This window comes from Mastigoproctus giganteus, chromosome 2 (assembly GCF_048544385.1).
Source record: "Mastigoproctus giganteus isolate SK-2022 chromosome 2, ASM4854438v1, whole genome shotgun sequence".
NCBI classification, from domain to species: Eukaryota; Metazoa; Arthropoda; class Arachnida; order Uropygi; family Thelyphonidae; genus Mastigoproctus; species Mastigoproctus giganteus.
In genome coordinates this window covers 13,724,167-13,868,345 of record NC_143576.1, presented here as the reverse complement: position 1 = coordinate 13,868,345, position 144,179 = coordinate 13,724,167, and the positions used below count along the sequence as shown (strand labels likewise).

At 38.4% G+C, this 144,179-nt stretch overlaps 1 protein-coding gene across 1 annotated transcript; it reads left to right on the top strand.

The window, feature by feature from the left end:
- Positions 1–45,419: 45,419 nt before the first annotated feature.
- On the top strand, positions 45,420–119,051 carry Rcd6 (Reduction in Cnn dots 6). Its single transcript, XM_090390356.1, has 7 exons — positions 45,420–45,882; positions 87,065–87,119; positions 92,249–92,337; positions 102,806–102,901; positions 109,866–109,928; positions 113,038–113,124; positions 117,756–119,051. The coding sequence occupies exons 1-7, from the start codon at positions 45,811–45,813 to the stop codon at positions 118,461–118,463; spliced, it is 1,170 nt and encodes a 389-aa protein (XP_090246482.1). The 5' UTR covers positions 45,420–45,810; the 3' UTR covers positions 118,464–119,051.
- The last annotated feature ends 25,128 nt before the right edge of the window (positions 119,052–144,179 follow it).

The following is a 144,179-nucleotide window of genomic DNA, read 5'->3' as shown; positions in this document are numbered from 1 at the left end:
GGGCGTAGATAGAGTTATTCTGTTGCAATTATACAGAGCCCTCGACTAGACTATGGAGCCCCCATGTATAACTCAGCCAAACCGAGCGCCCTGAGGTGGCTTGATCCAGTGCACCACAGCGTTTTATGAACAGCATTAGGAGTATATCGCACATCACCAGTCCAGAGCCTATATGTAAAAGCTCATAAACCACCACTACAACTTCGGAGACAAAACTTGCTGTTATACTACGCTGCAAAGATAAAATCAATACCTGACCACCCGACGTGGACAATCCTACATAAACCAAGCTTGGAAAATGTATATAGAGCGCATCCAAATGCTAACAAACCAGCATATATTTAAGAGACCTAATCCAGCAACGTAATTTAAATCTCAATCAGATAGCAATTTCTCCTAAAAGTCCATATCCACCTTGGGATACCATTCAAACGATATGCGATCTCCATATGCATAAACGGAACAAGGAGTCCCTACCTACACAAAGTTTCCAACAATTACATGCAGCCTACAGCGACCAACATTGTAATTCTACCCTGATATACACAGATGGTTCCAAAACAGAAACCAAAGTAGAAATAGCAGCCAAATTCCCAAATACCACAATTTCCAAACTACTTCCAACTGAGTGCAGCATTTATACGGCAGAACTGGAGGCTATACAACTAGCCACGAACCATATATGGCTAACCAACATCGCCAACAGTATAATATTTACAGATTCGTTCAATGCTCTGCAAGCCTTAAAGGATAACACCATAAATACCCATCCGACCGTATGTAAAATACAAAACATGCTATCAAAACTAGCAAAGCGAAAGCAAAACACAAGTTTCTGCTGGGTTCCCGGACACGTAGGAATAGATGGCAATGAACAGGCAGACCAAGCAGAAAGCCCAATCAACAATACCATAAAAATACCATATCGAGAGTATAAAATTACAATTCGAAATAGTGGCAACAAAAATGGCAGGAACAGGCTGGTAACAAATTATTACAGATAAAACTGTTGTTACAACAATGGAAAACCAGTACAAGAACCAACAGACAAGAAGTTATATTGAGCAGATTAAGAATAGGACACACCAATGTTACCTGCTCCGAGCCGAATCCCCACCTCAGTGCTCTGTCACACAGTGCAAACATATTCTAGTTGACTGCCCTAACTTTATACGAGAACGTCATATTACCTTTAAATCCTTAAAAGGGATGGACACATTTTCATTACGAACAATATTGTCAGATAAATCTAATATATCTGAAGTCTTCCAGTTTCTGAAACATATAAACTACTATAATTTGATATAAAAATCATAACAAAAGACATTGAATAAATCATAAGTTTGGCACATTATAGCCATAGAAGCTGATGCACCAGTAAAATATCCAAACCAACCAATTTAAACACGTCAATCAGATCTCACACTTGCTAGTCTCCAGATGTTGCAATTTGAAGAACTGAAACCTTTCCTGGTAAGGGCAGCCTTTTATTCCCCCCACTAATCTCATCTCTTCTGTGCATCCTTTTGCCTCCTGGTACATTATTCTAGGATTACTGCTACCCATAAGCAAGTATGTTGCATTTTTCATTGTTAAACTTCAGTTGCCACTTCTCAGCCCACTGGCCTATTTTTTTTCTAAATCTCTAGATCTTGTTGCAGAAGCATATCCCGATTACTGAAATTAACCACCCTGCCAACCATCTGCAAACTTAGACATTAAGCATGACATGCCTTCTTTAATAAATATTGAAGACACCAATGAGCCCATCGCTGAACCCTCGAGAGCTACATAATAACAGTACAGTAATAACCACTCTGTCTTCTTCCACTCAACAAATCCCTTTATCCACAGCAACTAGCCCTTAATACTACACTGCTCCAATTTTTTATACAGCAGTCTTATGTGCAACAGTATCAAAAGCTTTTCTGAAATTTAGGCATACGATGTCAAGATTGTTTTAGACATCCAATTCCTTTTTCATAGCATGCATCAGATTGCTCAGACAAGATACCCCTCCATAAATCCATGCTGTGAGTGCACTATAACTGCATTCCTATCTAGATGGTCTGGCATTACTTTAAGCATTTATATGCTTGTCCCATCTCTTTTCTGAATTCTGCATGAAAACATTCCTTTTGATGTCATAACTAGGGACTCAACCTCCAAATTGTCAGAAGAATATTTACCACCAAGCTGCTTAAATGGACTAAACTAACTGTTAGGTTCATAAGGGTTTCCACACCAAGTCACCAGTGGTCTTCTTGGATTTCATGACATATATGTGGCTTTTTGTTGTTATAATTCCAAACATTTTGCAGAAAATGGCATAGGCCTTTTAGTTATTAGTATTAATAGTGGCAATGATGCAAGAAAGCAAGCTTATACAGCATCAGATAAAAAATTCCCATTTCACCTATCTATATCCTCCAATAAGTTTTAGTTCTTCCTTGAATTTATTCGAACTACCCACTAACAAAAATGGAAGGGAGCTTGTTCCAATAATCAACCACCCATTGGCTGAAGGTAAACTTCCACACATCTATTAGCATTAGCATTAGCATTAGCATTAGTAGAGGCATTTGATGCAAGAAAGCAAGCTTATGCAGCATCAGCCAAAAAAAAAAAATAAAAAATAAAATAAATAAATAAATAAAAAATAACCACTTCCACTTCACCCCTCTGTTCATTCGAAATACCTGTCCAGCTGAGCCTTAAACTTATTTAGGCTATCAACTTCCACGACAAGGGATGGAAGTCTATTCCAGCAACCAACCACCCGCTGGCTAAAGGCAAATTTCCTCACGTCTATCCTGCATCTGTCTTTCCTCAATTTGAATTTATGCCCTCTCAGGTGATTATTCTGAGCAAGAGGAAGAATCCCATCAACATTGAGCATGCTCAAACCATTCAAGGCTTTATACACCTCTATCAGATCACCTCGCCGGTGCTTAGTCTCCAGACACTGTAATTTGCAAAACGTAAGCCTTTCTTCATAAGAGCACCCCTTTGTTCTATTCACTAATCTTGTTGCCCTTCTCTGTACTCATTCCAGCATCTCTACATCCTTCTTGAAATGAGGCCTCCAGATCTGTATACAGTACTCTAGGTGCGGTCTGACCATTGCCTTATACAAGGGAATAATCACCTCCTTATCCCTGCTAGAAAAATTCCTATATATCATCGACAATACACCATGAGCTACTCTTGCAGCCCGTCTGCACTGCTCAGAAAACTTCATATCTGCCTGCACATCCACCCCCAGGTCCCTTTCATTCTCTACCAGTGTCAGTGTAGTACCACAGAGTTGATACGTTGCTCTGGGGTTGCTGTTTCCCATATGTAGTACTTTACATTTGTCATTGTTAAACTTCATTTCCCACCACTCAGCCCATCTGCTCAACATTTCCAGATCCTGTTGCAGTAGCATAGTGTCAGTAGTGTCCTTGACAACCCTGCCAACCTTCGTATCGTCTGCAAACTTGGACATTAAGCTTGATATACCATCATCAGGTAGTTTGTTAGCTACCTGAGCAGGATCATCAACAGTTGACCCATCGATATCAAGTGGACCAATCTGATTCAGCCCCTTCCTTCTAGAGTTTACATAAGTAAAGGACGTTTTGCTGTTTTTCTTTGCATCCCTTGCCAAAGATTTCTCGTAATCTGCCTTCGCCTGCCTAACCTCCTTTGTAACTTGGTTACAGATCGACTTGTATCTATCATAGGCTTCTGTGTCACGTGTTAATTTGTATGTATCCCATGCATTTTTCTTCTCTGCTATATGTCTCATTAGTTCATCTGACATCCACTTAGGCCTAAACCTTGAACAATATTTCCTTAGTTGGTATGTAAAGCCTAGTAGCTTCCAAGATAAGTTCTTTGAATGCTTCCCATTTTGAATTTGCTGTTGGTAACATCATCCGTTGGTCCCACTGTACAGAATTTTAATACTGTCTCAGTCCATCGTAGTCGCCTTTACGAAAGCAATAACCCTTCCCTTTACCCCTAATGGTAGTTACCTCTTTGAGTAAATCCCACTTCTACCCCTACTTCTACCCCACTACTTCTACCCCTAACCCTCTGAAAAAGCTTCCTCATTCTAAACACTTCCCTCCTTAATACTGATAGCTCCAAAGATCACCAATGTACTTTATAACCTCTCTGTTTCCTTCTCTTAGCAGCCAAGTTTAAAGCATTAAAAATAGAAGATTGAACAAAAAATGCATATTCAGAAGCAGTTAATGAATTTAAATTGTCCCTAGTATAAATTGAAAAACTATGTAACACAGCACCTTTAAATTTATCCCACTTAATATTCTTATAATTAAATCTCAAAGTATTATCTGTTGACATATCTGTATTGCTAATTTCTGATAAATTTATAATTATTACAATAGCTCTGTGATCACTGTAATTCATATTTGTAACAACATCCCAAGAACTGACTCTTCTATTTAATTGATTATTTATCAAGGTGATATCAATATTGGAAACACCATCAAAAAGTATATGGTTTAAAAGATTCATTCAAAACACTTAAATTATGACATAAAATGAATTATTCTAATTGAACACCTCTATAATCAACCATATCACTATACCACAAATGTGATTTTGCATTAGCATCCATTGCTAAAATAAGATTACTAGAAGCTACAAAATTCATTATATTTTCTAAGTATTGCACTGAAATATCAATATTAAATGAAGGTGGACAGTAAATTTAAATGGTCGTATTAAATTCTTTAAATTTAAACTGTCGTAACCTTTATTTACTAAATGTTCAGAATTGATAATTTTATTCAAATCCTCCCTTTAATGTTTCAATCAACACTCCCTTTATTTCTTATCATTTTTAAATGATAAGATTTATTCTGCAACCATCCTCAATTTCAATTTATCCTCTTATGTGCATGGTCTGAGCAAAAGGTAGAAAGAATCTCATCACCAAACACTTATGATCCTTCAGTTGCACAGTCACAAACAATAGATGCAATAATAGGATATTATAAAAACATTTATGATTGGGGCAATAGAAAAAAACAAACTGAAACAGAGGGATGCAAATAGTTTAGAACTTGTCCATATATTCGAAACTAGAGTCCCAAAACCAATTAAAAAAGAAATGATTATAAATAATACTAAAACCTTGCAAAAAGCCCTAAAGATACATAAGAATTCCATGATTAAAGCAGTCTAGTGCCTGACCATGGATTCTACAGTTCAGCAAATCATACCTGAATCCCAAAAATTCCCTAAGGCAATCGAGAAACCTGGAGGTCTTCAACTAACCATTCTTAATATTAGCCAGTCAAAATGTTATATCTGGATGCACAGTACCTAATCAAATTTATACAGCTGTGTGTTTTTAGGACAGTGTTGTAAGTTCTTGCCTTAGTATTAATTCTTCTAACAATTTTTGGTGTATTAAATTATTCAAAAGCAAAAATTAAAGTAAATGAAAACAAAATAGGTAAATAATTTTATTTTAATTTTGTAATCAATGAAGTAGAGAGGAAAACATCCATGAAACAAAGTTAGATTACTAGTAATAAATAGATTCTAAACTTGGTACAGGTGAAGTTTTCATTTCAAGTTATGTGATCAGTTATACAGTTTGGCTGGGTTGTAATATAGCTCATGTAAGACAAGCCTTATGCTATAACTGTCTCTTGCATGGATGAGAAAAGTGCAGAATATGTAAGTACAGCAGCTTTATGAATACATTCTAGTTTTAATTTAAAAAAGAAATGGCTTATAGTAACAATTTTTGAAATTAGAAAGTTTCAAAAATGAAATGCAAGATGCGGCTGCTGCTTTTTATGCCGTGTTTTTTTTTTTTTTTTTTTTTTTTTTTGGTAGTTGTTGGCGCATCAGCTTCTGTGGCCATAATGCACCTCCCAAGGTTTTTGCAGTACTTTAATCCAAGCCCGAGGTGGGATTTGAACCCGCGACCTTTGGGTTGCCAGGCAGGCACTTTATCCACCCGGCTAGCCCGTTCGGTTTTTATGCCGTGAGCCATCCATGAATCTGGGAACTATCATTGGAGGGGTAACCAAATGTTGCAATAACATACTGCTGAAAGAATGAGTTGCTTGAATAACAACAAAATAGTGCATAATCCCTTCAAAAGGAATGGGGCAAAACATTTAAATGATGTCAGTAACTTGAATGGCTGGGGGGGGGGATAAAAATCCTAATAGAATGTAGGTCATTAAATGTGTCAGCAGCTTTAATTGGATTTCACTTGAATAAAACAGCATAACTGGCATTTTTTTCTCAGATTCGCACTTGCTTTGGAGCCAAACGGAGATAGTTTCTAGGGAAAACTGCATAATCCAAAAATCTCAAATTTCTAACTCAATGGTAACCAATTGCAAATAAACACCAGCTGGTTGAAGTACTGTAGCAAAGTCACTGATGTAAATGAAAGATCTGAAGGACGCAAAGCAATAAAAAAGAAATGCCCTTGACTGTAGTAATGACAATACAATTTACTAACTGCAGATATTGATTTTGAAATTTTAAAATCACTCGAGGTTCACAGAATCTAATGGCTAATATGTGAACAAAAAGCCTGAGGACTGACTTTGCATCTTGAAATTGTGACATTGGAGCAAGTTGCAACATGTTCTGTGGCTCATCTCGACACTAATGCATCAATTCCCATTTAACTGCAATCAATCTGAATTAGACTTGAATTAATGGCGTTTTATACATTTTGTTACATTTTAAAATGAGTGGTTTTAATGAGCAGTGAGTTTGCATAATTTTGCTACAAAATTAATGAAAAGTGCAACAATCAATTTAAAAAATGGCTTTCAAAGATTTGTGTGTCACTCAGACTTCAGTGGTTCACAGTTTACAGATGGCTACTTGTCTGTTAATGATGACCCTTGCTCTGGCCACCCTACAACTTCAAAAACCAATGACGCAATTGCTTATTTCTTATGGGAACCATCACTCAATTTTAACACAAGAGATTGCAGCATGTGTCAGCCAAGCTTGTGCCTCACATCCTGACTGGGCAGCAAGTTTTGCATGTCAGGATCTTCACCAGTGTGCTGTTGCTGATCCACACTTTGTTTCTGCCTTCTTACTGATGATGAGCCACAGAACATGTTCTGTGGCTCATCTCGACACTAATGCATCAATTCCCATTTAACTGCAATCAATCTGAATTAGACTTGAATTAATGGCGTTTTATACATTTTGTTACATTTTAAAATGAGTGGTTTTAATGAGCAGTGAGTTTGCATAATTTTGCTACAAAATTAATGAAAAGTGCAACAATCAATTTAAAAAATGGCTTTCAAAGATTTGTGTGTCACTCAGACTTCAGTGGTTCACAGTTTACAGATGGCTACTTGTCTGTTAATGATGACCCTTGCTCTGGCCACCCTACAACTTCAAAAACCAATGACGCAATTGCTTATTTCTTATGGGAACCATCACTCAATTTTAACACAAGAGATTGCAGCATGTGTCAGCCAAGCTTGTGCCTCACATCCTGACTGGGCAGCAAGTTTTGCATGTCAGGATCTTCACCAGTGTGCTGTTGCTGATCCACACTTTGTTTCTGCCTTCTTACTGATGATGAATTGTGAGTGAATGGCAATGACCCAAACAAAGGCCCATTCCCCAGTGGAAGAGCCTGTCTTCTCCAAGGGCCAAACAAGCGAGATACTCTTGATCAGATGTGAAGACTGCTTGATTTTTTGACTAAGGGCATTGTTCATTATTAATTTGTCCCATGTGGTCAAACAGAAAAGCAAAAATACTACAATACTGGAGTGATTGCATGATACTGTTTAGAGAAAATGGCTGGAAAGTGAGCTATAGAGAAAGCAATTGCATCGTGACAGTGCCCTTGCACAGGCACCTTCCATTCAAGAATTTCATGAAAAGTACACCATTACTAGTACCTCATGTGCAATACTCAATGGACATCTCCCTGTGATTTCCCCCCCCTAACCTCAAAGTCTCATTAAAAGGTCACAGCTTTGCAACAACTGAGGATATCACACTGCAATGCAGAAAATATTAGCAATTCCAACCAAGACCTATCAGGAGCATTGGAATCCATATAGTGTCAAGGAGACTACTTCAAAGAAGATGCATCTGAATAACCAGTAAGCATAATTTCATAACGATACTGATAATGATCATTTCTCGACTATTTCAGCCACCAAACGTTTTTGACCATACTTCGCATCTAACAATATAGTCTGTCTCTATGACAACCAATTCCCACAAAACAAAATAAAAATAAAAAAATGGGGAGGGTCAAAGTTTTAAAACTCGATAAAACATTATAAACTGCACTTAACAATGAAGTGGATGAAGTTAATTCTGTGAAAATCACAAATTGCGGAGCATGTTACAAAGTGAAAAACGACTTTTTTGAACGAATCTGCATCTCACGAGTTTCAAAAATTTATCTATATTTTGCATAACATAGAGAGGTAAATTACTTTAAAAGAAGTTTGTTGTTATTTGGTTTTTAGGAGCATCAGCAACTAAGGCCATATTGCTCCGGGGGATATGGCGGTGGTCATTCCCTGACCTTTCTGCATCCTCCGTATTTGGTGGTCACTGGCTCGAACCCCGGTCTAATCAAGAAGTGTGTGCTATGCACTGCTGCTCCTGCCCACCTAGCTACGGAGGTGCCTAAAAGAAGTTCTTGCTATTTATAATATTATTAAAGTAGTAAGGCAACTAGCAACAGTTAGGGTTATAATTAATATCAACATCAATACTGAACTCAAAATAACACTGCAGTGTACACACTATTATCCAGTAGCCAGTTTATCAGGTATACTCAAGGGAGTTCCTAGGGAATGTGGTGCCCGAGTGCAAACTGCAATTTGGCACCCCTTTAAAATTTTCTTAAGGGTGCAAGTTCCTCTTGAACGTTGCTGCTCAGGTGCAGTGCACCCTTGGAATGGCCCACCCCTGGGTAAACTGCTCTAATAACTAGCAGAACTTGCATTTTTTATCTACTTTCTCATTTCTCCCCAGCCAGTGCAGCAAAAGCCTGTGGCTTCCTTGCACTATATGGCTATTACTATAACTTCCTTTCAGCCCACAGTATAGCCTCTAGTTAAGAGGTATTCCTGATGACAAAAGCTTTCCACAGAAATGGCTCATGTACATCGGACTGCATACTTTAGATTTGGTTTGAGATGCAGTTGAGCCAGCTAGAAGGGAGAACAAGAGAAACTGAACTGCTGATGATTTGGAAAGCTATGTTTATATTCTAATGATGCCAGACATGGTTTGTTTGTTTTTTTTTTTTTTTAGGAGCATTAGCAATGAAGGCCATATTGCTCCGGGAATATGCGGTGGTCATTCCCTGACCTTTCCGCATCCTCCATATTTGGTGGTGACGGGCTTGAACCCTGGTCTAATCAAGAAGCGTGTGTTACGCACTGCTGCTCCTTCCCACCTGGCTACGGAAGCGCCTGCCAGACATGGAGTTCCCAGGACAAGCAATGAGGTATTTCATCCAGACTATGTGCAAGGTATTGTACAAGCTGGTATGGTGGGTCAATGATGCTTTTGGGACATTACATATTATGAAATGGATCCCCTACTTGAAATACCAACAAGGATGAATGAGGCTAACTATGTGAATGTGGATGAATAGGTCATGCCTTTTACTGAACATCTGAGGGACATTAATGATTTTTATATTTCTATATTCCAGGATGACAAATGTCTCATAGAACATTTACTATTTTAAACTGAAAAGAGGGAATGGTGGCATTTGACATGGCCAGCCAAGTCTTTGGATTTAAATCCTATAGACAATGTAAGGGCCTGTTGAATGACAGTGAAAGCACAACAACAACAGCGTCCAAAAAACATGAAAAAAATTGTAGGCTCAGTTGTTTCCAAACTGGCTTAAATTTTAATATAAACTATTTAAGGGGATCTAGTTGAATTCCTACTGATGAGAACTCATGAAGTGATTCGTGCTAGAGGAGAAGTTTTATTTTGTATTTCCTAGTTCTTGTCTACTCTAAGAGAGAGAACAGATCTTCCTCATTCATTTTACTAAACCCCTTCAGTGCTTTAAACATATCAAATAAATCGCCCCTTAGATGTCTAGTTGCTAAACTCTGTGGCCCACACCTAAGCTATGTGCATCACTTTGCTGCTGATCAATCTGGCCACCATTCTCTGAAACCTCTAGAAATCTGTTTTGGTAAAAATGCATTTAAGCAGGCTGTCCTGACGACTAAATGCTATTGTTGTGGGAGTTTAATGGCGCATAAGCTACTATGGCTATAATGCGCCTATTCACAACTAAATGTTAAAAACTATGTGACTTACCTTTGGTGAAGGTGAGGAGGAGTGGCAGAAACAAACATCCCATGCTCCACTAAGCTTTCTTCTGTTGTTCAATAAAGTCTATCACAACATTTCTTATTCTCCGGGCTAAAGTCAATCTATTCTACAGCATTCAGTGAACAGTGGTACTGTATACTGAAGCAAGCTGTAATTATAGAAAATGGATGCCAGTGATATCAACTGAATGAACAGTAGAAATATTGTACAGCGAATGCTAAATTATACCTAGACATTTCATACAATTCCTAATTTCATATTTTGCCAGTACCATATACATGTAAAACTGATAAATTAAAATGAAAGTCTATTAAAAAACCCACACTTCTTTTGCTTGAATCCATCCCAAATTAGTGGCATAAATCAGTAACAAAATGAAAACACACATTAATGTAAAAACAATTCAGAAATCATGAATTCAAGAATACTCTCATAATTATGGCTAAGGGTGTGCTTTTTTGGATAGATTCCATCCACTCCAGTGCATTTTTTATGTTCAGCTTCAACAATTTCTCTTCACTTTCCTGTCAGCTTTCACAGAGCTATTTAGTTCCCCATTAGGGTTTTATAAACTTCTGGCAGCCCCTTCCCTAAAGAATTCCTCATGTCATCAACAGTTAGGCCCCTTCCCTAAAGAATTCAATTTGTCATCAACAGTTAATCTTGGCATCAAGTGGCTCACTATGATTCAATTTCTTCCTTCTACATGTCTGGTGAGATTGACAAAAAGGGTAGCCATATTTCTCTGCCTGATGAGATCGGCAAAAGGGCATCCACATGAGGTAAGACTGAATATGTGGGTTGCACAGCTTGGAAACTAGGCACCTTAGAGGAGACTCAATTGAGGTGTTTAAGGCTCTGAGAGGCAAAAGTAAAATGAATGAGGATGAAATTTTCACGGTTATAAATGATTCTAGAACTAGGTAGGGGCCATAAATTCGAGTTACGGGATGTTTAGACTGCATTGCAGGAAGTTTTATTTTAGCCAGAGAGTTATAAATTACTGCAATAAGTTACCTACACGGTTGGTAGAGGCTGACATATTGGGGAAATTTAAAGGTCAGCTGGATGATTACCTAAGGGAGGAGGAAAATGCATAGGTTGTCTATTTCCTCTTCTTTTATTATTTATTTAATTTATTATATTACTCTGTTTTCCTTTTTTTTTTTTTTTTTTTTTTTGGATTGTGCCCCATAAGCCTTAGGCTTCCTTGCACCATATGGCCATTACTAATACTAAATTAAGCACAGTAGTCTTTGCTGCTATTCTTTGTATTTTTTGCCAGAGACTTCTCATAATCTGCCTTAGCATGACTAACTTCCTTTGCGAGTTGATTACAGACTAATTTATATCTACCATAAGCTTCTGAACCACATGATAAATTATATGCATCCAATGCACTTTTCTTTTGTGCCACTTGTCTCAATGGTTCATGTAACATCCATTTAAGTATAAGCCTTTTACGGTATTTCTTCATTGGCACGAAAAGCCTAATATATCAGTTTGTCCCACTGCACAGAATTTAAAAACTGTCTGAGACCACAGTAATCGCCATTACAAAAGCAAAACCCTTTACACTTGACAGTAGCTATGTCTTTTAGTAAATCCCACATCAGTACATAGTGATCAGTGTTAGCCAGTGGGTCTTTTTCCTATAGATTCTTAATGCATGAAGAATCACTGCTGATAACTAGACCAAGAATATTGTTTTCACTTGTTGCTTCCCTAACATGCTTCTGTAGAAAACAGTAATCCAAGAAATCTACAAAAGTCTTGCTAGTGTGTAAGTGACCAATCCACAAACTCCAGTCATCATCTGGAAAGTTAAAATCCATTATAACACATTCTGATTTACTGGCCCATCCTATTTCTCTGTATAGTTGTTTGGTATACTCATCACAGTCATTAAGCCTATAACACACTCATAATCTTAATTTTGTTTTCCCACTCCTTATATCACACCAAACTGACTCAACATTGCACTGGTCACCGTGTCAACCAGATGCACTGCTTTACATTTAATGTGCTTCTTAACTAAGAGTATAACACCTCTGCCACTACCTGTCCTTACTGTTTACATTGTACTCCCCATATTCAAATTCAGCATCATTTAAGTGTGACTGACACCATGTGTCTACTATTCCTACAATGTCTACATTTCATGACAATCAGTATTTCAAATTCATAAAATTTATTTACAATGCTCCTAGCATTAGTGTACATGCAAGTATACATGCACATGTTCTTACTCTTAGTTACCCAAACACAGCCCATGTATTTACCTGTTCCATGGTGATCCACAGCAGTGCTAGAAATTCCTGCCAGCTTGCTTTCTAGGCTGCTGCATGTTCTAGTACAAGCAGTGCAAGAATCACTTTCACCTCTGGCTATGGCTCTAGTTAATCTATTTTTGTGTATACCCCCAAGATAGCAGTTTTCCAATCCACCATCACTGCCTCAATAGCATCAGCAAATATTCTTGTACCCCATTCCCATCCCTGTAAAAACAGTCTCTCCTGGTTTACAAACACAGACCACGCCAAGAAAAATTCTACCCCATGAGCCTTGCACATTCTTTCCAGGGCCAAATTGATTGACAAGGCTCTTAACACGTACTCTCTCCTATTGTGTTTGGGCAGAATTGCAGACACTTTCAAATTCAATCCTAAACTCTCAACTTGTTCCCAGCATTGCCCTGTGTTTGTTAAGTTAGTCCTCAGATCTACTTTAATATTGTTTGTGCCAACGTGTACAATAATATCACCTTTTGTGCCCTTAAAAGATGGTATCTGCTCTCAGGGCTGTACTTGCACTTCTCGGGGCCTGAGGCGTTAAGCTCTTGCGGGGCCCCCTTTTAGGATACCAGTCCAAAAAAAAATCTTGCATATATATCAAATAATATCAAAAATTGTGTTACAAAATATAAAAACATGCACATCTTGTTTGTTAGCAGTGCATTATAAAACAGCAATGCAATAGCTAAATTATGAGTTCATACAATTTGTGCATAAATATTTTTTCCTTGGCTTTGCTTTGACAAAAATATTTATTAAATCATCGTAATTAACGCTGTTTACTAGTTCAGATTCAATAAATAACAAATTACTCATTTTATCTTGAATTAAATTATTCCTCAAATAGTTTTTTACTCGTTTGAGAACAGAAAATGACTGTTCCCCACTTACATTTGTCACAGGCATTGTGAGAAATATTTTCAGAATTGTTTCGACATTCAGAAATGTCAATCTAAATCCATCATAATAATATTGTACATATACTCAATATTTGAAACATTTTCTTATTTGGCATTGCTGCTGTTATGATTAATGCTTTTTAAATATTAATATATCATTGTTCTAATTACTGCTTCATTTAATTCATTGTTTATTGACAATTTCAGATTTTTAATTCAAATGAGATTATAGTAACAGCTTAAAAGTAATATAACTGATAATGATTCAATATAAAAAATTAACACTTGAATCAATTCAAATGTATGCCACAGTCACAATAGATAACGAAACATTACATAAATCTGATATTTAAATTTTCTGTTACAAAAGAATAAAAATTTATTAAACTACAACACTTTCAGAGAGATAGATACATACCTATATTTACTTCGGTGTGTGCACTCCTACGTATCACATTATATCTTTGCTCATCAACAACTAAACGTTAGTTTTCAGGTGTCAGCTTATATAGATTCTCAAATCCACAGGTGGTCCAGTTAAAATAGTTTCTGCAAAGCAAATTAAATTTCCATATAACGAACGGATTTCGAGAGAGGCTGGGTACAAACTTTTTGCACCTCTGGCCTTTAGGCAATAGAGCTGCTGCTGTAGAAAGCACGAATTAAGAGCTATAAGGATTAACAATCTGCAATTTACTGTTCATAATACATTTACAACCACCTCTCCTGCATACTATACTGAGAAGTCGCACTGGTCTTTGCTTTATTGGGTTCATAGCCAGTGGAAAAGATTAAGGTATATTGCCGACACGGATAATATGCTGTGGGCAGCCTGTGTTCGATTGTTACACGCTATTAGAGAATTAGGAGAGAGTGACTTTCCTTTATTCTGGAAATTAATCTGTTCTTTCGCAGAAATGAGTCATCCACACTTTCAGTAAATTCACCTGTCCCTGTTTACAATGTAAACATGGTAGGCACAAATGGACCCTATTTAAAAAATCAGGGCTTTAAAAAAGAAATCTCTAAAAATTTCCTATTACAGAGGCCCCTCTGTCGTGAGACCCAAAGCTAGTGCCTCATGTGCCTATTTATAAGTATGGCCCCGTCTGCTCTACAGTGCCATCTATGTTTATTCCTGGCACACATCTCTGGTCCCATTCCACCTATCCTTGTACAACACATTTCCCATTTCTCTGACAATAAAGCCACCAACAATAACTACCTCTTGTGGGACCAGCCAGTACATCGTGTGTTAGAGATTGCTGCTGTGTTGCCTGATACATAAGTGTGACCACTGGGCAGCTGAGAGCTTGATAGTCCCCAATTTTAAATCCTTCGAGGGCATCTACCCTATTCTTCAAATTCTCAAATGTCCATCAAAATGCTGAGTTGGTGACTAAATTTCTTCACAATCTTTGATGCAAATACACAAAGACATTCCCCTTAGCTGTATCACTTACCTGCATAAAATAGGCATTTCTGCCCATTGCTTTGCCACTCTAGTCTGGGGCATGATTTCTGTTTAAATACAATTTAATTGATTAAAAATGAATCAATTTCTTCTTTCTAGTATGTCAGTTAATGAATTTAATTGATTAACAGACAATATTACACGATAGTAATAATATGCAGTGATATGTATTACGCTATCATTTTACCTTATGCCATCAAGCTCAAGATATACATTACGTTATACCGCTACAATTTCATAGTTTTAAATTAGTTATAAAAGTAAAGTGCAGCCATTATCAACCCACTGCAGGATGGAAGCCTCCTCAACAATTCATGCTGAGTTATATCCTTACTAAAAGCTGAATTTCTTAGCAAAACAAAAAATACATGCCCAACAAGCAGTGGTGGATTAAGGATAGTTGGGGACCCCTAGGCAAATTATATTTGGGGGTCCCCCAAAAAATAATAATAAAAAGAAACGAATAAAAAAAAAAGAATAAAAAATAAATAAAAGTTAGGTGGCAAATAAATGAAATTTTGAATTTTTTGCTTAAATTAATCAAGATTTTTATGTTTACTGAAAACAATCTATTTTAGAACACTATAGGAAAATGTCTTGGCTTTTGGGGCCCCTAGGCACGTGCCTCATTGCCTTAATGGGTAATCCGCCACTGCTAACAAGTAATTAGAACCTTCCAAATATTTATTTATCACAATTAAAACCGTACTATTCCATTGCACTACTAATCTAGACGAACGCTTGAAGCGCGGCGTCGCCTTCCAACGCCCAGTTTTACAGGAAGCAGAGGGTAAAGGCATGCAAACTATACGGACCCTTCCAACGCCACGTTGGACGATGATAGCTGGCGTTGCAAGCGCGAACGCTTTGGCGTTTGTATAGCCTGAGGAGACATTCTCCCCGTGCATGGGGTGGTTGGCCTTAATTGGTTTGTTTATTATACTTTGGGGAAGACTATGTTTGACACAGAGGAGTTTATTTGTGAGGTGGAAAGGAGGCCGGCCTCCCTTGTACAACACGTCATTAAGACTACTCCAACAGAGAAATAAAGGCAAAGTGTTGTACTGAAATTGGAAAAGAAAATGTTTTCGAATTGGGATGGACCATGTAATGATGAGAAGAACCAGAAAGCTCAGTTCCGGACTTTATATTTATTGTAAATATTACTTCTATTTTAGTAGTTTCATTAGTTAACGAAATACAAGTTTGTTCACTTGCAGAGACAATTTATTGGTAGATTCCTCTGGTTATCTTCGTACGGAATCACGAATATATATAATTTAAGTTAATAAAGAACCTTATTATTATTAAATATGATCAAAATGGCGCGCGGGTGCATAAGTACACGTGCCTTGAATGCCCCGGGTTCAAGTCCGGGGCTGCTGAATACGGTGCTGTTTCTTGTATTTTCTCTACCTTGCGAACTCCTCTGACCGGGTAGAAATAAAATAATTTCACAAAAAAAAAAAAAAAAAAACATTTCAGAAATATTTCAATTAGTGGGAGTTGGCCTGGCGGTACAGCACAAAGCATAGATGTAAACATCGGTATTGATTTCTGCATCACGGTATCAAATTTTGCGTTTTTTTTCCCTCCCCCATAAATTAACATAAGTTCATCAAAACTCTGTATCGACATTCTGTAAAATAAAAACTTTTCGGGAGACTTCCTGTGTGTTAAAACTGTTGAAGCGCGAGCGTCAGTTGGCGTCGTGAACGCCTCCAAAACAGCCAACTACAAGTAGCTCTCCTAACGGATATCACCAGTGACACTTTTTCTATTCCCAGTTCCAGGATGGATGTTGTTCAAGTTGGATGCGTTGCACATTTATGTAGCGTTGATTGCCAGTAGAAAGAGAAAACGACGACGGTGGCTTCATCCAGAAAATTCAAATAGGATAAAATCAGGACAGTTTTATATTATGTTTGAAACGCTCAGGAAGTCTCCCGATAAGTTTTTTTTTATTATTATTTTACAGAATGTCGATACAGAGTTTTGATGAAATTCTAATGTTAATTAGAATTTCATCAAAAAAAAAAAGTGGAAAAAAAAACAAACTTTGATACCGTGATGCGGAAATCAATACCGATGTTTGACACAAAGGAATTTATTTGTGAGGTGGAAAAGAGGCCTCCCTTGTGGAATCATACAGCGAATATGAGATGAGCAGTAGTTGAATCAACCGATAACTGAGATTCTGTCAGAAAAAGTACATGGGGTTTGGCAGACTGCAAGTGGAAATGGACATCGTTGAGATTAGAACTGAGACCACGTATATTTGTGAAATGAATTAGGAAGTGTTTGGGAGGTTTAGATCTTTTCGCAGATAAGCTTACTCTATTAGTTTGACAATTCATGGTGTATTCAATATTAAGAAAAAGTTGGGGGGGGGGACATGCTGTATGAAGTAATGAAATTTTTTGGATATGGCGTACACATGGTAACAATACACCCAGATCCTTGACAATGTCTCCCACACATACACACTACTCTGACTCCTTCCAGTCACTATCTGGCAGAGTAGAGGTAGCAAGATTATACACTAGTTGATCCGGAAGCCTCCTAGAGAGTTACGAATAGGTTCGGTCCGGTGTACTAACTAGCGGCCAGCCTGCGAATACCGTTTTAGAGCTGTACCCTCGAAATGTATGGAAGATTGGATCTCACCATGATGTCCATCATAACCTCAAAATTCATCAGTCATACTGCATAATGGAAGAGATGGGAAGAGTTGGCCAGAACTTAGCTCTGGAGACTAAGCATGAGTTCCACCACTTCAAGCCTCCAATAAGCAAAGTGTTGGTATTGCACCAGTTGATGAGTCATCTACCACCTATATTGTCTGGTAACACAGAGGGGCGTTATTCCTCCATGTGGTGCCCACACCACACTTCGACCCTGCTTATGTTGGTTCGCACCTGGATGGTTACCCACAGTGTGCTCGAGCATGGGGGTTATACCCAGAATTACAAACAGTCCCACCATCGTGAAGGTGCAAGCAGAGGATTTGGCTGTCACAGACAGTCCGGACTTCGCCGAAATTGGGCCCACTTGACTTGAGTGTCACCCGAATATCAGTTACATCAGCGTTTTATACCCCCAAGTAGCAAGTACAGCTTGTCTGGCATATCTGAGAGAATGTCTGCGACAACCTCAAGGACCTTAAGTATTACAACTTATGGTGTGATCATCCCAATCGCCTGACAAACCCAATAGAGCTTTTATGGTATCATCTCTAGACCATGAAGTCTGCCCACCTTTACAAAATTTATGGGAAACCTTGCAGATCGCTTGCAATAGTAATGTTAGCGAAAAAAGGATTATAAAATTAATCGCCAGCATGCCATGTCGTGGAGGATATTTTGATGAAAAACCAGCACAGTTGTGTTGTTAATATTATCATTTCAATATTTTTTTTATATAAATTCTTCAATGTTTAACAAATCTTAAAAATAGTTCATAGTGTTTTTTTTTTTTTTTATATTAAACCATACGACATAGCTAATTTAAAAAAAAAAAAAAAACTTAACGAAAACTGTTATCATACGCTGTGGTTCCACACATTTAGGTTGGAACGTATATAGGTTAAGTTTTTATTATTATTACCCTAATGCATCACTTAGGGTTAATTTAATTACCGAATTCTTTCTCTGTGGCACGTATTGTTTTGCCTGTTCATCAGATCTCCTTGTATACAAAATTAAAGTATCTCACAAATACTATCGGAGAGGGTGCAAATTTAACTTTGGTTGATATCCTTAATCTGTGGAAAAGGATGCCTGCATAAAAGATATGTTCAAACGCATACCCCCATTAAAACGTGAGAACAAGAAAGCCCTGGGATTGTCTATGGGGAAAGGAAAGTCAGATCGAAATGCGTGTAACTTTCCTTGGAGGCACATCACGATGTCTTTAATCTGCAGCTCCTCTAAGTTCAGTGGAATATGAAAACATTGGTTGTCACTTTCGTAACAGGCAGAACAATTGTTTGGCATCATATACTTACCATTGCTATAATTAGACTTTCCTTTCTTCAGTATCTGATGATACTTCGTCTACGCGTGCAGATATGCATGACTTAACAGGTGAGTGACTTTGTAACTACTGGCATCAAAAGTTTTAGCCAGTGCTGTTGGCCCTTAATCTAGTCCTGTGATGAACATTATACGTAAGCTCTTAGAATTTTATTACTCTGCTCATGGAAAAACCACAGTTGACTAAGTTCTTTCGTATACATACCAATTCTCTCTTTCCTCTAACTGGAATTAGTCAACTCCATCATTAAATTTTAGGGTTGTGATCTTCGCACTGCCGTGTACTTTTTTCAGCTATCGTACAAATTAGTTGGAAGCCAATGCACTGTTTTACTCTTCTTGTCCAGAATTATAGCAATACCAAGGAGTGGGAGGAAGGGGTGGAAAGCCCTAGCAATCAATAGCTCCTATTCGCAAGAAATTAATGTTATTTATTTCAAAAACTATTTAAAAATTTGTGATTCGTGGTGTGTATATTAACTGACATACTTTTTTTGTCATATGCAGTAATTTGGCTGCTGAATTATACGATAATCTTATAACATCAATTACAGCGAACAAAATTATTTACAATTCCTCTCAGCTTTACTATAATCAAGAGAAAACAAGAGCGAAGTTGCTTACAATTTTTCAGTGTTCCTTACCAACTCCACTGGTCAACCCTGCATTTTCCATTCATCTTTGTGAATGAAGGCCACGCACAGTTAAACTGATGCGATGTTTCAATGTGTCCAAGTTGGCAGATCTAATGAAAAGTGAACCCGTGGCTCACGTATCGAGAATAGATAGTTGAAAGATACAGTTGAGAGCTCCTTCTATTAAAGTATACTTTTTGTTGCAGCAACGCTTCTTAATTGTATAAAACATTAATAACATTCCTATACTCAGCGTTTTACGGTACATACGCATTAATATATATGCATAATGTGTCTATTGTCTTCACCATGTCCGTTCGTCCGTCCGCATGTTATACCTTAACTCCCAGTGCCCGATTGTCATGAAATTTTATATCTTTTAAAAGACTTTATATCTTTTAAGGACTGTCTTTTAAAAAGAGTTGTCCACCCATTTCAAATTCATTGAGAACAGAACAATAGAAATCCGAAAATTATTATATCTTTGTTCGTACTTCCGCATGTAATAATTCTATTCTCAGTGAATGGATTTTCATTAAGTTTTATATTAGGCTCTCTTAGAATGATTTGTCGGGCCTCCAAAAATTTAATTAAAATCGGACGAATAAAAATCCAGCAATTATTTATTTTATTATTATTTATTTATTATTATTTTTTTTCACATATGTACTGTACCTTGTAACTGAAGCACGGGATATCATATTTATTGCCATGTCCTGATTGGAAGAACTGAATGGGCAATAGGATGCGCAAAAAAGAAATTTTCTTGGTTCGTCATAAAAGTTGCTTTATGCTCTTTTTTTCTGCTGGAAATCGCGAATTATTACTATTTGCTAACGCGCCTGAAATATAAAGCACTGCGTACATTAACTTGTTTTTCTTTGTCCTTTAAAATTCGCTCTACTTTAATTTTTTTCTGTACAATGATTTAAACTATTGAGTAATACAGAATACAATTCTGAATTTTACACCACGACAACAAACTTATTTATAACTGAATAAAACATTGATATCAAGCATAATTTAGTCTGAATAGTGGAAACATCTTTGGCAGAAAACAATGGTGCTAAACCAGCATTTGAGGTCTTGTTGTGTGAGCTTTCCTCTTTTTTTTTTTTTTTTTCTTAATAGCAATGCCTTAATCTTTGCAAATATTTCAGGGGGGAAAAATTTATTCATTCAAAACATGTGCTCCTGAGTTTGCGCCTATTCTATGTCGCCTTTTTACACTTGGTATTTTCCATGCTGCTTGGAAATTTATTAGCCAGTTCCTAAACAGAGTAACAAATCCTTCCCATCCACTCTTTCCAAAGTAATGAAGAAATCTATCAACCGCAACTCAAACTATCATGAAACCCTACATCTGATCAATGATCGCCAATATGGATTCCATCAGCATCGATTCATTGGGTTATACTAGCTTACGTTACTCATCTTTGGATAAATTCAATGGAAAATTTTGGCGAAACTCAAGCAGTTGCTCTTGATATCTAAAGCTTTTGATCGTATTTGGTATAAAGGTCTTCTAAACAAGCTCACAGCTTATGGATTGTTGATTGTTTTTTGCAACTCTTTCTCTCTGAAAGTGATGGTAGATGGCTTCCTACCTTCTAACTTCTTCACTAAAGCTGGTATTCCCTAAGGTTCAGTTTGTCATTCTTTTCGTCTTGCATATTAATGACCTTCTTCCACTGACTACAGATCCTATCCATAGTTTTGCCGGTATCAGCACACTACATTCCACCTTCCATTTTGAAAAACCTTTCCCTGCACAAACAATTTCAACTTCTCGAATATCCTCCACCAAATCCTTAAATGCCACTCTCTAGGTAATTCTTTAATGGGGTAAAGAAAACTTAGTTAACTTTAATTTCTCCAAAACACGAATCTACTACTCCTTTGCTCATCTTCAATGACACTCAGATTTCTAGACAAGATCCACATATCTCTACTAAGAGTTTCACTAACTACAAACCCAACTGAACAGACTTTCAGCAATTCTTCCAGTGTCCGATGGGATTCTAGACCGAACCTTCTCCAAAGGAGTAATACCTGGCAAAACCACTATACTGTCAGGATCACTATACTTTCTCCGAGTGAAGAAAAAAAACTTTGTGTTATTTATATTTAACTCTGTCAAGAATTACTGATGACAAGTTTAATGCTTGTTCCATTCATGCAGATAAACTACGTTATTAGAATCCCTAGTAGTGGGATACTCATTGAAGGGGATGAAGAGGTTGCAGAACTAGAACTTCCATCCAGTAGCTCACAAGCAGCAAGGAAAAGAAGAATGGGAGAGGGGGCTGGAATAGCGCATGACGATTGCAATAGTGGTAAGTTATTAGTTTCATTATATGAATAATGAAAGTTGCTAATTTGGAGTCAATGCACGTGAATGCAAGCACGCGACTACTTCGAGATTGCTTTGTTCGCAGCAGGAAGAAACTAACTTGCATCTATTTAAAGAAATTGTCTACTTACAATTTCCTTAATCAATCTGAAGAAAGGAAGCTGTTTCACTGTGCATCAAAAAGAATTGCCCACAAGTGAGTGACAGGCCGATAAAACTACGGCAACACGCTTAAGTGATTCTCTTGTTGATGACTTGTCTCCTCCTTAGGAGGTGACACCGGCCCTTCTTTCACTCCCACCTCTCTTTGTGGGAAATTAATTTGCTTCTTTCCTAGTATCAGGCACAACAACCTGGCATCGTGCGTCATCTGCAACCTATCTCCATTCAAATCTCTTACGTAAGCATGGATATCAAGCTGGTCAGCAGGTGTTCAGCGGTGCATACAACATGCCTGCATTTCTTGCCATTTTAACCTGTTTAAGAGTACGCATAAAGGAAAATTAGATTTGATTAGCAATCGGAAAATAATAAATACCTGTAATTTAAATTTCGGAAATACGACTTTACCCGAGCAATATTCTTGTCTCCATCTTGTAAAGTAATCAAATGTGATGTCCTTTAGTATAAACAAATTTTTCTCCAGAGTATTTTCTTGGTTTTAATGCAGCTGTTGATTGGGCTGTTCAGATAAAAAAAAAAAAAAAAAAACTAATAAATAAAAATATTGTAAATTTTCGGTTTTGGAAATCGCTTGTTTTCTCAAAATCGACGCTACTGTAAGATATTTCTTTTCTGCAAACACCTTTAACCTACTTCGTCTCATTAATTAAAGCTTTCAACTCATCACGATTTTGCCACCGTTGTACATGTTCACCATCACGGATGGTGGCTATAAATTCTTAAAAATATTCGCCAGCACGTGATAACCATTGCGAGAGATAGTGCTGTTGGCAACTGCATAAATGCATAGGAAAATCAATGCATGCAATAAAAGAACAGAACATTGCACCACAGCAACTTATTTATCCTTCTGAATTAAAAGGGTCGAAACTGTATTTGCATTCTTTATTTGAATATAGCTGAAGTTCACTTGTAACGCTTACAAGTAACATTTATCCGTGATAACATGAACACGTTCAAACTAGAACCATATTCCCCACGGTGTTGTTGTTGTTATTTGGGTTTTAGGAGCATTAGCAACTAAGGCCATATTGCTCCGGGAATATGCGGTGGTCATTTCCTGACCTTTCCGCATCCTCCGTATTTGGTGGTCAGGGGCTCGAACCCCGGTCTAATCAAGAAGCTTGTGCTATGCACTGCTGCTCCTGCCCACCTGGCTACGGAGGCGCCCTTCCCCACGGTGAATTTCAAACTTCTTTCAAATGGTAAATGGAAATACCCTCCCCCCCCTTTGACTACCCTCGCTCTCCACCCCACCTCTCACCACCGAGAGTGGACTCTCTATTTAGCCACACTGCTTTGTGGACATTTCTATTCTGATTGCATTCTGGGCCGTTTAAGATCGTATTTATAAATCTATCCAACATGTGCCGTCTCCTTTCGGGGACTGGCTTCCAAGGATCTCCACCCTTCTCAAGGTCTTGCAAGTCCTTTATGCTTGGAAAAAATAAATAAATAAAATAACTTTTCTGTTGATATCCCGGACGTAGGTACAAGGAACATCGGTTATTGCGAATTTTGTTTCAAAAGAACTTCTAGTGAAAACGTGAATTGTACAATGGATGTAATCGCACTGATGTACGATAATAAATAAGGGCTCAAGCGGGTATATCTGTTTATAAAAATTGAACTACATTTGAAAATTGAAGTTCTACTTAACTGTGTCCATTTTTCTGATTTCGGCATACTTTACAAACACTGGTGCTAATTATAACGCCAGTTTAATTATTGTTTGATAATCAACAGAATAAAACAGATGCTTTATCAATAAGTACATAGAATTTGTTAAATGTGAGAGATTCTAATATTGAAATAATCAAGATATTTAAAAAATGTTCTTTGTTTCCTTGCAAGTAACGGTTAAATGTAAGTAGCCGCGTTATTGGGTCATTTACCCTATATACGTGCGTGTGTGTGTTTTAGATTACTTGTTATGCAGTATTTAACATACTTTATACATGTACCTAATTATAGAGCATTAGCAGTGGCAAATGACGCAAAAAAGCAAACTTCATTGCCTCCAATAGATTATCCAGTTCTTCCTTGAGTTTATTTAAATTCTCGACCTCTACAACAACAGATGAAAGTTTGTTCCAACAATCAACCACCCATTAGCTAAAGGCAAACTTCCACACATCTATTCTGCAACCTTCTTCAATTTCAATTTGTGCCCCCTCATGTGTGTAGTCTGAGCAATAGGAAGAATCCAATCAGCATTGAGCCTGCTAAATCCAGTCAAAGCCTTAACCACCTCAATCAGATCACCTCGCAGTTGCCGCAATTCGCAGAACTGAAGCCTTTCTTGGTAAGAGCACCCCTTTGTTACCATCACCAATCTCGTTGCTCTTCTCTGTACTCGTTCCAGCGGCTCCACATCGTTCTAAATTGAGGCCTCCATACCCTCTATGAAGTACTCAAGCTGTGGCCTAACCACTGCCTTATACAATAGGATAATCATCTCCTTATTCCTGCTGGCAAAATTCCTGTATATCATTCACAAAACCCCCATGAACTGTCCTGGCAGCCTGTCTGCATTACTCAGAGAACTTCATATATCTGACTGTAGTACCACATAGTTGGTACGGTACTCTGGGATTACTGCTACCCTTATGCAGTACTTTGCATTTGTCAATGTTAAACTTCAGTTGCTCCTCTCAGTCCATCTGTCCAACTTTTCTAGATGCGGTAGCGTACTGTCATTAACCACCCTGCCAACCTTTGTATCATCATCTGCAAACTTGGACATTAAGCCTGATATGCCTTCATCAATATCATTGATAACTATAGAAAACAACAATGGGCCCAACACTGAATCCCGGGGGATTCCATTAATAACATTAGTAAATGAAGAGCAATGTGCATTGGTTACCACTCTGTGTCTTTTCCCACTCAACTATCCCTTTTTCCATAGCAACAACTTGCCTTTAATGCCACACTGCTCCAATTTGTACAGCAATATCAAAAGCTTTTCTGAAATCCAAATATATGATATCATAATTATTTTTCATCCGATTCCTTTGTGGCCACATCGTAGTAACCAATCCAACTGGTCAAACAAGATTTCCCCATTTGTGACAGAATTATTACTGCAGTATCGTCTAGATGATCCCGCAATGCTTTTTTAACCAGTGTCTGCATTATTTCTCCCGGAACAGAAGTTAAACTAACAGGTCTGTAATTACTCGTCTCACCCTTTGTCCCCCTTTATGAATTGCAGATACATTCGCAATCTCCAGTCCGCGGGAACCTCCCCAGAGTCCAAGGATGCTCTCCTAATTATGGCTAGGGGTAACTAAAATTCGCACGACCCAAAATGAAAGAGCTAATTTCTCTTACTTTAAAATCAGAATCACATTGGTGGCAACACTACGTATATTGTTCCATGCAAAACAGTAGTTGTTGCACGTACACAAACTCACCCACAACGGTTTGTTGTTGATGAACCCATCATGACGGATTTCTGTGTAAACGTCTGTTTATAGTCGAACACTTTCGGGAAAAATATCCCGATTCACCAGTGCAAAATAAGTGAACAATTTCAACATTTCATTACTGAGCTAAGAAAAATGAAAATATTTCATTTCACTAATCTCAATGTTTGTTCTCATAACAAATTTAACGTCAACAATATTTATATTGTTTCGGTATAGCCACATATCTTAGGATATTAACCTGATTAATTCAGTTCTTTATTAGAAGAATGAGGAACAAAAATTGAGCCATGATCTACACACTAATCTTTCACGCATCACGTTCTGCGCTGAACTACTTTAACGCATTAGTTTTATTGCTTTCTTTTAAATTAGGGCAGACTACACAATGGGAACCTTTATCACGAGTCCCATGAACAGGGCTGTCCTAATATTGCTATCACTTAGTGATTTATCGTATCGTTCGTGTTTGGATGAATATATTATTGCGATACATGTATATCCTTTCCTCGTGACCAAGTTACTATTAACGTGCTACCTGCCACAACAAGAATGGTACTTTGATACAGTTCTTGTTAAACTGCTAATTTAATTTTTGATTGATCTACTGTAAATACAATACGGGCTTATTGCTATAGGAAACATGCAATAAAATCATACTGTCTAGAGAACGTTCCAGAAAATTGTGACCACCGTTTTACATGCTCCCACGAAGAGAAATTTAATCTTTAGTTTTGTGACATGTTACACTTGAAATGCTACTAATGGAGCTATGAATACAAAACGCAATGAAAAGCGCCCTTGAACCACATCCATTGTCTTGCTTTAATTGAAATAATTTACAGGAAAGTTTGACGCAGAGGGTGATGTATGAAATGTGTCGTAAGACAAACTGCACAGAGCAAAGAAAGTTGTCTTGGGTTGTTTACAACGATGAGTCGTGCATAATGTTAGGGGTCAGGCGCCACCTGTGGTTTCCCACACCTGCGCCGTATGTACGCTTTGAAGAGATATAGGACACTGTAAATGACAGGAAAGTGTTGTGTGTTGGTAGTGTAGTATTTTGTTGTGTGTCCTGGAATTTCGTCCCAGGGCCCCTGGTGAGACCCCACGTTGCCCTCACACACCACTTTGTGGTAGCCAGGCTACTCATAATTCTCTAGTCAATGAAGGAAAGTAAAAGCAAAGAAAGTCTGGGCAGCGGTGTCCGTTAATCCCACCCCCAAAGGGGTCAGCAGAAGGGTTCCACCTAAAGCTACCAAGGTCAGCTGATCTCTAAGAAGGTTGTCTATCTTCCCGCTCTGAGCTGAGCATCAGAACCAGCAAAGATCCCAACCCAGCTGGTTCACTGGATAAGCAGGGTAGAGCACTCCATGCAGAGTGAACCCCCGGAGGTAGGGGTCAACAGTTGACAAGTCCGGGTGAGATGAAGTGGATCAAAATTCCAGTCCAGTGAGCAGTCAGTCCATTATAGGTGGTGAAGCCTCAGGTCAGTATCTTTGTGGATCAATGTTTGTAGTGGAGTCTGCCGGTTAGTAAGCACAATTAATATGGGCAGCGAAGGCTGTCTTTGTGAGTATCAAAGTTTGTCAGATGTAATCCAGTCCAGTTGGGTCTCTTCAGATAGTGTTTGTCACGTCCGTGTGGAGAAGGCAGGTATATCCTCTGTAAAGACAGAATATCCAGGAGCATTCATTCAGGGTTATGCGGTGTTGTTCAGCATCAGATGACTTCTTTTAAATACTTTGTTGGCATAGTGTGAGAAAGAATTGTAGTTTTCCTGGAGTCTAACAAAGAGGATGCTTCTTAAAGTGAATAAACTTAAGTTAGCAACTGAAGTGGTTGCCGAGGATCAGCATAGTGTGGACATTCTAGTAGCATGTGCTCTGCCGTTTCCTGGGAACCACAGGTGCAATAAGGAGTTTGAGAGAGGTGGAAGCTGTGCAGCTTCGCATTCAGGCTACCATGTCCAGTGAAGATATATGTCGCATATAGTCATGGGTTAAACCAGGAGAGGAAAAGCACTTGTAATTAATAACAAAACACGTATTTATTCAAATAAATTAATAGTATCGGTTTACCTTTAGCCGTGATGACTAATCATTAAGTGCGCCATGAAGATGTTACATCAGCTATGACGAACCTTTTGGGCTTGCGTGCCAAAAATAAGCTAAAGAAGAAATATAAATTTTTAAGCCCCATGGGAGGAGTAAAAACTGACCAAACTTAGTAAATAATCTTTATTAACATTATAAAAATGTAAAAAATAGTTGTTTCTATATGATTAAATGGTCGCTCCCAGCATTGATAGCCTCATCATCCTGCCCAAGAAGAACAGAAGAATAAGTAACCTGCAAACATCTGTGATCCAACCTGCCCTCAAACCAAATCAGCCGCTCAGTCATATGTTCCCAGCAAACACGATTGGACTTCTCAATGACTTAAACATCAACTCTGAGGCAATTTGCGAAGACAAGGTCTACAGAACAAAAGTTTTTGCAGACACATGTACAACGCAATCTTACAATTTTAGACCTTCATTTCACCATCATCCTACGTGGCGTCTGTACCAGAGGATGATCTGTGCTCCTTCTCCTGTTCCAGTCAGCCTACAGCATTCTGCCGGCATCCCCGCACTCTTCTTGGACAGACGCTGAATGTACAATATATTGAGCATTTATGTCGAACAAAATGTCGCCTTTGTATCTTTTATATTACCCAATATAGATATTGTATTGCTATGCTATGGTTGTGTTTACCCTCCTAGCATTTGATTGCTGTCTAGGGGTGAATGTAACTTTTATTTTACCTGAATTAAATAAAAAAATAAAAATGTAAAAATAGTTGAAAGCCAAAATTGTCATTTACAAAATGGCAACTTTGTTGCTGCATAATTTTGCAACGATGATGTCCACGTTTTAACCTTTAAATGTGGTGGACCAGAAAACAAATTTATCTTAAAATCAAAAAGGCACTTTTCTGTATAATACAAAAAAAAGTACAATATTTTTTGTATTACGCTTGCCACCCACAAATAGTATAAACAATTTGTGGGTTTGGCAAGCGTGCCACTAATCGCTATTGCGGATTTCTACTAATTTCTACTATAGAGTTAGTAGTATAGTGCTCCACTTCTCTAAAGCATTCGTCAGCTCCACTCACGAAGAGGGCAGCCTTGGTTTTGCCCTAATTCTGCATCCCAATTCATCGTAAAGATGTTCAAACGGATAGAAGTCCGGCTCTGTGCTGGCTACAGCAGCGTTGAGATGTCACTACAAACCGTTCACAAATCTTTCTTTTGTGACATGGCGCGTTGTCGTGCCATAATGTAGGATACAAAGAATTGTCCAAAACATCAATGTTGACTGCAGCATTGAGAGTACCATGTACTATGACCAGTGGATTTAGTCCATACCACGAACTCCCCTCCCAAAAACCACGAGACCTCCCAACTTCACAGTTTTTACATATACTGGTAGTAATCGTTCTCCAGGCATCCTCCATACTGAAATCCATACCTCCATACCTTCATCACACCAAATAATGTGTAGTGTGACTGGTCACTCCACAACACAGATCTACATTTATCCACGATCCAGATTCGGTGCTCGCACCATACTAACTGTGCATTTGTTTTTGTTACCCAAGATTTTTGGGTTGAAGCGCTTCCATGAAAATTCACGGCACGCAGCTCTTTCTCACAGTTCCAAGCAGAGATTATTCTAGTCTGATGGAAAGGTAAGTTAAAGGCACCGGTTCTGTCAATCAGGATTTTAAGCCTATCTGATCATTTAATATTAAAAATAAATATGTATTCAGTTTATACTACGGAACGACACCACAGGTCGGAGAAGTTTACAACTTACAATTTTGACAAGAATACAATCATTAAGAGTGTTTTAGTAGTGGGCTCAACCGTGGTCAACTCAAACGCGCGTCTTATCTCCCACCATCTTATGCTCAGGGACCATGGGCGGATACGGCACTTAATTTTTCCGGTGGACCACTCTGCCCAATGGAACCCCAAGAATCGAAGCTAGATGAATACAGTTGTAAAAATTTTGAACTTCCTTCCTTAAATTACTCTTAAAATTATGAAAATATAATCATAAAAATAATATATTTATTACGGCTGTACTTGTTTTGATGCATCACGGTCATAGTGCGCTGCATAATGTTATAATTAATAAACACTTGAATCTTTTATGTATACAATTGATATCACTGATTTTTTTTTTTTTTTTATGCTTAGAAATTGCTCCCCCCTTAACTTGCCTGGAACATACGACTTTTCTATTAAGTATTTGTTGTTCCGAGGGTTTACCGGTTCATGATCTTCGTAATCGGTGAAGGGCACTTGTAATTAAAAAAAAAGAAAAGAAAAAAAAGTAAGCTGGGAGTCCTCAAAACGTTTCTTCGGCCCTCTTGCAAATACCAAATCAACCCCTTACTCTGAACTTATTTTTTTAGAACGATGCCAATTGTCGGCTTGTGAATGTTTAATTCCAGGACAAAATCAAGAGCATAGACATTTTCCCCACATGACACTCCCCTCTGAAACTCGATTCCTGTGTGTTCATTCCTGTGTGTTCAAAATATTTGCATAGTTTGTGAAACAATTTGATGCAGCCAGAAGGGTTGTCCTAACAGTTTTGCATCTGTTGAGGTTTATGTACGTTATTTTTACTTGTTTAAAAAAGTTATTTTAAATTTCAGTGGTTAACTTATTTATTCTATAACTTAATCACTTCAAGTTTAAAAAAAAAAAAAAAAAATTGAAAATAGGAACCCTTCCCCGCTAAATTTTTACACTTGGATTTCACCAAGTATATTGATAAACTGTATTCACTCTGCGTTATACGATATGTCACTATACTGGTTTAAAACACTCAGGATCTGTTGCCTATTTAAATTGCGAAATTTAGTAATAAGGAATTAATTTATTTACTTCTGGTTAATATTGTAAACTCGATTCCACCTCCAAGACCTTTCAAATGAATCCTTTATAGATGGAAAACTCGAGGGCAATCTCATGAAAAAAAAGGCGCCTCCGTAGCAAGGTGGGCAGGAGCAGCAGTGCATAGCACACGCTTCTTGATTAGACCGGGGTTCGAGCCCGTGACCACCAAATACGGAGGATGCGGAAAGGTCAGGGAATGAACACCGCATATCCCCAGAGCAATATGGTCTTAGTTGCTAATGCTCCTAAAAACCAAAAACAACCAACCAACCAACTAAATACCAAGTGGGATATTTGAAACACAAAACCAGCTGTCAACTAGACAGCAAAACAATTAATAAATACCCTACACAAAATTCACTATATTACCGAATTTTACTTAAATAAATTCTATCTCCTCATCCAGCGCACGTTGCAGAGAGAGAGAGAGAGAGAGAGACTAATAAGCTTCTTCTTGCATTAACTTTCATAGAACTATTCTAGATAAAAGACTGGAATATACACAATTTAAGTATAGAATGAACCCAGAATTAACCACACTTCAATATCCACAATTAAATCTAATACAATATCCACATTTAAATCTAATACAACTGTGTAATTCTTCAAGTAATGCTATAAGATACTGAAATCCTAAAGGAGTCACCAGTCAATTTAAAGCACCGAGTCAGAGAATAAACACGACATATCATCAGTACCTATGTATATCATCAACAATTATTTACCTCTATACCAAGATTTAAACCAAGCATATATAATTTCAGCTTTAACATCTCCAGTATTTTTCGAAACAATGTCATCTATATTACAATTAAACACTAACAGCCAAGTGGAATGTTATGTAAGCGGTTGCGTCTAAAACCATACAAATCGCAGATAGCACAAGCCATTAGGATGAACAAGGTCAGACATGTTTACTAAGCCGGCAGATGAAAAGCTGCTTAAACGTCTGTGTTTATTAACGGGTGTACATGCAATGTTCACAGGCAGGTTGAACACAAAACTGGAGAAAGTTATAAGGCCAATTCTTCATAGAATGAACGATCACCAGCCTCGTGTATTGAGATATGCTGGGAAACTAGTTAATCCTGCAAACGTCAGGATGATTCCAATAATAGTGTACTCTTTCAACAAGGTGGCGCACTCCTTCACTTCCATCAGAATCTTCAAGGCTGTTTGGATTTCCACAAATGTGCAGCCATCTCGCCCCTTTTCAAATGATGTGAACGGCTTGAAGATTAGGATCGCTGCAGCGATCAACACTGTTACATCAGTCACTTACAACGCGTCTGGAAAGAAGCTGGAAAACAGTGATGCCAAGCAGTAATGCGGTACGAGATGTTGGGCAACCTTAGAGAAAGAACATGCTGAACTTCCTTAGTGCAGTAGTGTGTCGCTTTACTACTGAAAGCAGCAATGTGGCACACTGCCCCACAGCAACTTTTGGTTTGTACTAATTTTCTTCCAACACCTTTCTTCTATATAAACAGAATAAAAAGTTATGGGACACTAAATGTGTGAAGTTACTTTTGACTTTAAGTGTTTTAAAAATGTATTTTCACGCATATTTATGCTTGTAGACATTCACAATAGCGTGTTAAATGTCTTTTGTTTATAATGTGCTCGCTGATTGGTTACTAAAGTAGGGTTCTGAATAATATAAGCCGACACCATTCACGTGTTTAAAATAAAGCCTATTAATAACGGTTTATTGCAGATTCCTGATCTACTCGTACTTCGCTAGCACTCTTGTTACTTCCTCTAATCTCTCTCTCTCTCTCTCTCTCTCTCTCTCTCTCTCTCTCTCTCTCTTCCAATCTCTCTCGCTCTCTCTATTTCTCCCCTGTCCTCCCCCACCGAAAAAAAACTAGAAGCCTGGCACACGACCTTTAATCAGGTGCGAGGATAGCGACGAGAAGGAACGTAACATTTCTGAGAGAGCAGGCTTACAGTTAGATGTAAGGCTTTATCTGTTGAACAGGAGTGGGAAGAAATCGCCAAAGCGTAAAGTACCGATAGCGTTATCAGTAAGGCACGGCGCTAATGTCAAACACCTTTCAGAAAATCTACCCCAGATCTGTCGTCCCGCTGCCGATGTTAATAGAGGTGAGTTTATTGTTCTGAAAATTGGAACAGCTCTCGGATCTGCACTACATCACTTGCACGGTGAGGAATTTTAACAGGGGTCAGTACGGTCACTTTTGTCTCGCGAACAATGCAACAGTAGTCGATACAACTATGGCTGAGAAGTGTGCCCAATTTATTTAGAAAGAACAGCTGTGAAAAGGAAAAAAAAAAAAAAAAAAAAAAAAAAAAGAGAGAAACTATTTAGGTATGGTTTTTGAGAAATATGCAACTTCGTTAAAAACAGAAGGGCTGGCTGTGGTACAGGTAACGTACACGGTTGTCTACATTCCTACACGATTTTTGTCTGGTTTTCGTCGATGATACTCCTAAGAATTTAATCTCGCAACCCTGTATACTGCTTAAATAAGTTTGCTACTGACACCACATTTCTGCTGTATTTGTGAAAATCTAGCCAATGAAGGCATGTCCAGCCAACACCAAGTTACTTACTCCAACTACTAGCAATAGCGTACATATTTATTGGCTTTTTTTGTTATTCTACTTCTCTGTGATAGCATATTCTCCAGGTATTTAACTTCTCTGGATAAGTAATCACCTAATTTCCTGTATTATTATATAGACCCCAAACATTTTACTCCTGTCTTCAATCATTATCTTGAATTTTTCCACTTGGTAATTTCTCTTCTTTGGTATTCCTCAATACCACTACATCAACAGCGAAGACGTCGCAGTTAACTCTTCTAGAATGCTGTACACTACAACTACACTACCTGACAAAACATGTAGAAAACTTGGCGTAACTCGTGCAGCTTGGTAGTGTATAAAGATAGAATAAAGATAAAATGAGGAGGTAGAGAGAAACTTCGGACAGGTACAACGGACATTTATAGGAGTTGTATAAGAATTACCAAAAAGGTCACATTACAGACGTTGATACAAGATGCTCAAAATATAGCCACACGACATCAGTACGGCGTACGATCCCATCTTAACGGCTAAACAGGCCTGACAGCGGTGACCATACCCGAGAAGATTCTGTGGCAACAAATCCCATTCTTCCACCAGCACTGACCTTAGCTCACCAAGTGACTAAGGAGTGGGCTATCGGCCTGCAGTCAACCCTCAAAGCGTCCAACACATGTTCGATCGGATTTAAGCCTGGCTGGTGATCGAGTTGGCCACAGCAGTCGTTGGATATCTCCAGTTTCAAGATATTCCTCCACCACTTGAGCACTATGTGTAGTGGCGTTGTCTTGCATGAATAAAAAAGATCAGCTAACCGAATCACAAAAAAAAATCTCACATAGGGTTCGAGGATCTGTTCTCGGCACTTCTGCGCAGTTACGGTACCCCTATCAAAAACATGAAGACGGGTACGGCCGTTGATCATTATTCCGCCTCCACCAAAGTGTCCCTTTCTCTGGTTGGAAGGAGGGTACCGCATTCCTTGTTGTCTCCAGATGAAATAACATCTAGAATTGGTTTGTAGGTTAAAATGAGACTCATTAGAAAACAGAATTGTACCACATTTGTCAGAGCTCTAAGTCGAAACTGATACCATGTTCATGGTATCAGTTTCGACGAGCTCTGTGGTGGTTAATGGGATACAAACCACTGGCTTCCTTGCATAGAGTCCACTTGAATTGAGCCTTCTAAACACAATCCGGCTGGAAATGTTTTCACTTGTGGCCACAGCAACCTCAAGAGACATTTGGTGGCAGGACATTGTAGGGTTCCGTCTTGCTGTTAGAACCAGATATCGGTCTGTTCTTGTTAACGTAGCTCTCGGGAGACCTTGGCCAGCTCTTCTTGCAATAGGTCCTGTCTTCTTAAACTGCTTCCATAGTTCTGAGACGACACTGTGTGACACATAAGCCAACGTGCAACCTCCGCCTGCAACTGCCCGACTTCGAATCGTCTAACGGCCTGCCATCTCAAAGAATCATCTAAACGATGATGATCTGCCATCCTGAGAGCTATCCCACTGAGCAAGCCCCCCCCCAAAAAAAAACAGGAACGAAGTGATATGGTTGCAACCAGTGTTTTTATAGGCATGAATAATTTGCACAATGTATGGCTCTGTAAGGTGGAAGATCGATTTCTATTGGATACTCGGAATTTGCATGCCAGGATGCCTATTATAGCAAATACTAGCGTTCGGCGACACCGTTCACAATAAAATATTCGTGAAAAACATTTTTTTCTGTTAATTTTGTCAAGCAGTGTATGAAAAACAGCCGCAGTAAGATACCAACCCGTGTGACCACATTTAGTAGACGAAACCACTGTTTCATAATTAGCCTAATCATGACTCTCCAATTGCTTACACATCGCCACGCAAGCCATGTCTTTCACACAGTTCTCGGCGACTAACCCATACATTGTTTATGCTCACGTAATCTACTCGCATAACTCATAATCAAGGTATTTTTCCACATTGATGAAATTCATGCCCAACGATCGTCCAAAATCTTAGCACTTTTCAATAATTTCTCTCATCGACATCAGCTCAACGGTTGACTTTTTTTTTTTTTTTTTTTTAAACTCAACTAATTTCCTTATTCTGTTTTCCAAAATATTTTCAGTCTGATCACATGCTAAACCAAAATAATGCCTCAGTAGTCATATATTGTACATAGATCCGTATGGTCCAGAGGTGAAACTTCAAATTTTGGCTCTCCTCCAAAAAATATTCAACGGGCCCCCAATCCTTCGTCCTCCCTGCGGTGGCGGTATGATAAATTAGCCACGGTTGCAGGCTCTACTGTCAGAACAATCGGTACTTACATGTCTGGTGATCCGCTTTTAAACGGAGAGTCCTTTTCTTCCCGCGAGATTTGACTCCAGTATACCAGAGCTTTTGAAAAATTTCTTCTATTCCTTGCCCACATTATTTTCTCCACATCTTGTTCTTTTTTCTTACTGCTGTCTCGTCTTCCCATTATACTAGCCATCATCACCTTGCCTTCGTGATTCTGTTGTCTTTCAGATGCTATACTTTGCCTCTTTTATAAAAGTTCTCTTTGTGTTTCTCTGTACGATGGTCCTCATGCATGTACCTCCAGAGCTCTCATACATTATTTTCCCTCATCGCCAGTATCTATATTCTCCAAGATTTTAACATACTCTTTTATAATTAAAAACTGAAATAAATAAATAAAACTCAAAATATGGGTAGACACTATCATGAAGTGCCAGATCCAGAAACACAGGCAAGAAGTCTAGAACATATCATCCAGAAAACACTGTAGGTGTCTAAAAACTAAAATAATGTGCATTATAGTGGATGTCATCATCATGAAAATAAAATCAATGTCTAATAGCCGCTCGAGACAGTCAGAGATAAGTCAAGTGGTAACGAAACGAAACGAAAGGCACAGTCCAATTTTGCTTGAAACGAAAGGCACAGTCCAATTTAAAAGAAAAAAGAAAGAACAGAAAATGTGTTGGAAAGTTGTTGTAGTAGTAGGGGTTTAGATGCATCAGCGACTAGGGCCGTATTGCTCCGTGTATACTGTCTGTAAATATTCGTGCGTTCTATGGTCGATTTTCGGATTGGTGGACGAAAAACCCGCGTTTCCGGGAGAAAAAGCCAAGCTACCTCGCCTCAGACTAATTAACTCAGCCACGTTGTGAAAAAGGCGCATAAAAATTCCTCTCATCACCGACGGGTCTATGTTGGAAAGAGGGGAAAAAACTAGTGAAGTCTCGTTCTGCCTAGAAAAAATGAAGCAATTAAACGCCACCTTTGCTAACTGTAGTCCTGTATTGTATCCGAGCCACCAAAACGATTGTGGAATTCACTTGAAAACCTCATGTAATTCTCTGTATCCGCCATTTTAATGTTTTTTGTCAATCATTTCATTACAATATGTTTCATGTACCACGAGAAGTGGTATTTTATACTGCACTTATTTTAACGCAAGATTCGTTTGGGCTTAGTGAAACGGACTCTGCTCCCAAATTAAACTACCCAAATCGCCCCACATAAGGGTGGCGTATATTACAGTTGATAACATTCGACGGTACGTGTACCACTGCACTTAAATAGACTTACCTGTACCAAATACTGATTAAACGAAGAATTACTTCTTAACGGTACTTATCTGTTTTCTGAAGGAGTAGTAGATGGCATACAAGTATCTGTGAGCTATCAAAGAGTGTTTACTTTACGGAACAACAACAACAAAAAATGTTTCTTTCCACTTCTCTTTTTGTGTTTACTGTACTTCATATTTAGCCTGAATTCACGAATTTTGTTCAAAGATACAGCCTTTTGAATCACTGTACTGATATTTGAAATCGCGTATCAGCCTGTACAAGTGCTGTGAGGTATTATAATCTTTGATAGGAATTTCTACAATATTTCGAAACTCAAATTCTTTAGTTTAACCGTTATCTGATAGGATACACAATTTTTAATCAGTGTTGCAGTTTATGATTTTTGGCGTAAATTGATAATATCCCCCCCCCCCCCAATAGAATAGTAAAGACCATAATTATAGTCCTGACATACCATAACCAATTAACCATTCCAAAGCCGTTCAGAGCTCCAAATCAAGACCAAAGCAGTATCAGAACATCCCGAAATTATACACGGGAGGGTTTTCTATATTCTATAGAATAATTCATCTAATACTTTGGTGATAAGCAAAGTATTATATGAATACTTTGAAACTGAATAAGGGATGAGAAAAAGATTAAATGCAATAATATAAAGCTTACAAGATTTTATTTTTTCGAAATACACGAAAAAATATACGCAAATTCTTGCTTATCAACAGAATCACAGGGCATGAGAGAAATCGAGGAGGAAGCAGCGGAGCATGAAGTTCAGAAAAGTCAAAATTAAGTAATAATCTAAATTATGTACAGGAATGCATGCAAACTAATCTTCTGTAGTGCAAACTTGGTAGACCCGCTGCGTTTAAACCCTAGTTGACCAGTTGTAAGCAGCTGCCGCAAGAAAAACAGGTATAAATAGCGTGTACACCATACAGAGAGAAGCTTCAACAACCTCTGTGTTACCTTGCATTTTTGAATGCTAAGGAACACTGAACATAACAATAACGTCAATTAATGATTACACCCCAACCTCCGGAATTAACTAACAACAAAAGAGCAGTAGAAATTATACATTAAAGATAACTTTCGTCCCTTCATTGTCAGGACAACGAACTTCAAGGTTAGAAACAAAAATAAATAAACAGCCAATGCTCCTGCAATCTCTACCGAATTCCGTTAACAAGGCTACCCATAAACCTCAGTTTACAGGTGTAAAATTTTTTTACACGTCGAAAAAAAAAAAAGGAATATTTACAATAAATAAATTACTTGACTGATCTGCAATATTTGTCTATTTATTTATGAGAACCTCAGAGAGAAACCAGTGTTTCTTTGATGACACTGTTTGCATTCAACCCCCTCCAAGAGTAGAAGTGGCAAGACATCTAAGTTGATTAAATAATTATAATAAGAAAAGCAGAGCTATTGTTCAGACTGGTGAAAAAGCAACTTAAAAGGTGACGCGTAAATGTGTCTTGTGTTCTAAGGCAGATTTTGGTTTGCAATTATCTCAGCCACGAAGGACCTCGAGCTGCAAGTTCTTTTCTAAGATCCGTTAAAGCCAATTCATTATTTTAAGGTTTTTTATACAACAATTCCCCTTGATGATGCTTCCTAACGAGTAGCTCAATCGATTTTGAACGATAAGTAGGATCAGATGTGGGAGAGTTGGTATCAAAGTGGTTATAACCACTTACTGTCCATGAGTGTCAAGTCTAATGTTACCGAGTATCTTTTGTTTTCTCAAACTTCAACCCACAAGGCGCTAAAGGTTTTACGCCTCTCATGTTTCAGGTCACCATAAAAAAATTAAACTGTTTAATTATAATGCTAATTTCTATTAGCTAAATCATTTTACAAAAACTTTTTAAACTTTTATTTTTAAAAATATTAATCAAAACTATTTTTTGGTTCGTTTTCATTAAAGTCCCAGTCGATCGAAACGGGAGGGAGTAGGGTCCCTTCGGGTTATCCAGCCCGTAAATACACATGTACAAAGTTAATCGGCCTGTAAACACATTTATACAGATCTAATAAAAAATGACACAAATATAGCAGTTGACCAAACAGCAGAGTTTCATGCTTTCTGTAAGATGGAGTGTGCAGAGTCCTCAACAATCTTTGAGACGCCGATAAGCGTCTCAAATAAGCAAACTGAGAATCCAACTGCATGTAATTTCACATAATTATTATAAATTAATAATTTAAATCCCAATAATTATGAAAACGTAGATGAAATTTAACAGCATAACAGCAAATAAATAAGGAAATATGCCTTTACAATAAATATTCTTCCTTAAGAAGACAGGTTAAGATGACATTAAAAACAGGACTACAACAAATACTTGGGCTTCGTCGAAAGAAGAGTCTGAGGCAAAAGATACGAAGCCTATATTCAGCTATTTCAAGGCAAAAAATCAAAATGCGGCTGTAAACACGCTAGATATTCCCAATGATTTGTCATCTTTGTCTGAGGCAGACTACCTTTACAACTTTGAAGAAAGGACCTCACACGAGGCCCGGATGGTATCCCTACTGTTTTAGGGAAAAATGTGGAACCACACTTGTAAAGCCATTATTTCACCTAATAAAATTGTTCTTTGAGAGTGGAATCCATCTAGCTAAACTGAAAAAGGTTACCCCTCTTTACAAAAAAGGAGACCCATCCTCACCCAACAACTACAGCCCAGTTTGTCAATTAAATACACTCTTAAAGATAATTGAATCCAGTATTGCAGTTGTAAAGGCTTGGAAAGCCAAGAAGTTCTCCTGTTTATCAACTATTAACTTTATGAAACTTAATTTGTCAGATTACTCTCACGGATTTATCAAGGGTCGTTCCACCTGTACATTGATATTTATTACATAAAGTGGTCCCAGCTAACCCCGCTGTCAATTACACATAATTTAGCAGTACTCTTATACAGGGTGATTCACTACCAGTGCGACAAACTTGCAGGAGGTGTAGGGGGCACAAAGACGAATCGGAATCACATAGCATTGCAGGGTCCGAAATGCCTTCGTCATGCGGTAGAGGACGTTGAACGGGAGGTCGCGTGAACAGCGATCCCGCTGGAAGTCAGCATTTGCGAACCGGTTCCCGAGTAGGATGGACGAGTATTCAAACGTTGAACTGGTAGACATGCACCTCGCGTATGGAGCTGCGGACTGTAACGGACGCGCCGCTCTGCGCTTGTACCAGGAACGTTTCCCGCACAGGCGTGCTCCTTATCATACGATTTTCGCACGTGTGCACAGAAGGTTACGTGAGACTGGTTGTTTCACGAGAGGTACCATGAATCGAGAGCGAACGACGAGAATGCCAGACAATGAGGAGAATGTCCTACGTCTTGCAGAAGGCAATCCGAGTACTCGAGCGATAGGCCAACGATTGGGTATTTCCCAATCCACTGTAGGGAGGATACTGTCAACAAACCAAATGAGTTCATACCATCTGCAACGCGTCCAATCATTGGAGCCTGCGGATTATCCACTCCGGAGGACTTTTGCTACTTGGTTTCTTCAACCGAAACGGTTCGCAAATGCTGACTTCCAGCGGGATCGCTGTTCACGCGACCTTCCGTTCAACGTCCTCTACCGCATGACGAAGGCATTTCGGACCCTGCAATGCTATGTGATTCCGATTCGTCTTTGTGCCCCCTACACCTCCTGCAAGTTTGTCGCACTGGTAGTGAATCACCCTGTATACTCCCTCTCCTGTTTGCCCAATTACAGGGAGGGAAAAAACCTGTCATGACCAATAAAGATTGATATGAAAAATAATAAAATTACATAAAAAATAAAATATACATATAATTAAATTTCAGACAAAGTCCAAACTTCATTGGAAAGATTTGCATCTGTTCATAGTCTGTTGGAAAGCCAGCAATGCTAGGAGCTGCCGAGAGCAGAAATTCCAGCACAAGGAATCATTTTCCTTTGGTGTCCATGTCTCAAACATTGTGAAGGCAGCCAGCAAAAAACTGTTTCCTGAAAAGAATTAACCGAGACTTAAATAAATTGGCACTTTTCATCTTTCTCTACAAAATCTATGTTAGGCCAGCCCTAGAATTTGCCTCACAGGTTTGGTTCCCACATGCAGCTTACCAAAAATTAGAAATTGAAAATATTCAAAAAAAGAGCAATACAGTACGTTTGCTTTAAAAGTGGCCTTGAATACAATGAGAAATCTTACTAAGAGTGGTGTATATTCTTTGGACTTGAAACGCTGGAAGAAAGAAGAGATAAAGCCGACTTACTCCTTTTTAACCAGCTGTTAAATGGTACCCTGAATTGCCCTCCTCTCGTCTCACAAATAAATTTCAACGCACCGACAAGAGCTTTAAGAAACCATCCACTACTGAAACCATCCTATGCGAGAACAAGTTATGGATACTACAACTTCTGTAACAGGACTGCAAGATCAATCAACAAAGCAAATTGGAGATATTTGACACCCCTGGACACTTCAAGAGGCAACTGAAATTGCTAATCTCATCCGTTACATGAACCTTAAAATTGACTCTTCTTGCAAGTTCTAAGACTGATTGTGTAATGTGTGTGAAGTACCAGGACTCTACCTTACTCCTACCTGTTCACTTAAATTGGACGGATCAGTCCTATTTTTATTTATTTAGTTTTTTTTTTTATCTGTAGACTTCAATTTCCTGTTCTTTTTATGTGCATTTACTTTTCGCTTTACTTTGGAAATGTATACTCCAAGCTTCTGCTTTGAATCTGTGCAATAATGCTTTGTAGCTGCACCCTCGGGCACGTTTGATTGCTGTTTTGTAGCTGTTAACAATGATAATATTACAGGAAGCTTAACTCCTTGTTGTACAGCCAGATTGTTTGAACATTTAAGAACAATTATGGAGGGTGCTACCGGACCGCATCTTTGTGCAATTACTGATCGACCTGGCTCCCCAATAGAGCCAAAACAAAATGAAGCATGCTCTGTTTTATATTAATTTGTTGATGGTAACTATTCGTGTTGCATATAGAGTATCTTCGATAAAAAATTCAAGATAAATTCGTGATTAATTTTCGATTGCTGTCAATCAGTATACTGTTATCGTTATATCACCCCACCCTAGAAAAACAGTCTGGATCCGCCGCTGTCAAAAACATGAATACGATCATAAATGAGAAAGTCATGGTCATAAATAAGTTATGATCATGGCGTACACATTACCGTAATAGTGTAATTGCACACTATGCCATCTTAAACAACAATTAGTGATCAATATTTTAGTTTTGTTGCTATTCTTGGGAATATTTGGCGCATCGAGTGCTAAGACCGCATTGCACTATAGCCCAGAGCTTGGAATGGAAAAAAAAATATATGCAATAGAACTCTTCATGGGATAATACGTGCAGAAGACAGTCAACGCATATATATAGTGTATAGTGTGTTTAGGGTCTAACGGCACCAGGGGTTTCCCCCATCTCCGCGTAATATACATTGTGGTGTGATACAGAACACTGTAGAGGCCAGAGGTTTAAAAGTGTGTGGATATTGTGGTGTGTAATGTTTTGTACCGTTGTTCATCTGGTCTTTTAGCCGTTGGGTCTCATTTGAGACCCACCGTTGCCCACACTATACCTCGTGGAGGCAGACCAGGTACACCAGTATTTTAGAAATTTACTATTTATTCTGGCAGGTCCTGCCACCTAATTTCCTTAGATTTCAGTGGCTAGGACCTATAAAAAAAAAAAAAAAAAAAAAAAGTGGAGGGGGGGGGGAGAAACGCTAGAAATTGGGTCAGGCCGAAAGAGATAAGTTATATGGGTTAGAGTTAAATTTTTTTTTTTTTTTTTTTTTTTTTAAGTGTGGGGCTTGTGTAGTTTTGGCAAGGGTCAAACGCTAGTCGCAAGATAGCTAGAGAGGGAAGGGAGACTGAAGACTGGGGGGGGGGGGTGAAAGACAGAAATATGGGGTCAATAGTGAAGATAACCCCAAAAGTCGGCGGGGCAGGCCCATGCCTCACCAGGTGAAGATAGGGGATGGCAGGGGGAGGGTACAGAGTAACCATCCCCTGCCAAGGGAAGGGAAAGAAAGTGAACCGAGTGAGGGTACCCGGTTCAGATTGCCTAATGATGTTTCGGCAGCAAACTGCATAATGTCTTTGTCAGGTCTTCGTACGCCATTCCTGGGAAATGTTGTCCCGTACGTGTGAGTGGTCAAGTCCAGATAATGACTCCAGTTTAAGCCAGTGGTCAGATCCAGGTTAAGTTAATGATTGGTTTTTCAGATTGTAGCTGTTAGGTTTTTGTTTGGTTGACACATCTAAGGATCTTTATTATGGATGACGAGTGGTTAGTTTGTGGGAAAATTCCTGCTAAGGTTGTGGGTATGTTCTTCTTCTAGTGAAAAGATCCTGTGCAAACTGCGTTAAGGCTTTATAGTTGTCCTCGCTCTCCAGGAGATATTGTTCTTGATTTATTGGCGAGAAACGTATTCTAGTTATTAAGAGGCAGCGGAGGTCTTCGTATAGTTGGCAGTGGTGCATGAGGTGCTCCCACGTCTCTGGCTGTCCACAGTGGCAGAGAGGGGTGTCACTCAATCCGAAACTGGAGAGTTTTGCTCTTATTGAGCCATGTCCCGTGAGCAGGTAAGATGTTAGCAGTCCCGGTGAAAACCAGTTTGGGCTTTTGGGAAACACTAGTTGATTATCCGGTATGAATCTTCAGGTGACTTCCCCTTTTGTCGAAGTCGTCCAGCGGGTTTGCCACGCCTGCTGTAGGTGGGTGAGAAGGCGTTTTTTCTCGAGTTTACGATCGTTCGCCGGATCAGTTGTGTAGTCTAGGCAGGTGATTGCTTTGCCTTTGGATAGTTGATAAAGCAACCCACAGCGGACGATCTCCAGGCCCAGGGGGAGAGCGCCCAAGAGGACCTGGAGGGCGTGGGTGCTTACAGTACAGCAGACTCTCGAGATTGTCAGTAGGACTGAACGTTGAATGGTCTCTAGCTTCCTTTTGTTTACTGCTGTTACCGCCTTGTGGAACCAGACTCCTGATGCGTATGTTATTACTGGTAAGAAGACTGCCTTATAGAAGAGGGCTAGGGTCCTCTTCTTAAGCCCCCAGTCGCGACGAGTGACTCTAGCTATTAGTGCGGAGTATTTTTTGATTTTGCTTCGGAGGTAAGTAAGATGGGGTGTGAATGACAGATTTTTATCCAGCAGAATACGCATATAGAAGACATTGCCGAATGAGTTTGACAAATTGGAACTGCGTCCATTCCGAATCGTCTCACAGATATACCCTGCGAGTACATATCCGCAGGAAAAGTACAAATCTTCATACCACTGGTTGGTGCTCCATCATGAAAATACATGTCCTCATTCTGCTCTGCCTGTAATAAAATTTTAGGCTTCCATCCTCCGATAAATCAAACCAAACACCCGTGACTCTTACCTTCTTCTCACAAAGCCGCAGCTGATCAGTGGATTTTCTCAAGCTCAGTGTTCTTGCTCAGATTGCGCACCTGAGGGGCCATACATTCAAGTTGAAGAAAGATTTGCAGAATAGATGTGTGGAAATTTGCCTTTATCCAGTGGGTGGTTGATTGCTGGAACAAACTTCCATCGGTTGTTGTGGAAGTTGATAACTTAAATAAATTCAAGGAAGAAATGGACAAACTTTTGGAGAGAATGGATGGGTGAAATGGGAAGGTTTTTTTTTGGCTGATGTTTTATAAGCTTGGGCCTCCGTAGCCGAGTGGTCAGGAGCGGGAGTGCATAGCACACGCTCTTTGAGTAGACCGGGGTTCAAGTCCCTGACTGCTGTATACGGTCGATCTGCCAACCCGCACTGGACCAGCGTGGCAGATTATGGTCCATTTCCCTCAGCATGAATTGTTGAGGAGGCTTCCATCCTGCAGTGGATTGATAATGGCTGCACTTTACCTTTTTTTTTTTTTCCTTGCATCATATGCCTCTACTAAATAAATTATTAAAAATTATGATTTTTTGAAGTAAAGCATTTCAGCATTTTAAGCTAACATATGGTCGACTACGCGCCATCGAAAAATCGAGGTTTCAGTTCATAATTTTAAATATTATATATCAGCTTGAAAATATTTGCCTTAGTAGCAAGTGTTACTATTATTATTTTATTTTTCGCGTGTGTGTGATTTCGAAAGCACGATTATATGCTGCATGCCAGATAGGGAGGATTTCAATATGCCACGACTCTTCCAATGGCTTCAGTTTTTCAAGATTTTTGAATGGACATTTCGAAACCATTTTCGCGATCTCATTAACTACCTTGCCCATATTTTACATTCTCACCAATTTGAAGAAAGTCAAGTTATCATGTGTTACGCGATAGCGATATGGAAGCGAGTTTCTTCAAATGCATTAGAAGTCTGAGCTTTAAGTCAATATCCTCTGGTCATATGCTAGAAGAACAGCACGAGCGTCCGCTTTCTCCTTCACCGAGAAGCACTGCGAAATGCCATCGCGGTCACGTGTTTTTCAGGGCGTCCCGCGTCTCATATCAGGTGCGCCAGAAGGGCTTAGTCACCTTAAAACTTTCCCCAAAGTCACGAGCCTCGGCGCATGCGTCGAATTTGTTGTGATCACATGACAACTAATTCATCTCCTTCGGCAGACACCGTGAGTTGGTACAGTGGGTGCTCGTAGCCGCCGGTGGTTTGTTTTGTGTGCGTCTTGCCAGAGGATACTTCGCTGTCTTTTGTTTCTCGGCATGCCATAAGATGACACGCGTTATTTAAAAGGTTGCCACGACGGACAGTGTTCCACTTCGATCGGCAAAAGTGTCCGACGACCACCTGATAGTCAGCTGCCCACCTGTAGCGTCGGATAGCTGTAAGCACGAGGCTTGGTGACCGACATTTTAACGGGCTGCCGTTTAACGATGCGATCTCAAGTTCAGAATTCGTCCGAATATTCAGAAGTGCTCTTTCGTCGACCATTCTCCATCTCAGATTGCCCGTTCACAGGTATGCTGACTTAGGACTCCGTCCTCCTCTCGTCCATTGCCAGCGGAACGCAGCAGCCTAAGGGGGTGCAATGGCCTTTGGGAGGACGGTAATTGGTTGTACACCGTATGTAGGGAGCGTCGTCGCAGGGATATATTCAACGGTAAGGCTCATTAAATCTGGTCACGGTGATGGTTCTATGTTAGGCTAAGAGAAGACCCACAAATATCTCATGCTGGGTGACAGTGATCAAGTTGTGCTTCTTATGTAACACAAGCACCTCGCGAAAAAATATGGTCCATCGCCACGCGTGCTTTCTGCGTGTAGTTATATTTTTAGATTCAAATAATTTTAATAGGCGAACTATGCGTTGTTTCCTTCGTCGTTCTCAATAAATGTTTCCTGAATATTTTGCCAGCATCTCGCCGCAAGTCCTTTTCCCGCCTTCAGGTCATCTTGATTAGATTTTTTCTTCTTGGACATATATAACTTACCGAATTCTTTTTAACTCTTTTTCTTATACGAAATTAAATCGAACCCTCGGGAAAACGTTTCTGGACTATAGCAGTAGCTAATCATACGCTAAAATCAAACTTCCCTCCAGATTGCTTTGCCGATAATGTCTAATTTACTTTACAACTCAATGCTGTTCAGAACTTGAACTGAAGGACAACAACTGTCAGGCTTTCGACGCAACCCAGAAAACTTTTTACCCTTTTAAATGGAGTGAAATAAGTAACTGAAGAGTTAGTGACAATATTTAATTATTATTCACTGATCGGGGAGGGGGGGAGTCCTTCCGTCTCTGCTCAGGGTCGTGAAACCACGTTTCACATACCTGCATCTAATGCAAAAGTAAGTATAGCTAACTTCATTAACAAAAACAACTGAAATCCAGTTCCATATTATTGAATGATAGTTAGAGGCACAGATTACGCGGTAGTGCCACTAATGTATTATCAATGGGACTGTGGCATAGAAAGGAAAGTGTTTCTATTATCAGCAGCAAGAAGACAGACTCGTATAATAATCGAGGAGTCAAAATCTTTGCGAGATAGGATAACCTCATTTATGAAGGAATCTGGTTGCAGAATCAAACCTTTAGATTACTAACAGGTTGACTGATTTTAAAGTTAAACCTGAAAAACACGATTTCTTTATTTCCTCCCCAGTTTCATTTAATGTTCTCCAGCTGAAAAACAAGTCTCTTGGCTAGAACTGCTTTGCTTGAAATTTATGGTTACAAGAAACTTGTCTCAATAAACGTCAATATTCTGTAACACATCGACAGATGTTGGGGTTGACCATGTACTTCAAACGAGAATATACCAATGCGTAGCCATATGAAACTTCACACGACTGACAACGACCTGGAATTTTCATTCAATAAGTTGAGGGCGGAGCTGTATTTTACAAATAATCTTAAATATTGGTGGGAGATGTCAAAATTTCATCGCAAAGGGTGGTTGGAAGGTAAACAAATAAAAATAAAACGTGAATCTTATATGCAGTTATAATCCGACATTTAGGTGAGCACTATATCTAAATTCTAGTCTGTTTTATCAGACTAGAATCACCTCTCTGAATTGAGAAAAGTATAATCAGTAACCTTACTCTCCAATCCCGAAGTCATGTCCTAATTACTTCTTATTCCTGCAAACAGCATTTTGTGGTAGCAGCTGGTAAATACACATGATCGTGTAAGTATGTGTTTAAAAGGTATAAAACGATTTGCATATCTCCAGATTTGGGACACGTTGTGGTGAGTATGTGTATAGTGCAACACGGAACTACTAAGCAGCTGTTCGATTTACTAGAAGTAATTCACAATTTATCGTGTTGTGAAATCCAGGTGTATTTTAGAGCTGTGCTGCTATTATACTGTCGTGATGTGGTTTCCATCAATTCCCTTCTTGATAGAGTCCGACACCTCTGGCAAACCAGTGAGCAGAGCAAATGCAGCTGGATCCGAAATTAGTGGAAGGAAAGTGGTCATCGCCCGGGCGCATAAGTACAAGTGCATAAGTTCAAGCCCGTGACTGCTAAATACGGTGCTGTTTCTTGTATTCTCTCTATCTTGCGAATTCCTCTGACCGTTTGGTCGTCCTGGAGTATAGACAGAAAATTTATTTTTTTATTTTAAATTAAAGCGCTATCTCAGTAAGATTTAAGTCGGAAAGTAACATGGAGGCGTGATTCAATATGATGCGCAAAATGATCCCAAGTTAGCAAGTTCTCTTGATAGTACTGTAGAAGAGATTTAGGGAATTGTTATTAATGAAAATTAGCTCCAGGGCACTTCAAACCACGACCTACCTTTGTCGTAGCTGCAAATTATAGTTTATACTCGAATAAACGGCATATGTCCGAAGGCTTTCGTACGAGTAGAACTGCACTGTCGTTTGAACGCATATTGAATACGAGTGGGAAATTTGGATGCAGAGCGGCTTTGATCTACGGCTGTAGAACACTATAATCAGAAACTTGTGGTAAAAAAACACTATCCCTTGCGCCTGTGACAGTAGATTCCAAATAGATTCCAACAATCATGTTGGTTGGGCTCTCTGTTTGAGGATACACGAAGCGTTTGTAGCTTGTTTGGGCTCTCTGAGATTACACGAAGTGTTTGTCTAGCTCTGAAACAGACAAACAAAATCTAGTACCTCTGCCTGAGACTGGATTACTTATCCCAATTGGAGGGAAAGGTTGGAGAAAGGGACTAAAGTTCTTGACAAAATGACCACATATTGAAAAGTGTAATGCAGTGCCACAGTCGGACGAAGTCGACCCAACGAACTCTTATTTGAATCAAAGGGTATCCTAGAATGTTATTTTACTATATTTATGTTGAAGTGTCAATGCAAAATATCCTGGCCTTTTTTTTTTTTTTTTTGTTTTTGAGATGGACTGTACCCTAGAGCAATGGTAGTGTTCAAGCACTGTTGTTGCTAAACACAAAATTATCGCAGGCATTGTCACTTGCTTCATTAGCGCGTGTCAGTCCTTAAATGCAACCAGTAATAGTCTGAAATACTGCGTTTAATAGGAGTATTTTTTAAAGCAATTAGCGAGTAACAAGGATATTTTTGTCCCCTGCCAATTGCAGGCATTTTTTTCACTCCGCTATACGACACCAACAAGCTTAATTCTCTGAAACTAGTGCATTTGTATTTAATTAAAAATCTCCCATGGTATCCTTCTTATCTTTAATAAACTAACATGCTGCGAGCTGGTAACTAACTGAGAGGTAGGTTGAACAATTTCCGCATATTTTCCTTCAGTATGCTGACATTTTGTATTCTCTATCTTTAGTTCCGTGAAAGCTTGTGATACCATGTGCCATACTTACTCAAGCGTTTATTCTTTACTTTACTTTAATTTTTACTCGCGTTGCCTACGCGAGTTTTTCTCCCAAGGCAATGGACGGCTTCTCCTTTCTTTTATTTTCTTTTTTTTTTCCTATCGATTTTAAAGACCGCTAAATGTTTTTTTGAGAGGACTACTACCATCAATTAACTACCTATCTTGTATTCAAGACCCAAGAAAAACCTCATCTTGACGTCTGGGAATGTGCCAAGAAAAGGCTTTTCAGGAAAATCCCTAATGTCCCCTATCAATATTAATGAATTTAAGTATTATGGATTTCCTAGAATTATAACATTTGTTTAACATACCAATGTTACAGGAAGCAATGTGCGAAATACTCAAGTGAATGATTGCTCATTTAGTGTGCAGTCACTGTTTTTTTTTTTTTTTTTTTTATTTGTACCGGAAATAGAAACAATAAAACTTTCTAACTGGTAAGAATTCAAAAATTTAGGTCAAGGGTGCTAAACAGGCATTGGCATCTAAACTAACAAAATGAAAAAAAATAATAGAAAAAAATGGTAAGGCCACACGGGTTCGAAATTTTCTCTTGCATGTTAAGGAACTTGTAAATACGAGTTAATATCTAAACATGGCATGTAATTAAAATTGCAAAGCTTCAGAGACAAAAGTAAGGTCCTTTAGCTACTGTCACTTCTGGCAACTTCCTTAAGAACCATTATCTTGGAAAACTATGCAAAGAACTATCTGATCACAGCGGTGAGCTGCTTTAGCACAGATTATTTAATGAGTACAGAAAGAAGTGAAGTTAATGAGATATCACTGCCATTGCTCAATTGATGAAGAGTTCATCGTACGGCAACTTTGTTTTAATGAGAATGTTGGAGTGGTGGGATCCAATTTATGCCGTCGCAACAGGATCGTTATCTCTATCGATAATGGATCTGTCCTTTCGGGAACTCTTTCCCAATTAGATTCGGATTGCTGGAGATGCCCGCACATAACTAACTTCTGTGCATAACGTACAGTTAAGGGAAATCGAACTGAATGATGAATCCTTTCTGAGGAACATCCAATTCCAGTAAGAGCGGAAAATGTGCACAGTTTTAAACAATGAATACAGAATTTAAGTGGATTGTATAAGAAACGTCCTTATGCAGTTCAAGGGGAGAGTGTGGACAGTACACTGCCACCCATATCAGTTCTTTGAGTTTTAAGTTTGGCCTACGATTAAATGTTTTTGAAATAGACTAAACTCGACTGTAACACCCATTTGGAGAGTAAAAAAAATTTAAACATTAGTTAGGAAGTAATCTTTAATGTGTATCGGGTAAGCACGCAGGCTCGCTGAAGATATACAGGGTTTTTCATACCATTAGAGCCGTACTTTCAGAATCGAATTCTGTCTGTTTGAATTTTAAGAAATGGCTAAGGAGTTTTCAATAGTAAAAAATAATAAAATTATTAAAAATAAGAAAACATGTACCAAGCATGAATGAACCTTTAATAGGTATTAAAACTCCAGGAAAAGTGAAAACTTCATATCCACCTTTTTTCTTTCTTTTTTTTTTTTTTTAATTCAAACAGATATGTTCCGTAAAAAATTATATCATTTGCAGAATATGAATGGTTCTGGTGAAGTGTTCTCTACAACTTCGTTCTTTTCGTCATAAAGCTTAATTACACCCATAGTTCTGTCGTATTACTATGTATTCATTGGACCAGTGTTTTTCAACCTGTGTTCTGCGAGAAATGTCCAAGCATTCCCCAAAATGTTCCAAAAATTGGGACTTTTACCTACCGTTCAATATTTCGATGCAATTTAAAATTAAAAAGAAAATACACTCCACATATAATTTATAAATATATATATATATTTTACATATATTTTATGTAAACCCCAAACACGAGAGGTATTAGAACCTATAGTACTTAGTACCGTGCTTGGGTTGGAGGTTGAGAAGATGAAAGAAGATATTTGTTGATATTGGACTTGAACTTCTGTAGACTGTAATTTTCAGGAAATACGTACGAAGGAAGGTTGTTCCAGAAAATGGCAGTTGAATGAATAAACGAGGAAGATGAAAAGTTGGTTCTGTGAGTTTGAAGTTGGACAGTAAATGGATGTTGGCTGCACGTGTTCGGACTGTTTTGAAAGAGAGAGCAGGAATTATAGAAGTCAATTCAGAAGAACAGTGCCCATGTAAATATCTGTAGAAGAGGCATGCAGCAGAAACAGTACGTCTATGAGACAGCGAGTCGAGAGACTCTGTTAGAGATGAATCATTAATTAACCTAACTGCCCTCTTCTGAATGGAATCAAGAACCCTGAGAGAGGTTTTGGGGGGCACCACCCCAGATGTGGAAACAATATTCCATGGTAGGGCGGATTTGAGATTTGTACAGAGTGAACAGCTGTTTGGAAGAAAAGTAACGCCGAGAGCGAAAGAGAAAATCAAGTTTTTTAGATGCAGAAGAAGCAATATTTGTAATGTACTTGTGCCAAGAGAGATTAGAAGTCAGGGTAATCCCTAAAAGAGATATATCATTTTGCCTAGAAATCGGAGTGTCACCAAAGATAAGCATAGGAGCAGAAGAATCCTTTTTGCGAGATATAAGACAAGACTGAGTTTTAGAAGAATTGAAATCAACTAAGTTGTCTTTGCACCACTGGAGAATTACCTGAAGATCCGCATTTAAGGAATTGGTAGCAGATTTTCGAAAAGTTGAAGCTGATTGAGCAGGGCAAGGTTTCTCAAAATGGAAAGTGGGATGCAATGTGCTATCATCGGCAAAACTATGGATAGGATTTCCAGTCAATGAAAGGAGGTCATTAATATACAAGAGGAAAAGAGTGGGGGAAAGACCTGAACCTTGGGGCCACCGGCATTAGTGGAGAAGTCAGAAGACAGAGAGCCATCTACCATCACCCTCAGTGAGCGATCAGAGAGAAAACTGGATAACCAATTACAAAAAACAGATGGCAAACCATAAGATGAAAGTTTGTTTAGAAGACCTTTATGCCAAACACGATCGAAAGCTTTGGAGATGTCAAGAGCAACTACTTGTGTTTCACCGAACCTTTCCATTGAATTAGTCCATAAATGGGTAACATAAGCCAGAATATCACCAGTGGATCGACACTGACGGAATCCATACTGGCGATCGTTGACCAGACGGAAGGTTTCTAGGTAGTTTAAGAGTTGGCGGTTAATTGATTTCTCCATTACTTTAGAAAGAGTAGAAGTAATTGCAATGGGACGATAATTGGATGGGAGGGATTTATCATCCTTTTTAGGAACTGGCTGGATATGAGCAAATTTCCAAGCAGAAGGAAAAACACTTTTGGAATAAGAAAGTGAAAAATGGCAGCAAAGAATAGGAGTAAGTTCAGGAGCACAGGTTTTGAGAACAAGTGGAGAAATACCATCGGGACCTGGAGCTTTCTTAGCATCAAGATTCGTCAAAATCCTTCTGACATCCTTTTGACGGAAGACCACAGGAGGCATTGAATGGAGCGTGTTGGGAATGGAGGGAGGTGTTTTACCAAGATCATTAATACATGAGTTGGAAGAAAAATGGGATGCTAGCAGGTAAGCTTTATTCTTGAGTGAAGTGATAACAGAACCATCTGGTTTGGACAGATGTGGGAGCAGAGATGGGCAGAAGTTGCGGCCAATAGCTTTGGCAAGAGACCAGAATGCTCGGCTACCATTAGGGCAAGAAGCAAGTTTTCTACTCTTAGCCTGTTCAAACTCTAGTTTGGACTGATTAATAACTGCTTTACAATTGTTTTGGTGTAGGCAGAAAATGAAGCTGAAGAATTAGAAACAAGCAAGCAAATTACGATATGCAATATTGTTCTCGTGAACAGTCTTAGCACATTTATTGGAAAACCAAGGTTTAGATAAAGGACGAGATTTTAAAGAGGAGTGTGGGATAAAGGATTCCATTCTTACAAGAATAATTTCACTGACACGATCTGATCAAACGTTGACATTAGACGTTTTGAAACAAGTAATCCGACCAAGGAAAAGAAATCTCGCAGGTCATCCCATTTTGCATTATTCTTGTAATGCCAAACAACACGAGGTTGGGAATAACCATGAGATAAAGGCTCCATTGGAGAAGAGACAATCACCAATTTGTGATCTGAAGTGCCTAAAGGACCTGACTTCGACCGTATACTTATAAGGGTTGTTTGTGAGAAAAAGATCAAGCGTGTTGGCTGTGTGATTAGGATTGTCTGGTATTCTTGTAGGTAAATGAACAATCTGTGCAAGGTCATTAGTAATTGCAAAAGCCTCAGCATCTCGACCAGCTGGGTCGGTGTGACTAGAAAACGGAAGCCAGGTGGAGTTGTGAACATTAAAATCACCAAGGAAAATTACCTCACTGTTAGAGGAAGTCAGAGAGGAAGTCAAAGAGCTCCAAGTGGTTAGTGGAGTTGGGAGAACGGTACAGACAACAGATGAATTTGACACAATGAGGTAGAGAGATTTTAAGCCAGAGAAGATCGAAAAGAGGAGATTCCAAATTACCAAGTCTCTGGCAGGGAATATCAGAACGGACATATGCACAAGTACCACCTTTGAGGCGAAAGGAATCATGCAGCGAATAATTTGGGCATCTCAGATGAGCAGTAATTGAATCAACCGATGACTGAGATTCTGTCAGAAAAAGTACATGGGGTTTGGCAGATTGCAAGTGGAAATGGACATCGTTGAGATTAGAATTGAGACCACGTATATTTGTGAAATGAATTAGGAAGTGTTTGGGAGGTTTAGATCTTTTCGCAGATAAGCTTGTTCTATTAGTTTGACAATTCATGGTATATTCAATAGTAACAAAAAGTGGGTGGGACATGCTGTATGAAGTAATGAAGTTTTTGGATATGGCGTACAGATGGTAAGAATATATCCAGATCCTTGACATAACAAGGCCTCGACAATGCCCCCCACACACACACACTACTCGGACTCCCTCCAGTCACTATCTGGCAGAGTAGAGGTAGCAAGATTATACACCAACTGATCCGGAAGCCTCCTAGAGAGTTACCAATCGGTTCGGTCCGGTGTACTAACTAGCGGCCGGCCTGTGAACACCGTTTTAGAGCTGTACCCTCGAAATGTAAGGAATAATGGATCTCGCCACGATGTTCATCATAATCTCAAAAGTCATCAATCATACTGCTTGATGGAAGAGATGGGGGAAGGGTTGACCGGAACTTAGCTCTAGAGGCTAAACATGGGTTCCACCACTTCAAACCTCCAATAAGCAAAGTGGTGGTATTGCACCGATTGATGAGAGTCATCTACCACTTAGTACTGCCTGGTAACATCGAGGGGCGGCATTCCTCCATGTGGTGTGGGCGCCACACCTCAACCCCTGCTTACTTTGGTTCACACCTGGGTGGTCACCCACCATGTACTTGTGCATGGAGGTTATACCCAGGATATACTAACAATTACTAACTATATACTAACAATTTATATATACTAACTCCATATATATACTAACAATTTTATGGAAAATAATAATAAAAAATGATTATTTTTTTTATTATGTGGACGATAATTACTGAAAGTGAACGAACAAAAAGTTTACATAAATTCCGATAACACTGAATCTATATAAAAATTTATAAATCATGTATGGTGTTCCACTAATTTCTTATCCATTCCGAAGTGCTCCATTACTTAAAGAAGCTGAAGAGCACTGAAGTAGACATGGTGGTACAAGGACTGTCACGAAAGTAGCCATGAGGGGGTTAATGATTTTAGAACAGTTAGAATTACCAAAAAAGGTAACTATCACTGAAGTGAAGATATGATTCACAAAATTTTCTTTGAAGAAAAGTTTCCATTTGATTTTAAGTATAACTGACAACTCCTAATGCTACCAAACACTTAGCAAGAAAAAAAAGAAAAAAAAAATCACGCTACAGGAAGCAGAAAACACATAAGAATATAGGGCACATACATATATGAAAGTAATCTTCAGATTACAAGTGGACTTACATATATAAGTGTAACAATGCCCTTTTTTTTTTATATAATTTCTAAGGCTGAGCGGAAGTGAAAGCACAAAATGTGGCATTGTTTGTGGATGCTGTCAATCTTTTAATTTAAATCTAGTGGCTGCAAGATTATACGGTTGATTACTTCCTACCACCACCACTAATGTGAGAGCATCGCAGAAAAGTGTTCCCGGAAAACTGTGGAGCTGCCTTCAGATTCGTGTACTAGATGCCGGAAGCAGGGTTCAATGCAACCACCACTAACCCTTGATTTGAGAAACAAATTAATTTTTGGAAAAGACGCTGCGTGTGAGTGTAATGCTATATTAACAGCAAGCTCTTTGTATTAACAGCTGGCTCGTACAAGCCTGTGGCATCACTCCCCCATGTGTGTGTGCGAGCGGAGGGAGGTAGTTCCCAACGGAATGACCAGTCCACAGTGGAGTGGTCAGTCAGTACAGTTAAACACAGTGTCATGTCACGGCACGTGTTCAGTTGTACATGGCGATGCCACTAAGTATGTTCTAGTATTCGTTGTGGCTATAATCTTTTTCTGACCCTGTACAGTTACAGGAATACAAACGCACTAGAAGTGTTGGGAAGTCTTATTTAAAACCCCTCCCCGGAAATACCGATGATAAGTTCATTATTTTGGTTTCATGATCCTTGACTCTGTTTGGTCGGGGAAACAAAACTCAGCGGTAACTGAAAATATAGGTCAGGGGTCGGCAACCTACGGCACTGGGGCAAAGGCAGCACACCAGATGGTGTCCCAAATGGAATCACCCTAGATGATGTTATTTAATTAATCAACAAGGCACTGTCACGAAAGTAGCCATAAGAGCAGATAAGCGTGCCCATGTTCCAATTTAATTTCAATGTGAAGTCCCCTAAATATATTTTAAAAATCCCCACTCGTCCTGTGTGTGCAAATTAACAACAGTCAGTGTTTTAGCGCGTACGCTACAGAAGATGATGAACCATTAAAATGAAAACCAAGCTGAAGTGAAGTCTGCATATCATTCCGGAATTACTGGCGATCCCCTCCCCCAAGTTTAGGTTATATTTTCTAGAGATTTTTGAGAACTAGTGTTTCAGATAAAAGTTGAAAGTCGCCGAATTTCTGTAACACTGGCCAATCCTTTAATAAACGCACGTTAATATCCCCGAAGAGGAGTCCGTCTGTCTACTATTATTAACAAAACATATCAAATGTCTTTGGAATGCACATAACACAAGCAGTATCATTACCTCAGTCGTCGTCGCTACTATTGCTGTAATCCAAGTGCCCTAGCCCAACCCTTTCGTCAGAGTTGCACCATGTTATTATAAAGGAACGTTCCATCATGATCTCTGAAAAATATTCTAGACACGTACTGGACGAGAACCCTGGCCACGTCCAATCTACACATGCCCTATATGCATACAGTATTTTTAGTCTAATCCCTCCCAAATTCGACATCACATCTTTGCTGGCTATTCCAGTAAAACGGGCGAATCCGGCAAACTACTGTACTCAAAACCAGCAACTTTAGTTCTTGGATTGGCAATTCGTCAAAGTAGAGAGTTGCAGATGATTGTGGAGGGTGGTGATATAAACTCAGAGTCCAGGCCGTACAACAAAAGGGGAAGTGCGCTGGACGTGACGCACCTGGGCCCAGACAGAGAGGGAGAAGGCCTTATTTATTTATTTTTTTTAAATGGTATAACATGCTATAACAAAAAGACAGGTGGACAATTGTACACTCCTGTTCAGAGCCTTAACTTTTCACAGCGCTTCAACAACAAATTTGCTAGGTTATGCGGTTGTTTAATTCCTTTTTGTGAAATGAGGCAACGAATCCATTTGTATTTGCCTATATACTAACTAAAAAAAATATTGAGTAGCCCAGAGAATATGGCCTTTCAAAACGTATATACAAGGCCTTATCTATAGTAGAAAAATTGCACTGTCCAAGACAAACGGCACTGAAAACTTCAGTGAAGCTGTTTGAAACTTTGTTTCGTTTCTGTATAAAACTTTTAACTTTGCTCCTTTTAAAATACACAGTACAGAGTAGGGCACATTTTTGGAGGGGAAATAATTTTATTTTTATGGTAATTTTCCCCGTGTACTGTACTATACGTTATCTTTCTCTTTAAAAATAGGCTGCATAAGTTGTAATATTGAAGTGCAATATTTTACATCTGGAAAATGTAAGGTCCTGCAAGGATCGGCGGCCTTTAGGAATCAATTGTACAAGCTAGCTGGCAAGCAGACCAAAGGTGTGCACAGTATACATCGATGAGCCAAAACATTATGACCCCATACCTAATATGATGTTGGTTCTCCACGTGCAGCCAAAACAGCTCGTACCCGGCGAGGCATGGACTCTAAGATTTCTAAGGTCTTGTGGTATCTGGTACCAACACGTAACCAGCAGATCCTTTAACTCCTGCAAGGTCCGTGGTTGAGACGCCGCAGATCGGAGTTGCTGTTCCAACACAAACCACAAATGCTCGATAGGATTGATGTCTGGAGAATTTGGAGGCCAGAGCAATACCTAGAAGTCTTCCTCATTTTTCCGCGAACCAGTCTCGAACAATCTGGGCGGTGTGGCATGGCACATTATCCTGCTAAAAGACGGCACCGCAAGTGGGGAAGACCATTGCCATGAAAGGGTGTACCTGGTCAGCAATGATTTTATTTAGACGTCAGAGTGCCTGGCACATAGATGACTGGACCCAGGGTATCCCAGCAGAACATCGCCCAAAGCATGACACCGCCGCCACCTGCTTGTTTTCGTCCCACGGTGCATCCAGGTGCCATCACTTCCCCAGGTAAACGACGCACACGTAATCGGCCGTCCACATAGTGCAACAGGAAACGTGATTCATCGGACCAGACGATCTTCTTCCAATCACTCAAGGTCCAGTTTCGATGCACGCGTGCCCATTGTAGGTGCAGTCGCCGGTGAACCGTGGTTAGCATGGGCACTTGGAGCGGCCTGCAGCGACACAGCCCATTTTTAGCAGGGTTCGATGTACTGTGTTGTGACACATTACTCCCGTCACCAGCATTCCAATTACCGGCGAGTTGCGCCACAGTCGCCCTTCTGTTGCCACGTACCATCCGGGAGAGCCTTCGCACACCTCGAGCATCGATGAGCTGTGGCTGTCCAAAACCTCGCCGGCGGTTCGTGGGTTTCCCCTCCTCGGACCACTTTCGGTAGGTACTAACCACGGCTGACCGTGAGCATCCCACCAGCCGTGCCGTTTCGGATATACTCTGACCCAGTCGTCTGGACATTACAATTTGGCCTTTGTCAAAAGTCCGCTGCCTTTCCCATCTGAAGAACAAGAGTAACAGAGCTCAGTATCAGGTGTTTTTTATATCGTGTCCTGACCCGCGCACGCGCCGTAGTTCACCTGCAGTTGCTTCGATTTGCATAACGACTCGCTGGCCATAATGTTTTGGCTCATCGGTGTATTTCTTTGGGGGTGTGAGAAAATTACCTAAATTTTTATTTTTCTCATTTTTATTGATTCTCTTTTTTTTTGGAGGTTGAAGCCCGACAGCTACCTCCCCTGAAACAGACTGCTCTTCATCGCCCTAACGAATTAACTATCCCAACATCCGCGCGCAGACACGTATTAGTTTAAAAAGTAGAAGCCGATTTGCACAAAAGCAGACTCGGCTTAGAAAAATGACGATCTTTTTATGTTCCACACAGTAAATTTGTTTTCCGTGGCCTCAGGAAATTCATGTCCAGTGAAATACATCAATGTACAAGGGAAGTTGATTTATAAGGGAAGATATTTCCTTGATGCTATGAAAGTGAATTACTCCAGTTTAATTACAAGTAAGCCTAAAATGCCGTTATCTACACCGTCCAATTAAACAAACGTGTTGTAGGAAAACACTTGTGCGTCCAACAACCATTAGTAAATCTCCAGTAAACTTCGGTGTTAATCAAAGATTTATTTTTGTAATTGGTATTAAATATTGTAGCTTGAAATTATCATGTGGCTGTTCACAGAACACTAATCCAGTTTCCATGCCAGACAGGTTCACTGAAAATAAGTGGTCGGGCAAGCCTAGCAATTAATACAGATATCAATTTCAATCGTGATAACAAACTTTGCACACTATATCAATCTCAACTGTAACTCGCACTGTACAATTGGGCAGTAACAAAAACAGTCTGTCGATCAATGATAAGCAGCTGATTGACTAAGGCTCGGTTTACTAGTCGCCACGAACACTAATCTGGTTTCATACACAGCCATATATAAATATTGTTGTGAGTAAGCTGTCCTCTAGCTTGACGTTCGGAAAGCAATTCAAGAAAATTCTGATCGACAGCTAATTGCAGGGCGGTCCCCATTTGGATAGCAATTTCCTCAGGTCAAAGTAACCAAGTGTCAGATGGCATTCTTCATAATGGAAGTTCTGTATTTCTGTAGCCTTTTTAACTTATGGAATTTAACTTGCCAAGGACTGTCCTCCAAAGACTTTCTGAAACAGCAGGTGTTCATCCCAGGGGCCAAATATTCAAAAAATGCTTCACGGCTACACAGAATTCACATGGGAAATATTTATATACGATTTTCCAACCTCAGATATTCCGAAATAGCAAATTTTCACTTGTGATTTCTACTGCTACAGAAATGCATAAGATGTTTTGTATACCATGCGATACATAATATGCAGACAGCGAGTTCTGAACGGCTGCATGTGGTCAAAGTTTCTAGAATTTATGACACATGTTATCTCTGCTAATTTAATGCACTAGCTGGCTGCATATGAAGGCTGTAAAAATGCCATGCTTATCTTTCGCAAACGCGAGGAATGTCAAAACTGCCACGTGAGTGTTTTACAGAATTTTATTCGAGTGGTATTAAGTGGAGGCTTCTACATTGGAATGTACCGGCAACTCAGGAAGACGTTTATCCAGGACTTAGATACCATAAATCTCGTTATCCTGTCGACGAAGATGATTACCAAATCAACCTACAGGGTTTCTAAGATCCCTTCACCCTTGATAATAGTCGAAACAATAATTAAATGAACAAAAAACATATTCGTGGGTATCTGATTTGCATGTTGAAACAGATTAAACGTGACTTTAAGAGGTCAGAGAGACTGTTTCATAAATGATTAACATTTGGTGCTTATTTTTACTTGTATTTAAAAATAGATTCGCATTTTTGTGTTTGTTCATTAATTTCCAGTTTAGTTAGAAAGTTTTATATTTTGATTTTTTTTTATTAGTATCCCGATTGATTTAAACCTCTGGTATATCACTTCAGACCTAACCATGGCGATAAATATTCAACGAAACTTCCCACAATAGAATGGTGTCACCGAGTCGGATATTATAAATTGAAAAAACCCTAATACTATTATACTTTGCTTTTTGAAGAGAACCGACACCACTGCCTCGACACGCCAAAATTTATATAAAATAGCAGGTGGTATGCAACAGAAGTTGATTAATCGATATATTCTCTAAATAGTCAATGGAATTTAAGTGCACACTCAAGAAGATATCTCTTTTTACTCTAAAATTATGAACGAGCGAGCAAAGAAACCAACGAAATTTCACCAACCTGTCCCAGATGTTTGGAAAATGAAAAACGCTTCCCTGCTGCAAACTACCACGACAGTCAAACGGTTTTTTTTTCTTTTTTTTTTTTCAGTCCACATCAGTGTCAAAATGAGAAATTATTACAGAAAAATGCATTGGTAACTCGATAAGTTTCACTACTTTCAAAAGTCACAACACTACTTGATACAGCGATGCCAAGAAATATTCAGTTTATATAAACATGCGTCTTCTTTTAGGATGTGAACCTTCGCAGCTTAGCAAGCGATTAAACCTGTCTGTTGAGTATCGAGAGTTGGAATCTTCCCACGTAGAATAACTTTTTCTAGGGTTTTTCACCGAGTTTATAACTGACCAGTCTCGCAAGGTGTAGGATTTTTCAAACTACAAAACAATCTTCAGAACCTACACTATGTACAGACACACATGACGCATAGTCATCTGAGCTTGATTTACCTAAACCAGCTGTGCAACCTGGATGACAGAACAGAGATCACTTCCCTCTCTTTTATCATCACCTACATTGATTTGGTTTCAACAAAAAAGAAAAGTTGCCTCTTATCATAGGATAAAAAAAGGTATGAACAGTATATCTGTAATTTTATTATAAAACAAATATCGGTAAATGATACTATATCCAGAACAAAAGCCGGTTAGCATCCGTCTGGGATGAAAATAAAATATAAGATTTGAAAATTCAGGAAGCAAATCGAAGGCATTGAATATGATGCCTCAATTAACTACGGTACGTAATTGACGTACTTATCGAGTGGTTACTATTAAGAAGCAATGGTGATTTATTTGTCCTCTCTTGAAAGGTCCGTAAGGTTATTTGAAATTCAAAAACAAAAGATGAATTAATCCTTCGGGACAACTAATATTTGTATCTACATTTCTTGTGCTCTTTGCACGTCAAGTTCTTTCATTAAAAACGCTACTAATTAAGAATGCGGCAGCAAAAAATAACGCCCATGTAGCGCTTCTGTGCCGCAGGCCAAAAAACAGGTATTTTACAAGAAGCATTGCTCTAGTTTTACCCTACTCTTAATTAAAAGACTTACTACTCAAACAATTTCAGGCCAACTTATGAGAGTGAGAAGCTAGAGATAGCAGTTCACTTTGTCAGAGGGCATTGTTCAAGCTATTATGAAATTAAACAGATAAACACACTCTGAAAAAAGAAGAAAAACCAAAGATGACCTACAAAGGTGACCTCAGAATTCCTTTTCGTAGTAGCCACGCCCCTTTTAAGACCCCCTAAAAACACTAAAAGGAACAGGGTGGGTGGGTAAACGTTTCCTGTAGATAATTCAAAGAAACGAGCTTAGAGTGACTAAGGAACTTGAGGTCCTTGATGAACATGAGAGAGAGAGAGCTAGGTAGTTGTGTAGCCTAAGGCGAGTAAGAACAGATAATAAAATGAATCCTATGTTAGCGCTCAGTCACATGACCCTTATGTCACGTACAAAGAAATTCGCATGCTTGTGAGGCATAAAAGACTTAACGTGGTTCTTACTATATTATTACACTGCACATCATAATTAGTTAAAACATCGAATCTGATTTTAAAATCTTTAAATTGAAGGGAGAATGAAATTTTCATCTACATTATAGGTTTATTAGCTCGTAGCAACGTTTTTGTCCGCTTTGAAGTCAGCTTTATCTGAAGAAAAAAAAATTAAGTAAATGATTGGCTTTCAGCAGAGGATAACACTTGATTTAATGTTGCAGCATCATATTTAATGAAGGTAAATTCCTTTCTAAAATGAGCAGCTTAATACAAAGTTTTTACAGGAAAAAAAAAATTCAAATGATGGGATAAACACGAGATTCTATAAGAAGACGTTATTGAAAATCTAGTTCGCATCATCAGAGAGGAAATTAATTCACATATAAGCCATTAGTTGGAATTGACAGACTGATTCAGGAAGTAACATTAAACTATAATTCTGCTAACTTTATGGAGTAATTCCAAATGATCTCGAATTAAAATTTTAAACTTTTGAGGGGTTGTTCAAGACTGGAGCGATACGCGGATATTTTAGGGCTACGAACAACGGAATAAATAGTGAACAACGAAGAGGACCCAAATACTACTAATAGCAGGCTATTCTGTGCTTTTCCCCTATCTATCTATACATTACTGATACCACCCAGTGGATGATTTCTGTACTAAAATTCTCCCAGTAATGACAAAGATTTCATTGTGTGAACAAACTTTTGAATTTAACTTGTTTTACAATATTTCGAAAAATAATTCAATGTATTGGCCCTTCGATATTGGTTTTTGTCACAATAACGTTTCGAAATTGGATAGATCGTTTCAAATTACCCTGTATGTTATGAAACTAAATAAGGGAGGAGAATTTAGATGGACTTCTAAAGTCTTAACCGAAAAATAGGTCTCAGGACTTCGTGGAAATAGAGATTTAAAATGTTATCTACAGATAAATATTTTTATACTTTAGGACCGCGGTGACTGGCTGAGGTAGTCGCTGTGGTCCGAAAGGTATTTGAATCAGAGGTTACAAATGAAATACAAAAGACAGTACCCTTAATGTCAGCGCCATTAAGGGCACCATAAACCAGACTGCTGTGAATTGTGTTGGGGTAAAAGTTCGCATTTATTTGCACAGCTCCATTACTGTTTTCTGTACCCTCCGTATGAACACAATAAATTCTACTCAACAAAATAATTATGTACTTCAATTGAAGAACAATCACATCACTGTCATTTTCACTATAAACGATTCAAACAGTTCTAATAAAAGCTGTATATAACAGGATTTATATCTGTAAGGTAAATTTTTGAAGACTGATTAGTTGTTTTCTATTTATTCTAAATGAACTTGTGGAGACTAATTAATCGTATATTTAATATTCGATACATAAGAACTCAAATTGACAAACACTCAGGCCACACTAGGTATGAATGTATCATGCCTATAATCGTGTGTATCCTCAAGCATACACGTTTACTTTCGCCCAAGACCGACTAACTGGGCCGCCATGTGAAAATACCTTATTAAAGATTCTTGTCGTCTCCCAGTGGAAACAGATCACTGATCCCTCAGAGGGAATCGAATCCAAATCTTTCCATATGAATAGCAGGCGGCTTAATCACGGTAATGTAGTCACGTAGGATACAGTTTGGGGAACACCTACGTCATTTATTTAGAGTGGATTGTAATTTCATGAAATGAACTTTATTCTATTTCAGGTCCAAAAAGTTATACCTATACGCTGTTTCTATCCGAATAGTAAACCTAAACAAGTATACCGGTTGGGTTGGGTTGTTCATAAAATGCGCTATATATGCAAATCTTAAAGCCACAAGACGCAACTATACTTTTTATGAGTTGTGTGCATTCTATGTTTTGAAGGATGAAAAGGCAAACAACTCTCGCCTTAGATGAACTAACTTGGTCCCAATACGAGGGAGAAAGGAAAAGATCCTCCCGTTCTGATGGGAAGTATTTTTTATCCTAAGCCGCAAAGAGAATTGAACCAGGCTATTTCTGTATGGTGCGAGGGGACAGTTAGGTTAGTGTAGGTTACTAAACATCATGCCTATAATTGTACGCCTTAGATGAAATGTATTAAATTTAATTATATATGAAAAATAAATACCTTAAATTCGAATTATATACAGCAATTTCAAAACAGGAATTTGAGACATAAGCTCCTATTTACAACGCTTGTGCTCAAATCTGCCACTACAATATATAAAGAAGGATGACGTAATTTGTTAAGTTTCTTCGGTGATGACATCTTTATGGTTACACTAAGCCAGATGGAAAATACGTCTAATTTCGCAATGTCCTCTACCAAATCACAGCAGAAGACCGATAATAACTCTAGACGCCATATGAAATATTTGCCTTATAATTCCTTATACTAATTGGAGGATAAGCAGAAAACAATAACAGCAAAAGAAATTAATAAATAAATATCAAAAGGAAAAGAGAGGTTACTTCGGGAAGAAAATTTATGGCGCTAATTAAAAGTAAATTTTTCCTGGAGCGGCACAGTGGGGAGTGTGAAAAATAGGAAAAACTCAAAGAAAACTTCTCTTTTTAAGGGAGTGTAGGAACCAAGAGCTGAAACAAGCGATCCATTCTTTTTCAGCGTGAAAGAATTTTCAGGTACTGCTTTTAAAATTTTAGAGAAAATTCCTCCAATCATACACGCTAAAAGAGTGAATCAGTATCTCTACAGTGCATATTCCGATTTATTCTGATAGCATACAGCATTTCATTTCTAAAGAGCATTTGAATGTTGTTTAGAAATGAAACAATCATAAACCATTAAATCAGAATTCTGTTTTGCTCCCTTTATAAATGCTATAAAGTCTACAAGTGGCCAACATTAACTAGGAGATTGACTCCGTTCGACTCATGGAAACATCTTCGTTTCTCCCACAAATATGCCATATTTCGGATGCTTATTTATTTTCTCGAAGTATTAAAACAAGTTAGTTTTCCACCTGCAGCTCTGTCAGTGAAAAATTAACACAAAACTGCAAATATCAGCGCTTACACTGGAGTAGGACTGATGCGCACATTTCACCAAATTATTCCGAGGCCATCTTTCAGATATTGAATAAGTGTTCCAGCAGTTGGTTCTGAATTTTCTCTGGGGGTTCTGCCAACGACGACTTTTGCCAACTACTGATGTTCTTTCTGCGGCCAACATTTATAAGTTACATCCAGTAACACACACTCATGGTAACGGTGCAGAGAATTTAAATAAACAACATGTTGGCTGCTTATTAAACTAAAAGCACATGCATATACAGAGGTTTATTTGAAAATAAACCTCTGCGCGCGTGTGTTTGTTAGGCAGTTCCTGTTTTCCCACAATGTGCGATGATAATTATAACTCAAAGAAGATTGCTGCAGACTTCACCATGTCTTCACTAAGCGTCATGATTAACAAATGAGGAAAGGCTGAATCATTAATGAAAGGAGTGCGTGGTGCGCTTTTCTTTTGAAGTCTGAGTTATCAGATACATTCAATCTTTGATGTAAGCTGTTTTTTTCTTAGAAACCAGAGATGGATGATTAAACAAGGCATGTAAAATGCTTGTAAATTGTGCCCGCAGACGATCTTTCCCCTTTATGCACGCCAATATACAGGTGTTCTGACATTTATCTACACCTTATGCATGATCCTTCGTGAGGAATGAGTCTCCAGTGTAACAAAACCTACCGCGTTCTATTATCACCATCACATAATTCTTACTGACAGATTCCCCGTCCCCTTGATCCAATAACATTCCCTTTATGTTTTTTAAAGTAAAAAACATTAGGGGGCGTCCAATCCAAACCATTTGCCACGACTTCCTGTCGGTTGACGGCCAACGCCACAGATAAACTAACAAGTGGTAGAACCGGTTGATTTTCCTGTTCACAGCACAAGTTTGTTTTATTTTTATGGTTTATTTTTTTATTCACCCACGGGAAACCGTTATATAACGAAAATTTGCGCCTTAATTTGTTTTTATAATACAGCCCAGTTCAAGTAAAAGGGTTCATTACTCCTATACGGCATCAGAGCTTTCTTACTGCAGTTACGTTTGCAATTATGTTATTTTTCTCAATTGTGTGACAGGTCGTGCGTTCGTCACTTCACCGTTACAAAACTCGATCAGAGGCCAGATAAGTACGAATCCATCATGCAATGTATGGTGTCCCTGAATTTCAAGGATAAGCAACTTTGTTTTTGTAACGTCGTCTGAATCACGTTAACATCAGACAGCCTGTAACACATTACACATACCTACACGTAGAGTACAGTGACAGATGTTACTGTCAACTCTTCTGATTTCCTGACTTATCTAAATGACCCCTTGCTATCAGTAAAATTTATAGCCACGGTGAAATAGGTCTTCGACCTTTTAAAGTCTAGGGTCACACCACTTGAAAGCTTTATTTCACATGCCTGCCTTTCATTTTTATTTATTATTTTTTCCCTTATTTAAAATTTTTTTTAAAAAGGTAAGTGTGTAAAAGTGTCGCCACAAATAAATACAACGCGGCTTAAATTTGAAAACCACATTCATCTTCATTCGCCAATTTACTTCATAGGTGGGGTGGGAAGCAATCCCTTTCTTGACGTTCTGGTTTGTAAGGATGGTGCTAAGGTGAAGACTGAAATGAAGAGGAAGCCATGAGTTGGGGATAGTACACATTGTGGAACAGCACACATATAAGTACCAATAAAAATAGCAGAATTAGTTCCTCGACTTACATGGCTTGGTTTCACTGCAGCATCTGCACAGGCTGGAGGAGGAGATTATATGTCAAGGCAAAGCTCTAAAAATGTGGCTACCCACAAGGCCTTTGGATAAGTATGTTCGGGGAGGGAGGAAAAGACGAAGTGAATTATTACCACCCAATGCCACTACATGCATTACTTATTATCCACGCTTAACACTCGCGATATGATCTTAGTGCATCCTAGAGCTTATTGCAAGTCGTGTTCAGTGCAACCAATGCAGGTTACTTCCAGGTTCATTTTGTACATTTTTTTTCACTCCACGCATAAATTCTCAGCGAATCCCAACGACAGAATTAAGAAATTTTAATTTAGATATGAAATTTTAGGTATTGATTTTAATTCTGATATTGTGACTGAGTAGGTCAAAAGTATGCAGGATATTTTATACTGATCTACCAATAAATCTAATTTAAAACCTATTACGTAGAAAATGTGTAGTTTCTTTAAAAGCTAGTTCAAAATAAGTACAAATCGGTAGTCCAAAAAGCCAGTTCAAATAGGTTTTTGGTGGATAAAAACCTAGTGTTGAATATTTTCATCTAATGATGCGAAATACAGGAAGCAATAATGGCATTAAATCAGAACACTTAGTTTTATTGACAAGTGCTCGGTATGAGCTCCGTTTATTATCTTGCAGATATCCCAACGACATACCCATTTTTCTTCTTATGTGCTGCATATCTCGATCCACCATGTTTATTACCTCTGATATGCGCAGCCTCAAGTCAGGGAGAATACTATTCATCGGAGAGTGTACACCTGATCCTTGCCACCCAGAGAGTAAAATATAAAGGCCTGGAGAACGGGAAGGCTACTGAATAGATCCCGCAAGTCCAATCCACTTACTAGGAAGGGCAGCATCGAGACGGTCACGGACTTCAATATGAAAACGTGGCCAGTGTTCAATACTGTTGAAGAAATCATGAGATGGTAATTTAAAAATGCCTCTCATTGTAGAACTTTAAGTAGAGATAAATCAATAAGAAAAAAAAAAGTTCTTTATTTGATGTGTCATTTTTTTACATAATCCCCACTTAACTTGATGCAGTTCGTTAAACGCTTAAGTTTTTTTTTTTTTTCGTCTCAAGAAAAATTCTTTTGAATGAGAGGCACATCATCTCTGCACGGTTGTTTTAACTTTATCGAAGTCATATCTATTGCTAAGGTGATATTCTTTGATACTTTATTTATTTATTATTATTATTATTATTATTTTTTTGAGCTTGTTCGATGCCTCAATGTACCACACTGAATTGCTTATGGTCCTTTTTAAAAAATTCGGTTTAGTCAACTTCACTTTGCCAGCTGATGCATAGACTTGTAAATTTTTTTTAAGACATGGAGATGTTTTATGGCGAAATACCATAGGCCGCCTCTTGTTTTTTGGATCGCAATGTTGAAGGTAGGATCCATCTCCAATCACAACAACGTTTAATAAGTTAATTAATATACGTAGTACGTTACATTTCAGGGGTATTAGATTTATTTTTTAAATTAATTATTTTTATATTTCTGTGATTAATACAAACGAAAGTAAATAAATTATCTTGTGACCCATTTAGAAGCTAATGTGCCTTATAAATCCGTAAGCGAAACTAAAACAAAGGTTTTTGGTTTCGCTTTCGGTATTGTGTCGGAAGTCTCAAGCAAGTTGCTGCTCTTGTAACGCGTTCTTAGCTTTCAGAGTTTTACTGGAACAGTAAACCTGTACAAGGGTTTTATATTGTCTTGCTCAGATGAGTGAAAAGAGAAAGCAAGTGAGGGTACCCCCTGAAACTGGTGGACTGAAAAAGAAAAGCCAAGGCACCGAGAGACATTTTCAGCTTTAAGCAGCATTCATTGAGAAGAATCACGGTTTAGACTATTGCTGCTACTGACAGGTGGGAAGCAACAACTCTTATGCAGTTTTGGAATGGAGATATAACATCCTCATGGCAGTGAGAAACATAGCTGCAAGCTGGAATGATATCAAGCAATACATTATGAATCGTTGTCGGAGAAAACTTTGCTCGTAGTTTTTTCAAGACAATGATTTCCAAAAAAAAAAAAAAAAAAAAAACGCAAGAAAAAAAAAAGTTAGACAGGGCGGAACGTTTAACCTAAAGTGGAAACTGAAGGAGAATAAGTCGCTGGAATCTCATAGAGAGAAACGTCACGACCAACGATTTGTAGGCATAAATGTATATTGAAGAAAGAGATGATAATGATGAATATAATGTCCAATACCGCTTCAAAGAGACTCAAACGTTTAAGAGAAATCATGATGAAGGTGAAGAGACAATAGGAGTCATTCCGATCCTGATATTGAAAAATGCAGTAATGTTGTCGGAGGTCTTTGTGATATTAGTATTGAACGAATTTTTCAAACTGGATTAGTTTATCAAGTATGTACAGTATGTCGTATTCACCTATATTTCACTTTTTAAAAAATTAAGTTTTTTAGGGATTAACAAGTCTTTCTAAAAGAGCCAAATCTAAAATTTCATCAAAATCCAACTACTGAAAGTCGTGTTATTACATGTGGATGGACCAGACAAACCGACGGACATTGTAAATACAAGAGGCTATAATTCTGACATAACAAATTACGTAACCGAGTAAGGCTCTTATTAGTCAGTTGCCGAAGTACCACTGTAACTATTTAACTGATGAGAGCTTTATCTTATCAAGTGTATTTGTTCATGTTAAGATTATAGCTAGAGTGAAGAGGGTATAGAAACTATTAGCTACGTGGAGAACCTGGTTGGAACTTGCAGCACCGCCTAACCCTGGGGTTATGAATTAAGAGCCATTACTTTTAGTTCATGTGTGTGCGTTCACAGGCCGATTTGCATGCTGTGTGTGTTTATGGAGGAGGGGGATGGCTGAAGAACTCGAATCTCTCGAATCGTACCTTCTAAAGAGTTTAAAATGAAAGAAGAGTAGCTTTAAATCTCTCCCGAGTCCAAAGATGCCCTCATAATTAACTTTGGTTCAATACACTCCCCCTTGTGGCTTCTCTCAAAATTACTGGGTATATACATACCATAAATGCTGCTAAGAAAAACAGAGAACATTCAAACACTAAACTTATATAGCATTGATGCAACGGTTAACGTGATTTAGAACTTGTGAAGATTCCTTTTGGATAGTATATATCATTCCTTGACTGCCATACGACAAAGTATCAAGATGCCCCTATAAGATCCACATGAGAACGAAAACATTATACAAAGGGTACTTCAAAGTCTTCAAAGTAATTTTGTACGTTACTGGCGGCTTCCAGGGTTTCCCCTATGTCCGCCGTTTGTTAAGAATATTTTAATGCCAGCAGGATGATTTATGATTCCTCTAATGGGGGGGGGGGGTAAAAAAAAAAAAAAAAAAAATTTTAAAGTTTAGAATTAGTTCCCCCCCCTAAAAAAAAAAAAAAAAAAAAAAAAAAAATTATATTTAAGTTAGCTAAGGTGAGGGTTTATCTAATGTTATCTAAGTGTGTGTAGTGTGTTGTTCCTGTTGTGTGTGGCTGGCGTCTGGCATTTAGCAGCAGGGGGTCGAGGGCATATTGTGCCCCGACCCCCCGCTCCCATCCCTAGCCACGAGGAGGCAGCCAGATTCTACTATACTCGTATTTAAAAATACATTTGTATGAATTTCTATTGTTTGTTCCCTGCCATGTCCCCTCCAGCGGGCCCAATCCGTCCAGAGAAGTCATGCACAGAACTAGTCTTGATAATGAAGGTTATCCCAGGATTATTCCCCTTACCCAAGCGCCCAGCTCTCGCAGGGCTCAATCCTGGCCTGGAGTGGGCGCTTGCACATTATCAGTAGTCCTAGGATAAGTGGTACAAGGTCCTTAGTAGAGTGTCATTATTCTTATGTCTATTGCCCCAGCTCTTGCAGGGCCAGATCCTGTCCCAGAGCAGGGTTTACAATAATGTTGATTCTTTTGGGGTAGTGACTTGATTTACATATATATTTGCCCAGCTCTTGCAGGGCCCAATCCTGGCCCAGAGCGGGACTTGCATTTATTTGGGTCCCATATATGGTTTCATTGATCTTGTAATATTTGCCCCAGCTCTTGCAGGGCTCAACCTGTCCTAGAGCAGGACTTACATTATCATATGCTATGATTTCTATACATGTGTTTGTTTGACTACAACTCCCTTCACTTCCTTGGTGAGCACATCAGGTTAGTTTACAGTTACATTATCAAAATTTTTTATTTTACAGGGATTGTATCTATGTTATACAGGTTATCACACAACCAGGTAGTCTCTATGTAGAATTACATTTATTTGGGTCCATTGATATGACATTGTTTTTGTGTGTCTGTGTGCCCCTACTCTTGCAGGGCTCAGTCCTGTCCCAAAGTAGGGCTTACATTTATTTTGACTCTTAATTAATAATGGCATGTTGTTGTTGGACTTCTTGCCCAGCTCTTGCAAGGCGCAACCTGTCCCAGAGCAGGGCTTACATTATCATGTGTTACATGTACTTGTGTGTCCCCAACACCCATCACATGCATGGTGTGCACATCAGATTGGTTTACAGTTTGATTTATCATAATTTCTCTTACAGGGATTGTATCTAGGATGTGCAGGTTATTGTACATTCATCCCAGTCGGGCCATGTCTTTATTTGTTCTGTACTAGTTATGTTTGTCAGAATTGTAACCAGGTAGTTTCTACTAGGGCTTACATTTACTTGGGTCCATCAGGGTCGTAACCAGGTGGTTTCTATTAGGGCTTACATTTGCTTGGGTCCATCAGTATAGTAACATTTATTTGTGTGCCCCTGCTCTTGCAGGACTCAATCCTGCCCCAGAGCAGGGCCTACATTTATTTCAGTGCTTGGTATAGTATCACTGATCTTCACAGAGTACACAGCAAGTTGTAGCACATTTTAACTAATCATGCTTTATCATGTGGTGATTGTGTCTGCACTGTTCCTGCAGGTGCAGTATCAGATGCTATAATTTCTGTACATGTTCTTGTGTGACCACATAACCCATCACTCAATTATTGTGCACATCAGATTGGTATATGTTTACATTATCTTTTTGTCTTACAGGGATTTTATCAATGTTGTACAGGTTGTTGCGCCTCCATCCCAGTCGGATTATGTCATGGTTTGTCCTGTAATCAATAGTTGCTATCAGGACTTTGTCCAGGATTCTATCCAGGTAGTCTCTATTAGGGCTTACATTTATTTGGGTCCTATTTGTCATGTTTTGTGGATTCCCTGTGCCCTGGCTTCTTGCTGTGTGCTTGAGTTTCAGCAGCACCCAGGGCCTTCACATAGTACACAGCAAGTTGTTGCGCAGTTTGGTTTATCATTCTTTTGTCACTGAGGTGATTGGGTCTGCACTGTTCCTGATTGTGCAGTATCAATTACTATGATTTCTGTACATGTTCTTGTGTGACCACAGCACCCATCACTTAATTAGTGTGCACATCAGATTGGTATATGGTTACATTGGCAGTTTGTCTTACAGGGATTTTGTCTATATTAAGCCGGCTGTTACGCCTCCATCCCGGTTAGATTATGTCGTGGTGTGTCCTGTAGTCAATGTCTGTTATCAGAATTATACCCAAGTAGTCTCTATTGTGGCTTACATTTATTTGGGTCCTATTAATGATTATTTGCCTTATGAGCAGAGTTTTGTTGGTCTAGTTCATTACATGGCAGTCTTTATTGTGGATTCTCTGTGCTCTGGCTTCTGGTTGTGTGCTTGAGTTTCAGCAGCACCCAGGGCCTTCACATAGTATACAGCAATTTGTTGCCCAGTTTAGTTTGTCTTGGTTGTATCATGCTTATGATTGTCTGCACTGGTCTGTTAGTGCAGTGTCATATGCTATGAGTTCTGTATGTGCTCTTGTGTGACCACATCCCTCATCACTTTATTAGTGTGCACTTCAGATTAGTATATGATTACATTATCATTTTGTCTTACAGGGATTTTATCTTTGTTGAACTAGTTTTTGCTCCTCCGTCCCAGTCAGGTCATGTCATAGTTTGTCCTGTGGTCAATATCATGTGCTATGATTTCTGTACATGTTCTTGTGTGACCACAGCACCCATCACTTAGTTAGTGTGCACATCAGGTTGGTATATGGTTTCATTTTCATACAAAGGGTACTAGGAAAGTTTTGCAATATGACGCAACAATGAATCACAGGAAGCTGCTTGTTGCTGCATGTTCATACGTGCATAGTAGCCGCCGCGCCAAGTCGATGGGCTCAGTTATTCATTAGTAGTGAGAGTGTAAAGTGCTTGCGATGGCATCGTGGTCACGAAATGAGATAAGGACAGTTTTGCGGTATAATTTCGTGCGTGGTTTAACCATAGACCAGTGCTTAGAAGAAATGACTCTTGCACTAGATGATGATTGTCCACATCGTACAACGATATTCAGGTGGTATAGAGAATTCCAAAGGGGAAATTTCACTCTGGAAGATTCTGAGAGGCCGGGAAGGCCACGAACGTCAGTTACGGAGGAAAACGTTACTGCTGTGAGGAAAATGCTTGACAAAAACAGGCGAGTGACCTACCAACAGATAGAGGATACTTTGGGCCTAAATGCACCAGCAATTCGTTCGATTCTGCAAGATCATTTGCACGTGAAGAAACTTTGTTCTCTCTGGGTGCCGCATCAACTGACTGAAGAGCAGTTGACACGACGTGTGACTTGGTGCCGGGATATGTTAAAAAAGTTTGATAAGGGACAATCTCAGTATGTGAACAACATCGTGACAGGTGACGAGACTTGGCTGTACTATTACGATCTGCCGACCAAGGCTCAAAACAAAGTTTGGGTCTTTGATGATGACGACACACCCGTAATTGTCAGAAAATCCCGATCTGTAAAGAAGAAAATGATAGCTGTATTTTTCAAATCGAGTGGAATTGTGGAACGTGTCGTTTTGGAAACGCAGAAGACAGTCACAGCTAAGTGGTATACTGAACAATGCCCGCCTAAAGTCATTGGATCTATGAAGAACCTGCGGCCAAAGTCAAGAATGGACACCTGGTACCTAAATCACGATAATGCTCCAGCTCACCGCGCCAAAGCCTGCACCGAATATTTGACCACGACAGGACTGAAACTTCTCGAGCACCCTCCCTACAGTCCAGACCTTGCTCCCTGCGACTTTGCACTGTTCCCGCATGTGAAAATGAAGCTAAAAGGGAGGCGGTTTTCCAGTGATGAGGACCTTCTACGGGCTTGGGACGAGTGTGCTTTGCTCCCTAGTGAAACTTGGCAGAACTGGTTTAAAGATTGGTTTCGGAGGATGGAGAGGTGTATTGAATGTAGAGGAAATTACTTTGAAAAAATTAAATAAACAAAGCTGTATTGCAAAACTTTCCTAGTACCCTTTGTATCATGACCACAGACCTCTATAATTTAAATGAACTAACATAAAAAAAACAAAATTCTAATGTCCACGTTGACTACAACAGGTCTAAAACAAATGAAACTGTGCAATTAATCTAAAACCAAATCACAATAAACAGAATTAACATAAATAATCAATTATAATGAATTTGGTTTGCATTAATACAAACCAATGAATATTAATATTTCTTTATCACATAATGAAGAAATTTATTCATTATGTGATGGGAATCGAATCCAGGACTTTTTGCAATGAAAGAGAGCCGTATCCATTTCACTACTTGTGAGGACGCTGAACATGTGAAGTTGTAACAGAACCAAAATCTGTGAAAAGCGGACCTTATTTATTCGCTTATTTAAAACATTTCGCTATAACGATAAATGGCCTATCAGAGATGGGATATTCACTTAACGTAGTAATGTTCGCTATTACGGTAGGGCCTTCACAGCATGGCTTAGCAGTTATAGTCTTCAACGTGTGGGCAAGGGAGTGAAAGCTCAGTTACGTGACTAATTCATCATCATATGTTCTCTGCCACATGCAGGTGTGGAGCAAGAAAGGTTGTTCGCTAGTGCCAAATTTGTTGTTGATAGATGTATGAAAAGTTCGAGTTAGTAATGGCAAAATGATTCAAGGAAGCAAGCTTATCATTCATAAAAATAATAAGTAAATAAAAACATTCCCATTTCATCTGTCCAACGCTTCTAGTAATTTGTCTACTCCTCCCTTAAACTTATTCAAACTACCTTCTTCCACAAACGGAGTCTATTCCACTTTATCTTATGGGTTCCATCAAAATCTGCAATCTCACTGTCCGCGCAATTTTAACTCCCATTTTAACTTCCATCCAAATCGTTTCTCTTATCATTGCTCCTACATACAACACTGGAGAGGAGAAAGATAACAGTGCCTTGTCCCTCTACCTATTTCCATTTTACCGCGTAATACCTAATCCTAACATAACGCTCTGACCTCAATACAGCTTCTCTATCAATCTTCTATATAACCAATTCCAATACCCTTCAGCATCTTCATCATTTTTTTTTCCAATTTACCATATTAAATGTATTTTTCAAATCCACGAAACAAACAGACATTCTTACTCATCTCCACATTTCTTTCCATCAAAATTCTCCTGCTCATTACCATCATCATCACTTTTGCTGCAGGAAACATAAAATTTATTGTTCTGAAATCCTTACATAAGACTAACTTTTTCAATAACATTTAATTTCATATCTTATGATTTATATAGCCAATTGCATTCACAGTTTTAGCATTATTCCTTTATGGTTGTTAACTCGCACATTACACATTGGAACTACTAAAGTATCAAAAATATTCCTTTGTTTGAAATTGTTTTTTTCCATATGACCTACGGTTTCGAGTGGCTACGTTTACATTAATAAATAAGTGTGTCGTACAGTAGCGAAACTACCATACCGCCAAGTCTGCTACTATAGGGTCGATGGAGGGGGCCGGAGGAAGAAGGGAAAAGCGACGTTGGTTTTTTATGGTTGTTAAATAGCATACGGTAAGGAAATCCAGAATTTCGTTACAGGTGTAGCACAAAGTGTTTTTATTAACCACTAGACTGAGTAAAATTTTCATTACTATCATAAATGCTGTAGGAAATATAAAACGTCTCCTTTTTTTCTTTTGTGTTCCTGACAGCAACAAGCGTGGCTTTATGCTCACTTCAGAAATATCATAATTATCCACGAATCGACTTAAAATTACTAATATCGCTTTGTAATTGAACATTACCAAAACAGGCGAATCCGTTATTCATTAAAAAGTCGAAGTATCGCTATGACTGCTTTCAGAGTTACCTGCGCCTCATCAGATAGAAGGTAGCCTCAAATAAGAACCTAGTGTCGAACAGCGAAATAACGTATCGAGTCTAAATGAGCACCCAAGCGATGTGTGAAGGAAAAACGGAAGGGAAAAATCCGTTCATATTCTGGGGCAGACACATGGTCAGAAGATTTTGGACCAGGTGATAGAGCCAAGGTCAATTCAACCTCATGCACTACCGTACGTACCCTCTCGTTTCAGCACTCGGATCTAAGAAGGCCGATTGATAACGCAGCAATAAAAAAAAAAAAAAAATGACCTTGAACTCATTAGGCTGGTGAAAATTTTCTTACTCAACATTAACAAAAAAAAAGAAAAAAAGTCCTTATAAAAGAATATCTCTCTGACCTTTAATAGAACAAAAGCATTTACTATGGGTGTTCAATAACTTATAGACGTTAACCATAACATGCTTGATATAACTAACTTTACCATACTCTCATCAATATAGTGCAACACGGAAGAACAAAGGATTTATGAAGTAGGCAACCCAAAGGAAAATATGAATGTCCCGAAATTAGAGCATCGGACCATCATAAATTTTTGACAAAAGACGGAACCAAAAGTTATTCACAAACACATAAAAGCTGTATGTGGTGATGCTGCCCCTTTTGAATACCAGATAAAATTTTGCTCTAACCAGTTCAAGAACCTAGAGATGATGACCTCCGCTAGGAATGACCAACAAAAGTAATAACTCCAAAAAATGTGCCGAAAAATTGAAGACCTCGTAATGCAGGTTAGATTAAAGTGCCTACGATTGCAAGAGAATGAAATCTTTATGGTAGTAGGTCTTCATGAACAAGAGGCCATGTCGACGTTTGACTCACTGGATTCCAAGAATGCTCCCACCTCTATAGGAACAATGCCGGGCTCAAATTTGTGAAGAAAATATACACATACATGATGACAAATATACAAGGGTTTATTTCAAGAATAATGAATGAAATGTGGATTCGCCACTGAGATTTAGAAACAAAACAAGCCCATGCAACAGAAACACCATAGGCACCAAAGACCAAAAATTCAGGGCTCAACTTCCGCAGGAAGATCATGGCTTCCATTTTTTTGGGATAAGGAAAGAATTCTTTTAATAGACTACATGCCACATAAGAAAGCGAACACTAAAGATGTCTACGATGCTAGCTGTTCTCAAAAATTTAAGAAAGGGGCCATAAAAAACAGAGAAGAGGGAACTTTACACGAAGAGTCTTGATTCGTCGTGACAATGTTCCAGTCTAATGAAGAAAATGCTGCTGTGAGAGACTGCAAATTCCATTAATTTTATCAGCTGAACTACAGTCCAGACCTGGCCTCCACTAATTTTGCCCTCCAACCTGCGTAGGCATTGATTTTAAAGTGATGACGACCTCAAGGAACTCGCAAATGGGTTTTTCAGAGATCAGAATAAAAACTTCTTTCCCCTCAGCTATTTCCTCTTTTTCCCTCAAAATGGATGATGTACTAAACTCAAGGGAATATATATATATATAGAAAGAATTGCTTTATGAAAGTTTTTGTCTTGTTTTGATAAATTTCTTTCCTTCCCACATACTCTTCTATGATTCAATGTATTTATCCTTCCATTTAACACGGTCTACTAAGGAGTTGTTCTGCCAAGTCTGAACGCCTCCCTTTTTTGTTCTTGCCCTAATGTTTGCTTCTCTCCTTTAGTGGGTTCAATAGTTCTGGCAGGAACTTCAGAGGACTGGCACTGATCCGGGCGTAGCGACAATCGTTTCTTACCTTCGGGGTGGAGATATTTTGATGTGTGGATGAATGTGTGGGTGAAAGACGCCTCCTCTTAGTCAGAGTGGTGGCTTATTCCTGCTAAACTTGCCCATCTGACGCCATCAACTGTGTTAAGTTCACATGTTGTTATGACTATTTCATAATTTTAGAAAAAAATAACGAAATTTTGAAAACACAGCTGTACACGATGAGGAGCATTTCATTATCGTAATTGTCAAGTAAGCTGAGAACGCCAAGTATTGCTACGTGTATTAAAAAGCTGTCCTCTAAGTCTAGTCCAGTGTCCCGAACCGTCACACGAACGTGGTGTAATTTATTTTATTTTATTATTTTTTTTTAAAGGAGAGAAAATGTCTTCCGATTATAGATAACTGCTGGTATTACTATGTAGGTCGTTTTACCGAATTCGGTCAAACCTTTACGAATTTTCGACATCCTCTTTGCCTCCCCCTCCTCCCACCTCCAAATTCAGAACAGCGCATGTCGTTGCCATATTCGGCAAACATTGGAGATCTTTATCGTGGTTTTTAGGTTAATAAAAAATAAGAAAAATTTTAAAAATAGCGATTTGCAAACTGCTAAAGAAGTCAGATTCTGCATTATTTAATAAGGAAGTGATGTGTATGTATAATATGATTTACTTACAATAAAAGTTAAGGAAGATGGTAACAATTTCTTCAAGATGGCGCGTGCGAATTAAGAGGGCAACATTACAACAGGCTCTAACAATACAGTTACCTCCAGATTTACGAATGGAAAGAATTTCTTAAAAGTAGTTTTAAACGAATATTCGTAAATCGGGATCAATTTTCCCACAGATGTACTGGTATTACGAGAGGACATTTTCCAAAAAATAAAATGAATGACGAAAATATTTATGTCCTAACGACAATAAATTTTTTTAACATTAGCATTTTAAAATAATGCTAACTTTATTGCCATATACTCATTTGAGGAGCCAAACATGAGTCGATGAAGTATACTAGTATACAAGAATGATTTTGTTTAAAAACAAATCACTATAGCAGAACAGCTTCAGTTGCGTAGAGAGAATGGCTAATGTTGAATAATTCAAAATAACCGCGAATTAACACTTTCCTAGTACATGCTTACAACTAGTTAACTCCATCTCCCTCCAATAATTCAAATTGCAGCGCGAAAAACCTGATGGAAACTCATCGCACTTCGTACAGCCGAATAAAATTTATTAAACTATTCTAACCAGAAATTATTTTTATCTAACAGGAGATACTGTTGGTAATATGCAATTTTATGATGTGTGCTTGAAGGTACTCTTCTGCTTGATGTACTTTAAACAAGTGCCCTATATTTAGCATGCACAGTATAGAAGGCGAGTTCAAAAAAGATTTGCATTCATCCAGAAGTAATTGTCATAAAAAGATAATTTTTTTTGTTTGATACCTTGAAATCTCTATAGCAACCACACAAATTTTACTTTCAATCTGATAATTCATTTTTTATTTTATTTTCAGCGTTGAATGAAGTGTCATAACGGATAAAGTGGAATACAGATCAGTGATTTGGTTCCTCTTTTTTACAAGAGAAAACACCCAAAACAATCCACGACGAAATGGTCGCTGCTTATGGAGATGACGGCCCGTGTGATAGAGTTGTTGCACATTGATATAAACAATTCAAATGTGGAAGGAACCTCAGTGAATGACGAAGAAATCCCAGGAAATGCTGTAACAGAAGAGTGTTACAAAAATTGAGGCATTAATCCTGAGAGATCGCTATATTAGCATCAGAGAACTAGCTGCAGAGTTCCAAATTAGGGTAAGATCTGCGGGGAACGTTATCCATCAACAATTGCATATTGAGTAAAGCATCTGCTAGATGGGTTCCCAGACTTCTGAACTCTTACTAGAAGAAGGAAAGGGCACTATGTGCACATGAAATGTTGTGCCGGGAAAAGTCATGCTATGATCCAGAAGCTAAATGAATGTCAAACCAATGGAAGCATGCAGAATCACCATCCCTCCCCGAAAAGGCAAAAGTGCAAACCAAGTACTGGCAAGGTGATGCTGTCAATTTTATGGGATCAGCATGGTGTAATATAAACAGATTACCTTCAAAAAGGATATATTGTAGCGGCGAAGTATTATTCCAACCTCCTCAAAGTTACGCGGTGCTATAAGAGAAAAAACAGACAGGGAAAGCTGTCAAAGGGTGTTTGCCTGCTCCACGATAATGTCCCAGCGCATTCCTCGCATGCTACAGTGAGATGTACCCACGAATGTGACTTTGAAATATTGCCACATCCTGCTTATTCTCCCCCCCCCCCTTGCATCCTCGGATTTGTTCCTGTTTTCTGCCCTGAAGTCCTCTCTTCGTGAAAACACTTTACTCCTGATGATGTGATTTCTGCTGCAAAGTCGTGGTTTGAAGAACAGTCAGAGGACTTTTACAAAACTGACCTGTGGAAGTGTATCGTTTTTTGTTTTTTTTTTCAATCTGCTATCACAACAACTACTGGATGAATGCAAATCTTTTTTGAACCCACCTCGTATGTTAAATTATTAATTTTTTTTAAACCCATCGTAGTAGTTTAAGGCAAAAAGCCTCGAGGTACTTTGTAACTATAATGCAGGCATATTTTTGCACAAACAACTATAACAATTTAAAGCAAACCAAAGTTTGCAAATGGGCATTACTGTATTTCACCTGACATTACGAAGCGCTTTTTAACGAATTATATCATTCTTAAACTACTAATAAATAACACTTTCCCCGGAAGAAGTAAACTGTTTATTCTCGATGGAGAGCTATCATCTAAAAGTTACCATTTCAGTGATACTAGTCTCTGGGTTGCTGGATGAGCAGGCATTCCAAGCGCAAGAACCGAAAGCCCAATTATGACCTAATTGCACTTTATAAGAGATGCCAATGACGTCCCCCTGTAAACTCTGTAAAAACAATAAATTCGTAATTTAAATGCTGATGGCATCATTACTCTTTCTCAGACAAATGCACATAAGGAGGCATAAATTTGAACTGAAAAACGGATGGTTGCAGGACAGATGTGCAGACATTTTCTTTCAGTCAGCAAGTAGAACAAACTATCATCTGGTGTTATCGAAGAGGGGAATGGAACGAACTACTAGCTGACGTTGTCGAACAGTTCATAAGGTCCAGGTATGAGTTCGTAAATCTGAGCAGCGTCAAAAATTTTTATTCTAAAGTTCGTAAAAGTGGAGATAATTATAAAGACCCGCTGTAAAAGGGCATTGCGTATATTCTACGGTCGGTTTCTCATGATCGGGAAAAAATCAAATTCAAGCTGAGAGAGAGAGAGAACGCTGCCTACTATGCTACTCCTGAGGTCAATGGCAAAAGCACCTGTTTAACGAAGCCTTTTCAAAGACTTCCCATGACTGATAAGAATGAATGCTGCTATTATTACAGCTAGAATACTTAAATTTCTATATAATAAAAATAAAGATTTGTGTCAGCTAAATATAGCATTTTATTATTTAGTTGTTGTATTTCGATTAAAAATTCGTACTGCGACTGACTTCCACTTTATGATGAATGGAGACAATTTTAGTCATATTTCAGTACACAGGATTAAAAACACCTCATCAAGGTATTTTTTTGTTCCTTTCCCATGTAAATTCCGCCGAATAATTTTATTGGAGCGGTCGCACCATCTTGTTTCCAAATTGCGTATGAAAATAGCTCTATATGGTTACCAAAGCTAATAAACATCCTCGCCCAAATATTCTAGGTTGCTCTCACACCTGGTATGATTTTTTATTAGCATAAAACTGTAAACACAAATGGTATTAGGGCCACAGAAGATTATCTCTGATGAACAATGATCGTATAAGTCTGTTTTCCATTTTTAGCAAATAGGCTAATATTATATTTACATTCACGATTCCGGCAAGTGTAAAAATGGTGCAAAAATATTTATATGAGCTGTTTGATTTTTGAATGTGATTCTGTGTACAGTTACCAAATTTATAAGGAAGGCAAAATGATTTATTTCATTTTTATTTGTAATGTCACAGACTCCCTCCTTTTGTCTGAATAGTCAAAATCGATATCAGAAGTTCAGTAGGTGGCATGAGGTTATTATGTCTCACACCCGCAAAAAAGTAACACACACACACACACACACACACACACACAAAACCTGTTACTTTTCATTTTTCAGAAAGTGCTATCAGCTACATTCGAAACAAAAAAATTAATTTAATGAGTTATTATTTGGTATAATGCGAAGATAAAAATTATATTTATTTATAAGTCATCGCATAGACAAAAAATATTATTCCAAACTTTGTTTTCTCAATTTCATTAAAAAGCATTCCTAGGCCTTTGCCCACCTCATTCCACGGTTATTTACACTGAGTCAGGCGCACTGAACTGAATCTGCAACTTTTCACTGTCCTGAACCCATAAATTCTAAAAATTCTTATACCACTATAACGGCTAAGAAGAAGAGGTATTTTGACTTCGTTCATAAATTTTGAGAAAGCCTTTTAGAGTACAGAATACCTAAATCCCAGAGAGAAGCTGCGTAACCCATTTATGCAACTTTATAAGGTTTCCCTCTTTTATTCGCAGTTCGTATAAATGACACCTACTGTGAAGGCGTTTAAATTGGTCCGAATTTCAGTGATTTCTCCGCTGATTTTAGATAACAGAATGCACAAAAATTTTAGCTTCATTTTTTGCATGTCCTTTAATTAAAACTTCATGGTTAATAGCTACTTTTTTGCGTAGTTACTGCATGGATATTCAATGCAAATACACATCTGGAAAAAAAATGCAACAGAAAAAGTGGAATGTAAAAGCAGATTCAAGGGTTGAGTTACTTTCTTGTTTCTCTCCTGCATTTTCAACAAAACATCATAAAACAAGACTGGAACATGCATTCAGTAGCAGCATATTCATATACTTTCACGCCTTAGGCGAAACGTTTCAACACGATACACTACACGGAGGAGGCGAGCCCTAGACAAATACCGTGAAGGCCTAAGTTCGACCTCGCGTGTATTTTTGATTCTGCAATATTATTAGTCAGCAGTCAACTTTTACAGTTACTCCGAAAACAGAGTACAACGTTCTCTTTAAAGCATCTTTACCAATTTACAAGTTAGTCAACGTACGCAGAGCGCTACATTTCGGGCGCGTTAGCAAATAGTAATAATTCATGATTTCTAACAAAATAAGCCAACCCATCGATATAATATTTGTTGCAAAGATTCCTACAATATTGTAAGCACTGAAAAATTTGAAATCTGAGCTCCTGTTCCAAATTATATTAATACTTCTGTAGGGGAAACTGGGGAGGGAACTATAAAATCGGAACTGAACTTAAAACCATCCCAGGGGCCAACAGAATATATGTTGAAAATTTGCTAGCAATTGAATTTTTCTTGTCGATTAATGCAAAAGCATACTTTGATTTTTCTAAGTGGGGAGGGAACGAGGGATACGAAACCTTAATTGGACCTGAAAATTTCCCAAGATGTTAGGTTTAAAATTTGACCTTGAACTGACTTTTCCTTCAAAAGTAATAAGCGAAATATACTTTCATTTATATGAATGGGATTCTGTAGGAGGCTATGATTGATCTTAAAAGCTTTCCAGGGACCAAAGACACATGCTGAAAATGTGGTATCGAGTGAACTGTTTCTTATGGCTAAAACTCTGATAACAAACTTCCATTACAAGTTAGGTAATGTACACAGTGCGTTACATTTCAGGCGCATCCATCCTATTTATTCTTAAAATTAATAGGATTTTTTTTTTCTGTGATTAATTGAAGTGAAAAGTAAATACAGTTATCTTCTTATCAATTAATTACTGAGATTATAACTTTATAGAACACTTAATAAACTACAGTTACGTCCTCAAAACTTAACCGTTCAGTTTAATCACAACTACAGTATATAATATTTATTACTCTTCTCCCATATACTTTTGAGTCTCTTTTCTCTCTGTCTACCTGTATCTGTTCACAAGCCTTACATAATAATATCGTGCAGTGATGTCTAATAATACTGCATTAAAACTACATTTAATCTATGAATTTCTTTTTTCAATGCAAATTGTATGGAAAAAAGAATTTTTCTGTATTTCTATCTGTGCAATTTTAATAAAATTTGGAAAGATTGGACAAATCTTTCTATGTAAATCAAATATAAAATTTCATTAAAATTCGTCCAGTGAGAGTCGAATTGTTATCTGAGGGCGGACGGACATGGTAAAGCATTAAAGGGTTTTGGTATTGCTGCCACCTGATTTTTAAGATCTAGTGTGTTACCCAATTTCCTACACAGCGTTGGAGAGGTAATTAATTCCTCCTAACTGGCTGGTAGCCAAAGGCTGTAAAAGACAGCGAGATGTGCAGCGATTGGCATAACTAACTTTGGCAAGCATTCGCATATTTATGACTTTAGAAAGAAGACCAGCCTGTCCACTGACATTCATATTTTATACGCATCATAAAAACGAAGGCCGAAAACAGATGTTGGATGAGTAGAAAGATAATATTTATATTCCTCAACGTGAACATTACTGTCAGCTGTTATTTCAATTCCTTCAAAAATCAAGGACATAAAACTTTTAATTATTTTCTAACCCTCTCCCCAAGTATTTTTATTGATATGCTAGATTACGAGGAATTATAATTATCTTTATTATTACTACGTTATAAAATAGAAATACATAAAAATTCTCCTCCTACCTTTAAGGAATTTAAACTTCGGGTTCGCGTCTAAAAATTAGGCAATCAGTACAAAGTTGCTCTACAATCAGTACTTTGTTCTGTTTTCTTTCTGTGAAGTATGGCAGAGAGAGAAATAGGCTGCTCGAGGTCATTCATGTGGCTTCCCACTCCGTACTAAAGTTATGGAGAAGGGCTTAGTGAGCTGCCTGTTGGTTTTCTCCCTGCTATAACTTTATTGATACAATACAACTGTACTGAATCCCAAATTTCATAAACGTCTCTTCAGTGTGTTACTCTAAAGGTAGTTAGAAAACCGAGATTGTATTTCAATATCTATAAAATTTTAAAAACGCAAAAATAAAATAAAATTTTATCATTAAATTAATTTATTATAATACGTTTATAAAACTGAATGCTAAGTTTAATTAATGTTAATATTTATTATAAGGTTTTATTCAATTCTATGAAACACTTATATAAATAAGTTTTATCCGATTGAGTGATAAAAAAATAACTATTCACATGCTATTTTCACAGTGACACCTCACACGAACTTACCATATACGGAAATTTTAAGTCATATAAATAACTGATTCACAAAGTATACTAAATAAAAACTTATAAGGAATGTTAAAAGAGTACGCTTGACTTAAAAAATCTTTAATGTTTTATAATTAAGACTTACCGTTAAGAGACGTACTATCATTGTGCCGTTAAAATTTTCTTCTGCCTAGTATTATTTAAAAATTATTTCATTTTGGGTGAATTTTTTATAGAGAAAAAATAATAATAAATAAGAAAGAAACAAGCAAAATTTAAATATAATAATTTAATACAAAATACGGTTATGTTCTAGTACTCGATCTTTTCAATAACGCTGCCTGAAGTAGCCAAGTGGTCATTCGGGATTACAATAGTACACTCATTCGAGTTGACCGCAGTTCGAGCTCATATGACTGCTAAATATGGTAATGTTCTTGTATTCTGTCTCGTAACCCCTCTGATCTCTCTCTCTCTCTCTCTTTGTGGAAGATTCGGAGGCCAAACAGAAAACGTATTTAATCTATTTTATGGTGGGAGGTAATAAAATCCTTAACGGGTTGTTATCGGGTATACTATTAATACACTACTCGACAAAATTAACAGAACACGTAGTAAACTCGTGAGGCTTGCGATGAAGTGGGGAAAATTTGGTATGGTGCGGTACAAGAATAACGATGAAATGAGGAGACAGCGAGAAACTTCGGACAGGTATAAGGTACATTTATACGGGTTGTATAAGAATTACTGAAATAGTCACATTACATAAGTCGATACAAGATGCGCGAAAATGTAGTCACATGACATCAGTACCGCGATTCCCCTCCAAAGCTAAACAGGCCTGACAACCTTGAATCATGCTCGACATAAGGGCTATAAGATTTGTGGCAACAAATCCCATTCTTCCACCATCGCAGACATCAGCTCACCAGGTGACCGATTAGTTGGCTGTCGGTGTGCAATGCGACGCCCACGGGCGTCCCACACATGTTCGACAGGATTTCAGTCTGCTGATCGTGCTGGCCACAGCAGTCGTTGAATATCTTCAGTTTCAAGATATTCCTCCACCATTTCAGAACTGTATGCAGTGGCATTGCCGTGTATGAAATAAAAATCTGGGCCAACCGCACCCCTAAAATGTCCCACGTAGGGTTGAAGGATTCATTTCTCGGTACCTCTGCGCAGTTACGGCACCCCTATCAAAAACATTAAGAGGGGGCGGCCGTTGATCATTATTCCGCCCCACACGAGAACATCGTAAGTGTCCCTTTCTTTGATGTTGGAGGGATGGTACCGTTTCTCGTTGTCTCGAGATGAAACAACGTCTAGAATCTGTTTGCAGGCTAAAACGGGACTCGCCACAGAACAGAACTGTACCCAATTTTGTTCCGCTTCATCGCACGAATTTTCCTAATTTTGTCGAGCAGTGTAGCACAAATTAATACAATGAAGCTATTGTCTGATGGGCTTATCACATTCTTTTAATATCTTTTTTGTTGTTGGCAAGAATTAGAGGCATAACATACCGTCTCATTTACATCTTTGCTTCTTGCAATGAAAACATTATTACGTTATTGTGGATAGCGCTGTGTATTAGAAACTATTTTTCACAGAAGGAAGAAAAAAAAAAGCAATACACGACTAACATTCCACAGCAACAAGATTTTGTTGTTTTTATTAAAAAAATATTTTCATATTAAAATGCTGAGCTATTTAGGAGGTCGAACACTCGTTTATGTATTCTTTCAAAAAGGAAAGAGCGAGAAGTTTGTTATGATACGCTTTATGTCTACACTTAAAGATAATTTTATACTTCCAAGTATATTTATAGAGATTGCCCTAATTTTTGTAAAATGTGCAACTTGTGAATTTAATTTTCGCTTTCATTTTATTTGTAGGCGGTGTACCTCACAGCATTTGGTCTGGAGCTGGGATGGATAATTGAAGCGAAAGGTAAGCAGGATTATTTTATAATTTTAATAAAGATACTAGGGGATCGTGCACGTTAATCTAGTGGTTCAATCATAATAAAATTATTAGAAGGAAAAAACTATACACAATTTATTCTGCGCGAATAAAAATTCGCATGGAATTCTTGTAAATGATATGTATACACTGACATACCAAAAGTCAGAGGCACTTTAGTCATAATGACTACTTTATGTATCGTGGAAAACTTCCTGCTACTTTTTGTTAGAAAGTTGGTAGTATTGTGCTCCGCTCCTCCTGCTTTAAAGGAGTTGTGAGTCTCACTAATGAGGATCGTCTTGATCAAGCCGAAACTCTAGAAATCTGTGCTTGCCACCCCAATGTTTCGATGTTATTCTCTTCAAACCCGCGTTCACAATCATTGCCTTGTGAGCTGGGACAACACTCCCAGGTAGTAACACATTCTTCAGTATCCTGCATACCCAAATATCCAGACTAGAAAAGCGTGTAGCGTAACTTGACAAGACCAATTTCCACTGACCCACAGTACAAGTTCGGCGTGCCCTGCACCATGGCAATCGGTGGTGCGATTTCATTTTCGTTATAATTAGCTTGTGTGTTGCAGATCTTATGTGAAAATTAATAGCATGCAGCTCTATACACGTCAAGGAAACAGTAACAAGTTTTCCAGTGGCTACTCACAGCTCCAAGCTCAGGACCTATAAGCGTCTCATGGTGAGACAAGATAACCAGTCTTCTTAAAGCGTATCGGCTCCTGTCAGCCAGTATTTTACACTTACTAGGTAGTTTCTTGGGCTCGGTGTCACGTCTAGACTTCCGTGTCTTCAGCATGTTACCAATCATAGACTTGACAGAGTTTAATTCTTGAGCAATTGCACTCACAGATATTATCCTCACATGAAATTTAACCACCATTCTTCCTCCCATCCCCCACGAAACCGTTGGCTCTTTCCATGTGCTTATCCTTCCGCAAACACAATTCAAATGAATTCTGGGTGACTGCTCATCACCCAAGAATGTCACAGGCCAAAATATTTGCACATTTCGTAGTCACACACAATTTCTTGCAATCACGGGGGTGTTCCAATGACTTTCGAATAGGACAACGTATATACATTTGAAGATTCTTCACTTAGCGTCTCTTCCAATTAATGTTAGAGCAGCAGTACAATAATCTCTAGTGAGAAATACAGTGTATAAAATAATCATATAAAAATATTCAAGTAATGTTTCAAACAGCGTATTGGCCCTTTACTTGGCTATATGCTAATTACCAATAAACGTAGTTCACGCATGTCAAACTCCAAGCGTAGGCAATGTTACTAGTCGAAGCTCACGAATTCAGAGGTAACAGCTAAAGAAAAATTCGAGATATAAATTAAAATTAATAAAAGACTGACCAAGTATTATTAAATGAAAGGAAGCTTTGTGTTCATCAGCTCGCGCAACATGATGTTCGAACGAGCAGTCAAGCTCAGCAAATTCCGATTGATATTGCAAATTTGTTAGGGTATATAAAAAGCTTTAAAACAATATGGTTGGAAATAGTTGATTGAAAAAGTCTCTCTGCAATTCACTTAAATCGGATATCAGTAACACGTCAATGACAGGCATGTTTATTCTGTCCAAGAAAGGAAAAAAATATATATATATTATGCAAAATTTACTCTATTTCAAGAAGGTGTTGGAGGGGCGGTAGGTTTCAAAGAGTCTGAAAAGTGCTAGAACTAACATTTAATTAACGGGGACAGTCAATTAAGACACACAGATTGAAAATGATTGCCCTTGCAGTGGAATTATCGTGCACTGCAGATGTAAAACAGAGGAAAAAGAACTAACCCAATCTTCAAGTTGTTCTTAAATCCAACAAGCAAAGTCGACAACCTGAAACACTTCCGGGGACATTGGCAAGGCTCATACCAGCTCATTGTTTGAGATGAATATATAATGTCTCATAAAGCAGTCGATGTTCACAAATCACACCATAAAATCAGTATTGAGCATTATAGCTCTGGTGCATACTAACATAAAAGTAAACAAAAGGAGGAGTGTCTCAGGAGCGGGCTAGTGACTTTTGCTAAACGCTGCCAGTCATTCCATGAAACAAAAGCTGTGAACTGTGGGAACCGCCTCAGAAAATGTGCTAGAGCACCTAACAACTGATGCATTCGCTGAAATTCTACTCAAAGAGGAAAAAAAGGAGCAAGTGCATCAGATAATCACGATAAAACTATTTGAGCGGAAATAATTGGGGAAGCTGCAACAATTCACGAGATGAAAGAGTTTCAAATGCTGCACATCACTTCCATGATTACGAATGTCTTTCCTAAAGAATTACTAGTACAAAAAATAGATGTAGACTGTACCACAACCAAAGCTCGTACTCAATTGCCTAGAACTGTACAAAATTACAGCAGCACGCAGTTCAAACTACATAATTAGCCACGCATAATGTATTTAATCCCCGCATTCGCGTCATTCCCTCTGTTCAGCCCTTTCAATTTACGTCTACAGTTCCCTGTTCCCCTCTGTTTTACCGTGAGTATCGACAAGCCACAGAGAAAAAGGTTAAAACTTTCTGGCCTCAACCTCCAAAGTTTATGCTTTTCTCGTGGCCACTTCACGTTGGATGCTGTAAAGGTAGTAATGACAAAAGAAGCAAAATTGTTCATAGAGGCTCTACATTAATAAAATATTATCTAACACTGATAAAATGAGGTTAAATAAATATTTCGAATTTAAATTTTTTAATACATTTAAGAGTTTAATTTTCATAATGTTTTGGCTTGATCAATAGTTCAAGGTTTACCTGCGGATTCAGAGCTGTACAATAGAAGTAAAATAAAGTAATTACGAGTACTACAAACCTACACATAATTATGATAACTGCAACTCGTAGGAAGCCGAATACTTTTACAAATAGGGTAATAAATTATAAGCAAATGCTCACACAGAAGTGATCTCATCTGCATCTACACTGAACGACAAGGATTGACTTGTTGAACAGGTTAAGCCTAGAGCTTATAACATTCCCACCTTAATGCAGATAAGGCACACCTTATCCAAACTTACGTACAGTACTGTCATCTTTCTAAGAGCCTTATTCTGTACGACACTGGAAGCTAGGACATAACACAGCGCTATCATTCAAGCAGTGAAGTTGGTTCCTTATTCATCTCTGAAGGAACCAAGAATTTTCAGAAACCAAGTCTATTCGCCAGCACAAGAAATGAATCTCCAAGCTCATCTTACATCCTAATTTTGTGGAAGTCATTCAGTAAATTTTCTTCTTTGTTCTCTATAAAGTTCTGAACAAAATTTCTGAAGCAAATCCGTGCTTTTTATTTGTACTTATCGTTCCATCAAATTGGTCGTCTGACGTTAACTTTCATAAATGTGGACCAATGAAGTTGCTTTCTCTCGGTTTCGAATCGGATAAAATTCTTTGGACAGGAAATAAACGCTCATAAGATTTTATGAGCATTATTTACCACACATTTTTGTAATGAGCTTCTCTTCCCAGAAGGAAGTGAGAGAGAAGCTCAGAACTTTCCCCGCACGAAAATTTCATCTAAAACCATACTTGGCAACTGCGGTCCTAGTATACCCTAAACTTGAATTTGTGAACTCGAGATACACGAATCTGTTTCACTTACAAAGCGTGTTTTCACCCCCCCCCCCCTGTTCTGATTAAGCGAAAATACTTTAGGGGAAAAGACTTCACATTAAAAGAAATAGCACAGGAGGACTCGGGTAAATAGTCAAAAACATACTAAACGCAATGCTCATGTGAATAAGTAGTTTACAATGCTTCGCTCAGCTGATTACATAATATTTTATCCTTTAAGTTATTAACCTGTGAAAATATCCTTGAAATTTTTCTACTGCTGCTTGTTTGGTGTATTAAGAGTCAGGGCAGCTAAGCCCATTAGACTCCAATATTACTGAGTCCGTTAGACTGTGCGCATCATGGCCTCAGATGCCAATGCGACATAAAATAACAAATCATCATCATTATTATGTCGTTTATATATTCCGTATATTCTGCTGTTGGTTTACTTCTCTGCTGAATAAAAAACTCTAGTATCCTGGAGGAAATTTGTGCAATCTTCGCCGTGACCGACTAACGCGATTGTAGTGTAGAAAAACAAAACAAAACAGGAAAATAAAAATTCCTCCCATCTCGATGGGATTCGGACACAAGTTTTACCTTTTTCATAAGTTATGGAAGAACAGAAATCGTAATGACTATGCTAGCTGCGTGAAAAAAATTTATCGTAATCATCACTATGCGTAAGATACTGAATACAGTCGGTTGGATATGATTAATCTGAAACAAAACAGACCCAAAGGGTTTTTAATATGAAAAGACTTAACCCCCAGAAAAAAAAAAAAAAAAAAAAAAAAAAGACCTAGAAACAACATCATAATCCTCTTCACAGCTAATCCACCATTAACACTACTCGGAGTCATCTGAGTGGAATTACGTTTATCGAACACTTCATGTACTAAAAGGAGACTCCGAGTAGTATTAGTGGTGGATTAGCTGTTGAAGAGGATTATGATGTTGTTCTTTGGCACACGTCCACCCAGTACAGCATTAAAATACGCTTATCCAGGTCCTTGATATCACAGCTCACATATTTCTTCAACAACGAATCTTCCAGTAGTTCAACTGTAGCTTGGCAAACCCTCACAATATCCAGAAACATTCGTGTTCATTTCTTTGGACTGATCTCCTGGAAAATTATTCTCACCAGGATGAATATCATCAACCTCGTAAAACTATCCAGCAGAGCAGAACGCTCATATCACATACCTCCAGTCACCTTCGTAACTAAGTACTCCACTAAGGCACAACTCGAATCCTTTGAAAAGCTTGTGGTGAAGGTGTTCCCAGCCGAAGTGGCCAATCTTTATAGCAAGAGTGAACAATTTGTGCGGGCATGACATACAGAAAGACATACGGTAGTACAACAGAAAGCTCGGCTACTGACGCCCTCTGATTATAAATTTTATAGCTGGTTGCTTTTGTAAATTGAAAAGTTTAAAATTGCTTGATTAATTGTAATATCCTCTGCATTTAACTTTTTGGCATACACTCATTGTTCATTCTGTACTATTTTTTGCAGCAAAGCTTCCTACTCCAGCATACATTCTCACTGCCCAGTACTTCTGTTCCCTGCTTCTATCGTTATTTCTGGTCGTGGGACTCGTGCTCGTGAGTATTTTGGACATTCCTGTATTTTGTTTATACTTCTTTATAAAAAGCAAGCTCATAGACACAGATAACGAAGTTGTGAAATAGTCTCTAAGAGTTCGAACGTTGTTTCTGCCATAGGAATTCCTACCGAAAGTTTTTTGATGTTCCTGTTGGTAGATTAAATGGTTTATATTTAAAGAATATGGTTCCACAAGACTGAATAAAATACAGAGTTACAATGGATGAAGTATATATATTTCGACGAAAATATAAATCCTATTACATAATTTTACCGCACTTTTTCACTACCTCAAAATCTACGAGTGTACAGTGTAAGCTTTGTGGGTCACCTTGTGATCATCTAAACGATATTTCAATTCCTGCCACACTCTGTTATGGTAAAGAGCAGCAGTCGATTCCGTTTATATCAGCTAATGAACAGAACCTTAAGAACATATGCTGTGCCATTGCGTTTGTTAATAAAAGGTAAGGTGTGGCAATAATTGGAATATATCGTGTGGATGATTGTAGTCTCTTAGTATCCACGCTGAACACTTGTAGAACTTTAGCTGGCAAAAAAACGAAATAAAAGTAAATAAAACAGAAATGAGTTTAGAGTTACTCTTTGGAAATTTGTTACAGTGATTTAACATGTACCTAAAGCTAAATTGCTGTGACTAATATAATTTTAAAAAAAAGTGACCTTAAAAATATTAAGTTAAAGTCGTACATAAAATTATTTAATACCCTTTGATTTAAAATGAATACTACGAAAAAGAGTAAAATGTATCATTTTCATCAAGAGTGGGAACTAGAATACTTTTTTGTAATGGTAAAAGAAAAATGTTGTTTGATTTCAATGCTTCCATGGCTATACCCAAAAATGGAAATTTAGAAAAGCACCTCAACGCACTCCATGGTAAATACCAATTGGATTTTCCGCCTAATAGTGACCTTAGAAAAAATAAATTAAAAGAACTTAAATCCAGATTATTCGCCCAACAAAATTTCTTCATGACACCTAATTTACAATCTAAAGCAGTAACTGTAGCATCATTTAAAGTGAGTCACCTTCTTGCAAAAAAAATGCAAACCATTTTCTGATGGTCAATTCACATCAAAGACGCATTTTTAGAAATAACAGATTCTCTTTTTGAAAATTTTAAGAACAAAAATTAAACTAAAAGTGCTCTTCATGATCTGCAATTATCTCGAAATACTGTGATGCGACGCATCGAAAAAATGGGTTAAAATGTGAGCGAACAATTGCGTGCTCATATTGCTAATTGTGTATCCTTTTCTTTACAACTAGATGAATCTACAGACGTCAGTGATAACAGCTCAATTGCTCGTTTTTGTTCGTATGGTTTTCGATGATTCTGCTACTAGAGAAGAACTTCTGGGTACGGTTTCGTTAAAAGAAAGAAATACAGGTCTTGATATATTTAACGCATTCAAAAATTTTATTGAAAAAATTAAATTACCACTATTTAAGATCGTATCAATAACAACAGATGGAGTTGAAGCAATGATGGGGTATCTTAACGGATTTATCGAGTCGTGCCAAAAGGATGATGAATTCGCAGATTTTTTTGAGTTACCACTATATTATCCACCAACAAGTGTTAGCCAGCAAAAGATTAAATACTAAAAGTGTTATGGACATAGCTTTCAAAATCGTGAATTCCATCAGAGGACAGTAACTTCAAAGGAGACTTATCAAAACGCAACTCGATGAACACGAACCAGATCTGATGTTACACACAGATGTGGGGTGGCTGAATCGGACTAAATTTCTACAGAGATTTCAAAATTTTCTGAAAGAAATTAAAAAAATTGTTGATCAAAAGGGAGGTGATTATCAGAGGCTACAAGATACGGAATTGTTGAGTAACTAGTAAATTAAGTGATCTGAATTTGGAATTACAAGGAAAAAATAAAAATGTGGGTGACACATAGATTAGTAGTATTTCTGCATAGAAATATCAATTTTTGGCAATGGTTATGGATCTCAAAGGAAACAAAATCCGATCATTTTGCAAATATGCAAGATCAGTTGCAAAAATATCCTGTTTTTGAATTTAATAGTGAGAAATATATTTCTGAAATTAAGAAAGTTGCGGATGATTCTGAAAACAGATTCAGTGATTTTAAAACAATTGAAGACATTGTTCAATATATTTCTGATCCATTTAATGTTGACTTAGATACGAAATAAATTGCAGAAAAAAATCGCTGAGATTTTTCAGATGGAGAAATTATTACACTGCGAAACGATATCTTCCTAAAAGCCAGATAGTTCATCAGAAAAAGACTTTTGGAAATATGTTTGCCGAGAAAAGTACCCAAATGTAAAAAAAAATGCAGTAAACTTTTAAATTCCTGTTTTGGTTCCACATATCTATGTGAATCGGCCTTATTTGAAACAAACAACGACGAAGAATCACTCTACTCTTACGGACTTGCATACAGAAGATTCTTTACGGTTGGCCTTACCACGATATATCCCCGATTTTGAAGCTTGGCAGATGACATGAAGACACTAACTTCACATAAATTTAAAATACGTATGAATTTAAAATAAGAATTTCTGAATTGCATTTAATTTTAAAATTTATAATCTGCACATATTTTTCAATATGTTTTGATTAACTTTTTTTAACCATGTGCAATGAAATTCTTGAGATGGTAGACCGCGGCACATTTTGAAGGAAAAAAGTAGATCTGAATCTGGAGGAATTTCCAGAGGCTTCTTCAATCCAGACTGTTCTTAGTCCTCGCTAGCACAATATAATCACTGTTCTCCCACAACACGTGGAAAAGGCCCGAGGAATCCATCCCTGCATGGTATTTCACTGTGTACATGCGCTCGATGACTTCCAAGTTTCGGTAATCAGTCAAAAGTACACTATGTTAGCTAAAGCAATGGAACACTAAGAGAAATGACAACAATGGTATATATCCCATTTCATTAAACTGGAGGGAATACACTGGCCTATAATACAGAATGAAATTTTAACTGAACACGCTCCACCTATTTTTTTTTTTTTTTTTTTTTTCACGTATCCATGAACTATTTCTCCATTCATTTAATGGCAAAATCTTTAATTGGCCAAGTGATGCTGGCCTTTGTATTTGTCCCCACACGTCTTCCAATTCATCTTGCAGAGGTTGTTTGGCTCCGAGGACAGCCCAAAGTCAGATTATTATTATTTTGTACCAAAGAAACTAAGGCTCTGAGGAGTCGTTGTATTGTTTCTATAAATTGATTTGCCTTTCTGGAAGAAAAACCTGTTGTTTGAGGATTAGTGCATAGAGACCAAGTTTCTCGGGCGAGGCAAGCTGTCCTCGTCTAAGATCAGCTAACTTGAGCAATGTGTGAAAAATCCAAAGTTCCTCCTGTCTAGACGAGGCTAGAACCCGGGTCATTTCACATGGTGTGGAAGGATAGAGATTATAAAACTGTGCTAGCCACGAGGCCATAAAAATAGTTAAGGGCATCACGGGGACAGAGAAAGAGAGCGTGCTGATGTGTTTGCCAAGGTGACCGTTGAAAATAGTCTATATGGATTGCTCTCTCACTCTGTCCTTCCTGAACAACCAGCTCAATAAAATGGACCATACAAGTAGAAAATTCCGTTTGGTTCTGAGATTCTGCAATGGAGTCATCCTGAAATCGATTTATATCAGGATAGTTATGACACACAGTTTTGTATTCTGTTCTAAGACGTTCAAAGTGACAAGCCATAAAATAACACTAATGTTGGAAGAAGGGCATTTTCGAAGATGTCACACATTTTACACTCCTGCACTGTATAATCCGTCCAACATCATACTACAAAATGCAAGCCAAAGCAATTTGACTGAAACCACTATTCCAGGGAAGTTCTGCATTCAGAACTCTGAGTAGAGTATGGGCATCATTGCAGAATTCAGATTCAGAGGGATTCCGAGAGAGAAATTCTCCCGGAGAAAAAAATTCACCACTGGGATAAAACTTGTATTCCTTTTCTCTCAAATTAGAACTCTATTATTGTCATTTACCCTTTGTTACACAAATCCGCCTTCCCACAATCCAATGGTTAAACCGTCGGATTCACCATTGATGAGCATCGATAACTAGTACATTAACTTGAATTACCCCCAAGGTATAGATTCCTGGACATTTTGGGTAACTCATGGGCAACTTTAAGCGCCGTTTTTCTGAACGTGATCACTTGTTCTCTTTTTGTCAAGATAGGTGGTCTCCTTGGTTGATCTTCAACTTAGGCACTGGTAACTGTCCTCGACTATGTTACAGATGACGTCTTCAGAATGTTAGGACGCTCTGGAATCTGTTGTACACAAAATTTACCGAGTTTGTTTCTGCATGACTTGTCAACTGCAAATGACTCCTGTCTTGTAAAGCTTCATTTACACAACAATTTCCTCGGTATCCAATACCTTTCGTATGAAAGGAGCTGTATTTGCATATCAAATGAATAAGCAGAGGAGTGGGGAACATTGAGTCACCTGCTGGTAACAGAATTGTATAAACACACCATGAGCACTACCATAAGTTACAGAAAACAGGAACTGCAGGGAAATGACGGGGCATGGTGAGGCTATTTGTCCTGGAGGACCCGTGCTGGCTCTCGACAGCCCTGAGAATAACGAAGGTAATATATTGTACATCCTTGTCCATACATTCATTTCAGTAATTAAATTTAAATAGAGAATTCTCAAAATTTGTTTTTTATTTTAACTGATGCTTCCGTTATTAGATCTCCTTAGTTGTGCGTGAAATAGAGTTTTGGTGAGGCTGAACTCTTATATATATTATTATTATATTCTTATATTAGGGTTTCCCGTAAATGACTACATAAACCCGTATTTGTGTCTGTAAATTGCGTGTGTTCTCTGGTCGATTTGCCTGTTTGGCTGGACGGAAAAAAAAACCCAGTTTCTGGGGGGGGGGGGGACCTTGCTATCTACGCCTGAGACCGACTAACTCAGTCACGGAGTGAAAAAAGCCCATTAAAGTTCCTTGCGCCATCGACGGGATTCGAACCCAGGCCTTTTCCACTGGGTGTGGGGAGGACGTGTGACGATACCACTGTGCTACACGCGCAGACAGTGAGGCTGAATTGCTTATCCTCCTCCTCCGCTATCACAAATTAAATTCGAAACCGAATCTTTCCCAGCAGCCCTCGTGGATAGCACAGTTGGTAGAATCGCCGTTCTCCCCACACTGGGTGGTAAAGACCTGAGTTCGAGTGCCGTTAATGACGTGAAGAATTTTTATGGGTATTTTTCACAACGTGGCTGAGTTAGTCGGTCTCAGGCGAGAGTAGCACGGTTTTCTCTACCGGAAACTGGGGTTTTTCGTCCAGCAAAACAGAAAATCGACCCCAGAACACACGCAATTTAGATAGTATAGACGGAGCAATATGGCTTTAGTAGCATTCTTCTAGAAGCCTACTACTACAAAAACAACTTTCCAAACAGACTGTTATACATCCCTTAGAGTCGTCTCTTTTAAATGATGAATTGTTTAATACAACTAATATACGTTGTAGCACGGGATATTAGGTTATTTAACGTATGAAGAACTGTGCGTAGGTATGGACAAAGAAAGGAGGGATTGGAAGCTGAATACTAGAATAGAATACTGTATTAGAATTGATTGGGGAATGAAAATTAAATTTAAGAAAAACAACTAAACAATAGAAGTACAGTATTCAATTGAGGAGTTAGGAAGAGAATGGCGGTTCGCAATCTCAGTTGTATAATTAATGTAATATAATACGAGAATTGTTACAATATTGGGTCTCCCACTGATTTTAATAGTCTTTCCTGCCAGTCCTGCAGAAACGTCATTACTTATAACAGACTAAATAAAGGCAGAATGAGATAACAGACTAGTAGTAATAATTAGCATATCAAACGAGAAAGGAATGTAGACAACAGGATAGTGGTTTACAAAGACTACGAAAACGGGGTGACAAATTACGTAAGACTAAAATACGGAAGGAGATTTATGACATCACATTCCCCGTGTCATCAGGATTTCTACAAGGATATATATTTTACCACCTCTCTACTACCTACTTTTATCTCTATCGAGCGTCGCCATGGTAACGGCATTGAATTAGCAATTCCTACCTCACATGGGCGGTCCTGAGTCGACCATTAAACTCAGCGACTTTTGTGAAGGCAACAGACGAGAAAGAAACATAAAGGAGGGTGGTCTTGATGGCTCTCTTATCTCCATATTCTACAAATAGGGACTGGACACCACAAGGTGAATCAAGACCTTGGGAGTGCGCACGCAGTTTTAATTCCCACACACACATGCGTTTGTTTTGATAACCTCCAAATGGAACACGCACATATATTTCGTGCACACATAAAGGAAAGAGATCTGAAATTCTGAAATCCACTGTAACTTATGCTGTTAAATACAGCGTCTTTATACTAGTTAGAGGTCATAAGCACAAAAATTACAATCTCTTTTCAAAATGCATAATAGACAACTTAGAGGACGGACTGGCGCCAACTCGCATGCACGTAAAATACTCTCACATAGACAGTGATGGACTGGCGAGCTTTCATGAGATTCCTTTTATGCTATAAAGACTACAGTGGAACGTCCAATATCAGAAGTAATTAGGGTTGAAAACTCTGATCTACTCCGACCAACTTTTTTTTTTTTATGTCTGAAATTATTGGTGTATTGTGTTGCGATGATGTTCTATAGTGACAAGTAACCATTACTTCATCTTCTTCTAAAAGGTAAGGACCAACAGCAGTATAACGGGTGATCATAGTAAAGGAGAATGTCGTCACATGAATGGGATCCAGCTGTCTACTACGTATAACAAGAAGATTTTAACTACGTCCAAACTGTTAAGGTTTTCTTGATGGCTTGAGCGTAACGATCAAAGCGAGTTTACCCGATCAGGAAGAAAATGAGCTCTCAACAGGAATAAAAATCTAAGTAGCAGAAGCTGAGGTAGTACCCCATCATTGGATTTACAAAATCCAAAGTTATGTATTTCTACAAAGCACATGTTTAGCAACCAATCATAACAGTAGCACGCTTTTAAAGTTAAGTAAATGAGTATTTTCCTGCGTTAAGAACAAATTTGTATTTTATTTGCAAAAAAAAAAATATATATATATATATAAACATACGTTTCGTGGTGTGAGTCCCCATCAGTTTTTCAGTATCCTGTAGCTGCCCCTGTCAGAAATTGTGTTCACTTATAAACAAAGTAGGTTCAATCTGAGTTGGTGGCAGCAACAAGACATTGAAGAAGTGATAGCAGATCATACCACGGAGCGTATATTTTGCACACCTTTCTTAGTAAATAAAATACAATTTTGTAATAAGGCAGGAAGAAGTACTGTACTGATTTTCTTATCTTTAAGACTGTAGATATTACAGTGTATAATATACAATTGCACTGCCTGCAAATCAAGGATCATATTTGAATAGCACGATTGCTAATAGTCATTTTTTGGCAATCGATAAAAAAAAATAGTACATTCTTTAAATGGAATCCTTCACATCAAAATAATTCAATCATATTATCTGTCTTTCGTGATTTTTTTCGCGGGCTTTTTTAAAATATTTAAGCTGCTGCTTACACTTCCAGATATTTGGAGTTTTCTGCTTGTTGACTATATGTACTGTGACTGTATACAAACGTGGAGTTGGGGAGGGGGACCCTGGTACTGCTTTCCAAGCAATACTATACACTACCTTACAAAAATATGAGAGAAATAAAGAGAGCTGATTTGCCTCTACGGGAGATGGTAGCCATGCTGCCATCTAATAATGGGTAATGATAATATATTCATGTATGTTCTTGAGGCCTTTAGCATTTGTCAGCAACTATTTTCTCTCTCTGATGCGGATTTCCAAACGATCCTACTGATTTTGTAGTAGAATCAAATCAGACAATTATGGGGACCAAAGATGATTAGGCTGCATATGTTCGGAATGCTAATCCAACAAAGAATCTGTGCATTAGAAGGCAACTACAGCTGCACACGAATAAGGGAAAACTGACATCCCGCACCCTTACAGGAAGAGGCTAACATCATCCTTGCCCTTTAAGAGATGGCACATTCGTCCCGAAATATTCGATTATGTCTCGGCACATCAAACAATGAATGAAAATCCTGGTCCATAACTATGTCTGTATGTACTTGACAGGCCCTTCAGGCTATCGTTTCTCAACATTCTCTTATACACTATATTCTTAAGAGTTTTGTTGGCACAAACGTCAAAGTTTCAATTAACCTCAGTTGATGGAACTGCTAAACAATCTTTTAAAATACCTCTGCAGGCCGATAACGATCTTTTGTTGCAGCTTCCAGAAATTTCGGTGTTTCGGGTGGTTTCAGCCGTTACTAGTCACCCCATTGCTCTGTATCAATGAGTCAGTGTGAACTGACATATCGGTGCAATTTGCTTCCCCCGTTCCTACTAGTAACTCTGTCGCCTTCTCAGAACGAGAAATTGGTCTCGGTCCACCGTCTATGCGACCACCGGAACAGATTTTTAGGAGCTGAAAAATGGAGGAAGTCCTCCAGTCAGAGAGGACATTTCCTTCAGCAGTAAAGAGTGGAACAGTGTATGCTGCTGTGACTATTTTAAAATCACCGTGCATGCAGCGGAAGTTTTTAATAAGCCTCTTGCATCATTTGCATTTCAAGGTGAAATCATTCAACCACAGTTAACAGTGAATTAGGAAAGGCAGGGCCAACACTGACTTCTTAACATAATTGAGTTTCTAATAATTCCACGCTCAGTTTCCTCCGTATTGACACATGACCAGTAAAGATGACATTAGCAATACAGAAATACGTTCAACACAGAGGTTTCCGGGGTAGTTTCCATTTCTGTGTTCAAATGTACTGAATGACAAAATTAACGTCTATTTTTTTTTTTTTATTTTACATTAGACATAACTGGGATAAAATGGAAAGTAGGGTTATAAGATCACATCTGTATCACCTTAATAATTTGCATTCATAGGTCCACCTGAACCGAATTTATAGTATTTGTAAAGGAAGGATTCTAAGGGTATATTCCAGGAATTTTTATTTCAATCTACCAACTTGAAAGAGGTTCAATTAATCACCATGTAAAAAGTCTTAATTAATTCTATTAGTTTTATATAGACCTTACATTCTTCATATTGCTTTTGTCAGGGAATTTTGACATCAGGAGCCAACATTACTCTAAAATAGAAAGGACCAGCTTTGCCATCAAGAATATGGTTTTGTCGCCCATCAACAAGTACGTAACAGACGGACACGTAGAATCTCCCCCCCCCCCCAGTGTTAGTGAATAAAGAAGAAAAAGTCAATATGGCCTCCCCACTCTCCTGACGTGGAATAGGACATTCTGTACCAAAGGAAGGTATACACAATACAGCAGATTGTGTATACATGTGCGATGGTGCGTCCGGAGAATATTAAGAATATTCTCTGGAAGACAACAAGAGGGGCTCACATCGAAACTGACTAACGATGACGACTCATCTTCGATATGTGCGCAGTATATCTGTAGACTTACCATTTAATTGAAAATAAACACCCTTTTCATGTGTAGTTACATCTATTAAGGCCCCCTCTCAATGAGTATACTGAAGTAGAGTAAAAATTTTGTACTCCTCAACTGAGCAGATTTCTTTCGCTGATGACAAAAAGTCCATTTGCATTTCGTTCTAACGAAGCTTGTACTCACTTGATGTACGAGTTATTTAAGTAAACAAAAGCATGCATCTACGCGCAGCAGAGAAAAATATTGTGAGCGAAAGTGCTGTCCAGTCTGTAGAAAGCATTTAAAAGACAATACTTTGTACAGAAGACCGGACCTCAGAAACCCCTTTCCACCTAGGAAAAGTTGGTTTTCATGTTTATCTTTTTGTCATATGCGCTCATAAAAAATAAAAATTCATGTGGCTAACGCCAAAGACAACTTTCCATAACTATCAAGAAAAATAATGTCGCAAATAATAAGCACTACAGTTTCTGCACTGCAGCTATTCAGATTAAGATTGGTCTTAATTTATGCTGTCACATCGATTAAAATAAGATGTCCATGATGACAATAGCGTCAAATAACATACCTGTTTGAAACCTTAGAAATTAAACACATAAAACGGTTCAGATTACTCTGAAGACTGTTTCAATAATGAAAATGAGACCACTCTGGGTAAGACATCGACTAACAACAGCGCAGTGAGAAAGGCAATATAAACTATTGAGTAAAAAGTGCAATCCATACCACGGTCTAGTAAACTAGCTGGAAAAGAGATGTACTATTCGTGAAATAACCAACACCAACTGCAGTTGTTCGTAGCAAATTATTTCGCACGTGACTGAAGGGCAGTACCAAGAATCACCAGATTGCCTTGCAGCTACTATAGCTTCAAGAAATGCACGTAGGAGAAGAGGTTATAATTAGTTATTTCAAATCTCTTTACAGAAAAATTCCAAGTACCTTCTCGGGTGGCTGATCATCACAATGGCATTGTTCTTTCCTGAGTGCGGTCTCGTCCTCTTCATGAGTCTTTATTACTGGGTAAGTAAATAACCTTTTGTCATCTTAGAGCAGCAGAATATGATTAGATCGAATATCTCAGTTGCCAGACTGACTAATGTCATGTTAATTTTAGATAAATAGGCTTATTTCACGCATTAGTAATTACACACATAAGTACTGAGGATTATTCTACAGGATGTAATGCTACACAGACGATCCTACATTAGTCTTAATGTCCTTATGAACTCTAGAATTATTTCTTCCTTCCGAAGGTGTCGCACAGATAGCTACAACAGATATGATACCCTTCTGATTCTTGCCAACCCCAGTTAGGTGAGAAGCTGTTACTAACTCTTTGGCTTAATTGGAAGGTATACAGATTTACCACAAGAAGAATGAACAATTACCATAGTTGTCATCACCATCGTGAGTATTCACGGGAATGACCATTCTCATGACTCGAGTTCGTTTACCCCATAGTAAGAAGAAAAACAATACGCGGCTGACTAGGGTTGTCTTTGCTCACTACCTCCACAAACTGATTATGGAGTGGGTAGGCCTAGCGAATGACCTTGAACCGCTTTTCTCTTTATTATACTACAAAATGACATTACCAAACTCTTGATCAACTGATCAACGAATAATGAAATGCTTCCCAACAGAGATGCCGACCGGTACAGTTATCGAGAAGGTGGGTCAATTATCCCCCGTCGCGGATCACTGCTATAAGTAATAGAAAATAAGTAATGGAGAGGACAGACTCGGTGATGCTGTTTTCCCAGGAGTCCGTGCTAATTCTCAACAGCTCTGTATGCAGCTTTTTTTTTATAGAATGGAACTGAACTTAAACACGTTTTGGGTACCGATTCCTTCTGGACTTCGTTAGCTAGCTTTGGCTAAACCAAGACATTCTCTAAAAGCCCATTCCTACTACGAAATCTTCCACGAAGATCATTCCCATAACGTCCTATATGACAGTAGAAGGAGTTTGCCATTCCTTTGGAGAAGCTTAAGTTTGAATTCCGTCAGAGACCGGAGGTATTCTTAAAGCCCTTTCATTCGGGAATGTAGTTAGCAGACTTCAGGTGGAGGATACTGGGTTTTTCACGGTGAGTTATATTGTGAAGTTCAGCCTGCATAACATGTAAACAGCTGTAACGCACACACAATCATAATACACCGAGCGATATGGCCTTTGTTGCTAACTCAGTAGACCAGAGGTTCCCAAAGTTTTAAACCTTTCTCCTTCCTCAACACATTTCATAAATTTCACACCCTCTTCTAGAACAGATGCAAAAAAAAAAAAAAAAACACAGGTTTGACATAACATTTAACTATGAGTATGCTGTACATACTTTTATAAATTAATACGTGCCTCAATACATTTAATCTCAAAGATAGTGAAATAAAATAAGCTTCATTCCTGGCTTAATGTGATTATTTGTCCATATTTCATTAATGCCTTTCATATTTCATTAGTGTTTAAGTATTTCTAAAATGCTAACGGGGGCGCGCGCCTACTTTGGGGACTTCTGCACTAGATAAATAACAAAGCGGAGTTGAGCTAGCGTTCAAGCGCAACCTTAATAAATAAATAAAAACAAGAGTCTTTTAAGTCCCTCTTATCGTTTAAATTCAAGAGTGCTTTTCTAATCAGCGTACATAGGCCACCGTAGCCTAGTGGTCAGGCGCGTGGGTGCATAAGTACACGTGACTTGAGTGACCGGAGTTCAAGCCTGTGACTGCTGAATATCTTGTGAACTCCTCTGACCGTTTGGTCGTCCCGGAGTATAAACAGGAAAATAATTTTTTTTAATATTATCACTTGCGCTTTCAGGGTTATTTTTCTATGTGAAAAAATAACACTGAAAAACTTTTCTGAATCAAATCAAACAGAACAGGAGGGGAGTTTTCTAATTAAAACTATAACGGAGCATATCTCGCATGTTCTCTCCATCATTTAAATTTTTGAGCAGCCTGGATTAAAACTGTATTATTGTAGATGTTTCTACTGGCAAATTACTATGACGAGGTAATAAAGCAGTTGGATGCAAAAAACAACTTTGACATTAGTTTAGTAAGGCTTCGATTCGGTTCCTCATGGGGTTATTGTATAAATCAGAGCAGGTCGGGATATCTTCAACCAACTACTAATCCACTGATATCCATCAGTGAATTAGGAGTTAGTTGAAGGACAGGAGACCGAAGGTGGTCATAAATGGTTATTCTTCAGAGCGGACTGGAGCAGCAAGCGAAATCCTATTCTATTGCTGGCACAACCACACTTGGAATATTGTACCCATGTATGGAGGCCGCATCTAAAGAAAGATATAGATCTTTTAGAGAGGGATGCAAAGAAGGGAACTAGACTGGTGAAGAGCGCTAAGCATTATTTCTATGAGGGGCAGTTTAGACGATGTCTGCAAAGCTTAGCAATTACACACCCTAGGGAAGATTTGATTGAGGTGTGTATAAATAAGGCTCAGAGGGAGATTAGTAAAATGAAGGAGGGAGGAATATTCTCACTGGTGAGTGAGGCAAGAACCAAAGGGTAGAAAGTGTAAAATCTTAGGGAGTTCTGTAGATTTGCTCTTATGCATTTGACATTCTAGCAGCACGTTGTGGAACGTTGGGATAAGTTGCGTGGAAGGGTATTGGAGGCGGAGAGTTCGGCAAAATTCAAGTTCACATTGAATAACCACTTTTTTTTTTTTTTTGTAGGGTGATTACTGCAAAAAAAAAAAAAAAATGTCACCCGTCACAATAGCAGAATTCCAAGGACTTATATATCATTATCCTGAAGTCCTTGTGTAAGGAGAAAGCCAAGTAATTTTGTAAGGAACAGTAATACTCGGATCTTAAACTGGATACAAACTCCTCTGACCATGTAGTCGTCTCGAAGTATATTTAATTATTTAGTTTATTTAAGAAAATTTATTTATTTATGTCTATTGATATCTGTTCTGGCTTCTCCTTGGACTGTTACTGGAGTTCATCTAATGATGCTGTTCACTATTTGTATAGCCACAAATCGATTACTGCTATGCAGTTGGCTTATACTTTCAACTTTTTTGGAATCGGTTGATTGTTATTCCATAGGGAATAACAACCATAGGGTACAGAGGTTTGCCATTTGTCGCTTAGAAATCTAAGAATACAAATCATGTGGAATCACATACAAGATATTGCCAACTTATGGCATATTTTGCCATATTCGGTAGAGATTTCCTGAAATTTTAATGGAGTGAGAAACTGACAAAAAATGACCTTATTAAGCAGTGGATTACTCCACTGAACAGAATGGAGGGTTTTCTACTGAAATCAAAGGAATAATTTTTAAAAAGTAGAGATCAGAATGATTCCCAATGGCTATAATGCCCCTTCACTCATTAGTTGACAAGTTCTGGGAGTTTTAGCAAGCATAACATACTAAATACGGTAGATTTGTTCTAGTATTTTATCATATCTTTTATGAACTCGTCTGAACGGATTGTGGTCGTCCTGGAGTATAAACAATTTTTTTTTCTTCATCATAATTTTTTTTTCTTTTTTTTTTTTCCTTTGCAGTTTCGCAAGCTTCAAAATTTTCATACCACCATCATATTTTGTACATAAAGGATTGGAGATTTGCTTGGCAATATTATATGTATTGTTAAGGAATACTACAGAGAAATTCATTCAATAGTTTTTGTGCAAAGATGATATCATTTGATGTGCGTGATGGACAAAAAAACCAAACGGTAATGATGTTAGTAGATAAACGGGCAGTGTTTTAGAGTCTAAAATTTAGAGGAAAGAAAGTCATACAGGCTGACCGTTATTAAGAAAGCCAGAGAGGGTTGACGAATCCAAGGGAAGAGTTTGTGTGAACTTTGGTTTTCTGACGAAGTGCACTTTTATTTAGGCGGGTATGTGAATAAGCGAAAGGCAAGATTTTGAGCTTCGGAGAATCCATTAAGCAAATGCATAAGTCACTGTATGGTGTTCACTCTGCGTTTGGCATTTTTTTGTTTGTTGATAGAATCATCACAAATAACATCTTCCTCAGTGTCATTAGGGACAATTTTGTACCTTTATTGTATGGATATGGCATTGACATTGATGACAACTGGTTTCAACAGGATGGTGCCAGGTCCCATACTGCAGGAGTCGTCCTGGAGTTCATGGATGAAATTTTTGACAAGGTAGCTTTTAACCACTATCTTGAAATCCGTAACAAAGGACAGGCGTGGCATCCAATGTCACCTGATTTAAACCATGTGATTTTTATCTCTGGGGTCACCTCAAAGATGCAGTGTTTCACAAGACTTGTAGAACAATTCTTCTCTGAAGAAAGCGATCGAAGATGAAATATTTTCAATGTCGGAAAAACACTGGAGCATGTTCTTCGCAACTTCACACTCCGACTGCGACACATTACTGATAAACTTGAGGATGCACTGAACATGTTGCTGAATGAATTTCCCAGTACTGATAAATATAGTTCAAGTGTTAATTCTTGTTTCTAAACAATATTTTATGTTCTTCAGGCGAATAAAAAAACAAAATTGCTCTGTAGTTTACGTTCATTGGTAGTCACCAAATGAATTATATACAATATGGTAGTGCTATAAAATGAGAGTGGTACTCGCTACCGTTTACGCTGACTTGAACTTTATTGTACTGTATTTATTGAATATCAGTTCTTCCTTTTCTCGGGCCCTTGTCAGGTCTTTTCCACCCGGTGTTCTCCCTACACCGGGTGGAAAAGACCTGAGTTCGAGTCCCGACGTATGACGTACGATTCTGTTTCGGATATATCGAGAGTGGTCCAATAACCAAATAACATCCAGCACATGGCGATCATGGGGTCGGAAATATCTCTTTGATGCGAGAGGCCAACAGAGGCTGATAAGACTTGTGCAGGATAAAAGAAAGGCTATAGTCAGCCAAATAACAACTTAGTATAACAGTGATAACCAAAGAGGCATTTCAGAACGCACAACTCGTCATAACAACCTGGTCATGGATGGGATATCGCAGCCAAACGACCAAACCACTCCTGTCAGTGGGAAAAAAAAAAAAAAGTAAGGTTATAGTAAGCTCAGGAACACCAACACTGGAGGCTGGAAAAATGTCTGTTCTGAGTTTCTGCTGATGGGAGGACTAGAATACGGCGAAAATAGCTTCAGTCCGTGAACTCCTCCTGCCAGGTTCAACAGTGCAGGGTGTAATGGTGTGTGGAGTGTTTTCGTTGTGCTCCCCCCATCCCCTCGATGCTACAGGTTATAGTGGAGCAACATTTGAATGCTACAGGTTATAGTGGAGCAACATTTGAATGCTACAGGTTATCTGGAAATTGTTTCCCGACCAGGCACAACCCTTCATGGCAGCAGTCTATCCATCTTCATGGATGCACTACAGATTTTACAATATGAGATGTTATAATAGTGATGCCTAATGCACAAACTTCGGTTTGTCTTAAAATTCAACCATGTAGTAATGAGGCATTTGCATTAAACAATGTAATATTAGTTAAATTGTCAAAGTAATTATTATTATAAAATAAAATAAAATAAAAACAAAGTAATAATTATAAAGTTGTTATCCAAAAAGCTTGTAGTTTTTATATAAGAGCTAGAGGCAGGCTGTGCTACTGATTTGTTAATGAGAGTTTTCAGCTAAGGATTATCCCCGGTTAAAATAATCTATTAAATTTTTTATTACATTATCATCTAAATCATTTATTATAAAAACCTTTCAGGTTTTTATAATAAATGATTTAGATGATAATATCTTCATATTTTCCCAATGAATTATAAATTAAATTATTTTGAGTGTTTTCTCTAACTCCATTAAGAACCACTGGCTGGGGCGGCGGAGCAAACTTATCATGCCCTGTTTACGGCACTGTTTAATGTTATACTCCAGCATGGCCACCAGGTCGGAGGAGTTTGTAATAAATCATGAATAGAATCATTTATCTAGTAGTCATGCAAGCTTGAACCACAGACCACTCAAAGAGAGTGTGCTGCTGCTTACTTGTACTTGACCACTCGGCTACGTCAGGCCTAAATACTGTACTGGAGAGTTTCTCAAATTGTAGCTCGTAGTCTCCTGTGAATTTGCAGAAATAGGAGAGGGTCCGGAATAATATCGGAAATTTCTTATAAACATTTAAAAACTGAAAGATTGGGAGTTTCTTAGATCTAGAAATGTAGGGGGGGATTAACGGTCAGCTTCCCTGGGTACCATACTGTGAAGGGGGTTTGGAATTAGTCCAAATTAGAAGAAACGATCCGGCCCAGTGAGATAGTTTGTCTGAAGGCCGGTACTCAAGACACCGTGCGACGCTCTTGCCTAGGTTACTAAAGTTTAAGAGCCGCTGCCTTCATGAAACAATATCGTGACAACCCATTTTAACTCATTACTGCTTTCATGTTCCATGGGTATCGGCGTCCTTTCTCACTTGGTTGTCGGTGGGAAACCGGAATTCCCCAAGACGTACTTCAAGGTCAAGGGTTATTGTTTTGTTTGTTTTGGTTGGTTTTTAGGAGCATTAGCAACTAAGGCCATATTGCTCCGAAGGGTTATAAGAGAGACGTTAAAGACTGATTTCCCAACAGTGAACTACTGAACCAAAGTTATGGGATTATTCATAAAGCAGAAATTTATTTTAGGATCAATAGCAAGAACCCACAAGTAAGGTTTTTATTTTATTTACTTTATTTATTTTTTGTTTGTGGATATTGCAAATTTTATTTTTGGATGGGCTAGTATGGCGATACTAAAAATAAAATTTGCGATGCGATATGAAAACTGCATAATTATTGATAAATATAAATATGACCAAAATATATTTAGTCACAATCATTTAGCTTGTACAACTGGATTTATTTATTTATTTAATTTATTTTTTTACTTGTTTCCAAATAAAATATACTTCACTTTGGACTATAGCAGTAATTAGGATGGTGATGCATTTATCGTTTCTCCTGTATTTATTGTTTTTCTTTTCCTTTAGGGATTAAGTACTGCACATGGACTAGCGGAGTTCGTATTCTATGTCTGCAGGGCAGTGCTTAATGTAAGTAATTTCTATCTGCTTGTGTGTGCGTATATACACACACGTTTTTCTTTTTTCTTCCCTCTCCTCCGTACTCGTCTAGAGAGAAGGGGGGGTTGATTTCTGTCGATGATAGGAGCTTCTGAAGTTCTTTTCAATGAAGGCTGTAGTTAGTCGACCTCAGACAGGGAGTAGAGTTTCCTCAGTGAGTTATTCCGGATTTTTTCAGCCTGCACAACATGCAAATCATAGTAAGAAAGAACTTCTACAGACAAGATAGATATATATGGATTGAGGGATAGGCTCCATTACCGTTAAAATAACAATTTCAGGTTTTTCCCATATCGTGGACGGTTCCGGACGAGGGGCACACGATTTTCCTTCCCTAATCGGATTTTTTATCCTACGAAATTGATAAACAGTGATGGCATACACGCAATCTTCACATTATAGCTTTATTTAAATTCGCCACTTTGTCAGCTGTTCAAAAAGGATTAGTTCAAATTCCATCGGAAACTGGCGGAATTCTTAAAGGCCTCAATCGGAACTACAGTCAGCACAACTTACAAGCCAACTTATGAACACACACACAACACATTGGCACAATATTGTGTAGGACCTTGAAGAGTTTAAGAAAAAAATAACAATAGCTTACTTAAAACAACTACCACAACCGTAAGTGATGTTCCAAACACCCTCCTGAGTAAAAATGACTCTTCTAATTAAATAGTAAGATTCTGGGCTCTCCGCCAGATTTCAGGATGCTCCTCACGTGATATTTAACAATTATATCAAACAGTCATCGGGTCCCTTACTCCTCGTCCCCCACGGGTTGATAGAGCTGTGGTAGTTTCGTCACTGTAATCAATTATAAATCATTAAAGTTGAGAATTCTAACAAATGTCTCATGATACTTGCTGGACAGTAACAAAACGTTCATAAAGTTGCAAGTTATCTATTTTTTTTAATTACAGTAAACCCTTGATTTAACGGACTCGACAAATAATATTATTATTTTTAGGTTATACAAAACTTCAGTGTTGTTATTAATTAAAATTTAATAATAATTATCTATTTCCATTATTGTTTTGATAATTACCTACTTTTATTTTTATAATCAAATCAGGAAATTGTTTTTTATTCTTTCTGAAAACGTGTTCAAATAGCCGTTTTCCCAGATTACAGATAAGAGCAGGTGGTGACTTGCGAGCTGAACGTGACTCGGGACACTAAACTGCAGGTCTCCCGACTCGCTTTGTTTCGGTCTCAGTCTGCCTCAAGCTATCGTGCGGTCAGGTTGTATACAGAGTGTTTCTGTGATTACTGAATTGTGACTTTTTTATTAAATAATTTTTCATTCCTTACAATTTAAAATGGCATCAAGTGATAGAGGAGTTAAAAGAAAGCGTATGAACTTAAATGTGGCCCAGAAATTAGAGCTAATTGAGAAATTAGAACAAGGCGTCTCAGTAGCACGTGTTTGTGAAATTTACGGCGTAAAAAAACACAAACTGTTTCTGATATCCGTAAATCAAAGGCCAAATTGCAACATTTTTCTTTAAAATACAATGTTGATAGCTCTACATATGTTCTACAGAGGGGAGTAGAAAACACATGAAAAAATTACATTAAGAACAATAAAAAATGCTCCCCCCAGGTTACATCTATTTAACTGACTTTCAGCATTAACGGACACCCCTTCTCCCCGTTAAATCGAGGGTTTACTGTAATTAATTTTTTTCCCATCCAGTTGCATTGCTTCTCGGGATGTTTTTCCAAGAATTAGACCATAATGTAATCCAGACTGGAAGCTGCAGGAATGTTTGCAAAGTGTCACTCTGCAGGGGGAGGTAAACATATATATATTGATCGATTTTATTTAATTAAATGTTGTTAATCTGTAGGCAATTAGGTGTATATGGATCAGGTTACCAAGCTAGCAAATGTAAACTAACTTTAGCCTGGGAAATATAAACGTTATATGAATGTAATGGTATTATAAATAATATGATGCTAAATGATGAAAATAACAATAAAAATAACAATATAAATGCAAATAAACAAAAAAATCCAAATGAACAAAGTAAATTGCAATAACATTCCCTCATTTAAGTTGGACTAAAGCCTTAGTCCAACTTAAGGAAGGAAGAGAATATTGCTCTATATGCAGCTAAGCTTTTTTACGCCATTTAAAAAAAAAAATTAATTTTAATTTTAAATTTAGTTTTAATGTTTGGACGTGATGTTTTCCTTACTGGCAGGGGGGGGGGTAGTGTTTGGAGCCTGGAGTTGAGTTGGACGTCCAATAGTGATACCATGGGGTTGGTCCGCTGCTGTTCTGACAGTGGGGAAGACGTTTAATAATTTTAGAAATATCATATCGTTGTTACAAATTAATCGTTAACGCGTTGGACTAGGAGAGTTGGTCGAAAGAAGCCATCCTATAGCAAAAAAATTATTATATTTCATTTGTAATTAAAAAATATTACAAATGAAATATAATAATTTTCCAAGCCTCTAAATTCTGAGGCCCTCTGCGGATTCTTAAATCTACTATTCCACCCCTACAGTTATGTTGCCATTCTGTGGAAGTTAGTTGTCCTGCATAGTCAAGTGTGAAGCTCCACAAAGGAACCCTGGTCGGAGAAGAGCAGCTTTTGCGAATTGACAATTAGGGCAAGGTCCTGACTTCAATTCTATGAAATATCTATAGGATGAGCTGAAATAGGTGGATCAATGTAAAACTTCGCATCCTCCCTTTGAGTGCACAACTGAAATGATTATTTTGAAGGAGTGGAGAAAAATATTAGTTCTCTGTTACTATCAACTTGTTGAAACTTTTCCCAGCAAGTTTACGGCTGTCAAAAGTTAGCTCGCTCTTGATTCATTTTGCGAATAAACCACATCCACCCGCCTCCTAGGAAAACACCGCTATCTTGAATACTTTTGAAAATACATAAAATATGAAAAAAATCATCGATTAGAATGATTTTACAATTACGATTAAAACTATTGTGAATGAGACTATGGGAAATGTATTAATGTGATGCTATAATTGCAGTTTTTTTAATGTATTGAATAAATTGATTAGCTTAAATTATTGAATTTACTTCTCCCACTTTCCAAATAGGTACTCTGTATCGTGTGCATTCATCTGCTTCATGGCACGTGGAAGAGAGAGAAAGCAGTGTTAAGGAGGCTGGAGAATCTACAGTTGGTAAGTACTTTGGTAAATGAAATGCGGTTATTCTAAATAGGTAAGAAACTCATCTGAAGGTTTAGGGGATTATCAAGGACACTTCACAGACAGTATTTTAGTGTGCCAAACCGGCATTCTGTGATGATGATGATCCGCAGAATAATTCACTGGTGCTTAAAGTCAATTGAAATGCACCAATTACAGAGCATTGGTCAACAGCTGTCTGATATCCTGAAAAACACGGAATTAAAATTCTTCAAACAAGCATATCACACAAGATATAAATCTCACAAAAGATGTATATGGTTAATAATAGCGTGTCCACTTACACATCACCCATATTGTGAATATAGGTGATGTGTAATTAGATGGGTTAAGAGATGCTCGGTAGTGATGAAAGAAATAAAGTTTATAAAAAATGAGCAAAAAAAAAAAAAAAAAAACTTTCAACATCACCTGCCCATTCCCTCCAATACTTTGTCTAGTTCTTCCTTGAATTTATTCAAGCTACCCACTTTCATGATAACAGATGGAGGTGTGCTCCAACAATCAACCACCCGCTGGCTGAAGGCAAACCTTCGCACATCCATCTTTCCTCAATTTGTTACAATGCTGTTGAAAGGAAAGTTGAGTGACAAGACCAACACTTGTGAGAATTTGGGATATCTATTTGAAGTATGTGAGGTGCGTCAGATATCTGGGTTTGTGTTTGGAGGAGCGATTGTATTTTACAGAATATGTGAAGTACTTAAAACAAAAAGTTAAACTTCTATATACATGCCATGCTCTGGAGAGTGAAGTGGGGTATAAAAGACCGTGCTTTCAACTTATTATATGAATGTGCTTTTGTACCCATTATCACCTACGCAGTTAGAGCTTGGTATAAGTATGTTGGATTGTCGATAATAAGAAACACCTTTTATCAACACAAAGGTCACTCTTCTGGGCTTGTCACAGTTCGACTGACTGTGTACAAATACTAGCAGGAAATATGCCGGGGAACTTGTTGATAGTCCGTGCAGGCCTCGTGTACTGTTTAAGAAGCCGTATCCCTACTGAAGCGTTCAGTTGTGCCCGGAAGGTGGGGCGGTGCTGGGTCGACAGCAGATTGCAGTTGAGAAGAGGAGGATAAATGATGAGTTAAAACATAAATGGCAGGATTCTGATAAAAGAAGGGAAACATTCGCCTTCGTGCCCTCTGTCTCAACTGTAGATTATAAGATCAGACCGTGGCTGCAGTTCGGCCTTAGAGCTTGTTTTCTACTGACGGGGCATCGCCTAAGGTCTAGGTTGAGTCAGCTCGGCTTGACGGAATCAGGTCTGTGTTTCTGCGGGGCGATGGAAAATAGTGTCCATGTCATGCCCCATTCTCCCTATTACGAGAACTTACGTTCATCTCTTGAGCGGGAGACCTTCACTTTAACATCGGACACATTAAAATAGTTATTTTACGCTAAAGCTAAGTATAGGGCTTCTTCAGTATTTGTTGAGAAAGTATTTAAGAGACGATTTTGAGAGAGCAGTAGAGAGTAGACATCCACCTCCACGCGGTAGGAATGTCAACCCGGGCCAGTAGATAACGCTGTGTATTATTCACTAGTGAAAGGCGAAATCATGAGTTCTCGACTTAAGGTAATTTCATGTTAATGAGTTTTAATATGTTTATACTAATTTTATATGAATTTTAAAGTTTGACTCAAAAACAAAAGGCATAGGTCAAAATTATGCCCTTTGGAATAAATGCATATGGGCCAAAGGCCTTGGCGGCACACTAACAAAGTGTTTCAATAACATGACCATACCCTGTTGTTGGGTTTTAGGAGCATCAGCGACTAAAGCCATATTGCTCCGTGTTTACTGTCTGTAAATTGCGTGTGTTCTGTGGTCGATTTTATGTTTGCTGGACAAAAAAACCCGAGTTTCCGGTAGAAAAAACCATGCTACTCTCGCCTGTGACAGAATACACAAAGCAATATGATTTATTGTGACTATAGGCTATGTGTAAGTGAAGGGGTTAGGCGATGGTCGGTAGTGCATACTATTTTTATTATGTTATCTTTTATATTTTAATATTTTAAAATATAAAAGTTTATTTTTATATTTTAAACCCACATGCTATTAAAATAAACCGCTTTCTTTATAACAAGAAGCAAAGAATTCTAGTTTATTTCTTGTTCGGTAGAAATTTTAGGTTTAAAAAAAAAAAAAAGGTTCCCTAGTTGGAGTTTCTTTTGAATAACAAGACATTTTATTTCCAATTCAGATATTCAATTCTAAACAAAGGGTATAAAAAAAGAAACAGGATTTTAAGCAGGCACAGCATTGCAGCATATTTAAAACTTACTTAAATCCTTGACAACAAAATGCAGTATATTCTTTTGTCATGTTATTTTCTTCCTATACTGTTACGAGGATGAAGCTGCCCTACCTTGAGGTAGACGAAGAAGATTTCATTATAGTTTAATATCCGGTGTTTAACTTTTAATCCTATAATTTTTCGTTACATCAAATGGATTGTGATGGAGTGGATACACTGGACTTGAGCTTAAGCACTGTTATTAACTGCCGAAAGGTAGAATAACATTAAACTAAGTTCTGAACCTGTACGATACTGTAAAGGTTCTGGACGAAGGAGTCTCTCTACTCGTTCTCTCAGCAGGCCAAAATCAATAGCGAGATGACTCGAAAAAGGTGATAGCTATCCTGTTTGGAGAGGAAGAAGAACAAAAGAGAGAGAGAGAGAGAGAGAGAGAGAGAGAGAGAGAGAGAGAGAGATCAAATTGCTTATTCAGTAAATTTAAGGTTATCTCCTGACACGATTATGAGACTGGTTACGCATCTTCGCGAAAATATGTTAACTGGCTGTTCCTATTCTTTATAAGAGCGTGTGGGTGTGTATGTTTTAGAGAGAGAGAGAGAGAGAGAGAGAGAGAGAGAGAGAGAGAGAGAGAGATTAATGAACTAATCAATTTTCCCTTTATAACTAGATAGAGGCTCAAGTGTGCTTGAAATTGCAGTTACTTTTATCATCACTACTAGTTTTATACTGAATGGTCTAAATGTCCTTGTCCCCCAATCCCTTTTTAATTTAATAATCTAGTTATATTATTAACATAATTCAGCAGCCTTAGAGATACAATGATATGATAACAGCAAAACAGGTTGCATTGCGGCGAACTGAAACTTGTATGGCGACTCGGGGTTGTCCAATGAGAACAACGCTCCTGAGGTACTAAGTGAGAAGCAGGATTATCCGTATACGCAGTATGTGGAGAGGCATTTCAGAAATATGGAATGCTAATAATCGTTAGTGACTAATGTGTGCTTTATAGAAGATCCTGATGATATCGAAACCTATCATTATGAAGAACATCAGCATAAACCTCCGCATACTATGATATGAAGCAGCACGACTCTAAACACCCTTTACCATTCTGCTAATCAACACGCTTATTTGATGTTGTTCATCTTGTTTGTTGCTTAACTGAACAACCTTGGTGTTCTTGACGACTACTAGTTCAACAAAATGATGACTCTGCTCATTATACGCTACGTGTGCTAAAATATCTTAATTGTACTCTTCTTTCCCCAGACCCTGGACAAGGAATAGGTCTTGCATGTCGCTATTACGACTGCAGCGAGTGGTCAGTGTGCGGTATAGATTTACTCACCCGTATGTTCAGATCCACGTGATACAGAAACGGTAATATTCTTACAAGCCTGACCCCATATATATATATGGAATCAGCGTTTTTTTATTGTTTTGGTATGAAATTTTTACGGCCGGATGCCCTTCCTAACGTCAATCCTCACCCTTTATCCGGGCTGGGGATATGCGGTGGTCATTCCGTGACCTTCCCCATCCTCCGTATTTGGTGGTCACGGGCTCGAACCCCGGTCTAATCAAGAAGCGTGTGGTACGCACTACTGCTCCTGGCTACGGAGGCGCCTCTGATCAGAATAACTATTCTTACAAAAAATAAAAAAATAATAAATAAAAATAATATCACATACGTAGGACGATGTCGACAAGTTAACCATTAACACGAGTGTTAGGGAAGAAACCATACGGAATGTCAGCAAAGAGAGCATGCCACTGGCCAGATATAGCGAGTTTTGAAACTTAACAGGGTTCGGAAAGGGGGCGGATTTTTGGAAAAGGACACGTAATTTTAAACGCAGACCCCACGTATAAACTATGTGAATAGCCGAGTTTAAGTCTGTTGTGTGTGTGTGTGTGTGTGTGTGTGTGTGTGTGTGTGTGTGTGTGTGTGTGTGTGTGTGTGTGTGTGTGTGTGATTTTAAATTCGGGCAGAACTAAAAAAAATTGAATAGATCGGCATGATAACTGAATTTTCATCTGGGAGTGAATAAGACAAGTTTTGGAATGGAAAATTTGTCAGCCTTCAATTCAACGTGTATGCAGTAGTGAGAAAAAAATTCCTAATCTAGCAATAATAGACTCAGTTAGTCACATATTAAATTGCAGTTGCACCTTCAAGAGCCACTATGATTAAAGTTTAATTAGTTGTATTTCAATAAAAACATGAAATAAACTTCAACTTCACTTTTTTTTTTGTTTATTATTCAAGTGTTTCGCATGTTTTTAGTACTGCCATATGTCTAATCGTTTCTAATCTTAACTGCAGGGTTCGCTATTTACCGAAGTCGATACCTCTACCAGTAAGGATTCTCACCAGGCCAGCAACGGTCACGTGAATCAAGAATTTGTTTTCCGATCCTCCCACTCTCAAGAATCAGAACTGCTTTTCATGACCTCGTCTCATCCGTCCCGTTTAAGTCGAAGTCGATCCTTCAATTCCGTCAATCTTCCGGAGAGACAGTCATCGACATGGTCCAACCCACGAACGCCAGTACTTGGCAGCAGACCAGTGACTCCGAACGGCGTAACGCCTTCTTGTTATTATTGGAACGCTGGAGGCAGCGAGTTTGATGCATCGTCTTTCAACGAATTTCTCTCGTGGAAAATGAGGAATCGTCCTGATGTCGTGAGGGGATTTGCAGGTGAAACGCAATCGGATATTTTCCCTTCATACCCTGGTGTTCGCAGTGGTTGGGACGATTACACTCCACCACCTCCTTCCATTCGCCACTCCGTCATTCAAGATACGCTCCCTGCATACTGTACCCAAAGTTTAGAAAGGCTGAAGAATAAGAAGCAGGGTCCTCTTCGTCGAGCCCGATCCCTAAGTGATATCAATGCACTGCCCATGGACTACTACATTCTTGAAAAGATACCTCAAGCTCCTTTCCAATACCTGGAAAGACCAGGAAGCATGATCATTGAAGATGCAGACTCTAATTCTACTCACAGCATCAGGGACGTGGCATTGTGATGTTTTAACAGTGAGAAGGCCCGCTTCTTTAATTGGTGCAGTCTAGAAACGCAATACAGTTTTGTCATTTGTGTGCTAGAGTTTTTTTGGTTCAGTGCAATGGAAGTCATTAACTTTCTGCTCAACAAAAATATCAGATGTGGACTGACTGAAAAGTGCGAGACGTTTCATCGCTCGTATTAAGAAGTACTTTAAGTAAAACAACGATTTCTGTGTTTGTTTTGTGTGCTAAATTTTAAACTACAACTCATGTTTCATTTCATTATAAAAACAATATCAACAGATTCACTCTTCATTACTGTTTTCTCAGTGTTTTACAGTACAGTATTTCCAGACGCATGATTATTCGTGATTCCCGAAGTAATGACTTGATGTTTATATTGTATTTGATAGTGTACTTTTACAGAAAAGTAAAAGAAAAAAAAATGTAGCGTCACACAAAAATTGAACCACCAATACATACCTGTCATGAAAAGAAAATCCTCTTTTGACATGAGAGAAGGGAAGGGAAGGAATGTGTGAAACAGCGAAATTAAGTACAAAGCAGGTGAAACATGAAGAATGGAAAAATTTCCAAGCATTAAAATCGAAGGCTGCACTTTAGACTGATTTGATGTTTGTTAACAACAACTAACAAATAAAGAATTTGATTTATAAATCTTGAATTAAAAAAAATATATATATATCACATAAATCCCAAAATATTTTCACTCATCGCGTTTTCTACGCAATGTTTTAGTCGTTCCGCGCACATCCACCTGTTTAAAATGAGAATTTACCTCATCCGGTGATTATGCAAATATTCACATCGCATAAATATAATCTGGGTAATTTTTTTCTGTATATTTTTTTTTAACCTAAATGAAATATAATGTTAAGTAATCCCAGCTGAAGGAGCCTTAATATAAAGCCCTTTTTTAGTTGAGATGGTTTAGAAAATGGAATCGCAGCTGAAGAGAATAAAAATTAAAACTATGCGAACCACCTAAGAAGTAATAACTGAAACAGCACCATTACAAATTTGCAGGAACTTTTAAATAGCTCCTCTGCACCTGAAATGGGTTTTAACAAATGTTGAATCAAAGTTTTGTTAATAACAATGGGACTGCTGTTTACACTTTGACTATCAAGAGCATTTCCAACACTTTTCCAAAAAGAAAAAGATCTGAACACCGTGTTTTTACCTCTACCTGGTTTAATATTCTCTCACAACATTTCTATGAGGAATTGTTCCAAGCATTATTTAGGATAATTTTTTATATTTACAAACTTACTTTTGCACTTTCCAGTTCCACAACCAAGGACCTGTGATCATCAATTCTTCCTTCTTTCATAATAGCATCTGGTGGATCTTCACTGAAATTATCAGGACTGAATCAGTTCTGATTATCGCATTAAAAATGATCAAAACTAATCCTCCCCTCCCCGAAATCAATTAATTTCAATTAGGTTCAAAAAACTTGTCAGGATGATTAATTGGTTCTCCAAATACGATGATCATATTTAAGTTAAGAGCTAACTAATGCTTTCGAAAACTCAGTCGGTGATTTGCTATCTATGAGTTCTATTTGGAGTCAGCAGACTTAACTGAAATTTAACTTAACCGTAAGGAAACAAGCTGTAGTCTTAGAAACTCTGATAACGGAAGGGCAGTGTTTTGATTCGTACTTCTAGGCTCTACTGGCAACGCGACCAGAAGAGTTGCAATTCCGTGTAATTATTTATATTCTTTGAAAATAAATCTGTAATTACATAAATTTTTATATAACTAAAATAAAATAACTCGCTCTTTACTGATTTCTAAAATGAGAAATCAATGAAATCATGTATAACAAGAATTTTTAGACATAATGACCAACGATGAATATAATCAGAAAATCAAAGTAAGATACACGACAAAACCGGGTTTCCAGCACAAAATAAATTGAATTACTGAGTTCAGTTCAGGAATATGGAATCAATTTAAAACAAAACCACGTTTATCTTGGGTGCTCTGCTCATCGCTTCAGAGAGCAAATACTTTAAATATCTGAAATTGGGACATGCATCTCAAATGCACAAGCAAATCCCCAGTTTGCAGCCACTGTGCCGAAAGCGGCACATGTTTATTTTTAAAGAAGCAAATATGTAAATTGCAACAGTGCAAAAGAGGAACACAATCACTTTGTGCGAGACAGTAAATGCTGGTGTACCTAAAAGCCTGCGTTCAAACAAGCAAACTGAAACAGTCACCCAGTGCTTAAACTCATACACGAATGCGAAACGCTCTAGGTTCACTGTGTACTTGATTCACATTATTGCTGATCACATGGACTGCTATCTTTCTGTGTGTTCAGAAGCCTTCCACCCATCTACCTAAACTTATCCAGGCCTTCAACCATTCCTGTTAGGTTACTATTTTCAGAAACCATCTTATTATTGCCAAAATTATCTTATTATGCAATCAGTGTGCAGTTTGTGCCAAAGTCATGGGGAATCACATCAAAATCCATGTCATTCCTCTTTAAAGATGACATGAAGTCAACATACATTACCTACACCAACACCACCTGGAAAAAAGCGCTTGGAGCACTTCATTGGCTCTTCATTGTATTTGCAATCCCCACTTTCTAGGTAACAAAAAAGTGTAGACTGCAAAGCTAACAACCAGACATGTCAGGTAGAGCAGATAGACGTATACATAAAGACTTGAAGGTATCAGTAAAATGAACGACGGAGGTATATTTTCACTGGCAGCAGACAATAAGGGGGCACAAATACAAAATTTTAGGGAGTAATAAAAGGTTGAATCTCGTGCAGTTTACATTCGGACAGCGTATTGTGGACCATTGGAATGAATTGCCTGTTGTAGTGGATGAGGTTGATAGTTCAGTTAAGTTCAAAGTGGGATTGAGTTTTCTTGCATATTTTACCCATTATAATGCTAATACTATCCAGAAGGCTCACAATCGCCAACAAGGCAAACCATCTTGGGTCTTCAGCAATTCCTGTAGCAACAATGATAAGTACACTTACCAATGCTTCCCTAGCAAACAAGGTCCATGGCCGGACAGGCCGGGAGTCTCGGATAACAAATGATCATCAAGCCGTCACCTTTACATGCAGAATAACTCAACTCCAGGCCATGCTCTCCGCAAAAAAAGTCACGAGGTGGGATACCTTCACGCAGTCCACTGCAAACTCTTTTCTGGCAGAGTAGCCCACTTTTCCTTCCACCATAGATGCTAATGACAAAGCTTTCAGTCCAGCATGACATCAATACTGTATTAAATTCACGAAGAGGAGGAACAAATGCACTGGTGCTGTTCTGGTAACAAAACTGAGTTCTCAGGTGGGATTTTTTCCAGGCTAACAGAGTTTCAACAGAAGAGATCAAATGGCTCCCTCCCCTTCCCCGACGAAGTCCATATTATAAGACAGTAGCAGAAAGAGCTACGAAACTGGTATACACAGCTGATCAGTAAATAGAAACATGACTCCTGGAGACAATTAGTTCAAAGTATTGGCAACTGTGTTCCTTGTCTATTGTCTCCAAACTGATTTGCCGGAAAACTTCCCCAAGTTGACCTGAGAAGACAATGTTAGCAACAGTCTTAACGATTTCCTCCAGTTGACTCCCAGGACCTTCATGTCCAGAAACAGAATAAGAATGATAATGACTTCTACCTGGCAAGCACCTTTAAACCATTGTTTTCTTAGAAGCAATTGCTTGTTGCTGCTAAGAAAATCAAGCATCAAAATGTCAGGTTATGATCTTGAAGAATAGGCTATGGTCATATTCTGGAATGAGAATTTGGTCTGATACCTATTTAACACCTGCCTTCACAAGAAAATTTCCCCCTTTTGCTACATGAAACTCCCTATCTTGAAATTAATTTTGAATAGCCCAGTTCATCCTACAATTAGTTAGTTCTGCGATAGACAGTCCTATCGCCCTTCTGCCTGTCCTTGGTAAACTGCTGGAGAGGATTATCCCCTACAGAATGGCTAACTACTCGTCTCAGGTAAGCAGTAGAATAACTCTGTTTAAAGCTTCCGTGAAGATGCTTTAAACAGAATTATTTAAATGGGTAAGACCACTCCTCCGCAAATGCTTGCTTTTCTGATTGACTTTGAAGACACTTTTGATGCAATCTGGTGACATAGCATACTTATGGAATTCAGAAGATCAATGCGTTCGCTAATCTAAACAAGCTGGTCGCAAGCTCTCTGCGATAGACAGGTTACTGTAAGAACTAGGCATAAGGCTATCACTACAAGATGTTCAGAAGGCTCCATTTTGGGCCTATTTCTTTGGACTATTATTCTTGATGACTGGCTTTCCACAATTTATGAAAACACGGAGGTGGTTTTTCGCGGATGACCTTGTCCTACTTGTTGGGTCTCGTCTCGCACAGACTTAGAGGGAAAAAAATCCAGCCATACTCCAGGAACTCAGTGCATGGGTCACAAGTCAAAGACTTTCCATACGAAAACCAAATCCCACCTTTATCAAGGTGGTATTTGGTTGGAATCAGCCAGACTAGGAATCCCCAAATCATGCTAAGTGATCAATGATTCTGTCAGATGCGTTACCTGGGAATAATTATAGCCAAATACTTCTTTTTCATCCCTCATATCGGTTACATCAAAAACAAGGTCCAAAAATGTAGGTAGACGTATGATCATGCGCATTACAAAGGCTGAATGGGGCCTAAAAGAAAAGCCGCTAGACGCGCTATCCTATGGAGCCGAAGATCACATAGAATAATCATTACCTACGGTTTACAAGATCAAATAGAATAATCGCAAAAAGACTGATTCAGCTCAGGAACTTACTCTGAATCATAATACTACGTGCAAGCAAAACAGTTTCTACTACAGCGTTGCAGATCTTATCTGTGAAATTCCCAATGCAGTTGGAGTGGTGTTCCATCTCCATGGAAAGCGACTAATACGGAGGTGCTCAAAGTGAGGGAGACGCTCCTAGGGCGCACTTGTTTTCGGAGGGAGTGCGTGTTGTTTTTATGAACCACTGAAATGAAATACAGACAAAATGTTCTACTGGTGTTAGAAGATCACTTCTCTCAGCACAGTTATTTGCACTTCTGGGCATCAAGTGAGCTCTTCGAACAGTGCCCACAAATGGTGCTGAGTTTCATAGCTAGAAAACTTCCAGCAGACTTGCTCATGATTAGCTGCTGCTTGACGCATGCCCTTAAACGAGGACGAATCTCCAAATACGTTTTGGGCATCTGGTCGTACCTAGTTGGTCAGGCAGCACATGGCCTGCTTTTGTCATTTGAGCAGAAGTGCATCAATGAAGAGCTAGACACCACTTGGAAGAGTCGATGGATTAATTCTGAGAAGTGAGGGCAGCCGTATGATTTTGTGCTCTCCGTTCATACCGTTGAATATAGGTGCAGGCCATGATAACCTTTGAGCTGTCCGCCTGTTTTTCCTGACTGGACACACTTTGATGTCCAGGCTGAACCACCTGGGGTTAGCCAATTCAGACCTCTGCTCTTGTGGAGATTCGGAAACCTGTTTTCATGTCATGCTGCATTATCTGCATTGTACGGACGAAAGAACTCGGCTGGAAAGAGGGACCATCGTTCTACATTACGATAACTTGCCTATGCCGTTTGTTTTTTGTCAATTCATCAAAACAGAGTTTAGGAAAGGAGCACTGATTGGAAAGTAATGACCTACGTCCACGTGGTGGGGAATAATTTGCGGTGGGAGTGTAATGGCCTGTCCTCGCTACGATGTCAAATGGTTGAAGCTCGCAACTAATCTTTTGAACTTTGTTTTATTTTAAGTTAAGCTTTGGGTCTTTGTATGATTTGTGTTATCAGAAATCAATTGACTTTTTTTTTTTTTTTTTTTATACTTGTATACGTTAGTATTAGCAGTGACAAATGATGCAAGAATGCAAGCTTATGCAGTATCAGCTAAATTAAAAAAAAAAAAAACTTCTTATTTCACCTATCTATTCCCTCCAATAGTTTGAGTAGTTCTTTGAATTTATTTAAGCTATCAACTTCCACAACAACAGATGGAAATTTGTTTCAGCAATCAACCACCCGTTGGCTAAAGGCGGACTTCCATTCATCTATTCTGCAACTGTTCTCCCTCAATTTGAATTTATGCCCCCCTCATGTGTTAATCTGAGCAAGAGGAAGAATCCCATCAGCATTGAGCTTGCTCAATCCATTCAAAGCCTTAAACACCTCAGTGAGATCACCTCACAGGTGCCGAGTCTCCAGACGCTGCAATTTGCAGAACTGAAGCCTTTCTTGGTAAGAGCATCCCTTTGTTCCCCTCACCAATCTCGTTACTCATTTCTGTACGTGTTTCTGTACTCTACATCCTTCCTAAAATGAGACTTCCAGGCTTCTTGTTGTTTTAGTAGGGTTTAAGGAGCATCAGCGACTAAGGTCATATTGCTTGGTATATACTGTCTGTAAATTGCGTGCGTTCTATGATCGATTTTCTGTTTGCTGGACGAAAAACAATACTGTCCGCCCCTAAAATTGAGTAGCTCAACCACGTTGTGAAACGACGATACATGAGACTGCCTTCCTGATGACAAAATGGCCAGAAACAACAACTAAACAACACACACGCTACACAAATAGAACATTACGCACAATTCTTGCCTTTTACACGTTCTGTATTCATCAGTGTACCACAGCGGAGTTGAACTGACGTTTCGGCGCTGTCCTACATAAAATATTATACATGTCCCACTGAAGACCCTAGGCCGAGTATCGGCGCCAGCGCTTGGGCTTATGTTCAAACTTACAGATAAATACCATCATCCACAGTTCTGCTTAGGTTGTTAATATCTTTATGCACAGCTGATTCACCCGTTCAGATGACTCCGCTATACATTTAAAATTCTGAGACAAAATCAAGACAGATATTTAGAAAAGCTGCTCTAGTCTCATCTGCTTTTGGCACCCTCGAGAGTAGTAGTGGTGGTTATAATCACTGTTCTGTCTCGCGTGGATAAAATCCGAGTTTTAATCCCGTCAATGATGCGAGAAAGTTTTTAGTCTTCTTTTTTTTTTTTTTTTTTTTTTCTTACAAGGTGGCTAGGTTAGTCGGTCTCAAGAGAGGGTTGCATGAATTTTTCTCCAAGAAACTCGGGTTTTTCGTAGAGTAGACCGACAGAAAATGCACGCAATTATTGGGGAGTTATAGCTGTTTTGGCACTTAATACAAACTACTTACCACCTGTATTAGCGAACCTATGCCGAACTGTGAATAATGTGTTTTGTCTAAGTAACACTTATACTGAGTGATCAGTGAATTATGACCACCCCTATGAAAACTGAATGTAGCATAGATAAAGTGTCAGTGGTTCAGTAGGTAGTAAAATTCCGAGCGTGATGGGTAAAAGGAAGGATTTATCGAACTTTGATACAGGACAGATTGTGGGTGTTCGACGAGCTGGTGCCTGGATTTCCCAAACGGCTGAACTGGTGGCGTGTTCGAGAGCCGCAGTAGTTAAAGTGTACCAGGACTGGCGTCAAAATGGTCAAACAACGACCCACGGCAAAACTGCAAATGTAAGCGAAAGGTTGATGTTAGAGGTGAGCGCCAGGTCCGACGACTCGTACAAGCGAATAGGCGCAGCACTGTTGAACAGTTGACTACCCAATACAACATGGGCCAACCCGGAACAATATCTGGCATGGCCATGCGTCGCACGTATGGGCTATACCAGCAGACGACCCCTACGGCATCCTCTCCTAACCAAGGTTCATCAGCGTAAAAGACTCGCCTGGTGCAAAGAGCATGCAAGTTGGACTTTAGAAGACTGGAAGAAAGTGTGCTGGTTAGAGAGTCACGTTATTTACTCCACATCGTGGATGGTCGTGTACGTATTTGGCGTCAACAACATCCATCATGCTTGGCATCAAAAGTGCAGGCCGGTGGAGGCGGTTGTATGGTGTGGGGCATGTTTCACTGGCAGGAACCTGGACCCATGGTGCATGTGGAACAATATCAGTGGTCTCCGCTATCGTCAACTGCTTGCTGACTGTGTACATCCCGTTATGTCACACTTTTTCCCGAATGGCGATGGTGCCTTCCAAGATGACAATTCGCCGAGCAATCGGCACTTGTTGTGCAGGAATGGTTTGAGGAACAGTTCTGACTTCCAGCATATCGACTGGCCTCCGAGCTCCCGCAATATCAATCCCATAGAGCACTTGTGGGACACTATGGAAAGGCGTAGCAGGCGTTTGGATACACCAATCACCTCCATATCTGCATTGCTGACCGCATTACACACAGCTTGGTTGGCGATACCTCTCGAACGCTTCTGACATCTTGTTGCATCAATGCCACGTCAGATAGCTGCTGTATTAAGGGCAAAAGGACGTTGTTGTTATTTGGTTTTTAGGAGCATTAGCAACTAAGGCCATATTGCTCTGGGGATATGCGGTAGTCATTCCCTGACCTTTCCGCATCCTCCGTATTTGGTGGTCACGGGCTCGAACCCCGGTCTAATCAAGAAGCGTGTGCTACGCACTGCTGCTCCTGCCCACCTGGCTACGGAGGCGCCTGCAAAAGGAGGACCTATGAAGTATTAGGTAGGTGGTCATAATTCAGTGATTACTCAGTGTATATACACCATTTAAATACAAAACCCTTATGTGTACCTTTAACCCTAGAACTGGCTGCGCGTGCCCTAAGAAGGGTTGCAGAAGCATATTTTAATGCAGCAGTTGAAATTAAAAAAAAAAATCGTACGCTTTTAAATATACACTGAACTATCGTTCTTTGCTTCAAGGAAGGAGTAGCTCTGCTCTATTCAAAAACGGAAACCTTAGGATATGATCGTCAGATAGAAAGATGGCTTGCTGATGGGAAGGTACGAAAGAAATTATTTTTCCCTTGCTTGAAATTTTCTCTGCTGAATCCTGAGACCGGATATTTGGCCATAAGGTTTGGGTTTATGTTCGGCATAGAGGCAAATGCCGTTATTCACGGTTCTGCTTAATTTGTTGATACCTCTTTAAGTTATATAGCATCAGCTGCCCTCAGTGTGGTTGTAGTATAGTGGGTATGATCGCCATCCTAACACATAGGGTAGAAAAGGCTTGAGGTCGAATCTCGCCAATAAACACCAGGAATTTTTATGGCTTTTTTTTTTTTTTTACAAAGTGGCTTAGTCTAAAGCGAGGATTGCATGACTTTTCTACCGAAACTTGGATTTTTCGTCCGGAAAATCAACCAGGTTAATACACACCTAGCATCTCTTGAAAATTTCATCTGAACATGACTTACCTGTTCAGGTGATTGTGTTTTTGTTTTAAGTCAGTCACCAGTTTCACATGAATATGCCCTTTAGTTACTTTAAAATCTGATAATTGGTATGAAACACCATCAGTGCTCCTACATACAACTCTCAACATTATGGCATACGCCGAAGATTTCAAAATCTTCATCTTTCCAAGTTTGGTCAGTAAAAGACTCGCAACATCAGTCATAAACAAGCTAATGACAACCGACTACCTTCAAAGTCATTCTCATTATTAGCAAATCAGCACAGGTAACCTACTCTCTATAAAGGAGCTGTAATCGAATTATTATGCACACCAGTCCTCAGTAACAGTATAGTGATTTCACCACTTGTTGCTCCTTTAGAAAGGTCCGAGTTCCGGTCCAGTCGATGACTAGAGCAATTTCTAAAGGTCTTTGTATTGGGGAGTTATAGTCAACGGAGGGAGTAGGGTTCAGCCCACATAACATGCAAATTGGCCCGTGAACGTATACAGACATAATATAAAGAGGAACAATATGATCGAGTTGTTTATGCCTCTTAAAAATCACAACACCTAAACAACAAATGAGATACACATTGATATTTGGACATTGTGTTCGACAACATCTATCCCATGGATAGATGTTGTGTGATTAAATAATCACACAATATCTATCCCATCCTGCTACGTGGCAAGGAAATTCGGTTTGGTGTTGCCCATAGGTGATACTTAAATTCAAACCCATGAGAATTGCACCTTCAGGCGACTTGATAACAATGTGGCATTTACATTTTATATATCTAGAACTCAAATTCATGAAAACCTAAAATTAAACGAGGGATCAATTGAGCCATTACTAATGGTTGTGTGTGCGTGTTAGTTGCAATTCTTTAAAAACGGAGGAAGATGATTAAGAAGTTTCTTTAACCATGTTCCTTCGCTCTTAAAGAGTGATAAATAGTATGTGCACATCTTTTTCAAAATTTCTTAAGCGTTGTCTTCCTGTGGGAATTTTTGGATTTCTTCAAAATCCCTCAGAGGAGAGAATATTAGAATGATATCGAAGAGCTAATACAGACAAATAACAAAAACGTTGCTGGAATAAAGATATTCCAAATTCAAACAAAGTAAGGATTTTACATCTTGGAGGTTGTCTCGGTGCTTCTACTCACGGTTAATGCCATATTAACCAACTCGGTTAATCGGCTGAAAAACTAACAAAAACTTGTTTGAAAGGAAGAAACATAAAAGAAACCTGTGGGGAATTTTTGGACGATGCGATTCACTGTTTTCCGTTGTGTATTGGTTCGTCCAACTTACGCTTGTTTGTTCTGTGGTTGTAACTGCAATAAAAAGCTTATTTCCAAACCATTACAGATTGTTGGTGGTGCCATCTATCGATTAAAATCGATACAAGCTGTAACCAGGTATTTTTGAATGCGGGGACCCTTCTAGTCGCCCATAAACATTATATGTTAACGCTGAATTTGGCGGAATCTTTAAGTCAAAAAAATAGCAATATTAATAATAAATGAATATAAACCAATATATTTTTTGCATCTTTTTTTGAAGGGCCCTGGTTTTGATATGCCTGTGGCAACTCCCCCGCTGCTCTGTCCTTAGGCTTTACATAAATATGTTACTTTTGAAATAAAAGAAAATTTGGTCAGCTCTTAGTCACTAAATTTCGACAAATTTTCAGAATCGGACAACTTTTTGATGAATTTGTTCGTGTCTCATCACGAACCCAATTTCTTGAAGACAATCGAACTTTTAAGTTATTTCAGCACCTTGAAGTTCGCAGACTTATCTTCTTGCGACCCCCCCCCCCCAACACAAAGCCAGAAAGGGCGACCATTTCGTGTAATCCCCCACCCAGTAGTGGTTGTACAAGCTGAGTACTTGGCATTTTTAATTTATTATGTCATGTCGCAACCCCACACGCTGTTCTACAGCACTGTTTCTCAACCTTTTTTTAATTATCGCCCTCAAAGGGCTTTTTTAGAAATTTTTTAGCTAATCGGTTCCCCTACCCATTAAATTTTAAACAAGCAAATACTTCATACTTACTCTTTTTATTCAATGAGATCCATGAGCCTGATGCTTCTTAGCTAAAAGTTCAATGTTTGGTATGATGCTAGTAAGTTTAATTGTAATGTCTCTTCTTGAACATATCAATTCTGTTTCTTTCCTTTGTTAATATTTTATTTACTGAACTAAAGCCACTTTCAATGATATAAAACGTTGGAAAACATAGAGGTACTTCGGCCATTTCAGACCACGTTGTTGGATAAAGAAGTTTAGTTGTTTTTGATCCCCACAATTCAGCCATTCCAGCTTTTTCGAATTTATATTTGCATTCTTCGTTACATTTTATTTTAATGAGTTCTTGAATTTCTTCACTAACAGACCAGGCATCGCATCCAATTAGATCCAACATCCATGGCTTAACTTCAAAAGAAAATAAATCTGAAAATCTATTTTTCATTTCACCTTTTAAAGAACAGAATGAATTGAATAATTCTTAAGATCATTCTCTCAGTGAAAGATTCATTGATTTCCGTTAACTCTTGCATACCATGAAATTATTTTCTCATTAAATTGCTTTCAAATATTTCCAAGTTTTTTAGTGAAGGCTTTTAATACGCATTTGCAGTCTATCACCGTAATTAATTTCCCTTGATATTGAAGTGATACTTCATTAAGTTTTTGAAAAATCCAAGCCATATAGCATGTCTTTGTGTTTGCTGATCTCCTTTGCTAAATCTGTCTCCTTCTCTTTCTAAAAAACTAATTATCGTATCAAAAAGGTTTACAAATCTTGTTAGACGGTTTCCTTTAGAAAGCCATCTGACTTCTGTATGTAGAAGAAGCCTCACATACTGTTCTTCATTATCAACACAAAATTTTGTAAAAAGGCGATCATATTTGCTATGTGACTATTTTATTGATGGTTTTAATAACTATATTGAGAGATTGATAAAGAAGTGGACTAATATTTTTTGCAACCAGATGATGTCGGTGCACAATGCAGTGTATTGCAAGAACTTCGGGGCATACTTCCTTTAGGTGGGCTATAAAACCATCAGTGGCACAGGATACCAAAATTTTCTAATGGTACTTATTTTTCATCAAACCATGTTTTACAGCAGCAAAAATGGATGCTTCAGTACAGTCAGTTTCTATAGATTTTACAAACAACTTCTCTTCTTGCAATTTACAATTATCATCGAAACAACGAACGTATGCCATTAGAAGGGCCCTATTCCCAACGAAACAAAAGAATAAATAAGTACTGTAAACTATGCTCGCCATGCCGCCGCAAAGGTCGCGGTTGTTGGAATGGCACAAACGGCAAGAATTGCGGAGACTTTACCTCTGAAAGCACCTAGGCATTTAATGCCTATGAAAAGCAAAGGTGGTTACATTAAATCACGCCCACTATCTTCCTTTTATCAAAATTTCTCACTCACTCCTAATATAATATACAGTACCTATATATTAAAAATCAGTTCTCTCAGGGGAAAAGAAAACCCAATGAGAGAATTAAATATTAAGGAATAAGATGTCGTTGGGAAGGATTGAAATTTGGAGGGCCACAAACCATTGTAATACCCATGATTTTTTTCGCCCCCCCCAAAAAAAAACCAATTTTCGCCCCGTTGAGAACCCCTGTTCTAGAGATGCTCGGGGGGGTTGGATATTCGAAGTATCCATAGCAAGCGATGGATATTCGAAGTATTTTTACAGAATCAGTTCTTAATGAAAAAATAATAATGTGATGTCACAAATAAAATAAAATATAAAGTGTGTAAATAAGTAATTGGAGTGCATGTTAAATAAAATGGAATTCTTAACGAGAGTAGTTAATTGTCTTAGTGTAATGCAGTTAGGAAAAATCACAAATCGGTTCTTGGGAAACAAAGAAAGACACTATTATCACTTGAAATTATTTCAGTTTACTGAGCCACAGGTACAAAATCCCTCCAAGCACGTTCAACTCTAAAATATACAATTTGGTTATGTTTCTGATTCTCAGCAATCTTCAGACCAACATAAGCTAGATATTTGAAAGTATACCAAGCGTACCGTATTCCACAGAATGATTTTTTTCGACTCTATAAATTTTGAAATCCTTCAGATTTCGGAATCTTTAACATTTGGTAGCACAAAGCACCTCTTAGAACCTGATAGATGAGACAAAATCCAGTCACAGAAGCGTAATGGTTCTCAGTGCTCGAAGAGAAGCTACCATCTCTAACAGGAGCTATTAACTATTACCTCCAAAAATTCAGTGATAACACATTAATATATGCGTACATTTATTTTTCACTTTAAAAAAAAAACAATTCAATGTGATATTCCACGATTGGTAATGTAATGGATAAACCAAAAATACTCCTTCCCCCCCCCTCCAAAAAAAAAAACAACGCGTGAGTATCTCGAAAACGTGGCAAGGGTTATTTTGTTTAGTTGTCATATGAAAAGTGTTCAGTCTGATAATGTTGTACATCTCAAGTGCGCTGAAGACTTTGTCAGTTCGCACAATCTTTCATGACGATTCGATTTAAATAAAGAAAACCGGCTTTTCATATGAATCAGTTATAATATTTGGATGCAGGGCCAAGCGCATTCGATTGTACAAAGGGCCAAACCATTCCAGAGCAGCGAACAGGAACAAATGACATACAATAAGTTTCCGGAATCAAAATAACAGACTGTCACGCAAAGCCTTGCGACAATTTCTACGTATTAAAATTCAAGCTAAGTCCAAGTGAAGGCCACAGAATAACTGCATGCATCAGGATGGAATCCTAGAAGTCAGTGGCGTATTATACTATAGTGCAGGTACCGCAGTTTCACCAGGGCCCTGAGCTCATGGGAGACCAAAAGGAAAAGATTAAGTGAGAAAATCACATAAATACATATGTATATATAAAAATGTTACACCAGGACCTAAGATCGTGAAAACACTTCTGCTAGAAGTGATGCATTATAGTTAGGTAATTATATTTACTATCAGTTCACCATACATATTCCATTCTGAATTTCTTTGATAGGGCGCCTCTGTAGCCAGGTGGGTAGGAGCAGCAGTGCGTAGCACACGCTTCTTGATTAGGCCGGGGTACAAGCCCGTGACCACCAAATACGGAGGATGCGGAAAGGTCAGGGAATGACCACCGCATATCCCCGAAGCAATATGGCCTTAGTTGCTAATGCTCCTAAAAACCAAATAACAATTCTTTGATAGATACTCAGAACTATAATTCCACACGCCGATAATTTCCTTCATTAATCCACGCAGTACGTTAATACCTTCTACACGTGCATGAGGAATATTTGATTCCATTTAAATTTTATTCCCTTATTACCTCAAGTGCGCAGGCATTTATGTTTATTCTCTTATTACCTCAATATTTTCATGCATTTATGTATTTTATATCCCCTTTCCATCTGAAAATGGTAATTTATAGAGGAGGCATAGGAATGTGGATAGGAAATTCATGTAGTAGTTCAATGCATGAGAATATTTGAGAACAAAAATTCTTTTGAACTTGAAGAACTTCTTTCTGGATTCTTTATATTTGGTGGTACCCAATCCACAACACGCAACTGTTAATAACTGTTATAAGCAACCCATCGGATGAAAAGTGTTTTTAAATTATATGTAATTTCTAACTTGCTGGTCGGGACTTGTTTGAAGCCTGCGTCATTGAACTATTCAAACACTGTTTTTGAACAGTGTGTGGAACACCGTGTGTGCCGTGTACTTCAAGTTAAGGGATTCTAATACGAATAGCTCATTACTGCTAGGCATAGTGGATTTTGTATTGGGCGGCTACCATTAAGCCACCGAAGTGCATAGCAACTCATTACCAATTCTATTTCATAGTGGATAATTAGTTGTAATATACTGTTCGGAATCAGTATATCCATTTGGCCTGTTAAACTTGGATAGAGGGTGCTGACTCTCTTTAAAAATTACAGCTATGAATTACAGGCTCCGAAAAAGCGATAAGTGTTTGCCATTTTATTTACCTAATTGTTATTTTATACTGAACTTTATAAGTAGTCATATGGTTCTAGATACGCTGGTGAAACAGGTGGGTATATGGGATGTGTTAGGGTAACTAATAATAAGAATAGGTACATGTATACTTGCATGTATACCAATGCTAGAAGTATAATGAATAAATTTGATGAATTTGAAGTGTTGGTCAAGAAATCAAAGGCGGAAATTGTTGGGATAGCAGAGACGTGGTGTCACACAGATATAAGGAATGCAGAACTGGAATTTGGGGAGTACAATGTGTACAGAAAGGATAGACAGGATAGAAAGGGAGGAGGTGTTATGCTGTTAATTAAGAAAAACATAAAATCAAAATAAGTGCATCCAGTTAATATAGATGAACAGTGCACTGTTGAAGCAGTTTGGTGTGACATAAGCACTGCGAAAGCAAAAATAAGAGTAAGAGTGTGTTATAGGCCTAATGACTGGAATGAGTACAATGAACAATTGTACAGAGAAATAGAGTGGGCTAGTAAAGCAGAATGTCTTATAATGGGGGATTTTAACTTCCCAGATATAGACTGGAACTTATGGGTTGGTCACTCGCACAACAGTAAGACATTTGTGGATTTACTGAATGATTTCGAGAGGCAACCAGAGAAGGTACTCTTGATCTGGTTATCAGCAGTGAACATTCGTGTATTAAGAATTTGCAGATAAAGGAACCATTAGGTGGCAGTGATCACAGTACTGATGTGGGATTTACTTAAAGATATAATTACCATCAGGGGTAAAGGAAGGGGTTTTTGCTTCCGTATAGGTGAGTACAGTGGTTTCCGACAGTTTTTTAAATTCTGTACAGTGGGACCAACTGATGATGTTACCAACAGCAAATTCTAAGTGGGAAGCATTCAAGGAATTAATAGTGGAAGCTACTAAACGTTTCATACCTATTAAGAAATATTGTTCAAGGTCTAGGCCTAACTGGTTGTCATATGAACTAATGAGACTCGTGGCAGAGAAGAAAAATGCATGGGATGCATATAAATTATCAGGCGACACAGAAGCCTATGGCAGATATAAGCTAGTCTGTAATCAACTTGTACGTCAGATAAAAATAAAAATATATAAATAACATAAAACAAACCACTGTTTACAATAAACGTCTTTCTTTTACCCCTACGTTATCAGTATGCTTCTGATAGGGATTTCAGAAAAGTGATAACATTACATGAATGATAACAGTATCCGTTATCACAATAAGAGGCATGCACTGTAAATAAAAGTAAAACAAAGAAAAAAAAACAAAAAAAAAACGTCTTCCTGAGAATCAACTAATTCGGTAGGAAGAACGTATCATTAGGGAATTCATTGTAGACACAGCACCCCCAGGAACTGTAGTTAGTTGATCGCCTTCATCTTATCATTATCCATGAAGAAATAGCATTCTTTAATTTATACACATATCGTTGATAACATGCTTTCTGAGATTTTCATATTTAAAATTCTGGTTCAAGACTTTTATGATACTGAATTATAAAAAAATAATCAAGTAGAGATATCACATGTAAATGAGAATTGCAAATTCAATAAAGAGACAATTAACATTTATTGAAACAGAAGTAATTCTTAACTTTTCAAAAAACCAACAGATGGCAGCACTAGGCTCGTAAAAGTAGGAAGTCGTCTAGTGATGATACTGTTTGGGAGTATTCTATCCTATGAATCTCACTGGGGAGGGGGGTGGAAAAGACAAGCTGGACCACTTATAATAGGGACAGCGCTTCCAGCCACCCGTTCCAAGTTTCATTCAAGATTAAAATGATTTTAAAATGGCTTACCTTACTATAATATTAAAGCCCATATTATAATCCTTGTACACCACTTCCTCTCGCCTTGCAGTACCCCTTCCAAAAAATAAACAAGTAAAGCCCTCGCTGGGAAATTTAAACCAACACATCAAATAATCTCTCCATTCATGGCTACAGAACTTTCACTTTCCTCGTAACAATTCGATCGCAACAATTAATTTAAACCATCGTCGCGTATTTTTATATTAATTCTGTCTTGGTTTCGCACGAGTCCTCCGACTGGAGTTGTGCAAATGTCTTCTACTCAGAAGGGTAGCTCAAAGGTTGAAATGTTCGACTACATGTCTGTAAATCTGACTTTAGTGCCAGGGAAAAGTCCTCAAGCCAGGATTGGAATTATAGGACTGGATCTTCTGCTGAATTGGAGACAAGACTGGATGGGAATCATAGCTCACTGATAATAAAGCCTGTAAGACAATCAAAGAATCGGAACACAAAATGACCCGTTGGTACTGGTAAGTATTAATGTGTTCCAAGGTTAACTCTATAGCGTGCAGCTCTGCAGTAAATATGCTGCATTCAGGTAGAATCAGCTCGGACACAGTGGTTTCCGGAAAGACAGCAGCAGATCCTCTATGTTCCCACTTCAAATTGTCAGCGAAAACTGGCAAGCCGGAATGATCAGCTCGGTGTGCTGAAGAGAGCTGCAAGTAGACAGATGGAGTACCAGGCTTTACCCAGTTCTTAAGGGAAAAGTCACATGCTGGAACGTGAGCATTCCAGAGTGTAAGGAGCTGCTTAGGTGATTAGGCAACCTTGTCTACCTTGAGGTTCTTGGAGACGAATACCGAAAGGACGATTGACATTTTGACAGGAGTTGCACAAAATTTCCCATCGAGGCTCAAAAAAGGATGTCCACGTAGGATGGTCTGGCAGGGATTCAGTTTTAGAGCATACTTTAGAGCACTTATTTTTCGAAGCATTGGTTTATTTGCTTCTACGTAGAGGCTTTGGACAGATGTTCGAAATGCTCCAGTAGCAATACGGATAGTCTGATGATGGTGGGGTCCAGCCATCGAAGTACACTGTTTCTGGCGGATGCATATACCTGGGACCCATAATCAGATTTAGAATAAATATAATTTTATTGTAAGGTGCAAAGGTACACGTAGGTACCCTGACTTTAAAAGACCCTTCACAGCACTAAGCCAGGGGTTGAACGCACAAGTGCATGGTATATGCGATGTAAGGTGCATCGGTCCAAGATGTGGAAGAGAGGGAGCACGAAGGATGTTCAAACTTTTCATGATTTTTTTTTTTCAGAGTTGACGGATGTGCCCTAAAACTTCATCTTTTTATCAAATACGATTCCCAACAATTTTGTGTTTGTCACTACTGGAATGGCATTACATTATGTCGATGCTTCAATTCAGGTTCAGTATGAAGACGCTTGCAGCAAAAATGTATGCAAACGGTCTTCTACGGCGAGAACCCGAATCCACTAGCAAGTGCCCAGCAATTAAAGCGATCAATGGCTTGTTGCAGTTGTCTTTTAATGACCCACATGTTACACGACTGAGAAAATATGCTAAAGTCATCGATATAGAGGGCGCTGTTTACAGTTGGAGAAAGTTGTTCTGTCATGGAATTTACTTGCGAAAAGCGTAAAACTTAAATGCTGATCCTTGCGATATTCCCTCCTCTTGAAGGGAATATCGCGAGAGAGAGAGAGAGAGAGAGAGAGAGAGAGAGAGAGAGAGAGAGAGAGAGAGAGAGAGAGAGAGAGAGAGACGATCCCACACGAACTTGGAAAGACCGATTGGCTAAAAGGTTTTTAATAAAAACGGGGAGATGCCCTCTAAGACCGAGGCTACACGAATCTTTTAAGATGCCAAATCCCCAAGTTGTGTCATACGCTTTCTCCATATCAAAGGACACACAAACAAGATGTTCACTTTTCAGAAAAGCATCGCGGATGGATGTTTCAAATATAATAAGATGGTCCAGAGTGGACTGGTTCCTTCGGAAGCTGCAATGGATGTTGGCTAGATCATTTGCTTCTAAATACCACATTAAACGAAAATTAACCATTCTCTCCAGGATTTTGCACCGACAGCTAATCAGAGCGATAGGACGATAATTAGTAGGGGTTTTAGGATCATTTCCTGGCTTCGCAAAGGCAAGAAAGGTTGCCATGCGCCGGTCATCCAGAAACTGCTCTTCAATAAAGATTCTATTATACAGGAGCAGATGAGCCATAGATTTTGGTGAAAGGTGCTTAATCATTTCATAATGGATGCCATCTGGTCCAACAGCACTTGCCTTAGAAACACTGAGAGCTGTTTTTAGTTCATATACAGTGAGTGGCCCGTTATAGGAATAAAGGCCCTGTTATGTGACATTAAGTGCCTGCTTTTCCGTTTTTTGTTTCAGGACAAGGAACTCTGGGGAATAGGGAGATATTGCAGAGATGTTAGAAAATGTTTCCCCGAAAGCATTGGCCATTGTAATTAGTTCTCAATAGTGTATCCATTATATTTTAGGATCTATGAAGGGTGAGATGTATATTTTCCTTTCATTTTTCGGATTTTATCCTAGACCATCTTAGTGCTTGTGGACTGAGTAATTGATGATGTTTTTTTTTTTTTTTTTTGGTAGTTGTGTATAGTGTAGTGTATAGTGTGTTCGTGTCTAACGCCACCTGGGGTTTCCCCCATCTCCGCGTTGCTTTCATTGTGGATGTAACAGTTCACTGTAAAGGCCAGAGATTTAAAAGTGTATGGATATTGTATGAGTGTAGTGTTGTGTATCGTTGTTCCTCTGGCCATTTAGCCGCTAGACCCCTGCTGGGGCCCAACGTTGTCCACACTATGCCTCGTGGAGGCAGACCAGGTACACTAGTATTGAAATATTTACTCTGGCAGGTCCTACCACCTAATTTCCTGAGATTTCAGTGGCTAGGACCTTAAAAATAAAAAAAAAAAAAAAAATAAAATAAAAAATAAAAATAAAAATAAAAATAAAAATATATCGCATCGGCTTCTGTGGCCATAGTGCACCTCCCAAGGTTTTTGCAGTACTTTGATCCAAACCCGAGGCGGGATTCGAACCCGCGACCTTTGGGTTGCCAGGCAATTGATGATGTGAAATGGACCGGGATTCCTTTTGACCCTGCCGGCGAATGTGGCGTGCTTTGTCTCGTGGACGTTTAAAGGCTATTAGATTAGCCTTGGGCGGATAACGTCGGAATATCCCGCAAGCTTTTTTGTTTTTAGCGGTTTTTTTTTTTTTTTTTGCTGCTGTGCATTCGGAATTCCATCATGGTTTGGGAAAAGGCGGGGTTTTGGTAGATGCTTTTGGTATGATAGTTGCAGCTGCACGAACAATAGTTTCTGTGATGTACGTCACTGCAACGTTGATAGGCTTCTGACTGACTGTAGTGATGTCAAATTCTGCCAGATGTTAAAAGGCATTTCAGTCAGCCTGATCGAACTTCCATCGTGGTAATCTATAAGGAAGACAAGGTCTCCCATTAATTAGGGTGGTTATCACCGGGAAGTGATCACTTCCATACAGGTTCTCCTCCACCTCCCAAGTTAGTGAAGAGAGGAGATGGAAGACCAATGGCAGAAACTACGGGTAGGCATGTGTAAAAAGGTTTTAGTTCCTACATTTAGAAGGGAGAGGTCATTGTCAGTGAGTATACGATCTATGACATGTCCCCTTCCATTAATGTCAGCACTACCCCACAAAGTGCTATGTTCATTGAAATCCCCGAGAAGTAGGATAGGGGTTGGCAGCTGCACAATGAGATCATCAAGGTCTGTCTGGGAGATGTCAACCCCAGGTGGCAAATAAATAGAACAAATAAATATTAATAGAAACTCAACCGTAAGGCGGATTAATATCGCTTCTAAGTTAGCGGAAATCGGTACAGGTTGGAAAGGGGTCTGGTTGCCCACAAGGATGGAAACTCCTTCATGGGTAGATCCATTCCCAGTTCTGTCCGTAAGAACGATCGTAGTAACGATAGAACTGGGGATTTAGGCAAATGGAAAACTTAATGACTTTTAGCTGGGATGGTTATTTCGGCGTGAGTTCCATTGGAACATCTCCCTGCTACCTTCTGAGCGTAGGTATGTTTGTTTGCATTTATAGGTTTCACTGCGTTTCTTGACTCCTGATATGATATTTTTAACTCTGCCTTAAGCAATTTATAGGGAATAGATTTATAGGTTTCACTGCGTTTCTTGACTCCTGATATGATATTTTTAACTGTGCCTTAAGCCTTTGTATTTCTTTTTCTTCCTTCCACTTCTGGCATGCTCGTGTGTGTATGCAAGGTGTTCTCCTTGGCAGTCAATACAGGTGGATTTTGCAGCTGAAAACGAAGTTTCGCGGTCCTTTGCAGCACATCGAGCGCGTACAAGGGCTCCAGGAGTGGCCACTTCCGAATGTCCATATTTCTGGCACTTAAAGCACCTTAAAGAGGTACATATTTTATATATTTTGTATATATTTTAATGTAGCCCGCTTTCATCACATTAGGAGACGTTGGTGAATTGAACAATAGCATGATGTTTCTAGTGGGAACAAGTTTTCCATCCCTACGCATGAAGATTCTTTTCGCAGCTGTCACTCCTTGGGGTGACCTCTCCCTTCTAAATGTAGGAACTAATTCAGAATAGATTTCCTTTTCTGACACTTCCATGGAATCCTAGTGATTCACCACAGGATGGGTTAATCTTGCGGGGGATAACGGTGATAGGCATTTTCCCCAAGAGATGTAGTTCGGAGGAGCCGTTCTGAATGTCTGTCACTTCTGGTCTCTACAAAGCTGTCGCTGACCGAAGTCGTTTGACAGATTTAGGAGAGCCTGCCAACCCTTCCAAACCCTTTTGGATAAAGAAAGGGTGATATTTTCCCTAAAGGTTTCTCACTTGTAGACTGCATTATCAGGTAACGGGGTGTTGGACCTGATATGGTTTCTGTTTTCTGTCTTTTTGCCGAAGTGACATCAGCAGGGTCAACTTGTAATTTTTCCGATAGGGACCGGGGTTTGGGGGCCCCAAAAGAAACACTTTATCAGGATTCATGAGTGATTTGAATTTGTTCAGTGCCCAGGCTCCTCACCCCACTACGGAGCCCCAAGGAACGCCCACTACCTGGCAAGCGATAAATGCGCTTGGGAGTGGGACGCCAGGGCTACCCAGACAATATATCTGCACCACCACCACCACCATCCCGAATACTGTCCCTCGGACCATGAGGATATGGCATGACATTGACACATTTGACCCTTGCAGGCGAACCAACGAGCCAATTGATCATGGCCGAGTCATCCAAGACCACCCCACCGTCTTGTCGAAGCAGGGGCTAAAGTGGTGTGTTGAAGCTGGGCCCCCTAAACCACCGGAATCTCCCTTTCCGAGTTTCCCTTTCCACGGGTCGCAGCGCACGCAAAACACGCCGGATTCCTATAATGATAGTCTGAAATCCAGGTTGTGGGCGTGATCCCAGTGATGCTAATCTGTGGGATCAGCAGTGTCACTGGGAGGTCCCCTCACGACGTACAGGTGCCCACATCGAGGGGAATTATATTACACACTCAATTATATGATATACTCAATTATATTACACAATTGAGAATATCACATATGATATATTTGAGTATATCATACAATACATATCATATACACCGAAATAATTAGAATAAAGAAGGAATAATTCAATTAATCAGTTATTTCTAATTAAAATTCAAATGTACGTGTATGCATGAAATCAATTAAAACGAACAACTTCTGTGATTTGTAAAGTAGAAGAAAGTTTTAAAAGTTTCACAGCATTAAAAGAATTACTTATACTGCCTCAATACCAGACTAAGACGATTGTTTGGATATAATTTCTTTAAATGAATTAGCACATATCAAAATTAACATTTTTTATCATAAATGATATCGTTTATTATTTGATTGATTGTCATAAATTTATGATTCAAATTTTATACGGTAAGATCCTTATTAAGAGTTTATTTTCACGCAAAATGGCAAAATCAATACTTTGCTTAACTTACTGAGCAAAGAGTTTTAATGTTCCGCGACAAGCGGCTAGACAGCTTAATTTATTTTTTGTTTATCCTGTGAGAGGAAACTATGGTTGTGCAGCTTGTTTACAGCCATTACCAGATATCTAATACCTGCCACATGACCACTATAGACTTCAGTGTTAGCCTTGCTGCTGCACTTTGCGTAATATCACATTCTGCAATTATGGCATGTTATGAGCTGATAAATATTTATTAGCAACATCTAATTATCCATTAAGCACATTTCCTTATGAAGTGATTTATGCCCACCTCTAATTTCTATTATTATTTACATGTGTTAATACTCAATGCTTACCTGATAGATGTGATCGTCGTATTTTGGAGTAGAGTGAATGCGATCTCATTACCTGTCTAGGAGGTTTTGGCACACACTATACCTGGAGATACCTACTGAACAAAGAAAAAAACAATAATGATAGATTTCGGTTTTATATTTTTGTATAAAAATGCATATTCTAACTCTTACTTGCCATTTAGGTCACAAGCTACCTAGAAGAGGTGCCTCACCTGGTCAGATTTCACAATGAAAACATCAATAACTTTTAACGTTATTTTATTAACTAGCTTTTTAGTTTAATTATCTCTCTTATTAACTAATATATTAACTTCTCCATGTATACTTATATATATTTGACCCAGAAAAGTGCTGAGTTTTACCCATCGATTTGAATCCAATCCAAGTCAATTACACTGTATAAACAGGAAGATGATTTGAATTTATTGCTGGTATACATTAATCGTTTTTCAATGTTAGTTGAGGTGTTTTTTATCTTTTCGGGATGATTTTTAATTATGCTTCCTACTCCTTCAAGGTAGTATCGAGAGTAAGAGGACATCGAGTACAGTTCAAGGACCATGAAAGGCGTAGTGATATTGGCATAACACTAAACATTATCAGCTATTCTTCCCCCACCTCATGCTGCATCGTTCATTGATCCAACCGCACAGTACATTCATTAAAATCATCAGCGAAGCAAACGAGGATGCAAAGAGCGCGACCTCCACCGGCAACGAAGAAAAAAGGAGATATGACGTAGGAGAGGCGCCATATTTTATCCTCTGCAGAATCCAGAAACCGTCTATCCTTTCCTTATAAAAGGAAAGACTTATAAAAGTGTTTCGGTCTTTCCTTTCCTTTTGTAAAAGATGAACACAATCAGAACTGCAGCTTCGAAAGTGCGCTTCGGTCCCCACAAATGCTCTTCTGCTTATCGAACCATGTTGGCAGCCTTGTATACATTTCAATTGGCACTCGCCTCAGACAGGTACGGTTCCTAAAAGACAATTCAACTGCACTGTAATTTTTGTTTCTATGTTTATAAGAGGTGACCACGACCGAAAAGGTTACTGCAGTTGCAGCTACAGCAAGACAAACACATCGCGTGCAGCATGCAAGTAACCCCTATTTATTATTTATGGGCATATAAGTTCTAGCGTTGTGTTTTCCATTTACAATATCGAACATTTGCATCATTTTCCCCCAATAACAGCAAATGGCGTCATATGCTGAAGGACGCAATGTGGCTGCAAGTAGCACGACAGGACCTCATCTCGTGCTTTAATTCCTGAAAGTAACCCAGAGGCCGGCAGTTTAGCAACAAATACCACCTGCTTCACTTTTCTCTTTCATTTGTAGGCTATTAAATGATCGAATATTGTTTGTATTTTTCTGAAGTTTTCCATTTTGCTCTTATTCTAATTTTGTTTCAACCCATATATCTTGAAGCGCTATAATGTGCAAAGTATAATGGAAAGTGATCTAAAGCTAACGGTTACATCTATCATTAAAAAATTCGTTTCAAAATTTATCTTTATTTTAATAGAAGTACATCGCAGAAACATCTTAAGATATATTTCATAAGCATTATCATTCAATAAACAACGTCTAAGTACGCATTAAGATCGAAATAAAATACCCCTCCCATCAGGATATCACAGAATTCAATCATCCTTCTGGAGGTACTGTAAATTTTATAATCGAACAATTCGTTTTGATTTTGTTCTAACTAGAACAAAAAGAGTTCTGAAAAATCGATGTACATAACCGGATGACCGTCGTCTTTTCAAGATGTAGGAACTCCAATTATATATATATTTATAATTGGAGTTCCTACATATTGTGTGTGTGTGTATGTGTGTTATTTGTGAGGTTTGTATAAGTAATTTACATGAATAATTTGTATGAAATTACTCGCCTATCTTGTGACTGTCTGCATAGATAGAGCTAGTAAGTATATATTTATTTTATGTAAATGTTAAGCAATCCAGCCCACCATTGCAGACCACTGTTTCAATCACAGGCTTCCGTACCTCCACACCGTGATTAAGGGAAGATCTACTAACAGTAACCTCCTGGACACCCTTACCAGAATCCATAAAGCTCTCAACAACAGGACACAGCTTGATGTTATTTTCTTTGACATAAAAGCGGCCTATGACAAAATAGACATAACAGCTTTAATCACCATTCTACAGCATTACTTCAACATTACTGGAAGAACTCTCAGCATCATTAAATCAATCCTGGAG

Bases quoted from the DNA above. Each gene is read 5' to 3' on its own strand.
- Rcd6 (XM_090390356.1), top strand. From the start codon at position 45,811: ATGGCCTTTGGGAGGACGGTAATTGGTTGTACACCGTATGTAGGGAGC. The intron at 45,883-87,064 runs GTAAGGCTCATT...TTTTATTTGTAG, and splicing joins TCGCAGGGATATATTCAACG to GCGGTGTACCTCACAGCATT. The intron at 87,120-92,248 runs GTAAGCAGGATT...TATTTTTTGCAG, and splicing joins ATGGATAATTGAAGCGAAAG to CAAAGCTTCCTACTCCAGCA.